Source organism: Alosa pseudoharengus, unplaced genomic scaffold (assembly GCF_046254945.1).
Source record: "Alosa pseudoharengus isolate Yale_2024_CS ecotype anadromous, Long Island Sound unplaced genomic scaffold, YU_APseudo_1.1 YU_APseudo_1.1_scf_8, whole genome shotgun sequence".
In the NCBI taxonomy this organism is placed as follows: domain Eukaryota; kingdom Metazoa; phylum Chordata; class Actinopteri; order Clupeiformes; family Clupeidae; genus Alosa; species Alosa pseudoharengus.
In genome coordinates this window covers 37,759,580-37,903,290 of record NW_027468870.1, presented here as the reverse complement: position 1 = coordinate 37,903,290, position 143,711 = coordinate 37,759,580, and the positions used below count along the sequence as shown (strand labels likewise).

At 42.0% G+C, this 143,711-nt stretch overlaps 8 protein-coding genes and 2 long non-coding RNA genes across 19 annotated transcripts in view; 7 read left to right on the top strand and 3 right to left on the bottom strand.

Annotated features, from left to right (window-relative positions):
* Window positions 1-3,267: 3,267 nt before the first annotated feature.
* On the bottom strand, window positions 3,268-23,981 carry rabep1 (rabaptin, RAB GTPase binding effector protein 1). Of its 3 annotated transcripts, none has more exons than XM_076275319.1 (18): window positions 23,867-23,981; window positions 21,972-22,100; window positions 21,460-21,663; window positions 19,706-19,866; window positions 16,725-16,844; window positions 16,443-16,578; window positions 16,003-16,181; window positions 14,521-14,634; window positions 12,959-13,438; window positions 12,318-12,422; window positions 11,752-11,868; window positions 11,301-11,399; window positions 9,019-9,159; window positions 6,743-6,932; window positions 4,695-4,750; window positions 4,268-4,366; window positions 3,655-3,771; window positions 3,268-3,387 (listed from the first exon to the last, which is right to left on the bottom strand). In XM_076275319.1, exons 1-18 carry the CDS (start codon window positions 23,910-23,912, stop codon window positions 3,286-3,288), a joined length of 2,595 nt encoding a protein of 864 aa, XP_076131434.1. In that variant the 5' UTR covers window positions 23,913-23,981; the 3' UTR covers window positions 3,268-3,285. The 3 variants fall into 3 exon arrangements, with proteins under 3 accessions (XP_076131434.1, XP_076131435.1, XP_076131436.1); XM_076275320.1 differs by lacking the exon at window positions 23,867-23,981 and adding an exon at window positions 23,117-23,520; XM_076275321.1 differs by lacking the exons at window positions 3,268-3,387; window positions 3,655-3,771; window positions 4,268-4,366; window positions 4,695-4,750 and adding an exon at window positions 4,761-5,486.
* Window positions 23,982-24,573: 592 nt separating this feature from the next.
* On the top strand, window positions 24,574-28,822 carry LOC143111448 (uncharacterized). Its single transcript, XR_012984530.1, has 5 exons — window positions 24,574-24,705; window positions 25,582-25,690; window positions 25,940-25,985; window positions 26,179-26,261; window positions 27,577-28,822. It is a non-coding gene; the product is annotated as an uncharacterized LOC143111448 (long non-coding RNA).
* A 293-nt stretch (window positions 28,823-29,115) lies between these two features.
* Window positions 29,116-36,468, bottom strand: derl2 (derlin 2). The gene is made up of 7 exons (XM_076273687.1): window positions 36,347-36,468; window positions 35,213-35,278; window positions 35,048-35,121; window positions 34,766-34,859; window positions 33,999-34,194; window positions 32,777-32,867; window positions 29,116-29,953 (listed from the first exon to the last, which is right to left on the bottom strand). The coding sequence occupies exons 1-7, from the start codon at window positions 36,437-36,439 to the stop codon at window positions 29,848-29,850; spliced, it is 720 nt and encodes a 239-aa protein (XP_076129802.1). The 5' UTR covers window positions 36,440-36,468; the 3' UTR covers window positions 29,116-29,847.
* Window positions 36,469-56,010: 19,542 nt separating this feature from the next.
* On the top strand, window positions 56,011-86,115 carry mcama (melanoma cell adhesion molecule a). 3 transcript variants are annotated; one of them, XM_076275265.1, is made up of 16 exons: window positions 56,011-56,154; window positions 76,433-76,557; window positions 76,787-77,012; window positions 77,102-77,172; window positions 78,498-78,585; window positions 78,809-78,988; window positions 79,377-79,504; window positions 80,349-80,493; window positions 80,937-81,052; window positions 81,280-81,421; window positions 81,582-81,712; window positions 81,881-82,022; window positions 82,526-82,558; window positions 83,547-83,676; window positions 83,988-84,102; window positions 84,295-86,115. In XM_076275265.1, the coding sequence occupies exons 1-16, from the start codon at window positions 56,094-56,096 to the stop codon at window positions 84,313-84,315; spliced, it is 1,854 nt and encodes a 617-aa protein (XP_076131380.1). In that variant the 5' UTR covers window positions 56,011-56,093; the 3' UTR covers window positions 84,316-86,115. The 3 variants fall into 3 exon arrangements, with proteins under 3 accessions (XP_076131380.1, XP_076131379.1, XP_076131381.1); XM_076275264.1 differs by having other exon boundaries at window positions 83,973-84,102; XM_076275266.1 differs by having other exon boundaries at window positions 83,973-84,102; window positions 84,290-86,115.
* Window positions 86,116-87,941: 1,826 nt separating this feature from the next.
* Window positions 87,942-91,403, top strand: rsph4a (radial spoke head component 4A). Its single transcript, XM_076275267.1, has 7 exons — window positions 87,942-88,042; window positions 88,262-88,490; window positions 88,674-88,973; window positions 89,066-89,515; window positions 90,117-90,261; window positions 90,950-91,067; window positions 91,172-91,403. Exons 1-7 carry the CDS (start codon window positions 87,942-87,944, stop codon window positions 91,401-91,403), a joined length of 1,575 nt encoding a protein of 524 aa, XP_076131382.1.
* A 321-nt stretch (window positions 91,404-91,724) lies between these two features.
* On the bottom strand, window positions 91,725-96,402 carry napaa (N-ethylmaleimide-sensitive factor attachment protein, alpha a). 2 transcript variants are annotated; one of them, XM_076275268.1, is made up of 11 exons: window positions 96,197-96,402; window positions 95,770-95,849; window positions 95,557-95,673; window positions 95,368-95,414; window positions 95,064-95,141; window positions 94,760-94,815; window positions 94,565-94,649; window positions 94,373-94,477; window positions 94,177-94,245; window positions 93,898-93,948; window positions 91,725-93,700 (listed from the first exon to the last, which is right to left on the bottom strand). In XM_076275268.1, the coding sequence occupies exons 1-11, from the start codon at window positions 96,292-96,294 to the stop codon at window positions 93,599-93,601; spliced, it is 888 nt and encodes a 295-aa protein (XP_076131383.1). In that variant the 5' UTR covers window positions 96,295-96,402; the 3' UTR covers window positions 91,725-93,598. The 2 variants fall into 2 exon arrangements, with proteins under 2 accessions (XP_076131383.1, XP_076131384.1); XM_076275269.1 differs by lacking the exon at window positions 96,197-96,402 and adding an exon at window positions 96,061-96,141.
* Window positions 96,403-112,241: 15,839 nt separating this feature from the next.
* On the top strand, window positions 112,242-116,771 carry ehd2a (EH-domain containing 2a). Of its 2 annotated transcripts, XM_076273879.1 has the most exons (7): window positions 112,242-112,297; window positions 113,458-113,687; window positions 113,847-114,023; window positions 114,817-114,914; window positions 115,108-115,520; window positions 115,628-115,792; window positions 115,900-116,771. In XM_076273879.1, exons 2-7 carry the CDS (start codon window positions 113,470-113,472, stop codon window positions 116,542-116,544), a joined length of 1,716 nt encoding a protein of 571 aa, XP_076129994.1. In that variant the 5' UTR covers window positions 112,242-112,297; window positions 113,458-113,469; the 3' UTR covers window positions 116,545-116,771. The 2 variants fall into 2 exon arrangements, with proteins under 2 accessions (XP_076129994.1, XP_076129995.1); XM_076273880.1 differs by lacking the exon at window positions 112,242-112,297 and having other exon boundaries at window positions 113,413-113,687.
* A 1,039-nt stretch (window positions 116,772-117,810) lies between these two features.
* Window positions 117,811-119,714, top strand: selenow1 (selenoprotein W, 1). The gene is made up of 6 exons (XM_076273568.1): window positions 117,811-117,953; window positions 118,435-118,459; window positions 118,745-118,798; window positions 118,937-119,011; window positions 119,151-119,244; window positions 119,428-119,714. Exons 1-5 carry the CDS (start codon window positions 117,925-117,927, stop codon window positions 119,226-119,228), a joined length of 261 nt encoding a protein of 86 aa, XP_076129683.1. The 5' UTR covers window positions 117,811-117,924; the 3' UTR covers window positions 119,229-119,244; window positions 119,428-119,714.
* Window positions 119,715-128,470: 8,756 nt separating this feature from the next.
* LOC143111531 (uncharacterized) lies at window positions 128,471-131,554 on the top strand. 2 transcript variants are annotated; one of them, XR_012984541.1, is made up of 4 exons: window positions 128,471-128,506; window positions 129,530-129,722; window positions 130,259-130,349; window positions 130,497-131,554. It is a non-coding gene; the product is annotated as an uncharacterized LOC143111531 (long non-coding RNA). The 2 variants fall into 2 exon arrangements; XR_012984540.1 differs by having other exon boundaries at window positions 128,477-129,722.
* A 9,489-nt stretch (window positions 131,555-141,043) lies between these two features.
* Window positions 141,044-143,711, top strand: part of akap10 (A kinase (PRKA) anchor protein 10) — a 17,742-nt gene continuing 15,074 nt past the window's right edge. For all 3 annotated transcript variants that reach the window (XM_076273724.1, XM_076273725.1, XM_076273723.1), the window contains exons 1-2: window positions 141,044-141,235; window positions 143,371-143,418. In XM_076273724.1, coding sequence (XP_076129839.1) covers window positions 141,214-141,235; window positions 143,371-143,418 — 70 coding nt within the window. In that variant the 5' untranslated portion in view covers window positions 141,044-141,213. The remainder of the gene's footprint in view (window positions 141,236-143,370; window positions 143,419-143,711) is intronic.

Sequence of the window (143,711 nt, the reverse complement as noted above, 5' to 3'; positions counted from 1 at the left end):
GTCTTGATAGACCATATAGCATAACAAATCACTATTTACTGTGTGTTTTAAAGTACAATTTGGTTTATTAGATATATACAGAGATATGTACATGGTACAGTATATAAATCTGCAAGGGATCCGGCAGTTTCAATTAAGCATGCGAATAGAAACATGTTATTTTGTCAGGTTGTAAAGCTAAGATCTCCACACTTCGTATGACTAACGTTGGATACATCACACACACACTAAAGTGAAATGCCACTGGGTTACTGGTTTACACTGCTGAAAGGTACAAAAAAGCTTATTTGTCCCAAATGAGATGTTGGTATCCAGTTCCCAGATATGGATTTTCTTTTGAAACCCTACACCCAGCAATCTTAACCACAGGGGTCCTGCCTCAGACTGCTTAGCAGTGGGTTCTTCTACAAGGCTTTGTGTGCGGAGGTCTAATATTCATAGAAATGCTGAATGAAAATGTAGACAAGACATATGGGCATCATTCCTAAGAATGATGTTGCACAACTGAAAAACCAAAGCAAACAAAATGCAGAAGCAGAGACCTTTGAGGAAATCCTATTCTCTGAAAGCCAAGCTGAAGCAATACATTTTTTTTACCAAACTCTGTGTGCACAGAGGCAGCAAGTGTGCATGTCTGGCAAGACAGCGAGCGATCGGAAGAAGCCAAAATCAAGACAAACACGACCTGAGAGACATCACAACATGTTCCACGGCACGGATTAAGTCCTGCCCCAAGCGCAAGCGAGAAGAACAAGGGTCTTTCTGCACAACTTCAGCAGCAGCAGTCATATTGTTTAATCTTCAAACGAGAGCTTTGTTTTACAGCTCTTTACATTCTCCCAATACGATTCACTTCAGTGATATCTGGATTCATTTATTTCACAGGCCAATTAAAGCGCTACCAAGCAGCAGATTCAGGTCAATGTTGACACCTGAAAATAGAGTAAAATCACTTTGTAAACCAGTGTCAAATGTCAAAGGTTAAAATATTAAACAGAAAACAGTGGTAACAGCAAAGTCATTAAATGACATTGTCATAGTACAACTTCCTGTTTCAATGTTACAAAGGGGAATTACATGAATCTTTTACAGGAATACGAAGAAGAATCTGGATTTGTACACTGCATTAAAAAGCATGTGTCTGTATATTTGGAAGAGGATCAGTAGCACAGCATTAAACTGATTTCCCAAACAGACTTTTATAGACTTGGAAAAAACATGAATCATGCAGTCACGTCTGACAAATTTCCTCTAGAGGAAACGGGGGGGGGGGGGGGGGGTAGACACCCTAATCAGACAGACTCTCAAGTGCAGTTCTCCAAACCCACACTGCAGCAAACTCTGAAATTTCTCATCATCAACCAGCCAGTAGAATAGTGAGATCTCTCCTTCACACCCACTGTGCTTGGGCTTAAAGTAGTGTCTGTCAAGATCAGCAGCTATGCCAATCATCAGTGAAGCATTATTACATAGCCCTTACACAAACAAAACAAGTCCAATACTGTCTCTCTCTCTCTAAGCATGAGTCTGCATTTTGAGTCTATGCACTTGCCCACGAACACTATAGACACTCACTGTGTTGAGAAGGCATCCTGTGCCACAACTGTCTGTGATTTCACTTCCACAAAATCACTCAGCACTGCATGGCATGGAGCACAAGAGTTAGTTCCAAAACACACAGAAAAACACACAAATGTACATCCATATGCATGGGGGCATATACACATTTACACTCACACACACACTGCTTTTAGTGCTTTTTCAACCTGACAGGGGGCTGTGATGTTACCTACAGAAAGCAAAACCCAGAAAATAGTGTACTTTTGATAGTTTTTTTTTTTTCACATGCTGAACGCATTCATCGATAGGCCTTTGCACCTGCATGTTGAACATGAAAGAACTGCGTTCATGGCAGGTGGCATGCTTTAGCCATTAGTGCTACAACCCAGACAACTGGCTTGCTGGTTTTTCATTTCAAAATCAAATATGCCAAAAGCGGTAACTGCAAAACGTCCAAGACATCCTAGGAAGTATTCATCAGCAACATAAAGGTTTTAGCAACCCAACAACTGTAAAATACTGTAAACAGGTTTAAGAAAAGAAAATGTAAAACATAATAAAGATGTCAAATCATTTCCCCTATGGGTGTATGGTTTATGAAAAGCCCAAAGTGGCACTGTGAAAGAGAGATAGAGAGAGTCTATGGATCCCATATGGACTGGGAGCCAAATAGCAAGAGAAACTACTAAGACAGGGCAGCATGACTGTCGATGACATGACAGACTGATCCATCACTGGATTTCAAGGACGGCGTATGGAGAACCACATACCTCAACAATGCATTCATTAATTAATTTGTTCATTCACTCACTCATTAAGTCACTCGTTCACTCACTGATTCATTTATTCTTTCATTCATTCATTAACTTAATTGATGCAATATATATTCTGTTTACACCGTATGTACAAACACTTAACAGTGCGTCTCCTTCATTCAGGCCGAGTGTGCCTGGCGAGGGGAGTGAGCGTGAGAAGCTGGGCCAAAGCCAACCAAGAGAGAACCATCACATCACAGACATATGGAGAGAATGGGATCAGCCAGGTGGCATTTGCTTGCTTGCTATCAGGAGGTGCAAAATGGTGGTGGGTGGGGGGAATGTGGTGGCCCTGTGTGTTACCATTAGCTAAATGAGAAGTCGCCATCATTTAGAAGTGCAATGATTAAAAAAAAAAAAAAAAAAAAACAGAAACACAACTCTCACATCTTGGGGCAGAACTTAGCAGAGGGTTCCCAAGAGGCAGAACCTCCATCAGGTCCACCCCTCTCCACAGACTGTCTATTTACATCCACCAAGTCACCATCTAGTCGAACAGTAGTGTTGTACAGGAGCGTTTCTTCTCCGTCATCCGACACCATCCATGGGTTTACTTTTCATCTTGTCCTCCCCCTCTGAAGGCATTACTTCTTTTTTTTGTCCTTTCATTTCTCTCACAAGTTGTTCACAGAGGATAGTGATTTTTGTTGTTGTTATTATTATTATTATTGTTTGTTTTTATTTTGTTAAAAAAAGGAGGGTGGAGGGTAGCAGCCTCATGCCCCCCTGTCAGAGAGGCCCTGGTGGTGCGGACACAGTGGTAAGGAGGCGGCCTGTCAGAGAGAGGGAGGGAGAGAGAGAGAGAGAGAGAGAAAGAAAGAAAGAAAGAGAGAGGGAGAGAGGTGGGGAGGGGGGTCACTGCAGGGACGACTGGGAGATGGAAGAGGGGGTGGGGGGGGGGGGGGGGTCATCATGTTTCCGGGAGCTGGCTGATGTCTGTCAGGTTGGTGTCGTTCAGGATGGCTTTGATGCGGTCCAAGGAGTCGGCCTGTCGGATGCGTTCTAACTGCACCTGAAACAGAGCGGTCCAACTTTAGTGTCCACTTGTTTCCTTCAGCTCATTCAAATTAAAGAGCAAACAGATCAATATGATCATCATGAGCAAACATGTTTATGTGACATCATATCTCTCATTCCTGATTTAATTATTTGATAAGCTAGGGATAGGACTTAGGAGAAATTTATGAAACATTATCATAACAAAATATGAAGGGGAAAAAAAGAAAAGTCTCCCATCCCTACTCTAAGCTGATTTGTTGTGCCCTGTGAAAGCATTTACCTGCAGAGTTTGGGACAGCTTCACAAAGTCCCTCTGCACCTGCTCACTGACATCCAGCTCCGTCTGCAGCCGCTGTGCCTTATCCTTCTCATCCAGCGCCTGGCTCTCCAGCGCCGTCTACACACACACACACACATATATATGCATATTCCCACAGACACACACACACATATATATGCATATGAACACACACACACACACACACACACACACACACACACACACACACACACACACACACACACACACACACACACACACACACACACACACACACACACACACACACACACACACACACACACACACACACACACACACACACACACACACACACACACACACACACACACACACACACACACACACACACACACACACACACACACACATATGCACACACACAAACACACAAACAAACACACACGCACACAAAAAAAAACACTCAGGATGAGGTATTGTGAGAGGGAAAACATCATGTGATGGGTTGCACGCTGCATCTACAGCGCATGCAGACAGAGTCCAAAGTCCACTGAGACAGCGTATCTATGCATGCGCTGTGTAAAACAAGGGAGCTTAATGACTCCAGTCACGGGAGCTGCGGCTGACTGACCCTGCTGGTCAGGGCCTCCTTGAGCTGCTCCTCCATGCTGCTCCTCAGGCCCTCCACCATCTCCAGCGCCTTCGTCTTCTCCGCCAGGCTCTTCTCCAGCTGTGCACAACAGATCCCAGATCAGCTTAGAAAACACTGTTCCCAACACTCGGAAACACTTTCTAAACACTCTAAAGCATTAAAAACTGAACCTAAATCTGTCAGAACATCACCACCACGAACAAACCCAAGCCCCGTATTAGCATTTCCGCACAGCACAAAAGCACCACTGTGTAAAAACAAGCGACGCGTCACGCTACTACAAGATTATCTCACCGCCATCCGTGAGCCGTGTTACCTAATTCATGTTTTGAGTGCTGCTAGCAACAAGCTCCACAACACCCTCCCACAACAACACACTTCAGAGAGACTTCTGGGCCAACTGTACCTGCTCTCTCTCCGCCTTCACGCGCTCCAGCTCCGTCTTCAGACTGGAGAATGAGGCTGACGGGGAATAAGCACAAACACACCATCATTACAGAGACGTCGGCGCTCACATGCAGCCGTGAAGATGGAGCAGATAGTGCCTCATTTACCGTGAGAATCAATCATTTATTCTCAGCGGTCATCTTGGTCACTACAGGGGAGACCATACTCATACTCACACTCATAAACAGACAGAGATGATTGCATTTAGAATGATTACGCCACAGTGAGTCACAGTATAGTTAGTAATCTGATGCATAGCAACCACTTCTGTTATGCAAATGAGTTATTAATCAGTCAGTACCATAATAATCATCATCAGTTACTACTCATAGCTGTGTAGTGACACAAATCATTAGTGTGACTCACATTAGTGTGGAACACGTGCTACACACAAAGGCAACGCTGCAGGTGGACGGGGGAGGACAGACATGGACACAATCTAATTTGTCAGTAGCTGATGGAACATGGCGAGTCAAAAGCTATGACAAAAATGTGATCGTCACAATGCTTCAAATTGGCACAATATAATCGCAACGAATGCTCACACAAGCAGACTAACAGAGTGTGTGTGCGTGTGTGTGTCAGCAGTGTTTGCAAATGATGTGGTATCCATCCAAAAGTGGAGCGCAAACAGTGACTAGTAAGAGCGTGAGCGTGTGCTACTCTGCGGAAGGCACACATACACACACACACACACAAACACAAACACACATCCTAAATCCGTCAGGATGTTTCATACCTTCCAAGATGTCTGAACAAGTCCCCAACAGAGGAGAAAAAGAAGAGGCGGAGGAGGGGGGGGGGAGAAAGAAAGAGTTGTTTTGTGAGGATGCAACAGAAAAAGGCTTTAAGCTGGCAGACTAGCAGAATCAGTCAGGACTGCATTCAGAATATTCCCCATGCACCTGGACAACTCTGTCTGCTAATCCGGCGGCACTGAGCGCGCTCAGCGATGACAGCTCTCCCAATCCCCACCCTCAGCACACAAAGCGCCCGCACTCCTGCACACTGCACTTATTGATCTCTCCAGTGCAGAGTGGCTGCCTAAGCAGCAGGATGTCCTATGTGTATTAATTGCACACCCCACCCTGTACACGCGTATACATGCTGGAAGCTCATAGCAAGTGCATAAAAATGAGAAAAATTAGAACCCTCGTCCCATGACCAAAGAGATAAGATCGGAATGCTAGCAGAATTTCTTAAACTGATGATTGTGGTCACCCAACTTAACTCATTGAGTGCCAAAAACGTAATATTACGTTTTTAGCTTTTTTTTTAATTACGAAACTAGACACTCTAACACACCTTATATGTGATTTTGGGAACTCTGTGATGAATGGAAATGACATATATGACAATCGAAAACTCATGAAAACGCACAATCTGGACATTTTATCTGGACATTTTATCATAACTCGGTTGCCGCTTTGGGTCGAATCAGTGACGCATGCACGTCATCTTAAAACCAGGCCATTTTTCTGGGTCTATCACTAGGTGGCAGTCTCGCCAGGTCTCGCTGATCACTTCCCGGAAAGTTTACAGGCAACACTTCATATTTCATGAAAGACGTTATATCTCCATTTCTAGAAAAAAAAACAGCGATTTTGATGAAAACTAGCCACTGTTTAGATTTCTCAGGAACAGAGGCGTGTAGAAATACACGGTTTGCACCCTCTGCGAGCTTAAAGTCTCACCTTTCAAACGAGCCATTGTATGTGTTCATAGCTATAACATAGAATATGCTGTGGCTGTACAAAAATCATCAACAATGGTCTAGATTGCTGGCACTCTAGGACAAAGCTTCCGAAAAAAGCTTGGCATTCAATGAGTTAAGAATGGTTGCAGACTTCCCTACATTATGGGTGTGTTGTTGTTCCAATTACATGTAACTAATTTTCAGGTTTTGTTAAGTATGTGTGCAGAAGAAGCCTTGCACGCACACGCACACGTACACACGCCTGAGGGTTGGGTGGGGGTGGGGGGGGGGGCACCAGCGGGAGTCCTCACCGATCTCCTCCTTGCATCCCTCGATCTCCAGCTGCAGGGTGTCCTCCAGGTTCTCCTTCAGGCACTGCTCCGCCTGGATCTGCTCCTTCAGGAAGAGGATCTCCGCCTTCAGCTTCTCCTCCAGGTGCTCCGCCGCCGTGCGCACGGAAACTATGTCCTCCCGGTACTGCAACACCAGTGACTGGAGTTCCTACAGTGGGTGGGTGGGGTGCGTGAGGCTAGTATCAATCACTAACAGTGACTGTGTGAGTGGACACCAATGGAGTAGTTGCACGAAAGGCTCTCGGTGAGCTCGTTTGTTTCCTGTGGAGCCAGGTGTGTTTGAACCTGCCGCTATTCTGAATGTAATTAGTGTCTATACGTCCTTCTTTATCGTAACGTGCTGATTCTCTAGGTGCCACACCCAACCGGGTCCGTGTAGACACTAATTACATTCAGAACAGCGGCAGGTTCAAACACACCTGGCTCCACAGGAAACAAACAAGCTCACTAAGAGCCTTTCATGCAACTAGTCAATCGAGCAAGAGAGACACTAAGCATCAACAACTCGAACACTGAACAACTCTAAACTGCAGATCACAACCTGAAGGAGGAATCCACTTCCATAAAAAGGAGACCACGACCATGATGACTATACAGTAATGTCAGATCCAGTACCCAGGACTAACATATAGAGCTGTGCACCAGGCAACAAAAGGCAGTCAATGCTGGGAGAGACCGACTCTTGCATCAACACTAGATCTGCCTATCTATCTAACACAAACATCAGTACTGTTGCAAACTGTCAGAATTAGGGTGGGGCAACTTTTTGAGCAATGTTGCTGGGCAACCACATAACCAGTTCCATGTGTTCTGATTGGATGATTATGAAAATGCCTACTGATGACACTGATGTTGGTCAATATCAATGGGAATGTGACAGAACAACAATAGGAACACTAGCCGGCAATTGCTCAAAACGCAGCCTTGGGTATCATCAGCATAAGGTAACAGATTGACACACAGATGACTTGCTATGGCCCTGCCACTCAAATGAAAGGCATTGTCACACGTCACCAGAGCAACAGACAGCAGTGTAGCCGCAGCACACAGACTCCAAGTGAAGAGGCCATTTGAGAGTGAAAGACACACTTGAGCGTTGAGTGTGTTCAGGTTGAAAGGACCGGTAGAGAATGAGGGTGGTCACATTTCATACACACACTCACGAGCTCTCACATATCAAACCGCCGTGGAACGGTAAAGGTCAAACATTGAACAGACGCTTCTGTACAAATTGATGACCTGCTTTGGTCAGGAAATGACCCCTGATCTATTGCTAGGAAGGCAACAATGGCTATCCACTGTACTAGCACTATGGTCTTAAAGGACACTATTGCACAGCATACTGCCACTTAAATATACTGTATATACCATAAAATGTGAGCTCTACAAAAGATTAGAATTCAGCCTTCCAATACGACATACCCAAGCAACACTGAAGCATTGGAACCAGACCCGGTCATACACTACAGACAATGTGAACCACAAAGTAGAAATGAAGAGTTGAAGTAGCTATTTATTTCTCTGTTTTCTCATGCATCAGAGTGAATACTCAGGAAACTCAGATTCAATTTAATGCCATTCTTGGGCAACACACAGGTTCAAAGTTAGTCCACGAACATTTTCCACTTCCAGTTCCTCTTTCAAAGCGAGCTGCGAAAACACCCTCATGACCCACTAAGTGGACGCGATTGATCAAACCGAGTCGTTGGGTTGAATCATTCATCTTCAGTGGAAGGACACACAGGAAAAAGGCATTAAAGGAACACGCCAACCCCGTCTACTCCAGAGTTACATACATACGCACCTCATTAAAGGAACACGCCAACCCCGTCTACTCCAGAGTTAGATACTACGCTTCTATTCTCTTCTGTACTCTGTGTGTGCAATACCCCAGTCTGACACCATTATCCCAAATTAGCTCAGTATAATTCACTGGAGGTGGGTGATACACCCTACAGGCATGACTGACCGCCACTAGTGCCTACCTGCTGATTCAGTGACTCACCTAACATCCTGCGGCACTAAAGTACCAAAGTTGATTCCACAACAGACCTGACCTCTTCTTTCATTTTTATTACTCTACGACACCCACTACTAGATTACTAGATTTTACTACCCTTACTGAAAAATATAAAACTACAGAAAATACATACAACCAGCACACATGTCCCAAGCGTTAATTACGGGGGAAATAAAGGTGTGGGGGCGTAGAGGAGTGGGTTGTGGGGTCAGACCTCGGTGGTGGTGGGCAGCTGGAAGTCCTGCTGCTGCTGCAGGGCCAGGTGGAGCCGGTGTTTGCCCTGCAGGCTCTCGTTGTCCCTCTGCAGCCGGCTCAGCTCCTCGGCCACCTGCTCCCTGGAGCGCATCAGCACGGCCTGTGTGTGTGGAGACCCAGCAGCGTCAGAGCCTCGTCGCACACAAACACACGCACACAAACACACATATATACTGTACGCACACACACACACGCACACAAACACACATATATACTGTACGCACACACACACGCACACAAACACACGCACACAAACACACATATATACTGTACGCACACACACACGCACACAAACACACGCACACAAACACACATATATACTGTACGCACACACACACGCACACAAACACACGCACACAAACACACATATATACTGTACGCACACACACACGCACACAAACACACGCACACAAACACACATATATACTGTACGCACACACACACGCACACAAACACACGCACACAAACACACATATATACTGTACGCACACACACACGCACACAAACACACGCACACAAACACACATATATACTGTACGCACACACACACGCACACAAACACACGCACACAAACACACATATATACTGTACGCACACACACACGCACACAAACACACGCACACAAACACACATATATACTGTACGCACACACACACGCACAAAACAAACACACGCACACAAACACACATATATACTGTACGCACACACACACGCACAAAACAAACACATACAGTATACACACACACATATATACTGTACGCACACACACACGCACAAAACAAACACATACAGTATACACACACACATATATACTGTACGCACACACACACGCACAAAACAAACACATACAGTATACACACACACATATATACTGTACGCACACACACACGCACAAAACAAACACACGCACACAAACACACATATATACTGTACGCACACACACACGCACAAAACAAACACATACAGTATACACACACACATATATACTGTACGCACACACACACGCACAAAACAAACACATACAGTATACACACACACATATATACTGTACGCACACACACACGCACAAAACAAACACATACAGTATACACACACACATATATACTGTACGCACACACACACGCACAAAACAAACACATACAGTATACACACACACATATATACTGTACGCACACACACACGCACAAAACAAACACATACAGTATACACACACACATATATACTGTACGCACACACACACGCACAAAACAAACACATACAGTATACACACACACATATATACTGTACGCACACACACACGCACAAAACAAACACATACAGTATACACACACACATATATACTGTACGCACACACACACGCACAAAACAAACACATACAGTATACACACACACATATATACTGTACGCACACACACACGCACAAAACAAACACATACAGTATACACACACACATATATACTGTACGCACACACACACGCACAAAACAAACACACACAGTATACACACACACATATATACTGTACGCACACACACACGCACACAAACACACGCACACAAACACACATATATACTGTACGCACACACACACGCACAAAACAAACACACACAGTATACACACACACATATATACTGTACGCACACACACACGCACACAAACACACGCACACAAACACACATATATACTGTACGCACACACACACGCACAAAACAAACACACACAGTATACACACACACAGACCCACAGACATTTCACAAAGCCCAAACCAATCAAGGCTAGGGTGACATGCAGACTAACGGAAAATGAAGAAAAACGCAAAAACAGAACACACTGTTTTTTGCTAGGATGGAAAAATCATCTAGGAACCATTTGTAGAAATGTGACATGATAATAAGTGTTGCTGAGGCATTGTACACGGTAGCAGATTGACAAGCATGGCATTGCACAGAGCCAAGAGCCATGTCATTTGGAATTAAAATATATTTATATATATTTTTAAATATGACTCGCAGGCCTCTCATCCACTGTAGTATAAAATAAGCTTCCATTCGGTGACAGATGTCTTCTACATTTCCCCACTTGGGAAGTGGACCACAATCATCAAAGGCATATTCACCAGGCATGACCACACTGAGACACTACAGTTTGAAGAAGTGAACAAATCTCTGACCACACCTGGGCCACAGACAGACAGAAGCCAAGCGCTGATGAGGGGCAGAAGGGCCAAGTGTGTGGGGACTCACCATCTGCTCCTGGGTGCTCCTCTTGGCCTGACCGAAGGCCTGCTGCAGACCGTCCAGCAGCACCTCCGACTCCTGCACCTTCTGGTTCAGAGCAGATATCTGACAGAAACACACACACACACACACACACACACACACACACACACACACACACACACACACACACACACACACACACACACACACACACACACACACACACACACACACACACACACACACACACACACACACACACACACACACACACGAGAAGTTAAGGCTTAGTATTAAATAAGTTGCCAAGGGGGGCAGGGTTTAGTGAGTGACTGATTAGAGAGCAAGTAGCTGGCATCATCTCCGCTACACTACAAACAAGAGCTTTGCATTCTTTATGAGCTTGCCAAAACGTTGTCACGGTGACTGAGCACAGTCATTTCTTTTGGAGAAGCCCCTGAACGGTGACACACACCTTGGCAGCTGTTTCCTCGTTGCCCTGCTTCATCGACTTCTCCACTTCCTGTTTCTCATTCATCGTCCTCTCCAGGTGGTCGTTGGCCTGCCGCAGCATGCTCTGTAGCTTCTTCACCTGCAGTCAGCAAGCGACAATGAGATACAGCACACTAAATACATATACGTATACTATATACATATACTAAATACATATACGTATACTTTATACATATACATATACATACACATACACAACTGAGCTTAATACAATTCCTGGGTTCAGAACATCCACTCTTTCCCTACATAGTGCATGTTATAGTGAATAAACCCCATATACTGTAGTTATTCACTATACACAACACATTGGATTTATATAGCACTTTTCAAGGCACCCAAAGCACTTTACAGTGAAGGGGGAACCTCACTAGCCAACACCAATGTGTAGCATCCACCATGCAATGAATGAATGAGTGCATGTTCTGAATGTGGGGAGTGACTTTTTTTGATCAGGCCACCACCATGTAAGATCATTGGGTCTTGATCAGTTGCTGTCAAAATGGGGGGGAGGGAGGTAACTGGGCAGACCTGATCGCGAGTGTCGGCCTCCTGACCCTGGATGACCTGCAGCTGTTTCTCATAATTGGAGCACATGTCACACCGACGGCCCAACTTCCTCCCGGCGTTCTTCAGCTGAAGGTCAAAAATCAACACACAGGTTCAGGCAACAGACATGTCAGAGGTGGAAATCAACACACAGGTTCAGGCAACAGACACGTCAGAGGTGGAAATCAACACACAGGTTCAGGCAACAGACACGTCAGTGGTGGAAATCTGAGTTTCTGCTCATGGATACTTGGATAAGTTTGAGAAAACCAGAATCACATTCCCAAGAGCGCTAAGAATTTAGTCAATTCCTACAGGACACTACTTCCATTATTCCCAACTGGCATTGGAGTCAAAGAGGCAAACCACTTTTCTAGGACTAACATGGCCAAACTGTGTAAGTGCTGACACATGTCATTCTACAACCCACCAAAAACCTGCATCTCCTAGCCAACCATAATACATATTAATAATATTACATATTTACACATATCATGTTTATTCCCACATCGCATCTGTTTAACTAGAGAACTACATTTTTAACCACACTGGCTTCTATCAAAGTAATTCATTTTTACACTGAACATGAACAACATAACAAACTGTCCTCAAAGGGGTTCTACCTCCTGCTGCAGCAAGTTCCACTCGCTCTCGCTGACCAGTCGGTAGCCGGACGGGGGCAGGTAGGCGTTCTCGGGCGCGTGCGAGATGCTGGACAGGATTGACGCCGTCTCTTCCTGCTCTGGCGTCATGGCCTTGATGGCCTTCTCCTGGTCCTTGGTGAGCAGGAAGTGACCGGCGGAGGGCTGAAGGGAGCTAATCGACGCCGTCTCGAAGCCATCAAAGTTGCCCGAGGAGTCGGCGCCCACCAGCGGCCCGAAGTCGGACTCGTCCAGCTGGCTGGCCGACTTTGCCTTGTGGTTGTAGCCCCCCAGGCCGTGCGAGTGCTGCTGCAGCGTCGCTCCGCCGGACGAGCCCAGGCTGTCGGTGGACTGAACCCGCCGCAGGCCGTCCTGATACAGGTCCGAGCTGCCCGGAGCACGCCCAGGCGTGTCTGCGTCCAAGGAGTGCAAAGAGCTGTGAATGCTGTGGTTGGGCTGACCCTATGGAAAAGGAAAGGTCAATACCAAATAATTATTCAGTCATTTAAATGAGTAATTATTGGACCAATTATTGTTGGTAATAATATTAAAATAACAATGTATTAAAATGAGCAACTTTAATCTGTTATTGAGAATTAGCAGACCACCGAACGTTGGGAAGACCCATTCAAGTGAATGGAGCATTCTTCAGCATTATGAAGAGCCGTGTAATAATAGGCTAATATCAAGTTGATTTGCTCACTTGCATCTCACAAGTTTGTGTTGCTAACCTACCTAGGCTGTGGGATTTTGGTCATTTAGGCCTACTATTTGGGTTCAATGTAATTTAGAAATAGGCTAAGCAACCATGGCATACATTTACATCTGAAGAGAGATCCTTGCTAACTATCCCGCTAGCTCAGGTCACGTTTGACAATTATTGCTCGCTAAAATCATTAATGAACATTGCAAGACACTTATCTCTTCTATGATGCCAGAAAGATTTTTTTCGACTTGTACATTTTTTGAACATTTATTTTATCTAATGACATACAAAACATAATTAATTGCATCCACATATCCTTATGCGCAACTTTTATTCACTATACTAAAACCGTGAGACAAGGTCAATTACTCTCACGTAACTCTTAAAGTGACAGGCACTCAATTACACCTACGCATCACCAATGTGCACTCAATTAGACCTACACACCACATTAAAGATACACCTAAGTGTAATAGTTTAAAAATAGTTTTCAAATTGCTAAATATATTTACTAGTAATTATGCAGAATATATGATATATGACATAAGCCATCATTTTCCATGTGTGTTTGTGTGGAGAGTCAAGCAGAATCTGGGATGGCCACTGGTGTGAATGATCACACTACAGTATATCCAATATTACTGATAATGATGTCAAGGTGGTGGGGCCCCCAAATCAAATACATTTTTTCAAAAGTATCAAAGAAGTATCGAAATGGCAATTCTTGACTTGGTATCGGTATCGAAACATTAATTTTGGTATCGTGACAACACTACTATAGACAGACCCATAAGGGAGTCCTACCTCATCTATAGACAGGCCCATAAGGGAGTCCTACCTCATCTATAGACAGGCCCATAAGGGAGTCCTCAGCAGCTTCAGCAGGCTCTGTCCCGTCGTCCTCGTCCTTCGCCTGGCTGATTCTCTCCTTCTCGTCCTTCTCGTCGTCCTCCTGAAGAAGAAATATAATCATAACATCATAGACAAAAATCACTGTAGGGGAAAAAAGACATCAGTTGCTTTGTATAATTCTGGGGGCTTCAAACGGAGAAGTCAGTTGTCCTGCCCAAACAATCTGGCTGTTTTGGTCACGCTTACAAAATCATTATACACACACTACCGGCTATAATTATAATTGATTATTGATTACTCTTGATTGGAATCTTATTTTTCTGTGTACATCTTGTGCATGTGTATAAAGTAAAGAATGATGACTTAACAAATCGTGTACCATAGACACTTTTCCATGCTGTGCTGAGGCAAATATTTTCAGAAATTAGCTTTTATTGAATTTACCCGACGACCTGACGACTCTACCCAAGCATGACCACTGAGTGGGCAATGCAACCGTAAGCATTTGCACTTTTAGGAGAAGGGCACTTGAGACAACAGCCAATGTGAAGTGAAGGGAAGGGAAGGTCAGTGTGGAAATGCAGTCTTTTCTCCAGCAAGCTCTCTGAGTGAGGCTGTTGTCTCAGCGTGAGATGCTACTTAGATAGCCTTCGCTTTGTGTTAGCGCTAAAGCACTGCTGGCAAAGGGCACTCAGAATGGTAGAGATGCACTCTCTCTGTTGACCCTGGACAGTCGATCAATAGCGATCAATACATAATTATAACTGTAGCCTGGAGTGCATGTAAGGTTTTTTTGAAACATAATCAAACAAGGGGGCCCCGGCCGTGGCGCGACTGGCTGGGGCACCTGCACCGTACGACGGCGACCTGGGTTCGATTCCCGCCCCATGGTCCTTTCCGGATCCCACCCAGACTCTCTCTCCCACTCGCTTCCTGTCATTCTTCACTGTCCTGTCATTAAAGGCATAAAAAGGCCAAAAAAATATACTTTAAAAAAAAAAAAAACAAGGGCAAGTCAGGCAGCTGCAGACCTTTGCTCCATCTAGGAATGATACAGCACGTCAAACCAAATTCCAACGAATCCTGCTATCGTATGACAAACAATATGTAGGAGGACCGAGATATGGTGAACTTCTACCTTTCTTAACATTTTGGAAGTAAATTATAGCAGTAGTTTTCAAGTTATGTGATTGGGCACACAGGCAGACCCATTTGAAATACTCTCCGCCCTGCTTATTACTAACCATCTATGGTCATATCAAGGAGAACAGACAGGGTGGAACAAAAATCTTATGCAAATTTGCAGTTTCAAAGTCACACAGCTGGTTCACATAGACAAAGGGAGGGGTAAGCAAGATATGGGTCATAAACTTTTTTAGAATTTCGTTGGATCCGTTTATAGTCATTTGAATGCATGCAAATTTAGTGGACCGGAATCCCAAGATCGGATCTGATCTGAGGTCAGTACCTGATCCCGCTTCTTTATCTCCTCCACCTGCCTCAGCTGCTCTGAGGTCAGCACGCTCTCGATCCGCTGCATGTCCCGCATCAGCAGCCGCTGGGACTCCAGGAACTGGTCGTTGGCACGCTGCCAGGTGTGCTTTAGCTGATTGTGTTGCTGCCGCTCCATCTCCAACAGGTGACACACTGGCAGGGAGCGGACATAACAGCCAGCAGTGAGAACTCGCTCGCTCACCACTCAGGTACTTTACAATGGGCTGCCATCTGGCATGCGCTCAAGTTCCAAACCAAAAGCAATTCACAGTGATAGCCCTCGCGTTTAACAAATTAATTACAGGAAAACAATGACTGGCACGCCATTGACTGATACAGTGCTGGTTCACCAGGATATCCCTTGGTTAGTTGGGAATACTAGCACATACTACACTCCATGTTACAATGAAATACCTTCGTGGAGTTCCTTGCGCATTTTCTCTGCATCCTCCTGGAGTACTGTCTTCTGTGTGTTGAGGACTGCCACATACATCTCCAAGTCAGTACGGCATGACTTCTCTGCCTCCAGAACATGATTCAGTTCCTTCACCTACAAAGACAAGCAACAAACAACAAAATAGATGACATTTTGACAACCCTTCAAAAATCCGGAGTGCGTCACTTATGATCTTGGCGACAGACACCTGCAGTAAAAATTTGAGGTCAATCTCTTTCGAGTGACTCGTTTGTTTATACCTTGGAGGCCTCCAGTTCCTTCACGCGGTCCTCAGAGGTCGTCAGCTTGGCCTTCAGAGCCGCTATTTCATGCTCCATCGGCATGACGACAGAGCGCAGCTTCTCAGCATCCTCCTGGGCCTTCGGGGAAACACACACAGGACAGAGTCACAACGTCAGCACTGCTCCATTCACTGCGTACACAAGGAATACGCAGTGTGTGCAGTGAACGCATCATACTCAGCAGCAACTCAGGCGTGCCATTCCCAACAGCAACTACCACCATTAAAGGACAGAAGAAACCAGAAGAAACTATCATTTTGAACACTTTCTCCACTGTTCAGCAAAATCCTTCAAAAATACCAAGGCACTCCTCTGTAAGCAAAACAGGTTAAAATGTCTTGATTTGAATGGGCAAATCTACTTGTTAAAAAACACAGCACTTTGACACGTTTTGGCATCAAGCCTTCTTCAGGACGTTAACCTTTCTCCACTGTTACCTAACCACAGTGGTGGTGAAGTGATGCTTTTGGGAAATGCAGGCCAGTCTTTACATACTGTTGCTGCAATGGCAGGGACCTGTAGCAACAGGTTTCTCACGGGGCAGCCGTGGCCTACTGGTTAGCGCTTCGGACTGTTGCCGGTTCGAACCCCGACCAGTAGGCATGGCTGAAGTGCCCTTGAGCAAGGCACCGAACCCCTCACTGCTCTCCGAGCGCCGCTGTTGTAGCAGGCAGCTCACTGCGCCGGGATTAGTGTGTGCTTCACCTCACTGTGTATTCACTGTGTGTTGTGTGTGTTTCACTAATTCACGGATTGGGATAAATGCAGAGACCAAATTTCCCTCACGGGATCAAAAGAGTATATATACTATACTATTATACTCATAAAGCCCACGCAGAAATGTTTCAAAAAGTCGGTCATTGTGAAGGTGAAACTGTGGAGTGGTATTCTGAGGTCAGCCGCATGGCCTCTAGTCTTTCAGGGTTGTAAAGTTTCAGAGACAATAATCAGAGGAATGGAGGGTATGTGGATTAGATGCTGTCGAGTGGTTGCTGACGACTGAACAAGCAAATCACATCTTCAAAACTGATCAAAACCATTACGTCAACAGGAACAACAGGCCAGAAGCCATGAGAACAAAATACTAAATCGGACCATCCACTAGAAGTCAGCTAAAGCATTCTAGCCTTTTGAGTCATAATGCAATATTCCAAATGTTCTAAACACATAAACTACTCCAAAAGACCAGGTTAATGTCCTCTAACAGGTCAAGGCTGGATTATTCCATTATCATACTACTGCACCATCACTTGCAATTTTATCAGATTGTATTAGACTTCTTATCTTATCATACCCTTGCACAAATGGACAGGTATGGTAGAGTTGTGCCAAAGAAACAGTTAAAGTTTGATTAGTGGGATTGTCACTTATACCACACAGTGTTGTGCGTGAACGAGTTCAAAAGAACGCGTTCATTGAACACGCTCATTTTTTCGTGAACGTTGAACTGAACGCAACACATTTTTTAATAAAGAACTTGAACGTGAATTAGTTCACATTATGTGTCATGAACGGCAGACATCACTGTAAATGAGTGACATCTGTAAATGAGTGACATCTGTTTTCTCTTTTGAAACACAACGAGAGAAAGTTCCTCCCTCCTGTATTCTCGCTGGTGCCGCTTAAATCATGTATCGCCAGACAGAAATGGTTTTGACATTGTGCGCGCAATGCATTGCGGGCAACGTAGTGTCCGGCTGAGAATAGTTGAATAGCATACTGGCTTCCGCACAACGTTACCCGTGATGAATTGCAGCAGAGCGGGGTAGGCATAGCAACGCCGCGTAGCAGGCAACGACGAGAGCGCGGAGGGCTGGAGGAGCGAGAGAGAGAGACAGACCAATGATGAGAGTGAGAGAAAGTGCTGCAATTTTTTTTAAAAATGGCTAGTGGAAGTGATGGCACGGAGACTGGTCTACCTTGTCTGTACTGCTGCAAGTTTCATCACCTGGTAAGAAACCCACAATTGCAGTGTCATGAGCAAATGTCTACAATCAGCAGCTTCAAAGAACGTATAGTGATTTCTAGCTCGTAGTGTAAATAAAAAGTATTTATTTGAATATCTCACGAAAAAAGTAAAATGAACTGAACTTTGAACTAGTTCAGAATTTAAATTGTGAACTTTGAACGTGAACTGTTCACTTTGAGCATGTATGAACTGAACTTGAACTAGTTCAGAAAAGCTGTGAACTGGCACAACACTGATACCACACACACAGAGAACTGCCAAAAATGTGCTAGTCATTACAAGAAATAATCATCAGCCCACGTTTGTAAGACATGGTATAAGGCTAACTACACATGGCATACATCTTCAACATCAACATGACCTCTTTAGCATCTATCAGACATGGGGTACATCAACTTGACCTGAAATGTCAACATATTGTTTGGAAAATAAGTGAAATTTGACTGAATAGAGGAAAAAAATGACATGAGTCATTTTTTGAAAAGCCAATAAATATTCTTAATGAGTAGTGCGCTCACATCTCACTCCCCCATACCTTGCTCTAAAGTACCAAGTTGGTACCACAACTCCCGGTGTCAGTGCAAGCAACCGAAAAAGCACATGACAACGACTGAAGAACTTAATTGTATGATATCTCGAGCACTCAACCCCCATCATTTTCCAGTTCCCTTTAGTAAAAGTTGACACGTGACGCAGTCATACAAACAGCAAATGCCACAACTTGGGGCCCAAGGCAACTCGCCAGATGGTGTGTGGGACACAGTGTCACCTGCCCCCACGAGTGCAATGTTCTCTAGTTTCTCATCTAAAGAGGCCAGTTTAAGGATCCCGGATTTAAGTCCACACAAACCTCGCTCACACACCTAAAACATTATCTCTGTCAGCTTTGATGGAGCTTTCACAAATTACCCATAGGTGCCACAAACCAACGGCCTGATGCGTGTGATGAACGAGGAGCGGTTCTATCTACCTTCTTCATGTCGTTCTCCAGGTTCTCCTCCTCCTGGCCCTCGGAGAGCCGCCGCCTGAGCTCCGCCATCTCCCGCTCCGTCGTCTCGCGGTATTGTGCCCACTGGGCACGCTCCTGCTCCAGCCGCTGGTGGAACTGCATCTCGTAGTCCCGCACCGTGTCTACGCAAGGTGACCCCACACACACACACACACACACACACACACACACACACACACACACACACACACACACACACACACACACACACACACACACACACACACACACACACACACACACACACACACACACACACACACACACACACACACACACACACACACACACACACACACACACAGTTCTTTACCAGGCACTTAAGGGGCCTTAATGTCATTGATGGGCAACTGGCACCAGGCAATGGGCAAAGCAACAAGAAAAAGTCTGCTGCACATGAAATGAAGCTAACTTAATAACTTGGCAAAGTCATTTTGCCAATTTAATACTGTACCATGAGCAAGACCATAAACTCAAACATGGCTGGATCAGTGCAATGGTTACACTCTGCATGATTGATTTAGTTCAAGAGCGAGACACTATGCGCGCCACCCGACTCTGCTCACCACCCAACAATGAAATTAGGGCTTGTAATGTCCGCGCATGCCACTGCTTTGTCCCCAGACTATCTAAGTGGCTGTGTGGACTAGATCTACATTTAGACCTGTGCTGAACTGCTGTATTGTCTTCTGTGTATACAGCTCTGGAAGAAATGAAGAGACCACTGCATATTTTTCTGATGTCATCCGGTGGTTTCTGAGTGACCAGTGTTTCCCACAGAATTGAATTATATTTGTGGTGGTAGGTTTGCAGAATTAACTTGGATGCAAACGTTTTTAACAAATTAGTGCAGCGGGGTTATGATGCCAACCAGATTTAAGCACAATTTAGCCAGTCTTAGCTAATGTTTTCTTTAAACATGCATGTAGGTTTGACAGAGAGAAACAAGGAGAGTCTGTGCAAAGGTGCACATAGCTCTACAATGAAAGAATTCCATTCAATTTAAACAGTACAACAGGAAAATCATTGTGTGATGGTCAATGTTGATATTGTGGTGGGCCGCCACAAATAAGTTAATGTATGGGAAACACTGGTGACATTCGAAGGAGTTGACAGTCATATTCAAAATTGCAGTGGTCTCTTAATTCTGAATATGACCGTCAACTCATTTGAATGTCACTCAGCAAGCGTAGGATGACATCAGAAAAATGTGCTGTGGTCTCTTCATTTTCTCCAGAGCTGTATGTCCTGTATGAGTTGTGTATGTTGTGCTGTCTGATGATGTTCTGTTTTCAGTCCCGAGACTTACACTAAACCAAATTCCAGGCGATGTTTAATTGTATAAAGCACTGACTTGACTTATCCCTTAAGTTTTCCACCAGTGAGGTACAACTGAAAGGAACAGTTGACCAGGGTTAAAAAAACAAACAAACCACAAAAAACGTGAACACAGTGCATGTGTAACCTAAGTTGAGTGGACTACACAGCTCAGCCTTGGGCTTGAGCCGGCATGCTAACAAGGTGGCTGAAACCCATGGGTGCTAGCATAATTGCTAGCACATCTCTTAACATGTCAACAGGGAGGTGTACTCACTGCAACCAGTACCTGCACACTAATATCTACATTAATATACACACTGCACAGTCATTTAAGTAATAGGATTAAGTATTTCACAACATATTTTACTACTATAGCTATTTCTGACCTTTCTTACCTTTCATAATGGCCTGCAGTGAGGCCACCTCGTCCTGCCACTGCTGCTTCACTTGGTCGATGGCCTCCTGCTTGGTGTTCTCGGAGACCGTGGCAACAGCCTTGATGTTCTCCATCTCCGCCCGCTCCTCGGCCAGCTGGGTCTGGACCTGCCGCAGCTCTGCCTGTGCGGTCTCCAGAGAGGACGCCTGCCTCTTCAGCTCCTCTGTGGAGTGGACCAGACGCCAGGGTGAGACACAGAAGGACCGGCAGAGGATGCATGTGCATGTGCACATGAACATGTTGTTTCATGTTTGTGTCGTTTCTGCAACCATGCAGTCTCCACTGCAAAGACTGCTACAAAAAAGTAGCTCAACACACACTTTCACAGGAAACACTAAAAAATAACCTGAAATGTAGAGCCTAGAATCCCAGTCAAAATATGTTGGGAGAGGTTTTCTTTGACAGATTTGCAAAACAGAAAAGTAACAGTGCTCCTTGTTGTGCAACCAGCGGGGCAGTATGGGCCTTCACCTTCTTTGGACAGATAGAGCTCCTTAAACTTGGCTCGCTTCTGGTTGAACTCCATCTCCAGCTGCTGCTTAAGCTTGAGCATCTCAGCTCGCTCGTGTTCCAGCTCAGTCACTCGCTGCTGGAGAACCCCTGCAAGAACACACACCAGCATTACAAACACCCCGAAATAGCCAAGACATACTGAAGGGTCTACCAGATACCCAGTAGTTTGAGTCTTTGACTGGAAAATGGATTAGGCCAAACATACAAGTTCAGAAGTTTCATGTCCAGATGTCCCCGAGTAAGAAAACAAAACCCTGACTATTTCCAATGACAAGTAGTGGTGTCTTGCATAATGAGAAGAAAGTAAAAAGTATGCCATTACACAAAGCCTTTGAGACAGACTAGTTGTAGTCCAGTAAGCAACTAGATTTCAAGTAGGCAAGGCCAGATCATCTGAATAATTGATGTCCTGAGGTGATACAGAGCAAACAATAAAAGCTGGGGCATGGTACTGTGGATTTAACATCTACAAGAGAAAATTCAGGTTAAAGCAACAAGAAAGCTTAATACTTCTCCAAAACACACTGCACAAAAGTCAGTTTAACCATTGATTTTAACCATAGATTGTGGCTAATGTCAAGGAAATTGACTGAAATTGTGTCAACCAATAACTGGCTTCTGATTTCAAGAAAAGTTCTTCAAGAAATAATCCCTGCCTGTATAAATTTGAAATGTTTACATTAATACTTCACCTCAAAGCTTCAGCAAGCATGCACCTGTAGTTTTCCAAAAAATATCTTTTTAATGCACTGTGCCTGTTATACATTGTAAACCCGGTCGTGTTCACCTACTACAGTGATTTTAACCTGTCTTCTAGTCTTAGTATAAAAAAATATCTTATCAATCTTATCTTATTGCTGTAGCTGCTAGCTTTCTACCGCGACGGAGAATCAAGACCTAGGTTTTGTCTTGAATTCAGCAAAGGAGACGTCTGGGCTCATCACAGATGTTGTTATCTAATGAAATTGTCCTAGGCAAACTCTTGCACAAACCATTGATTGTTTAATAGGCTTTCTTTCTCCCGTTTTCTATACAGCCTGCTTTCTCGGTTACTCTGACAATCTGCATGAAAACCAAACCAAAACAATTCAACGGCAACTTACCTTTGATCGCTAACGTTAGCCTCTAATTGCATATGATATGCGAAGAATGTCTGCCCCGTAATCGCGTGACAGAAATATGACATACTAGCTAGCTGGATCATAACGTTAGTTCGTGCCAAATTAGTATTTAGTATGTTTTCAGACTGTAAATCAGCTAACGTTAGCTAACAGTTAACCAGCGCTGCTGTAGACGCAGCCCTAATTGCAAGCGCACACGCAGTTATCATTTAAATAAATAAGATATTAGGTCTCCATTTCTGATGCTAAAGACAACCGCGCGCCTGATAAGATTCCATGATATTTCTGTCGCTGTCAAAGTACTAAGCACCATGACAGCTATCCATCCATTGTTGCTACTTAGCTGCGAGCTACGTTTTCTAGTTGCGTTACTTCTTGGTCAGCAGACCAAGCTAGCAAAAGGGGCTATAACAAGCTACCCAGCTAACTAACGATGCATAGTGGGTGCACAATCACGTGTAATAAAGTCAAATGATCACTCGTAGCAGCTACTTGCATTTTAAACATGTTGGCAAACAAGTATGTATGCGAAATAACTTCTCACACCAGGCTGCTGTACGACAAGTGGATGTAGATATACTTTGAAATCAGTGGACGTGATGGCTGAGGATTAGCAGCAGTACCCAGTCCCAGTGATGACAGTGGGCGAGACCGTGGATGTATAGGCCGCTGGCCTTCAAACAATACCTCTAGGTTACCAACATTGGTCGTTTTTTCAAGAGACATTCTTACCGTCATCCTGAGACGACCGGGAGGATCCCGGGGCCTGTTCGGCCATGGTTTCCCGGAGCTGATTGCAATTACCGGGCTTGAGCGTACACAGCTAGGAGTGCCCCAGTGCACAGACTACTACAGACTGGACAACGTCATTGAAGCAACAGTACTCATCACGCATGTGTGAACAACAAAAGGGAGGAGTTGGAAGACTATAAATTGCAATTTCGGATAATTTGTAATGTTGCATTATTATTAATATAGCTAATGCATGTAACAAATATCGTGCATTTCAGAGCTCACTTGCAAATATGCTTGCCTGTATTGGTTGACATTTTTCTAAATGAGGCCTATATGAGAAATGTGAATGTCTCTAAATCTTAATTCAAATTGCCTATTTTGCCAAAAAATTGCAGGGGCATCTAATTCAAATAAACATATTGAAAATGTATGTATCTGTCAAGTGTCTGTCTGGTCTAGTAGGCCTAAACAAAAAGTAGGCTATAGATTATTCAAATACTGAATCAGCTATGTAAATTCTAAATCAACTCAATCAAATTCATTATTATCTCTATGTAGTAGGCTGTGTGTGTATGTGTGTGTTTGTGAGTGTGCGTGTGACAGAGAAACAGAGAGAGAGAGACAGAGACAGAGACCCACCCACTACCACACAACATTGCTTATAAGACTTAACTTCCCTTTACATGGTTACAGTGTTGCCATCAAATAGTATCATCACACTTAGGAGGAACCTACACGGAATATCCTTATTTATTTTCTATTTGTATCAAGGACTTCATCTTGAAAGCTTCCAGTGGGATATCAATGTGTGGGGCTCTCCAGAGCACAGTAAAAAAGTAAGATTATATTCAAATTTATTATTTTAAGTACAAATATTTTGTGGGGAATTGTAAAATATTAACTTTTAGTTTTACACTTTGAGAAATCTATCTGAAATCTTTCACAAACTGAAAAGTAAATGTCAAATGTCTTAATCAGGGTTATTGAAATGGTTAACTTTATTTATCATATGCCTATGGACTACAAATATCTTGAAGATAACAGTGAACAATCAGTTTGGGATATGTCAATCCTATTTTGAAACATAATTATGGGAAATTTGAGCTTTATCTAATTCCATAACAGATGACTGGCAAAGTATTTTTCCGTGCCCCAAACAAAATAGTCACGCTCAGAATGGTCAGAGGAAAAAGAGTGCAAGAGGAAGTAATTTAGATATGTCAGAGTCTATTAAAAACTCTGTGAAACCATGAGGATATGTCTGCTCACTGATAAACTGGGAGACACTTTAAGAAAGTTGTGAACTGTGTCTGCTTGTATGTTGTTTTCTGTGTAACCGCTGACACTTTTAATGCTCACGGGTCCAAAAGTTTGAGAATGCCTCCTGTGATGTTTCTACATCTCAATTAGATTGTAGGACTGCACTGTAAAAAAGGATTAACTTGGATTAACAAGCTAACTTGACTAGAGTATCTTTAACATGCTTGACTTTTGTTTAAAATATATCCTGTCACAGCATGATTTTTCTTTGTAAAACCTCATTTCTTAACAGTGCAAGGCTTTTTTGAAAGAGGAAGTACCTTCACCACAGTCCATCTAACTGTCAGTTGAGCTAATGAATCTAGGCATGATGACCAGAGTGATGACTTAACATTTCTTTTCTTTTTCTCTTTGCATCATTCATTTTGCATCTTCTGGGTGATACGAAACAGATGGAACCTTTACGTCTCTTCTGGTTGTGGATTGTTGTCGGAATGATCTTGTCCTCTCTGGTCATAGTACTTGTATTCATCATTATTAACAAGTGTATAAGCTGGAAAGGTATTTATGTTCAGACATGTTGGAATCCATGTAGCGTTTGTAACCTCTTTCCAGAAGTAGAGTTCTTACCTCTCAGCCATCTCAGTTAACAGTGAATGTTTTTGTATCACAAAAGCTCCTAAAAGGCGCACATAATATGTTTTGACCAATAAGTAAACTGTAATCTTGTTTAGTCAATAAGAATGTCATATATTGATGTCTTATTTTTCCCAAATTATACATTTTCTTATTTTCCCTTATTTGGCATAGCTGGAAATCAACCAAGCTCAACCCCTCAAACAGACTTCTATGCAGAGTAAGTTGTCTTAACTTAAAAATAAAACAGAATTAATTGATTTCTACATTACACACTACATTTTTTCCATCACTACATTTTTTGCAAGTTTAGGCTGGATACAGAACATAATACATTATTTTTTTACTTCTATCATCTGCATTATGTCTTGAAAATTAATCAGTTAAAGAAAATTAAACCCTCTGCAATATAGTAGTCGACCATACCACACCAGAGATATTGAGAGTGATGTTCCTCCTTTACCACCCAGAGACATGTTTGACTCCTCAGATTCTGGTAAGTAAAAACATTCATGAGGTACAAACTTGTCTTTCAAATTAAAGACCTGCAAAGGCTGAAAAATCAACTGTGCATTTGCAATGTGATCAAGCATGAAGGGCAAGCTAATCTCAAGTAGGTGCCCATAAAGCAATTTTAATGTGTTGATTTTAGTGTTAGGGGTTGCTATTTCCTGCAGTGAAATTGCATGCGTATTCTATAGTAGCCTTTACTGAACATATTATGGCATTGTCATTGATACTGGATAATCTGTGATATTTAAAACAAGAGTTACGTATTGGATGTATTGTGGTACATTTCAAGCATAACAAAGCATAGTCTATAATCTGAGGGAGCACACTCAATTCACAGTCCTCTCAGGGCCCTATTTTGATGTTTAGAAACGCAGCGCAAAGCTTATTCTTTATCACGACGCAAAGTTTATTCCTATCTTACACTTGAATTTTTCACCATGCGCTTTTCTTTTATTAAACAATGTGCCCAGGGGTGTGGCAATTAATGACCTGAGGTGTGGTCTGGCGCATTATCTAAAAATCACTATCTTACACCATCTAAAAAGCATTTATGCCACTGACCAAGAAAAACCTGGTCTATATAGTGAAACCATATGTAGCACAGCTGAAGACACAATGACACGAGACATCAGCAGCAACTCCTCTGCAGGATAAATGTCCTTAGGTTTTTTATTCAGTCATTCGAACATTATTGGGGTAAGTGTGCAGTGATTTCAATAGTGAAAGTAATTAACTGTGTAACCATTTTGTAGTTGACTATGACACCACTGTGAAGTTAGTTTCACTTTGCCTATGAGTTAAAATAATAGACAAGTGCAGCATGGTTTAGTGGAATACAAGTTCCATAAGGTCTTGTGTGCAAACAGATTTCTTTCAAAAGCGCCTATAACTATCAAAATACCAATGCGCTGTTTGAAGTTGCACTGCTTGCTTAAAGGCAATGACAGATGTAATTTTTATTGGTTTAAAAGAAGGTTACGCCCAAAACACACCCATGACTGATTAAGAAACACACCTTTTTGCACCAAGCGCCCGACGTTTGATGGCAAAACCACCCCGAATGTGGACTGTACTAACCCCTACATGTATTTAAGCTATTCGCCAGTGACCATGCGTTTTAGATCGCCAAAATAGGGCCCTATAGCCTAGAAATCTAGACGCGCCCCTCGCCAGGCTAAGGGCCCTCAGTATCTTTGAATGTTAATCCAATGGCATGCTTCATATGGAATCTCAGCACTATAAGGATTTGCACAAGACTCTGTAAAAAAAACACACTTCTGTTGTCCTGATTTTGCCAGTGAATCAGTACGAGCCGGTCGACCTCCCAGAGTATCTGAAAGTGGTTGAAGATGAGGGACCACAGACGAAGTATGACCAACCAGACATACCCAAAAGTAAAGAAGCACTGGAGGACCAAGACGCCTCCACTGAGGAATACGACGATGTCATGCCACCTCCAGGATACGATAGCGATTACGATGATGTAGGTTAGCTGTCCACCAGAACACAGATGGGCGATCAGACCTCGGACAAAGAGCAGCCACTTTTTCAGCGTTTTAAAATGCTTACTGACTGACTTTTCTTTTGTTGCCAAAATGCAGTTGTTGAGTTTACTTTTCACCTCACTGAGATAATGAATAATTTATTGTTTTAAAACTAATTTGATCTTCGGCAAACATTACGTTGCACCTTTCATGTTGCTCTCACTGCTGCAAGTACAAACTTTTTTCCCTAAACACCGCACAAAAAAAACATCCACACAAACTGCACAAAGCTGGAAAATTATAACTATGATGTTATTCCATTATTGTGCAATGAATGTGAAAATGATAGCCTTGGAGAGCAAAATACTGCCTTCAACTGCATCACATTCCATTACTTTTCCCTGAGCTAAATGGAGGTCAACATGGAGGACAGCAGGTGGGAGATAGTGGAATATTGTATGTGCTCCATATTTAGGCAACATTGCAATGCAAGCACAACCTGGCACAACACTTCAAATTATCGATAAAGAACAAAGATACTGTGTGTGTGCGTGTTTCAGGGTGTTTCTAAAGTGTAAGCTTTTTAGTACAGCTATTAATGTTAGCAGTCAAGATTTGCAATGTGAATGAGGCTATAACACACACTAAATATTATATTAATATGCATTGTTCAGGGCATGGATTTATTAAAGGCCAACCCCCATGCAAAAAATGGAGCCGTCTTTCCACTAAAAAAGGCCATAAGCTGAGGTATTATTTGATTTATGCAGTGTTTGGGGCTTTGCAGAAATTCTCCAGTTGGAAATAGATGCCCAATAAACTGTTTGTGTTGGAAGCACAAAACTACATAATTTCTAACAGCTTGTAAATCCATTGAGAAATCATATTTCTCTCTGCTTGAGTTGTGGACAGAGGGGTGAGGGTTCTGAAATGATGCTTGCCAGCTACAACAAACTCAAATCAAGCCGATGTGCTTTTATTACACTTTAAAGCCAGAAATGATTTGAGTACTGCTGGGAAGGGGGAAAACGGGCAGCATGGCCTAACTTTAGGCATTTTCTTTCATTATTTTCAATTTCTTGTAAAATAAAAATATATGTGAAAAATGTGCGCCGTTTATGTAGGCTACCTTGCCTGAAAATTAATGAGTACTTTTACAAGTAATAGTTTGCAAAAGATTATGCCATCACATTATGTAAATGCATTTTTAGGTTTTTTTTTTGTACACACAACATTGTGGACACCTTTCTTACTTTACTACCTAAGGCACTGTGGAATACAATTATTGAAGGTTAACAGGTTATGATGAACAACATCCTATCAAGAGAGACAATAGCTGAAAAACACATCAAATAAAGTAAAACATTTGGCATACACCCTTTACTTGTTATATCAACTCCTTCACTTCAACAAAGGCAATTGAAATCAGTCAGAAACCCAGGCATCATCACACTTCCCCAAAGCAGATAAAAAACGCAAGGGCTCATCACACGTCTGCAACTACAGCAAGCACATCCAAAAACAAACAGCAACAGAAGGTATTATATCCAAAATGATTTCTGCACTGCACTCTCCAAGTCTCAGTGATGAGTGAAAAAGTGTGATCTTGTAAAAGAACATTTAAAAAAAGGTAAGAGAGGATGCAGGGCTAAATGCACACTTTATACACATTTATTTTTTGTTTTGTTTTTTAAGTAAAATGACAATATTCTGATATGAACTTATCCAGATTTTTCCTTTTGCAGTTGAATGGCAACTGACTGTTGCACATCGAGACAAACCAAAACAAGAAAAAACCTGTAGCCAACGCAGGATTACTTTAAAAAGCAACATCCTGCTCCTGCTTTGAGTCAGTCAGGCTCAGAAAGTTTCGGGGAAAAGGAGGTTGCAGACGCCGACAAACCAAGAGTCTCTCCCCTGACCTCAGTGAGTTTCTGTTCATTGTACAGTACATGAGAAACGATTTGGGGGAGGGGGGGGGGGGGGGGGGGGAGAACACATTTTTGTTTCTGATCTCCCACTGCACTCAGCATCAATGTCCAGAGGCAAAAAAAGGAGAAAAAATAGTGGCAAAAGGAGCTCAAGCTAGCCTCCAAGACGTTGGCCTTCACCCCAAGCAAAACCTCCAGGCCTCTCCTCTGGAAGTGGGTTGTAGTTGGCGTCCTCCTCTGGAGTGTCGAATAGCATCTTGCTGTAGAAGAAATAGAGATCATCAGCAATAAACACAATCACTGATTTCATGTGGTTAAAAGGCCACTTCTTATTTTTGCTCAAAAGTGAGCTCCTAACCAGACTCAAACATTCAGCCTCTGATGCACAGCTGAGCAACTGTACATGTATTACTGAACAGACATACACTCAGTTTCAGTTCTGCATGGCCTTGAGTTTAATATTAAATATTAGAGCCTGACCAATATGGCCAAAAGGTGATCATTCATCTATATTTCCAGTATTGTCTTTCCAGCTTAATTACATTGCATTTGTGAAACATAAACAAGAGTGCAAGAGCGGCAGAGCAGCAAAATGAAAGCATTGCCCAATATCAATAAGCCGATGAGCAGAAATTGGGGGGTGTCCTCATTTTGGGCAAGTTGTCCTCACTGTTAGGGTGTTTTCACATACTGTAGTCCTTTTTAGTTCAAAAGCACTTTTGCGCACCTCTTCTTTGGGACCGGTGCGTCGGAAAAGGTACAGGTCACCTGTAATGCTTATTAAAGAAGTCCTGTACACGGTCCTTTACGCATGCAAATACTTTATTTCACACAACTTTTCGGTCACACAGAGCTTCCTCAGGTGAACATATTCCTTTTTAAAAGAACCAGTCCACTAAAAGGGGACCAGAAAGTGGACCAAAACAAAAGGGACTTTTGTTCATTTTGCATTCACATTGTGAGTTCATTTGAAAGTCTCGGATCTCTTTCTAGTGCACTTCAGCTCTGATAGGTCTCAGTTTTCTTCTGGGGGTCTCAGACCTTACGGCTTTGGATTATGGGCTATGGGTTAGTTATGTATTTTCATCATCATTCATTATCAGGTTTAAATAATTATCGTAACCCATGATTGGTGTGGTGGTTTGTTTCATGAATATATATATATAATATATAAAAATATATTTTCCGAATGAATTCTGATCTGAAGTTACTGCAAAGAACCGTTAGTCAACATGTCAGCCAATCACACTTTCTAATTCAGTGGTATGTCCACCCCACTTGGTTACTGTTGTTATGTCCAACTACCTGTTAGCTCACGTCCAAAATGACAAGTGAACAGCAGCCTGAACTGCACCGTGCAGAGCGGTACAAAATATGACCGCCGCCCACTAGTCCTGCACATTCTAAAAATAAATCACGCTTTGTCAATTTGTCTCCATCTCCTACTTTTGTGTATGTAACTGAGTGTGTGCATAGTCTGCTTTTGTGTGTGTGTGTGTGTGTGGTGTTTGTTTTTATGTGTGTGTGCGTGTGGGTGTGTTTATGTGTGCCTGCATGCGTATGCGTGTGTGTGTGTCTACAGGCCGATTGGTGTACAGTCACTAAATGTACACATATAATGCTAAGGGTGTCACGATTTCGATTTTATATCGAAATCGTTCGAAATTACATCTCAATCTCGAACTTCGAATTTAAAAGTAGAATCGACGATGCAGCCACACCCCCAATGTCACATCCAGCATGTATGCCAAGAAGCACAAACGCACGTGCTGAACTGCAGCATCAACACTCCTCTAATTTTAGGCTGCAGCCAGTTAAAATATACACATCAACCTACCAAAATCAAAGCCCCTCTTGGTACTTTGAAATCACCGGTGTGGAAGTACTCGTTCATTCACGTCAATTAAAACTAACTTACCCTACTCAACTTAGCAAGTGAAAAGATGATCTAGTTACAGTCCAAAGTTACTTTAAGGCTTAAAATGCACATTGATAAGTATCCATGAACACTAACCTTGGGTCTCTTCGAAGTGTGCTGAAACGATCAAATTATAATTCTGTGTTGTTTCATTTCACTATGATCACGTCTCTGTTTTAGCCTAATGTTGGTTCTGTTTACATTACAACCTCGCGGTTGGAACGGTTTCAAAATAAAAAGCGGTTTCAAAATAAAAGCCCCCCGAAACAGAAAAGGAAAAGGCCAAAAAGAGTAAATAACATATAAGGAATGCATTAATAGTAATGTTGAAAAAAAGATCGAAAATCGAATCGAATCGTGACTTTAAAATCGAAAATTGAATCGAATCGAGGATTTGGAGAATCGTGACACCCCTATATAATGCGGGTGAATTTGTGTACTGGCAGAAAGTATGTTGCAAAAAAGCAAAAACGAGGTTTTGTAATCAACAGGTATCTTTCACTGACATGTTCAAAACTTGAATCAGGGATGGAGATTAAATATTTTCTCCACCTGCCACTGTTGGTATGAGTTCTGAAGCATCCTATAATCCAACTATCTAACTTGATCTAACTATACTGTACATCATCAGATTTAAATATTTACAGGTATCAAGGCTATATTTAAAATTTAGCAGTTATTTTCTATTTGGCTATGAAAGCATGCACTGAACAATTTAAGCACAGCTCAGCTTTAAGAAACTTAAATATATGCATGCTTAGCATTTTGTGAAAATACATTGAAAATATTTTGTTATTTAGGTGATATTTTTAACATATTTTTGTATTTGGCCTTTTATGAAATCATGTATTACAAAAGCCCAAAGTTGGAGACCATATAGACATTTGCTTCAATTTCAAAACCGAACAGCTAATTGTTTAGAGACTCTGAAAAGGAGCAAGGTTGTAAGGGTGTTCACACATGGTTCCCTTCCTGGTACACATGTTGCCTCTACTTTCCCTTTTAAATACCAATAATGGCCATCAACTGGTCTTTTCAATTAATTTCTGAACGGAAGCGCTTGAGTCAAGTGGAAAAAATAGGTGTCCCTTCTATTCTCTAGCTGGGTCGTAATTGCAACACAGTTCAAGCCTGAGAGACCTGATGCTAAAGAAGCAACACTTACAGAATGGTGGGGGTCTTCAACCATCTGCTGCCACCTGGTTGATTGGGGAATATATCCTCAAGGAAAAAATAGACATGTCCCACAGCAATACCTACATGGGTAGAGAGAACAGAGATTCATCATATGCTCAAACAGAAAAATACCCATCGGCAATTTCCCTATAGTGATCAGTGATCATGTAATGTCACTTGCACTCTGTGAAAGCACAACCGCCAGTCATCTTGAAATAGTTTTTTCATTGACTAAGTGAAGTGCATCAAATCCTCGCGAAACCTATCATTATTCAGGACATATACATAAATGTTACGTTTCAGGCGATTCAGACAAGCCTGCAGCCTATACAATATATTTTTTTACCAAAATCAGAGAAAGGTAAATTGTTCACAAGCTAAAGTGTTGAATTTACGTTGTTTTCTACCAATAATGTAAATAAAAAAATCTGAAAATTAAGACAAAATAGAAACTTAATTAATCCTGTCTAAAAGTATACTAAGCCCTTCTTTGTGACCAGTTCAAGGTATGTGCTGTAATAATCATGCTTTGTAATTGCCATCTTTTTTTCACAGCAGATGCCTTGAATCTGTTGATGATTATGTCATATTTGTAAGTCTCCAACAGTCCATTTGTTTCCACAAAACTTGCCATAACCCATCATTAAAGGGTTTTTAAATTTTTCTTCCGGACCCCTGTTATTTAGCTGGGTTAACAATTTTCTACCGCTAACAGCACCGCTGCTAGAAACATTTGTAGGGTAAACTCTTGATGTGATGCATAATGTGCACATGCAATATTCTTGTGCAGGAAACACTTCATGTGATGCACAATAGGGGTGTGCCGGTATACAAAGTGTGTACCTCGGTTTTGAAGTCCCGTTTCAGTCATTTTCAAGACAGTGAGTCTGTAGGTACTGCTAAACTAAAAAACAATATTGCTGACGCGCAATGGGAATAGTATTTTGGAAAGGTGTAAGATGTTTTTGACGTCAATTGACTAAACTGCCATATGGTCCACCACAATATGTTCGTGTGGGAATTTGAAACATGGTCCGCAAGCAAAAAGCCTACTGATTACTGTTAAAGACTATATTTGGTACACATCTGTATTGAACCTGAACCTGTACCTAAACGATTCGGTACGAATACGCCTACCTTTACACCTAATTCATAATGACTAATGTGCACGTGCTGGGTAAAGAGGTGGCCTGATTTGCTCTTTTTATTACCTAAGAGATCCACAATGATGGAGTTTCCAAGCAGCAGAGAGAAGCCCATTAGCACCCATGGCAGGAAGGGGGCCTGGAAGTTTAGCAGACCAAAGAAGTTCATGCGCACGTTGGGGTTGCGCCTGCTCCACACGTACACCAACATGATGGTGAACGCCTGGCCTAGGAACACCAAACTCACAAATGTGCCAAATATCTGTTCGGAAATTAAGTTCGATAAACAAAATGGAAAACCATGTATATCTGTAATTTTACAAAACTGTATCCACAAGACTTGTCTGTTCACATGCAAGAATGGCAGTAAAGATTAGGTAAAGAAGTAAGTAGAATGCTATTGGACAACAATTAGGGCTGCACGATTTGGGGAAAATACCTAATTACGATTTTTCCCTGACAGATATTTGATTGGTAAGCACACCAAGTGCACAAGAAGCACAATACCCCCAACCAACAGTGAAGTTCACCAAAATTAACTGTACACAATTATTTGTAGCTTTTCCGATTAGGTAATTGTGTTGGTTCATTTTGCGATTGCAATAATTGTGCAGCCCTATCCCCAATGGGGCAATTTGTTTAGCAAATTTTAAGCATGTAATTGGCAATATTTAAGCAACTGTAAAATAAATATCCAATGATATTTAACAACATTATGCCACAGACTGTAATTACAAATTCCATCTTCAGTTATGCTATTGTAACAAGAGTACATAACAAAGTAACAATGCTAAAATGAGTCAAATGATTATCCCATTGTGACAAAAGGATACAGTCATGAGAAGGCCGCCAAAGAGGAACATGAAGACAAAATCAGCTGTTCTGCCTCTGAACGAACCCTCCTCCAGCATACGACAATATCGGTATCTGCAACACTTGAGTTAAAGACATACTGAGCATAACAATGAAATATTATGGGATGCCCCTGCAACAGAGCCCGATTTTAGCCCCAAAAATGGATATATGGAATATCACAAATCAAAGGCATTTCATGCATTCTGATAGACAAAAATCATATGCTTAGTAGCTGAAGTGCATCTGCCGACAAAGGATACAAGAATATCATGTTGAATAAGAAGTTGAAACCAACTGGACCAAAAAACAGGAAGTTGGTTATAAGTCGCCATACCTGTGAAATAAGAGAAAATAAATACTTACTGTCTAGTCTGTGAATATCTTAATTCTAATCACAAACATTGAACTGCAAAGGGAGCACTTACTTGATAATTCCTTAAAATCAAATCAGGATTGAAATAGAGTTGGAAAGGTGTGATGAGTTCTAGTTGCTGGTATAGAATAGAAGCAAAAACATGAGGTGAGTACAATCAGCTCAGAATTACACCGTTATACCAAACACTCCTATCATCGGTTAGGTTCACACTAGCTACAGCAAGATATTCATAATTCAGACATCAGTGGGCAGGGCTGTACAGTGCTACATATATGTAAAACATGCTACAAAACAACTGTACTATATATGTGCTATGTATTTATCATCTTAGCACCGGTGACACCTTCTTTAAACCTTTTTCAAGAGTGTACCATTCAACTTAAGTGTTTGTAAGTGCATGCCGTTGCTACAGATTTTGTGGATTGTGGTACAAAAATATCAACCTCTATAGCATCAGTGCGATGAGCAAAAAAAGCTAACGTACAGCCCTGGTGGGACCTGAATAATGGGTCTGAATAATGAAAATAGGCCTGCAGTTAACAGTATGACTATTTTACATGTAGCCTACCTCCTAGAGAAGATAGCAATGCCCTTAAACTAAACCAATACACCGGGAATCAGGTATGTTTACCCTGTGACTATCTGATCGCTATCTAGCTAGGTACGTACAACTTCACAATCAAGACATCACGTTAACGTTACTTCCCATAACATGGTCAAATGTTGCTGAACACATAGCCATACGTAAGATACGACAGAGTGAGGCACAACGTTAGCTAACGTTAACTAGCCTTGTGTGTGCACAAGGCTAACGTTAGCTAACGTTAACTAGCGCTGTGTGTGCACAAGTGGTGTGTGCTGAAAGAGTCAACAAAACCTACGCTATGCTAGCTGCACATCTATCGCTCGCTAATATCATGTCCGGTAAAGTCAGCTCGCAGAAACACAAAACGTTGTATATCGCTAATTGCTTCTCACAATGGGTCATTTCTCTTTGACAACTAGTTGGATAGATAAACACAACAACCTATTTTAAACATTTAGATAACTGTGTATCGTTAGCGTTCGGCTAGGCTAATGAGTTACAGCTAAACAGGGGAAGAGGACTGCATTCATGGACCTTTCACAGTAACAACTCAGACACTTTGCTATTATAAATACTTTTATAAAATATATTACTTACCACAGCAGCTGTTGTAAGTACACAGGCAGTGGTGTATGCCCTGGTTACCACAGGAATCTGTAAATATTCCTGCTGGAATGTCTGGTAAGCCATCTTCTTTGGACCACCACACAGGTGCTTCCGGCATTTTCTTGACACGTCATAACATTCAGTGGAAAGGGGAGGGGCATTTCATATTTGTGACCTCTCATTCGTGTACTATTTGATGAGTCTGTTTTGTTATTGGAGTACAAACATGTCAGTCACTTGTAGGACGGCCACATATGTCAGTTTTCCATTGGTTTTCGCACTTATACGTGTCTAGTGGGACGCTGCACACGACTGACATGTTTGTATGGGCTTGTTTCCTGTGCAAACAAACCCAGTATATTTTATTATTATTAGCTATCAGCCACTATCAACCCAAGCTGAAATGAATACTGAATAATGCAAGCTTTGATTGAGCAGATGGCAGTGCTGGCAGTTGGCAGTTGAGAGAGTTAAACAGCACTGTTTTTTTCATATGATGAAACTATTTTAAAGAATACAATAAAATAAAATAACTCCAAAATATCTAATGCTATTTTAATACAGTCAACTAAATATAACTAAATATATCATGATTTATGCGTGTCAACAATGTAGTTTTACAGATTAGCCACAAGAGGGAAGCAATGTCAAACCATTGCCAAAAATCGGTATCCGAGAAGGATGGGCTGAATGTATGATACATGTATGAACGTATGAACGTATTTCAAATACAAAATAGTCATTTGTAATTTGTATTTTATTAGGTTGAAAAAAATTACTTCGTACTTTGTGTGCATTTTTGTAGTTTCAAAATATTGTCAAATGTCTCGATGTCTCGCAGGCAGAGAAAAGTTATTGCTCTTATTACACTGCCCATTTTATCAACAGAGTCAGTGTAGTGATGAAGGAATAGATTAAATAGACAGATATGGAAAGTGATTTCATGCTCCCTTAAAGAATCTTTTTAGTATTTTCAAAATACAAAAATACAGTATTTTAGTTTTGAAACATGGCGTGCCTACTGTATTTTGAAGTTTATTTTGACACACTTAAAATGAGGGTATTTTATATTTTATTTGAAAATACATTTACTGTAGATGTATTTTTCCCCATCCCTGTATTAGAATACCAGAGAATTTCTAAATAGGGATTTTCGGTTTCTAAATCGGGATTTTATGTCAAAACTCTTGTTTTAGTGAGAAGCAGAACACACCAACTATCTTTAACCATTATTTCATTGTAAAGTGTAAATTAGAAGAGTAAGATAATACACTTTTGTCTTGAATTAGTTTGCCATTGCACAGCTTACATATCACATTGGGCTACAATTTTGTCATCATTCCTTAATCTTTGAGAGTGTGGCGAGCAACCCTTATGTCTTAGGCTAGCCGTGATTAAGGCATTTGCATCCACCTGGCACACAAATTCTCACACAAATACCACATAGGAACCAGGCAACCAGTCCTTTCAGCTCCTCCAATGGCTGCACCTGTGACTTAACTGATAGGGCATGGGACCAGCTCTGCCAAGGCCGTGCCATTCATTCCTACGGGGGGGTGCAAACACTGATAACACACACACATGATTTGCCCGACACCAAATGTGGTGTCAGATGCTGATGTTCTAATGATTCAATGTCTGAAGCAACGACCAGTGCTCAGTTCTTTTGTTGTGCCCTGTCATTTCTGTTGGTGTTTTGTGTGCTGTATTGTGTGTCCCTTTCTTTATCTTTTGTGTACCTGACTGCAAGTTAAGTTTCCCTTTGGGATAATAAAGTGACTGAACTGAAAAGCAAAATATCTTATTGGGCGGATATAGATACATTTATACAAGCGTGAACTTGTTTGTTGTCAACAATGCAGTTTGAGGTGGTTGCCAAAGGGGGGCAGCACTTTCTATCCTCCGTGAAGGTCCACCGAAAATCTGCTATACTGGGGAAAAATGAGGTGATGACAAAGACTTCAAAAAACATCACACTAAATCCCTTTGATCACATTTTATGTTGTCAAACGTGATTAACATAGGATTCCTGGTGGATGAAACAGTTGGGTGAATACATTACCTTCCTTGCATAGATTTCCCTTATTAAAGGCAGGGCAGGAAATTAGTGTTTGTGTCTTATACAACTAAAATCACAGTATCATTACATTACATTACATTTAGCAGACACTTCTTGACCAAAGTGACTTACATGTCAGCTATATTACAAGGGATCACATTGTCCCCGGAGCAAGTTGGGATTAAGTGCCTTGCTCAAGGGCACAACGGTGGAAGCCGGGAATTGAACCGACAACTTTCAGGCTACTGCACGCTAGCCCAGGTCCTTAACCACTACACTACCACCGCCCCGATCACATCAGGACTCTTTTTTATGCTCTATACAGTCTTTTGTTTTCCATTCAAAACACAGCAAGGCACAAACACCTTGTGGAGGATTAAAACCAGGGAATAAAATGTGACTTTCAGGTGGCACAGTGGCCTACATTTTATTCCCATGCTCTGTAGTGCACTGAAACCCTAGAGCAATATATGCCACCATAATGGCAAAAGGCAAATTCAATTCTGCTGTACGTATCAAGGCTAGACGATGTACAATTGGGCTTAGATGCTGGAGGGCTTCCACCTCCAAAAGAGGTGCAGCCACAGATGAAGGGGATGAGGTGAGCACAGTGAGGGGTCGAACGAGTGCGGAGAAAGAGGAGGAGGAGGAGGAGGAAGGGGGGCAGTTTTCAGCCCCAGCCCTGTGTCTGCCTCTTTCATCTTTCTCATTAAAGGGCCAGTCAATGCTGTGGGGGCCATGTCAGTGAACTGGACGCTGGTGGCCTGGCGAGAGGAATCACAGTCTGGGCACAGGGGTCCCCCCCCCCATCCCACTAGCCCACACCGCCTCACCTAACCTAACCTCACACCCCACAATGTAGGAGTCTTATCTGCACACGCCTACCCACTCACACATCCACTGCTGCATGTGACAAATGCTGATAGGGACAGAAAATCAGGAGAGGCTGAAATAAATGAAATAGTATTATATTAAGCAAAGGCTGCAGAAAACTGATTAAGAGAGAGACCCATATGTGAGTTTTTTTTCCACTTGGGTAAATTGTGTCCATTTTTTAAATCTGAAGGCTTTTTCTTTGTGTGGAGGTCGGTTGTTGTGTTTTGCTAATATTTGATCTAATTAGATATTTGACTTCATTCATAAGCAAATTCATATTTTTCCCACCACAATTTGTGCAAGAAGGATTATTAGATACGTATTGTTTGCTTACCAGATGTATGTCATAGCATTGTAGCAGAAATGCAAGTATGCTCATTTGTAAAACAGTGTAGATTTATAACATAGAAGAATGTGAGAGCAATCGATGAGGATGTCACCATGTTCTGATCAATAGGTGAGGTTGAAGTCTTTGCTATGGTCTGCAAAATCAACCAAGAGATTATACATGACACTCACAGGGCTGCTTAGTACACCTCACGATAGATAGATAGAGAGATAGATAGATACTTTATTGATCCCCAGGGAAATTCCAGAATCGTGATTCTCACACGATAGGTTGTATTTGTAATACTTGAAGCTATTCGGAACCTTTAAAATATCTAAATATTTAGGCATAAATGCCTCAGGTCATTTATGTTCTTTTTAAATGACTGAATCACACGAGATGTTTTCCCACACTGTGGGAGAGACTCCAGTGGGTGTTCAACAAGCTTCCCACCCCACATCAAACTGTGACATTTAGCTTTGGTGCTTTTGGGCAGCAGTCCAGAGTTCACAGAGCTCAAAAGACACTGATCCTCTGACCACTAGTGACAATCTCAAAATGAGAATATTGGATAAGACAAAGGCTAAATTGTTTTGATATGCAATGATTTGTGTTGTAACAGACAACTGTGGTGCTCTGAATTCATATCTATTTACACAATGCGCACAAGGTTTTTCAGTGTCCTGCGGTATCAAACTGGCACACGGGTATAAGGACTAAGCTAATGACCTAAACTGGACATGTAAAAGGATTGCGATACAGTAAATCCTTTTAAATAGACAATGGAGTCCATCAGTTCTGTACTCCAGATCTTTTTTCCCCTGTATAATGAAGAGGAACTAAAGGATGAAATGCTGCAGATCCCAAAAATGTGATGTGCTCAAGCTTAACTGATGTAGCACTGAGATAGTGTGCGGCTCCTTCTGGGTGAGTTGCGTTGCGCAGTATTTCTTCACTTAGCTGAAGGTTACGATTCAGTGGGATATCAAAACAGATTAAACCACCCATAAGCCTTCTGGGCCTGCGGCACCAACACAGGGAGAGGTGGGGGCGGACTCGGAGGGAGGAGGGAGGAGGGTGGGTGGAGCAGGAGTGGTCCTGGCACAGACAGGAGGACAGCCGGCGACAGGCTGTGTGTTCTTGGACGGGACGACAGCCCGTCACAGTCAGAGAAGGGTCACTTCCTCTCAGCCCAGTCCAGCTCGCAGTCCAGCCCAACAGTCCAGGGCCCCCCAGTGCACTCTGACTGTGCTCCACCTCACAGGTCTCTTTACTGCGTGCGCAAGAGAAGCACTCCGCTGTCCTCCACTGACAGCATCTCACACTCCTCTACCTTTTGAAAGCTGTCAGGAATTTAGTGATAGGTTATTGAAGCTATTGCATGATGGAAATCATTTGAAATAATAATCTAGAAGTTGCAAAACATTTAACATATTCCTTGATGATTTTTTTGTAGTGGAATCTTTTTTTTTACTGTGAATCGATCTTTCCCAGGACTGGCAGGCATTTGGGACTTTGTTGCTGAGGGGAGGGCTGGGTAAGTTTTGCTCTAGTTCTGGACACAAGCAGCCCTGCCAATCTCTGATTAGCCTCCAGTGTAGCCAGCAGACCGCGACATAGGGGGCCTGTTGATTCAGCCAACCAACCACCTCAGATGCCTTGCTGGTGTAGCACTCAATACAGAGCCACTGAAGCGATACTGGGGAGGTTAACCAACCCATTAACCAGGAAGTCTTGTTGTCTGCTAAAAGGCTCCATTTTCACTGGTGCCTTCATGCCAAGAAAAAAGCATTTCATATTCAGCCTAAATTGTTTTCAGCCTACAATATCAGTGCTTGCTGTTGTGCTGAAGATATTTTTACAATCAACTATACATTTATAATGTGCCAAAACGGAACTGAGGAGCACAACATGTTTATTTTAAAGAAGCTACAGCATTTCATGTAAAGGGTTTTGTAAAGATTCCCAAGAAGACAAGCTGATTGACTTTTATACTCCCTGAAATGTTATTTAAATGTCATTAGTCTCTAAAAATATGAAGATCAATAGATCTCATAAATGCTTCATCAGGGTGAACTCAAGTGTAATTATTAATGTGCCCCGAGCCTGTCACGTTTCTTTGAAGAAGAGCATTTGACATTTTCCTCCATGTGCTTCCTATCAATAACAACAGTTAACGAGGGAGATGGCAGACTGGACAGACAAATGATATTGAGGAGAGAAACTATTTTCCACCATTTTGAATGCGTAGATAAAGCCTTGAAGTGCAAGATGATTAGGTAATTATCTTGTAAAATGACTGTGGTCATAACTCCATCGAAATGACCGGTGAGCAGTGTTGGGCAAGTTACTTCAAAATCGTTATGTACTATGCATTACTTATTACTGTCATTTCAAAGTAATTTGTTACATTATAATATTACTGTCTCTGAATTGTAAGGCATTACACTACTATTGCATTACTTTTAAGTTACTTTCACCAAATATCTAGAAATATGGATTTGCCATTCTAAATGCAGTTTATTACGCTCAATGCAGCTTGCTCTTCCAATGGAGGTAGATGTGGTATAGCATAATGACTGAGCTAGGCTTAAGGCAACAGTAGAATGCAATAGGCGCAGTGCTCATAATGCAATACAAGGAACAATCATAGTCAGAATTTTGTTAAAAACCGACAAAAGGTCAAAGTCTGGTAAATTGTGATAGAAATACTGTAACTTTAAGGCCTAGGCCTACTCATTAAAATCAATAGAGAGCCTACTATATTGTAAATCAAAGCTTAAAGGAACCGTATGTAAGATTGTGGCCAAAACGGGTACTACAATCACTTTCAAATTACTGTAGAGCGGTGTATCCCCTTCCCCTCCCCTCCCCTCTGACTGGCAGAGTTGGCAACCGGATGACGAAACACTACTGACTTTGTGATTAGTAGATAGGTGGAGGGTGGCGCATTAGGCCAAAACACAACATGACAACATCAACATCAGTTGAGGGCTGCAACTTCACTTTTTAAATGACAATATCCTGGCCAGACTACTGTTGTCAGTGATATAAGTATTTGAAATGAACATGATTTCTTAATGTCTAGTGACATATCAGGGCAATTTTATGATTAATTGAAATACAATGTTTACATACGGTTCCTTTAATAAAGACATGTCAAGATGGTGGCCTGCTGGCCATTTCGGTGCCCTAAGTGAGTGGCTTTGAGTGAGTGACATTTAAATGATAACTCAAACACCTAAAGTAAAATAAAAGGCCTATTATTTACAGACCATTAATGTGTATTTTTAAACATTAATTTCTGAAGAAATTCTGTTTTACTTATAAATGGTGCACTGTCACTTTAAGAGCATTGATCTTTACGTTGTCATAATGCCCTTTTGCCAGCTCTTGTTTACAAGCCTTATTTGTTTGAGTTACATTGATAGCACAATATTAACAATAATATGCACAATGTTAAGTTGTTTTAAGCAACCTTCATTGCTTTGGAAATGGAAGTATGCTATGCAATGACATGTTGCTTCACATTTCGTTTTGCGAATACAAGTGAATTATGAGCCTGGTATCCACCTAGCTATCTGAATGGAATGCGTTTCAGTCGACTCAGCATATCATGTGCTTCGTGTAGCCTAAATGCTTGGAAAACGAATGATTGAAGACCCACCAATTCTAGTACTACGTGGTGATTGAGAGAACCCAAAAGGTATCAAACTTGCATGTAACATCGTGTTAGTGCATTTTGACATTGTAAACGTTATTGATGAAGAGTGAAACGCAGTTTGCAGTAAAGCTACTATTCATTGGTTACATTTGGGTGCCCCCTCTTATATCTATCTGTCCTTTGGTGCCCAACGCAAAGTGCGTGATGCGCGTGGTGGGAGCGGTGGCACTGCCAGGCTACACAATCTTTTTCTGCATTTCTATCCCTTTATTCTCTTCAATTTAAGTTCACAGCACAAAGCTGACATGCACAACAGCATAGTTTGTGTTTTATCAAGAATCAAAAAGATTAGCGTGGCACTACTTTAGATGTTTCATTAATTTACTTGTGCTATTTCGCGAGCTGAGAGATCTTTCGGTTTCGCACACAAAGTGCACTAACTATTATGTTCTTCATAGCCTTGTCTCTGACAAGCTGAAAATAATGAGCGTAGGCTTATGTCAATCCCGCAAATAGAGTCCGCCTGCGAGTCTGCTGCAGCCACAGTCACATACAGTATCAGGAGATAACGTTCTACTATTTTGCGCGGATTTTTTCTCCTCTGTTGTTCTCGCGTGGTGTTTGCGAATATGTATCAAAACAAAACAAGCGCTTAATTTTGGGTTAAACTGCATTGTAACGCGCGTTACTGAAGTTTGTACCGAGTAAATATTACCCAAAATTTTTTTGTAATGCCTTACATTACCGCGTTACCGCAAACAGCAATATATTACAGTAATTACATTACTTTTGTAACGCATTACTCCCAACACTGCCGGTGAGGATCAATTTATGAGAATTTCAGCCCAAGAGAAGAGGCTTCAAATATCTTCAGGAATTGCGCAGCATCATTTGTGGCCGGCACTAATGGGACATTATGGAGTTTCTGCAGTGGCCACGGAACATCCGCTCTATCATCTAGGGGAAAGGTTACACGGGCTGAGTTTTACAAAGTGTCATATTTTAAGTGGATAACATGGTGGATTCAAACAGTAAGAAATCTCCTCATATAGACAACATGGACAGCATGGATTGGCCCTAAACAAATCTGTAATACGATCTTTGTGGGTTTCTCTATTGCAGTGTATCTCTTTTACATTTGTTTCAGTATGTGCCATTCTCATTCAGTTAACTCACAGAGGTTTGGGGGGAGGATGCAGCCTCTTCCAGGGCTTAGATGAATAACAGGGTGGCTGTACCCATCTGCCAATGTATCAAGACTCCATAGAACCCATCTATCTCAGAAGCTCAGCAAGTGAAAACCTTGCTCATCTTTGGATCACCCATACTGCATCACAGTGCTTAGAGAAATCACAGCCCACAGCACAATCACAGCTCTCTCTCTCTCTCTCTCTCTCTCTCTCTCTCTCTCTCTCTCTCTCTGTCTCAGTGCTCCTCGTTAGCAGCTATCTTCATACCCCATCCGCTTGCAGACCATTTTTGCAAGACAGCAGGAAGGAGCAGATGCCACTCTTTCTCTTAGCTGTCACTCATTCTGGAGGGGACCCCCCGCTGGCCAATTTTCCCCTCCCTCGGCCCCCACAAAGGTCTCTCATGATGACCATGCTGGCACTGTTCCAAGTGGGACTGCACAAAGCACTCCATGACTGGGATGCTGCACATGTACGTCTGGAGCCACCAGCCACAGTCTTCCAAAGCCACCTCAGGTTTGTAAAGTGATTCTCACAGCCTCCCTGAAAGAAATCTTAAAGAGTGGTAGAGCGTGAATGCATTTTTTTTTTTACCCAAGCTGAAAAATACACATATAAAAATTGAATGGATAGAGCGGAATTTCCATTTTTCTGATTTAATGGAATACAACTTTTTTTTAAAAATGCTTGCAAGTCAGCAATTTGCCATGGAATTTTTATCATACATTATGCACTTTTAATGGGCTTTGCGAGGAAAAGTGTACTGTCTGGCTTTCAAGCAGGCAACTTGCTGACTTTAACAAATGAGGTGTTTGAGGGCATATTAATGCCTTTGATTTCCAGTCACTTGGTGTTGGGACACCCCTTAACATGTCTGGGCTACACATGAAAGCCTAGTGCAGCTTGTTTGCGCGAGTGTAGGCTACATTCATCTTCACAAGCAAGACCCCAGAGTCTTCAAAGCAAATTTACATATGTCCTTTCAACAAGCCTAACAAACCATAAAACAGTTGTATTACTTAAATTTAATTGAGTTGACTGAGGCTTGTAAAAAATCCACCCCGACCCCCCTCAAAAAAGAAAATCATCATCATTGAGAATGATAAGGAGAAAATAGGGTTTAGGGCTTACAGTTCAGTGCACATCAATCATTTTGACTAATGCCAATGAATTAAAAACAAGGTGCGATGCCCCCAGGCTTACACCATCTGTGGGGCAGAGAAGGAAGTGCTGCTTCACTTTACTATCCAGATGGGTGTAAGGGTTATAATGCCAACAAGCGTTCTTATAAATAAAGAATGGGAATGCTCTTATTACCACTCTGGTCTGACTGTCTGTGATATGAAAACTGATATCACAGATATATCTGTATCCGAATGTCTGTTATTTTTCAATTGTCAAAATGCGTCAATTTGGTCTGCATCGTATGAGACTAACAGAAAATTTGCAATCAAGGCAAGCACTTGTAAAATATGATATTATAAAAAATCACAAAGCCAAGTCTGATATATACTTTAATCTTCAGAATTTTTGAAAATAATAAAACACTAAGAAATGTTTTCCATGTAAGGGTAATGCGGTTACATCATGCAAGCCTATAGGCCCCCATATACCATTAGGTAAAGTGGAGGTATAGGCTACTCTCTTAAATGAGGAAAAATGACATTTCAAATCTGCCTCGAAATCTCCCTGCGGTCAGAGGTGATTTAGGGGTCTGTCATTTGAAGACTGAAAACTGGAGGATTTATGGCTTTTTTTCTGTCTAAAAAAACCTCAACAAACTGTAAGTGGCTCATATTTCACTCAATATTGCCATGTTTAACAGATGACAGAACATGAGTGGTTCCCTGACCAGACACTGTCTTTATTAGAGATACTGTACATACGCTACGCTCTGGACGTAGAACTCTCTATGACACGATTCTTGTGAGATAAAGATACAAATGACTGAACAATCAGAAAGATGAGGAGCACGGTGAGGTTGAAGAAATACATGCTGAACAAGAGCGCTTACTCATACAGAGACAGGGCACAATGTCTCAATCTAACACTGACTCACACGGAGTGCTAATGGAACACAGGGTCATGTGAGAACAGGGGATTGTTGTCAGTCAACAGCACCAGCTCTGCATAGATTTGAGCTATTTTCAGATCACTCACATGCTCCAGAGTCTATTGTTGAAATGTTCTTGTGTGTGGCCCAAGATCAAGCCTGTGGCTCTGTGCCAAGAGCCTCTCATCTCTCTACTTTCCCTTTACCTGCCTGCACCTGTGCGTCTTCTCTCACCTGTTTCTTCCCCCTGCAGAGATAAACCTACCCACTGTTTCATACCTGACTCTCCTGGACACCTTGGACTTGCATGCAAACACTGTGTGTGTAAAGGTTCTGTAGTCATCTCAATCACTCTAACATTCTGACATGGGAAAAAAGACGTTTCAGCATAGTGGCCCAAACATGGTTCCAAAGTAAAAACAACCTGGGGTCTATTTATGGATGATAACAAGTTCAAACTTTCTTGGAGCAAAAATGATTTTGACATGACCCAATGCTTGTGTTATCATCACTGTGAGCCATGTTGTTGTTAATACAAAAGAAAAAAAAACGCCTGGCTCAAAACTCCTCCAATTAACATATTTTTGCTCCCAAACAAAGGTTTGAACTTGTTATCATCCATAAATAGCCCTAGGTTGATTTTACTCCGGAATATTCCTTTAAGGTAGAGCAGTGTGAAAAAATAACTTACACACTGAAACACATTTGTGTTAGCGGACATGGTCCAATAAAAAGCATTATGAGAAAAAGCTTGGGAGTCTGTTCTTTCATGTTAATTAGTTTAAAAAACTATGACCAACATGGTGTTGAGATGTTGCAGCAGTGCTACGGTTTCAAAGATGTGACTGAGGGAAATTCCACACTGGCAAGGCATTCACGAGATGACAGGCACTCCCACACGACAGCTGTACAGGAAAGTATACAGAGTGGGAGCCAACTCAAGTGCCTTCTGTAAGAGCCTGGAATCCCGCTCTCCTCACAACTGCCAGAGGAGCCAAGGAGTCTTCCGCGTGCCAACCAATGGTGGCACGCTGACAAGGGTGTGAACAAAGTAGCGTACAAGGCTCCGAAAAGTGAGGTACAGTATCTGTCTCATACATGGTGGTGCACACAGCATAACCACAGCAGGCACTGTCATGATGGGGGAGTGGGGGACATTTTCATTTTTGCTTACCTTGTAGTGTGACAGGAATGTTTTGCCCACCATCTTAAAGTCTTCAGATTCGCACCAAATATGTCCATAAGAAGAGGCACAACTTAATTTTCAGCAAAGCATCCAGGAGGAGTTAGCTGACCACTGCACAGCAGATTCAGGTGTCAAATCTCACACACAAAACTGTGGAAAGATTTTTTATATATATATCTGGAGAATGCTGCAAAATATTTCCATTCAACCAAGCTGTACCATTGTAATAATATGACACCCCTTACAACATGATATGTGATAATTATGTTGCCACCTTTGTATGACAGTTGCATAGCTACACAACAAAGTTATCGGGTAGCCCCACAGAATGGCATAACTGGACACATAATCACTTAAATGAAGGGGAAAACAACAGAATTTGTACAGGAATTCTAGACATGTGACATAAATCCCTTCTCTTTGGAAAACAAATGTCGAGCTGTTCAAACATCAATCTCATGCAAGTATGCTATTCTGGACACTCTTGTCATTCAGTCTGTCCAACCTGAACAAAGCTCAAACCATATGATACACGTGCAGTAATATGATGCACGCCATTGTTCTTCTCATTCACCTGAGGCTACACAAGTTAGAGTCAATGGATAGAGAGAGAATGGAACAAAAAAAGTTAGGAAAAAAATGTCCCACCAAAGAAAAACCTGTAATTGCTTTGCAAAATGGATTTTTCAGCAAAAGACAATTTTAAGGATTGGGCAATTTACTTGTGCTCTGCGGGCCACATTGTGTTTTTGTGAATATTTTACTTTTGCCTAATTGTTTTTAAATGCTCCCATTAGTTTACTATTGCCCCGTCTCGCCTCAAGGGCAGAATTGCCATATTCTTGTGCTGCATTCGTATGCAAATCATGATGTGTTTGAAATGCATTAAAAGAAAAAAAATTTCAATTAATCACAACAGCAGAAGTATTTTTCTGCTCACGTTAACATGAAGTGTCAATTTCTCTGAAAGAACTTCCTTAGTCACAATCAGAATCAATTGATTCTCAGACGTTACGTATACTTTTTCTACCATCTTTGTATGAGACATGACATTTGTTTCCAAATAGCTTTCCTGTTTTTCCTCAAATGTCAGTACATATGTTAGCCCGGGGGCAGGTTATTTGTGACGTCTTCTCACATAGCAGTTTTGCCCTGTGGATAGCTATTAAGGCAGAATCTCATATGACATTCCACCCATCGCATGTCTCCTCCCTCTCCCTCTGTATGGGGTCTTTTTTAAAAGGGTTTCATCAGTCAGTATGGTATGCATATGAACTCAATCTATTTTGGGGCATATGTTTGTGACATGTAGATTCCCTGTGTGGTTAATGACGCAAATCGTAAAAAGGTTCCATTAGAAAAATTGTTTGTTGCTTTGGGTACTAATACTGATTTCACATAATGTGTGTGTGTGTGTGTGTGTGTGTGTGTGTGTGTGTGTGTGTGTGTGTGTGTGTGTGCGCGTGTGTGTGTGCGCGCGTGTGTGTGCGCGCGTGTGCGTGCGTGCATGTTGTGCGTGAGAGATTTATTTAAACATAAAATCGATCTGCTCAATAAAACACTGTAATAGATTGGGAAGACATTGATTTTAACAGCATATGTGCTCCTGAAAATTAAAACAACTCAATTGGTCAGCACCACCACTCTCTTCCCTGCCAATTTTGCAGTGGTGCATCAACGTTACCTTCTATGACAAGCAACACTGCACTACTGCACTTGCTACTGGTAAGCAGTGGCCACTGCACATGGTTTGACCATATACCTAAACTATCTCAGTGCTTTCTCATGGAAACAGAAAAGCCATTTGTCACACCGCATCCCCTACAAGGAAGTGAATAAATTAAAATATTACATAGAAACATATGCCATAAAGCAGCATTTGTTACTCACTGAACCAACTGGTGTCTCTGTCTCTCTCTCGCTCCCCTACCCATAATAACAGCTGTTGTCTGAAACTGTCTACAAAAGGGGAAAAAATGTTTTTGACCATATGCATTATCACCACAATTTCCCAGCTCCAACCCACCCCCTTCTTTCTGGGCAAGAGCCTCTGAGCATTTTAAACAGTCTTGAGCCATCTTCAGTACTTATCTTAATCCTCTCAACCCTTTGGTGGTTAAAGCATTACTCAAGGGAACTTCCTGTCGAAATAATGAGTTCTGCACTCATTTTAACGCTAAGTACATTATTGTGTCAGTAAAGATCCCATTAGATAAAATTAGAGATGTCTTGAAGGCGAATGGCAGCGAAGCTGCAATGAAATTTTACCTAACATGGTTCTTTCTGATTTTCAGCTTACATGTTTGTAAACTTTCACGTAAGTAACGTAAATATCTATGAAAAGGGCATTTAGTGTTGCCTTACGCGTGTATATGTGTGGGTGGTGGGTGTGTTCTCAAAGGGACCCTGAATGACCCTTTAAATCACCTAAATGTAATGTTCTGTTATGAAAGGATCAGTAACAATTTACAATTAGTTTATTGACATACATTTGCTCTACCAAAACATCCCAACTGTCATGTTTAAAAGAGACTGTCATGTTCCAAAGACAGCAACTTGAATCTTGCAGGGTGGGCTTCTGTCGCTAATTTCCTCGTCCATCTTTGTTGGTTCCGTGGTGGCGGTCCTGTGGGTTTGTGGCAGACCTCACCCACAGAACAGCTGAGCTCTAATTGCTTTCCTCGGTCGATGCTCATGGCCCACGCTTGGAGGAGAAATCTGCTGAGTTGCTCGCCCTTGTCCCGTGTGAAAATCAGGAGTGTCCTCTGTGTCCTGGCCTCTCTCAGGAGCCCAAGGGCAAACAGAAACCTCACAGCCATTACCTTTTGTCCTCTAAACATGGCATATAAAAATGCTCAGGGACGCTGTGGCGATGGCCTGGAGGGTCTACCCCAACAATACAGTTGGCTCCAAATGTGTTTAACTGGGGACTGGATCAAATTAAAGGCTTTAGTGGTTTACAACTCGTCTGAACGCTATCACAAATCACCAACAACTGCAGTGAATAATCATGCGTGAAATGGATGAATCTGCCAAGACTTTGATAACAAAGGTCTGTGGCACACTGTAAAGAATTCAACACATCCATGTAATGTTTTTACAGCTTAGCATGTGCTTGGCTATCTTTCTGTGCTAATTTTCTGTCAATCAGCCAATGTGTGTGCTCATGTAGGTCAAGTGTTACTAATGCCCCCGTGTTAAGCATATCCTCCTCTTGTTCCGAAGAAAAGAGATTTGGACAAACAACACACAACCCTCACACACCATGTCCACCTCTCTCTTTCTCTCTCTCTCTCTCTCTCTCTCTCTCTCTCTCTCTCCAGTGACGGCACGGAAATGTCAAGGACCACTCAAGGGTGCACAGCACACACAGTATGATCACAGAGAGGCGAGTGTGCCCTGTCCGGACCCCTAATGAAGATGAAAAGGTGCCATGATCCCAGTTTAATGCATTATATTGACATCCCGCCCAGCCACCTGGGTACCACGCCTCGCTCCACCCTCCCATCCTCCTTTACCAAAGTCTTTATAGTCTTCCTTGACACCAGCTCCGCCCCTTTTCCTCTCTCCGGCCAATCAGCGTCTGAGACCACAGAGGTGCTCCAAAGTGATTCATTAGTTAATTATGGCCAGGTTCCCATGACGACGCTGACTGCTACAACAGGGGTCACCCTAGACTGCGAGGAGCCCCAAGCCAAAGCCATGCTCCTGAATGAGGGCTTTGGAAAGACTACCCACTGCACCTCCTCCTCCCTTCTCCAAGGAAGCCTCCAGAGACCCCCTTTCACCTCACATTCACACAACTGCACTCATATATCTTGTGAAGCGTTGCTGTGGAGTCCCAAGAGACAATGGCTCTGAGACTGTCGAAAGGGCATCCACGGTACAATGGACCAACAAATGGAAAAACATGTGAATTATTAGTATTCCCAACACAGACAACATTGAAGATGTCAGCTCTCCCTCAAAGCAGACACCAGAATCAAAAGAATTTGTACTAACAATGCTAATTTGTTAGATTTGTCATGTTTGTAATTCCAGAATATCAATGTATCTTTTGACAAATGTGAAAACAAAGAAAGTAATAATATATCTGTATTTGAAAATAGTATGGTATTATAACACCAAGTGTAAAACAAATATGGTCACTCCAAAAAAAAAATCGTCTTCTGCCACAACCCTCCAAAACATTTCTGAGCAAGAAGAACAGGAGGACTTTGACATTGTTCGATGCTCTTGGTGAACTATCATCTTTCAGCGTAACATTTGGCTGGGGCGAGTCTGACACCCCTGCCGTGACACTCTGTGCTCCCAGACTGTGAAAGCCGAGCTGCTAATGTTGGCTTCAGCTCAGCTTGGGGCTACGGCGTGGAGAATGGCCAGCCTAATCACATTACCTCCCAATCACTTGATAATACCAGCCCCACATTAACTGTCATCAAATAATGCGACTGGCTAGTGTCGGTCGTAAACAGGATGGGTCCTGCCTCGCCTACAGTAGTGTTGTTTTCATGCTGCTAAGTGTCTAGAGGGAACCTTCCAAACTGCTTAGAGTACATCCTGGAGAAGCAATGCCTTTCTGTGGCTGAAAATGCACTGAAAATGTTTTTTGCTTCCACAAGCGAATGAAAAAAAAAATCAATAAAATGAATTGCTAATGACTGATTTGCATTAGGTTAAAAGCGGTTAGGGAATGAATAATGGATTCCACCACCTCAAACTATCACACCACCACCAAAGGTCCCTATGATCTTCATTGGCATCACATTGTAGTTTTCTTGCGCTTGATGAAGTGCTAATTTGAAACGTAGGAATTTCTGTACATCTACAGCCAACCGCTTTCTCTCTCTCTCTCTCTCTCTCTCTCTCTCTCTCTCTATATATATATATATATATATATATATATATATATATATATATATATCACATTTCACAAGTTGGAATTTCAGTTGTGGTGCCAAAACAGAAACATAAAATCAGAAAACACAAGCATCAACTTTTTCCTTATTGACCAACAAAAAAGGTGTGAAAGGAAAGAAGCGAGAGGGGAAAAGCATCCTTATTTTAGCCCATGACTCATAGTCTGGTGTGTGTGAGCATGGCCTGCAGGTTGGGTTTAAGGTGACTGCCCAGGTGGAGCCGACAGGTGCCTGTGGGTACGCAGTCTTCCTTTGTGTGCAGAAGAATACACATTCCTGACTCCCTAGCGCCCTCCCCATCCCCATCCATGGGTCTGTGCTGTGGGGGGCCTCAGTGAAGCAGACACCAGCCTCTCCGCCTAAAATGCAGGGGGAGATCCCAGGACAGATAGCGTTAGCTGCTTTTGGCAGAGGAGATGCTTCTCCAAGAGCCACCCTCGCCTTAGTACTCCTTTCATTATTATTTACAAGAAAGCATGACCAGAGAGAGAGAGAGAGAGGGAGAGAGAGAGAGAAAGAGCGAGATTACCATGACGACTAGCCACCACTGGCATAACAAGATAGAGGGAAACAACCGAGACAGAGACAGGCTCAAAAAGACTTGGAGCTCTTCTGATAAACATTACAGATGGCAAGAGGGATGTGGCTTAACACCCGAACATCTTCAAAGTCCCATCATAAGATATGGGCAAGTTTCCCATCCATGGATTAAGCCTAGTCTCAGACTAAAGCAAAACTTCAATGAATATCTCACCTGAAAAAAAAGCTTTCAGTCCAGAACTTGGCTTAATTCATGCACAAGAAAATGGCCTTATATTCTTTAATGTCTGCTTTAGCTATTAGGGGTGATGTAATAAGACATTTATACAAAATACAACTTTTTTCACTGCTATGGAAAAAAACTTGTTTGATTATGCATTTTAGTGTGACTCACAAGTGTGGACATAGTTTATGTATGTGCCCTCTGGCCTACAGGCATTTTGTTTGTGACATTTTCTGGTTCCCTATTTCTGTCTCAGACTGTACAGGTCAAGGTGCACGCTGCATGTCTCTTGAGACTCAAATTATAACTGTGCGCAATTTAAAGTATTCAATGCTGTCTGCAAAAACCACACGGAGAGTATTTGCCTTGAAAAAGAAACTGGTTGCATGAACTATCGTTTGCAGCAGGTATCTTTAATTTTGCTTCAAAGAAGCTTGACTCTCTGACTCTCTCTCTCTCTTGGATATCCATACTTTTAGAATGTTTAAGATCTTGTCTTGGCTGTTTAAAAACCTCCTGGAACATTTCCTTCAACAGTTGTAGAGACACATAAATAAGCCAGAAGAAGAGTTGCACTCTAAAAACTCTAGGAGAACTCATTACTGATTAAACAAATGGAATTGAACAGAAGTTCTGTGAGACTTCTTTTGATGAATATCACAGTTCTACAGCATGCATGCATGCATTTGGGATAAGGTCTGAGATAGACTTGCACAGTATGAATTCTCATATATCTTCACATAAATATTTGGCCTTTTTCAGAACAGTCCATTAGAATTGTCTCCTTATAAAATTTGATGACGAATCACAATTACTTTTCGGTATTTAATTTTTCCTTTTAAGTCAATCAGCAAACCTGACTCTGTGTTAGGCTGAGGTGGTCCTTTGGTCGTCCCCCCTATAAAGCATCTGTGTGCTAATGGTGTTTGTCCTCTAAATCCTCCTTGTCACCCCTTCCTATCTAGCTAACAGCTCTGTTTGCTCTCTCCTGACACTACACTGAGATAGACAAATGAACAACGGTGGGATGCAACAGTGAAAGCCAGAGAGGAGAGGAGGAAGAGATTAGGAAAGAGAGAGATACGAGTGGAAAAGAGAGGGATGAGGTCGATTTGAGATGAAAAATTAATTAAATGAGGTTAATTTGTAATTTCTCATAGCGAGAGGATGAGAGAGCGAGAGAGAGCATGGAAGGGACTCTGTTCTCACTGGCGAGAAGATGAGTGAGAGAGAAAGAGAGAGAGAGACATGAAGAGTATGAGAGAGAGAGAGAGAGATCTGGAGAGATCTGGCCTCCATGCCGACTTCAAAGCCTTTTTTCCACTGCTGGCTTATGATCCTTCTCAGCTTCCTCTGAAGAGCCAGACTCAGAAGGCACTGATGTGTACCCACTGCCTCTCCACTCTACTGTCCTGGATCCAAGCTGCGGGCTGTCCTCCACCCACAACCTCGCCAAGCATTGATGATGAGGGTCTTTATTTCATACAGGTGAACAAACATACTGGAGTGCTGACGAGTCAACTGGCAGACCCCACTGAAGTGAAACGAATGTGTTCCTCTGTGACCTCAGTCTCACTATCCCACCACAAGTATGCGCATTATTCTGCGCACGCATTATGGCTCAGTGGGATAAGGAAATAATTATGTTTTTGTTTTAATGGTAACCAAATTAAAGGCAACAACTAAAACCACAACGTGTTAACTTAGCTCCACTGTATAATTTTAACAAAAGAGACGTTTTTGTTTCACTATGCATTTTTTTAACAACTGATACACCCACAATCCTCTGCTTCCCCTTTTAAACAGAATCTCAGCACTGATATCTGGCTTACTGTGGAGGGAAAAGTTTAAAGGCTGAATTTGAAAAATGCCATTTCCCCCCTTCCACTGTAACTTAATATTCCCCGCGATTTTGCATCCCAGGCAGAGGGAATGATCTATGGCAGCCGGCCTGGTTAGACAGCTGGAGTGGCAGAGCCCGGCAGGCAGCCCTCTGCTGCAGCTGTTAGCGAAGGTGACAGCAGAGTGGTGAAAACAGCAGAGGTCGTTAACTACCTGCGAGCCCATACTCTTGTTTGGAGAAGCCCCCATGCGAGATTCACGCAATCTCCTCAGGAGCAACACACAACAAAAGCTTTACTTATTTGCTTATTTATCTCTTAATCTATTTTATTCTGGTTAAAGGGATGGCTTGGTCCGAGACCAATATTTTAATACAATATACACTCTCTAGTCGACCATAATCATTCTATAAGCCTATAAGCATAATCTTAAACTCATAATCAGGCCTTAATCCGTAAACGCCTTTTCTATTTGTTTGTATGTGGGGAAAGATGTATGGCCCGGCAGTGTTGAGAGGAGGTAGGCTAACTGGTCATGTCCATCAGAGAAACACAATGAATTTTCATTTGCACCTCTCTCAGCCATTGCCTATTCCGGATATTTTTGGGGCAGAGTGGGGGGTACACGCTGGATAACAGAGGGGAGGGGAGTGATAATTGCAAACCCACCCCTCTCCTCCTCTTCCCTCGTGGGGACAGTACAATAGCCGACAGACCACTCTAGCAGTTCGACTCCCCCTCTCCCCCCGTCCACGTCTCTCAACCACCCACCTACTCACTCAAGCAAAGTCTGTCTAGTTGCGTCCCTGTGCGCGGAGTAAGAACGCTTCATTCCAGTGACTGGTACGCTGCGGAAAGCATGGCTTGCCGGAAAGATACGCTCTTGCTCGTCATTTTGCTCTCTCTCGTGACTTTTTATGGTAAGTAAACTGTACTTTTGTTATCAACCCTTTAGTATTGAATAATATAGAAACTTCAGAAAGAACTGTGCAGTGTGCTGTTGCGCTCGCACTGTAGCAGCGGGATGCTGACTGTTCAACAATATTGTGTTGTATTTTCTTGATCAAGAGAGTACAAAGCTACTGAAATATGTCCATTTCTGTGACATTTATGAGCGAATTTTGAAAAGCAATTTAAACACGGCAAGACGGAGACGAAGCGCATCTCTCGCCTTTTCAATGTGGTGTTTTTAAACATGCCATAGTGTCAATGGAAGTTGAACGTTCAGTAAAGAGGAAAGTTGATACTCATAGAACTGTCTATTACCATCTGATCTGAAGTAAAAATGTATACAACCTTATCACACTGCACCATCAGTAGGCTATACGTTTTAATCCAAAGGGAGTTTAACCAATAACTGTTTTGCCTCTACCTGCCTCTGTCTTGAGTCTTTCCTCATATCTAAATATCTTGTGCAGGACTGGACAAGCTCTGTTATGGGTTTATTCCTGGGATAAAATATTTTTCAACAAATTTTGCTCTTGCTCTTGAACACTCTATAAACTCTCAGATGTGGTGGAGTAAATGAAGCAATCCCTTTTAAGGATATTTCACACTCAGTATGAAATGCTGTATTGAGTGTAACCATTATTGGCACTTTAGAATAACAACAGTATGCCTAGTTGCAAAATTGACAGATATTGCATGACAAATCCCAAGTAATAATTTTCAGAGAAAGCTTCAAGGGCATTTTATGTCTTTATCCTTTTTTATCATTCAGCTCAGTTGTCCTTGTTTGTGTAGCCCAGGCCTGGAGATGTTTATCATTCAGACTTCACGTCCCCCCATCAACCTGCCGTATTGATCTGATGAGAGTTTTTTTCCACGTGATGATCTCTGTAAGCCCTGTGAGGAGCCCCTCCTCTCTGCCCCCTCCTCTAAATTAGGCCCCGTCCCCTCCTGCCGACCCCCACTCCCAGCTCCCACCCCCCTCGCAGACGGAGCTGTCTGTTTTGGGATTATTGACTAGTTGGAGCCTGGACCGTCCATACGGATAATACCCTCCTGGGGATGATGTAACCTACCTATTAGTATCTGTACGTTTATGTAAGAAACTGCCCTACACCTATAACGGTGAGATGTTGAATGGGCTGAAGAAAACCACACTGACGCTGTCTTAATTCAATTTGAGATTCAATACCAGTGTCCTACGGTAATAACCAGTTTTCAATGTGTGATTAAGATAGAGGTAAACAACCATAGCCCACAGACAGACTGAGTGAGAGAGGAGAGGAGAGGGGAGAGAGAGGCAGAGGGAGCTTATAGAGGCATTCATGCTCTACTCTTTGGCCAAACTCATGGCTTGCAGTACGGATGCAAGGATGCCAGAAATGACATGCGTCTGAGGAGGCAGAGAGCGAGACACAGCTCTAATAATGCATCTGATGGAGGCCAGATTAGGCTTCCGCTGGCCGGGCATATTAATGTGTCCACCGCCTCCGTCCCACCATATTATGCATATTGAGTTCAAGTTCAGAGGAGAACCAGTCTGGCCCAGTGACAAAAGGGTTTTGCTGGAGACTTCCTGCCTCCGAGAGCAGCCTTTGACCTCCACTGAGGACAGCACAATTAGAGTGCTGTTTCCCCCATGAGAGAACTCATAGCAGAACTTTCCTCTCAACCACCAAAATAAAGATTGCTTTGCATGATGGACTTTGTTGTCAAGGACAGACGAGACTATAGCTTAGCTGTGTGTGAAAGGTGTGCTGCATGTCATGCGGGTTAAAATGGAGGAACTTGACCTATTATGTAGCTACCCGCTAGTGGTCATTGGGGTGCTGGCTTCTTATTCAATTTTTTATCATATCTTAGCACAGAGAATGTATTCTAGTATTCTAGAAACAGTAAAACCTTCCTCCACTTCTAATACATATGATGATAAACATTTGAATTTATTAACAGCTGACAGAACACTGCACTGACTGTGTTGAAAAATAGATTTAACTCAAGTGGTGATGTCAATAGGGGGCAGCAAAAGGGCGACTCTTAATGGGCCTGGTACCTCTGCCTGAGATAGCGGTGAGGGACCAAAGATTAGGCCTGTTACCCTGTTACTCATACAGTATCTGAAACCATTTGCGGTGGGAACTCAGAGCAAAATTCATATTCTGTTCCAGCTTGAGAGAGACAAAAAGTCATTGTAGTTGCCGGGTTGCATAATGTGGGAACGTTTCTGATAATATCGTGCCACACTGTACCTTTTTCTGTGTTTTCCACAGTCTGGGGGTCGACAACTGTGCAAATTGGGGGATTTTCCTGGTGGCTGTTCAGAGGGAGCAGCTGGGATGCTTTGTCTACGCAGCATTTCTGCATTAGGCCCAGGGAGAGCCATGCGTGTCGGGCACAAGCACTCTGTGTGCTCTCATGCCGGTGCCCCAATGGCTGCTAGAGCACACAACCTGTCTGTTTGGCGCAATCCAAATACCCCATTCGCGCTGCATCAAATTCATTTTCTATCGCCGCCTTTGACGCATTTCTTATTGCACACGCAAGACTTGGCTTGATCTCAGTAATCTCAAATGTGCTTCTAAAATTACCTAGGAATTTAGCACCCAGGAGCCAGCCAGAGAAAGGGGGGGGGGGGGTCATAGTTGGTAGGGGCACCCGGCCCTGTTGCTGTTTTAGCCACCTCCCTGGATAATCAGGAAGTTTTCATTTCCCATTCTGTCTCAAGGGCTGGCTGGCCACGACAGGACTCATTCCAGGGCCCGCTTGATCACATCGGCAGACGCACCTTGTTAGGGCTGAGACCTTGCTGTGCTTAACCTGCTGGACGGTGATGCAGACAGACAGGGGCTAGACGAGCGAGCCCGTCCACGGGGCTCAGCCTTGAAGTCGCCTGCTTAAGGGCGAACCAAAACAAAAGGCCAGGGGTCCCCTTAAGCACCGCCGGCCGCGCTGAATAGGGGGCTGATTGGTCGGAGGTAATCCGAGGTGTGTCTGTCTGAGACAGGCAGACAGCCTCCCGTAAAAGGATGAAGGCCCAGATCTTATCTCCCTGACTAGGCTCTTATCAGTGCTGCGGAGGTTGAGCTGTGATTTTGCTCTTGCCTTGCCCTCATCGCTTATTGCAATCCCAGCCCCTGAGCTGCGTGCAATAAGGGGCCCCGATGTCAATAAATTGTTGCTGTCTCATCTTTGCAATAAAAATGATGCATTGAGATTTGGGATGGGGCCTTGGGCCGTCAGGAGGCCTAGCTGTCCTTGCAGCAAAGCATCTGAATATGATTGGATATTCTGGGTTGGGCTGTCTAACTGATATTTATGGCTGTAAATACAAGGTATGGTCTGAAGCAGAGATGAGGATTTTATCTAATTTTTGTCACGTTGTGTTTGGCACTAATGTCAGGGTTTCAGGTTCTGTGTGGTGGTGATGTAGAAGGCACCTTATTAAAGTCAGAAGTGCAGACTGTGGTAATTGGGCAAGAGAATGAATAACAGTCATCCAAGTCCGGTGGGGAGAAGGGGGGGGGGTAGAATTTAGCTATTATGGACTGATGCCAGACACCTCTTTCTCTCTCTCTTACACTCACACACACACACACTTACACACAAAAACAGCTCTACATAAAGGACAGTGGGGGACATGCAAAAATGGAATCCTCACAGACACATATCTCCTTGCGTTAGTGGTAATTTCAAACAGATTCACAGGAAATTGTTTTAGCAGTGACAATAGTGCATGTGTTGTGAAAATGCACTGTACTGCACACTGCACAATGCACTGTAAGCGAAAAGACATGAAGCCGTTGAAATATAATTGCTTAGTGGTGACAGAAGGTGCATTCACTAAAATAAACCTTCATCGTTTTGTTAAATCACCATCCAGTGTATTGATTAAGGCTGAAGTCTACGAGTCGTGCGACCTATTGTGGTGCCTCAGCATTGTTCGATTTTTCTGCTGAGCGTTTTATGCGGCGTGACTGTATTTTTAATGTGGAATATTAGATGGCCAGTGAGAGTCCAGTCATATCGGATGGGGACCCATCTGTGGGGCACATGGCACTGTCGCGGGCCAGGCTCTCAGCCCTGGCACCAATCCCGGCGACGCGAGAGGGGGATTTGAAAAGCTCTCAGATACTGTCCTCTCAGAGAGAAAAATCTCCCGCTGAATCAGCCCCGCCAATCCTCTTTTTTTTTTCTCCTTTTTTTTCTGGTTCCCTCCGTTTGGCCCAGATCTCTCCCACACCCCCAGAGCAGAGCTGCCCGCAGCAGCAGCAGACAGCTGCGCACACCTGGCCCCCCGACTCCACTAAGTCCACGGGCAGATGTGGGTGTTTTTGCGCGCGGCGGACAGGGCCGGGGCGCCCTACTCTGGTTACAAGAAATCGTACACCACAATGGCGGGCCGTGCCCACAGCCCCAGCTTCTCCTCCTCCTCCTCCTCCACCCAGACAACCCACCCACCCCCACATCCTCCGCAGTCTTCAAGGCAACCAGCCTCCTCCTTCAGCACTCACATGCTTCAGTGCCCAAATATCCCCCTCCCCCCTACTCCCCTCCCCTCCCCTCTCTCCCTCCCCAATCCTTTCTTCCCATTCTGGGGCCCGTAGGCTCTGAGGAGTTCACATGTTTTTGGTAGCCGGAGTAAACATTATTGATTAGCGTGAGGCAACTGAGGAAGAATAAAAAGTCGGTTTTGTTTTGACACACCCACAGTAAGAGAGTGAGGGAGGGAGAAACAGGGGCAGAAGAGAGAGAGAGAGAGAGAGAGTGAGAGAAACAGGAGTAGGAGTCAGAAATAAAAAAATAAAAAAAACAAGAGATAGGGGGATGGTTTGTTGGGTGTGTGGGTAGATGGCTGCAGGTGTAGGAGGAGGGCAGAATAAGAATCATAATGAGTACATGAGCATTTATGATTCATACTGCCTGTGCTTGCAGAGCTGCATATGAAATGTTTATGTCATTGCCCTTCTAGCTTATTATTTTTTACCGCTGCGTTTTATTGTGTGAGCAGAAGAGCTGTCCATTGTGTGGTGAGTGGTATGGTATATGGCCAGCACATGACCCATTGTCTTCTCTGAGCAAGAGATCCGTTTCAAAGGGTTGTGTAATTTGATGCAAAGAATGTGTCATGATTTAAGCCCTTTGCCTCAAGTCATTTTCTGAGACCTATTGTAGCAGAAATGGCAATGTTTCATCATTTTACAAAGCATACGTCAACCAATAATGTCAGCCATTCAGATTTTTTTCCACTACCTATATGTCCTTTACGCTAAAGAGAAAACCATCCCCCTTGACCCCCATGTTTGGGGATATTATCACCATCCATTTTATTTCTTAAAATCAATTAATTTCTTAATACATGATTTGAATTAGCTTACATATAGTCCAAACAGTAGTGTATATTTTGTTTAACATTAAAGTTGAAGATTTGCTGTTGAGGCAGTTTATTCTTCTTTAAATATCCGAATACACGATGAAATCTGGTAAATTACCTCATGGACTGCAACCAGTCCATTTCAAACAGGAGAAGAGTACTCACAAACCAAAAGCAGACCAGTGGCTACCATTTCAGTCTGAAACTCTTAAATGTTCCTCTAAACCATGAAATTGAATTGGCGCTAACGCCCGTGGTAGCATGCCATCCTCTGAAAAGAAAAAATACATCAACTTTATGTTAGTCTTGGTTCGGATGGTTGGGTTTCACTGTGAAACCACATTGAGTTGTGGTCGTTATGGGTGGACTAAGGGAGAGTTTGCTCCATGACAGTGGTACCCTGGTAAAACAGTGGGAGTGGCTCCATAGCCAAGCCAGGACACGGGCTGCTTTTGTTGGGTGGGTAGAGCGGGCACCGCCCCCCTCCCCTGTGGACACAGGTGAACTGAATCGTCCTCAGAGGAAGCCTACGCTCCTTCTGGGCACACCGCCAAGCCGCTGACACCACCGGCCCTCAACCAACACACTCACATGCCCCCACCAGATCTGATCTGGCCAAGCACAAAGGCTCCACGAGCGCAGACACAGATACGTAGTGCATATGCACATGCATATTTATGTGTTTACCCCCACGAAAGAAGAAAATAAAACAGCTGTTGCTCTGAATCGAGGTTCTTTGTGTTTGTGTTTGATGTATTCATTCACATTCCTCTATGGCCATGTGGAATGCTATCTACACATATCTATGAACAGTTATTATTATATTCAATTATGTATTCACAGAATTCTAAATTCTGTATCACCTAAAATCTGTACTGTTATGCACAATGAAGAAGTGTTTTGAAATGGCAAGTTTTACAATGGAAGATTTATGTGTGTGTAGTAGATTTTTTTTATTGACAGGCAGCATCCCACACAAAGATAAAAATGGAACATTTTAAGAGCATGGTCTTAACCACTCTGCAGGCCAGATAGATTTTTATTCATCCTAGCAAATGTGAATAAATAGAAAAAACACTGCGAAAACATTTGGGAGGATGTCTTATATATCCAGCAAAAAAATAATGGTGGTCAAGTGTTTGGAATTCACAACCACTCATATTATATTTGGATCCACTATCAAAACAAATGAATGAGTTTCCATATCGCCTTTTGTTCCAGGGTGAGAAAGAGATAGTGATGACAAAAAGCCAAAGTAAACAAGTCTTTGGTTTATATAATCTACTCAGGCCCTAGTGCATGGACTGAGAGGGAGTAAATGAGAGAGAGAGAGAGAAAGAGAAAGACAGCAAAACAGATTGATTACTATCAAGTTACACTAACATGTTCAGCTGTCATTACTGTCCCAATTAGAAACAGAAAGCATTAAAGCAAGCATCACAACAGATACGTTTCCAGTCTTTCTGACTGGCTCCATGTTATTAATCATACAGCTTCAAGAATTGTTTCTTTTGGATGGAAAATTCTTAAATAAACCGATAGTTTCTTGTGGTTAGAAAATAAAGGATTGCGCTATAATGTCAAACAGGAGAAATTTAGCTGATTATGTAGGATCTAAGGATAAGACCAAAATAGTTCTGAGATCATGATCGCAATAAAGTAACTCTTAGGTTTCACAGATATTTTCGTTTTTCCTGAAAATTAAAACCATGCACTGTAACACATCAGGCACGGTAAATATGCCCAGACTCATAGGAGCATCTTGACATGTCTAGCTTTGCCAGGTAATAAAAACGGAACAAATTGACCTGATTCACTCAAAGGCTGTTGTTCTCGAGAACACTGCTTTCTTGTAGTCAAAACGCAGACAGACATTACTGGGGCCTTTTTTTTTTTGGTTGTTGCACCTGGAAATTATTGCCGATCCAGCACGAGCCTCACAGCCCAGTAGATGAGGGCAGAGGACCTGAGGCGAATGCCAAACAATACACAGCCTAATTTAGCCTCATCAATCATAATAGCCCTCTCTCTCTAGATGGCCTTTTGTCTGTGACATTTCAGCCCTGCGTATATAGAAGGACCCCCATTTCGGCACATGATTTAATCACGGTAGGGCTAAAGCGCTTGAAGGCCAAAGTGTTTCTCCTGGCTGCCTTTAAGAGCAGAGAGCCATTTCAGAGTGTCATCAGATCCCCCCAGCTGTCTTCCAGGTTTCATATCACTGCCACCACCCTTGACAGCATGGTCCTGAAGGAGGCCCTTGTGTTTTTGGACGCGGCCCCTTGGGACACTGAGCGATTGTGTGGACCCAGTCTTGTCCACCCTTCTCCTTCACACGGCCACACAGGCTACTCTCCGACCTCTGAATGCCCACTCCAGCTTATATCTGTGAGGCAAAAAGCTTTGTGTTTACCAAGCAAATGGAGTCACAAGTACCGACATAGAAAGGGGTGACAATGCATCATGTGTGATTGAGACTGTGCAGAGGAGAAGAGGGCTCTCTGTAGCTTATCTTGCATAAACTATGTAGAGTGAATCTTTACGTTACAGTTATCAACATGAGCACTCACTCTCTCTCTCTCTCACACACACACACACACACACACAGTCTCTCTATCTCTCTCTCATGCTCTCTGCCTCTCTCTCTCTCTCATGCTCTCTGTCTGAGCACCTGTTTGTGTTGGGGTCCAGTCGTGACGACTGATGTATTTATATGTGATGCATTTAACCCCTCACCCTGTGGGCCTGTGCTTACTAAACACCCACTCACCAGCCTCACACTCCCTCGTGGCCGAGATTAATGACCTGTCCGTTAAAAGACTTGTCTGCACAGTCTCCTTGTCTGGTGGCCACAACAACAGCTGAAAGTCGGAAAGTGTTCTTGGTGACTTTGCCATTTTCCCTCCCACCCCGTATTGATTTTCATTTAGGGCTAATGCAGTCCTGGGGACCCAGGAGCCAGGTATTGCAGTGGCTGCGAGCCTGCGAATGGACATTTGATTGCTGAGCACATTGTGACCGGCTGTCAGCTCACTCGCTAACCTCTCCCTCGAGTGCGCATCTAATGCTGCCTTTTCCGAGCTGATCATTTTAAATTGGCCTCCATTTTGACTATAGGCCTCTCTGGAAGCCAGCCCTGGCACACAGCCCCATTTCGGTGCGGGTGCGTGCCTCACCAAATGACTGGGTCCCTCTGCACTCCCCCCCCCCCCCCCCCCCCCCCCCCAACAGCACACCTTTACTGTGGCTTGTTAAACGGTCCGTAACCTCCTTGGCCGCCATCTCATTTCCTATCATTAAGCCCTCTAATTAAAGCCGCCTCATTCCCACACATTCATCAAGACACATGCCACATTCTTTTTTTCTGTCACTTGGTGAGGGCATGCTCTGGAGAGTGGACAGTTACTTTTCTTTTTCTGCCTTGTCTGTTCCTGCTATGTTCAGATGTCATGTTCTACTTTATATTGCGTTTGGCTGACACTTTTTAACCAAAGCGACTCCCAACAAGGGAAACATCAAGGACAAGTGATGATAATGATGATAAGGACATGTTGGTGCAGCAGTAAGTACTTCCATACAGTCAAGTGTCAGTTCTAGTCAGGTGGTAAGCGTGCCGTGACATGGTAGATTCATGGTATTGCAAGAGTGCATTAGACATAGAGAGAGGGAACAAGAAGAGCTATTTTTCAATTTAATTCAATATACTAATTTTACTGCACAGATGTCATGACCCAGAGAGGGGGAAGTGACGTTTGTATTTTAATGCATCCTAAATGACATATTCATCATGATGTGATGTCAGCATGGAGCGACTGATGGATGGCTATAATAAAATCACAGCAGCAGCTGCGTCTCTCTAGATTTAGCCTTGATGTACATGAAATCGCCCTCTGTAGTTGATCAAAGATGCATTTCAGTGTTGAGACAAGAGGCGAATTATTGTCATATTTGGCCTTTCCAGACTGAATCGTGCCAAGAACACAGTTGTCCGCCCCAACAGGACGGATCCATACCCTGTACTTCCCCTGAATTAATGCGCTGATACAACGGAAGAGTTTTTGCTTACACAAGCTCGATTAGCCTACTTTCCTTTCAGATGAATGGGCTGTACAAATTCTGGCATATGCAAATGTGTCAGATTCCAAACGGCTGAGAATCAGTTAATGTTTCAGAAGCGATTACAAGCAGAGGAACACTGTGTCCTCTGCAAGTAGACAACTAAATATTGATGGCAGAATTTCTGAACATGTTTTTAAAGTTCATCTTTACTTTGTGTGTATGGCTTTGCACAACCATGTCATATCGATATAACCACAATGTCATTAGGTACTGTATCTACACTCAGGGCAGTACATGAGCAAAACACAAGGGTATTTACAGTGTGAGTCATTCCCAATGAGACTGAGCTGTGTTGCTTTATTGATACAGGTTGACCCCCCTCTGAGCACACATGATAATCAGCTTTTGAAATATTCATGCCTCCTGAGGCATGTCACAGACAGTCACCATCTCAAGGCTGCCTCATTTAAGCGCAATGACATGCAACTATGTCCACAAACAACTGCAGTATGGGACAAGTATTCTCAGGTGTGGCATCCCTGGCACCTGTATCCACCTCACACAGGCACAATTAGACGAGGAAAGCAGGGGAGGACCAGTGAACGCTGTAAATAGTAAACAAATAGGAGAGGGCATTGAGGTCTAATGGGAGGGATATGACTCAGCGTTTCCCCCTGCAGGGCCGGAGGAGCATTGGCACAGCAGGTGCCCCTCCACCCCCAACCGGGTGGCATCTGCTCTCCCAGCTGACGCCAGGAACTGTAATATTGACAGGCAGAGATAAACTAACAAGCACCGGGCCCACAGGGGAACTGAGGCGTGTAATCATCGGTAGAGGAAAAACAGCCTGGCCCCATGAGTTCACCAGAAGGTACTACACAATGGCACCAGAGAGATACAAGTCTGCTAAAATGAAGCCATTTTGTGTTCTTTATGGTAAGGTAAAGCCAAGAAAGCCCAAAAGTATTACATTTAAGGGATTGCTGGTCATTTTCTAACTCAAATATTGTAATAACAATCCTAAAACTTACCAGGAAGATTAATATTATAGTTAGATTAATGTTATACAATGTTAATTAATGTTATACAAAGCTGAGCTTTTTCGTAAAAACAGTTCCCCCTCAACAAAAGCAGATTGAAATAGCAAATGTCTCTGAAGACCCACAAGGAAGACTGAAGACACAGAGATGTCTGCAGGCCTCTGGAAAAAATGCCGGCCATTCTCCACTCTTCCCATTCCCAGCGTCTTTTTCTCCAGCTCAGCCTTTGGCTTGTTTCCAGTTCAGCCGGGCAGAGAGTATGGTTGACACTGGGATTGACAGGCCCGAAATGAATTGGCCAGACTTCACACGATCGCCCCCCTTGACAGGGTGCCCACCATGCCTAGGCTGCCTCTCGCAAAACAAAAGATTTCTGCACATCCTCGAGCATATAAATGAATCGCCCGACCAAATCACTTCATTTCACAGACATGCCAGTGACGCCCATTTTAACACATTCATTAGTCGTGTGGCTTGTATTTGGCGTTACCCCTAATTTGTAAATACTGCTTCAAGTGGAGAGTTTTCACAGTTCCTGACCACTGAACGTTGAGAAGGTTAGGGTACTAAAACTCTCCACCCTGGAGAAAAAATATTCACTGGGTCAAAGATCAGGAGATGCCTTGCAGATACTCCTCCACTAAAGAAACTAATGTTTAGATATGTGTGGATAATGTATAGAGAAGTGAACTCCTATATGTTTTTAACAAAGAACTGCCTGTTGATTGTTGATGGGAACTCAGTGGCCTTCTCTTTAGGTCGTTTTGGCCCACAGATCAAGGCAATTGGCTGTTATCTTTGAACTCAATATTTCAAAGAGACACTTAAGTATCAAGGCGTCCTCCTCCTATGTCTAGTTATGAGATGCTGTTAAAAGATCAGCATTGAAATCAAAGTGGCCACAAGTGTAAGCGCTGATCTATCGGGATGATAACAGCTTTCGGACAGAAGTGATTCAAACCCCCCTCAGCACTTATAAAAAAGAACGCTCTGTTCAAGATATTTAGGCGAGCAGCTTAATTCAATAACCTTAGTAAATGATGTTTAGTTTCTATCTTTGGAGCAGGAATGCAAGACCTGAACATGGCCTCTCATTTCTTTTCCATTTTTCTATCCCATGTCCAAGTAAAACAAACACTAACTGATGAACAAGACCTAGAAGCCAAGGAGCCAATCAGGACCCAAATCACTCAAGTTTAGCTATTGACCGTTAAGCCTCTCATGACTTTTGTCTTATGTGCAAATATACACTGTTCACTGTTATGTGGATGATACTCAACTTTACCTCGTTCCCACCTGATGACTCTAAAACTTGTGTTGCCTGCCTGACCCAGGGGTTACAGGATCTGGACCTTGCTATGATCCAGATCTATGTCCCCTCTGGCCTGCTGCAATCCTCTGATGAGTGTCTGCTATGTCGGCCTTCCTTTAACAATAAGAGGTCACAGTCATGACTCTTTCCTCGTTGGTGGATTAACCTAATGCTCTTCGTTCATCGGCGATAGTTTGGGGATTTTCAAAAAGCGCCTGTTTTTCTTGTTTCTAACTAATAGATTTTTGCGGTCGCGGTTTGTGTATGTTTATGGTTATTGTTTTTCACTTTAGACAAAAGCATCTGAGTACCATGTATAAGCTTATACCATTAGTAAGCTATTTACCCGAGTGTGTTGCTGCTGCACAGATCTAAATGTGCGGTATGTAAGTGAAACTGGAGAGTTGCCAAGTGAGGGACAATGTCCAGCCCAGCCCCGAACTCCTGCTGCCGAGGTCAGGGGACCCCTGAAGATTTAACGGCCCCCTCTCTTTTCAGAGGGACCTACACTTGGGGGGGATAAACTACATGCCCTGACAGGTTAAGAGGAAGGGCAGGATTTGTTGTGGGCACAGGTGCCTGAGACAGAGGACACAAAACAAGGGATGCGCTTGTCAGTCATGGTGTGTGGTCCTACTCGTTGTCCCCCCTCCCTGTCCAGTGCCTGGCTCTTGCAGGAGCCCTTGTCCAATACCCCGTCACGTCAGTTGACAAATGGCCAGGCAACAGGTGTCAACGAGAGGAGTTCCTCTCGCCCAGCTGCGACCGTCCTTCACAGGGGGACAGTGAGAGACGGTCCCATTGTTTGCAGCTGTGCATGTCAGTGTAAAGCCACCTCCGGGATCTGTGCTTTAACCTCCAGCCCCCAGTTCTCCCCCTGACTGCTGACTAGCCCAGGCCCAGTGACACAGCAACGTTTCAGAGACGCGGCCAGAGCACAGCAGTCACTGAAGGTCTTTTACAAAGTCTTCAAGGTGCTGCAAGCTGGTGCTGTTAATGTCATCATGATTCAGCGAGACTTGTGTCCACCCACTCTTCCTTCTGTCAAGAAAGGTACACAGAAAAATAAACTAGAATAATCTAGGATGGCCATCTGGTTATATTTCTCCTATTTGTTAATACTGTGTTGAAAGTGAAGTCTAAAAGTAAGTCTTAAATAAGTTTAAAACTTTAAAAAATAAACTTCTTGTTATTGTAGTGTGAACATAAGTCACTTTGGACAAGTGTCTGCTAAATAACATAACCATCAGATCAGTTTGACCTTTTAAAAAATATATAACTTACAGTAGCTTGCAGATCATTAAACACAAGTATCGTCTTCATTCAGGAGATCAGTCTCAGAAGAGAATCTCGATTTGACTAGAAAGGAGGCTAATCTCTCAGCAGTGTCTCCATTCTTTTTTTGGTTTGTTTGTTTCTGGAAAACAAACATGAGACAGTAACACTGCCATGCCTGTGCCTGGAGGCTAGAGTGTCACAGCACAGCACAGTCGTGGGGACTGGAGGTTGTTTGGGAGGCTCTGTTTTGATGAGAAACATGGGTGGTTTGTTGTGAAAACAGATGGGGCCCCACAGTCCTGTCGTATCGGCATGTGCTGCCCCGAGCCCGAGCCCGAGCGTGCGGTGAGGAGCAGAGCAGAGCCCCGGGGGGAGGACGATAGGCTGTGTGGGCGTAACGGGAGAGCTGCACCAGGCGCTCATATTTGTTTAATTGCTTTCACCTTGGGCTACTGCGATTGACATCACGAGCCACTGAAGGAGAAAGGAGTATATAAAAGAAGCAGCAAAGCTGTTTCACAGACCAGCTCGCGCCACGGCCAAGGCCAGTAGATCACAAACGGCTGAAGGATTTATGATACCTTCAGCAGTTTAGAGAGTGACCACACCGCAGCCCTTGCCCCACATAACATCTCCTCCACTTTGGTTTCAGCCTGCCCTCATCCGACGGAAATGAAGTCTCTTTTTCCTGTCCGCAGTGATCCCAGTGCACGGGAGATCCTAGGAGCCAGACCCGCTGAGTGAATTCCAGAAAAAAAAAAGAGATGAAATCCCGTGGCGTTAAGGCCTCTCATTAGCCAACAGACAGCCATGACGCCTGGGCAGGCGAAGCAGCGAGAGGAGAGGAGGGAGGAAATAGGAAGAGCCTCTGCCTCATTAGCGCCAAAGTGCACCTGTGATCACTTTGCTATTCTCTTTGAGGGCATTGGGCCCCCGCAGCATGGGGCTGGGTGGTGATGGGGTGGAGTGGGTGTGTGTATGGTGGAGTGGGTCGGGTTGGGTTGGGTGGGTGCTGGTGGAGCCACTCGCTTGTTCGCTCGCTCGCTCGCTCGCTCGCTCGCACAGGCCCATTCACAGCGGGGCGCGTCTCTCCACCCCCACGACTGTACATTCTGTCTGATGGGCGCGATGAAAGGCGGCGAAGGGATGTAGATCGGCAGCTTTGTTGTCGGCTTGTTAAGGGGCTTGGGCGCGAGATAGAAGGGGGTAGAGAGAGAGACATAGAGAATGAGAGAGAGAGAGATAGAAAAGAGGAGTGGGGGAGCGCTTCTGAAGAGTGCCAGCTTTGACACACCCTCGGCAGGCGCTGGCACTGCGCCAAGGAGATCACAGAGGTGCTGGTCTGCCAACGGGGCCCGAGGGTGGGCCCTGAGCGAGGAGTGTCTCCTGGGACACGGAGGCACGGCGCAGCGACGCGGGGGACCCTTGGAGTTCCATCACACACACACACAGACACACACAGAGAGAGAGACGCACTACCCCATACAATAAACATGATATGCTGTGACTGTACATGCGGCTGACTAGCCTTCCCTTTGTGCCGAGCTGAGGCGGCTGATGTTTCTGCTACCAGAGGGGCTGCACCGTCCACCCTCCACCCAGGCACCGTCCACCCCATCCATCACTCTGGCAGGCGACCGCAGCGGCGGCAGACAAGGGCCCCTTTTGTTAAGCGTGCTGTCATGGGAGCTGATGAGAAGCAGGCAGGCTTTTCATAGTGCTATAATAACAGCAGCGGAGTGTTTGATTTGCTGTAGGTTTGCGCCATAGGCCACGTCTCTGCTGACCTTCACTGGGTAATGTCAGGGCGGGCGTCGCTGTGAAATTCCGAATCCAGATTAGTCCTTCTTTAAGGGCAAATACAACATTCATGGTCCTGGCTTTACCTGACTTTTTGCCAGTAGTTACTATGGACCCTTATGATATGGTTCTTGAACAGGCATACACATATAACAATGCAATTAAAATTGAGTTGAATGAATTCCCTTATTATCCTATGAGTGTAGCTGTAAATGTTATGATTTTAACTTTAGATTTCTAAAATATGAGTAATATTTCTTAGATTCTTACCATCCAAGACTCTAATTGGCCTGTTGGTCTGTTCTTGTTTTACCAGGCAGGCAGTCTATCATTAATAAATCTAGTGCATTAATATTATTTCAGTTACAGGCAAAGCTTTCTCAGTGTATTGCCAAAACCCTTCAAGTCCAGGAGAGGAAGCAAAGACTCCACATGAGAGTATCTAAGATATACAAGTGTAAATAAAACATTCATTAACTTCTTCAAGGGGGGGTGAGCCAAAAGGGAAGATGGTAAAAAATTAATGCATGAGTCTTAAGATGCAAGAAAACCACTGGGGATAATTACAGGAGTCAATGGGCCTCAGATTTGTCAGCAGTGTGGTAAATAGGAAATTATCCGGGAATTAAGACGATGCATTTTAATGAAACGCTTTTTACAGCATGCTGATGTACCATCAATTAAATGCATGTAGTTTTCTTTGAGGGCTGTGCCAGTGTGACAAGAGGACCCACACACGCCTGCATAAAATAACCATGCGTTATCTCTCTCTGTGTATGCATAGTTTTAATTTGTCTTTGTTTGTGTATGCATGCATGGGTGCATATATTTGTATGTGTATGTGTCTATTTATGTGAGTGAACAGGCCATGCATACGTGTGTGTGCATTTTCTGTGTGGTGTGTGTGTGTGAATGCATGTGTGAATTCGGGGGACTTCTGTCTGGGACTTGTGATAGAGGCCCTGCCCAGGCCCATGCTCACAGTGGTGGCTTTGAGGGATTTGCATGTTTGATGTTGACCCTCTATGGGAAAGAGCAAACTTTGCCTGCCTATGTGAAAGAGTGTCTGCGGAAGAAAAGGAAGGCCCTCCTCGGGGGGATTTGTGCCAGTTCGTAGCTCTCAAAGACGAGCTGAGATCGACGGGGTCACAAGGGACTAATCTCCCGCCAGTAGGAGAATGTCTTTTCATCAAAGTGTGAGATAAGCCCTAAGCGCTATATATCCGCCACATGTTTGTGTGATTCTAACCTGTATGATCATGTTTGTGCTGTTTGTATGTGAGTGTGTGTGTCTCTTTGTGTGTGCCACAGTCTGTGAAGGTGTTTGTTTGTGTGGGGGTTGAGTGTGTGTGTGTGTGTGTGTGTGTGTGTTGGGGGGCGTTAGGGAGGTAGTCTGCTGGGACCCTGGTGGCTTTGATCTCAGGTGCGTTCTGTGAGGCACCATCCAGGTGATGCGGGAGATCAGAGCATTTCAAAGAGCAGGGGCTCACAATGCTGCCAGCCCATCACAGAGCTTTACATGGCGAGCCACCCAGTAGCCGCCTAACCTTTCTCTCCCTCGAGCCTCACAAATGCCACCAGAGCCATCTCCCTAGAAGAGAAAAAGAAAGAGAGAAAAGGGGTAAAAGGCAAATCGAGTGAAGCTGGAAGTAAGGATGAGCGATGTTTCAAAGAAGAGATCTTTTTAATGTGCCCTTATAACCAAAGAATTAATAAACACCAGCCTGTAGTGATTAAGAGGAGCCTTTAGAGCTTAGAATAGATTTTGAATGGTGTGGCTCCAGATGCTCTCCTCATTACTGGGGCAAAAATAGGCCTGGTCCATTTACTTACTCCTAGCAGCAGTAGGAGAGGTGACCACAACGCCTGGTACATTAAAATGTACAATTCTTGGAAACAGACTCTTTCGGAAGGGTTGTTCCTGTAATTCTCACTACTCTACATGGGTGGTTCCAAGCAGTATACTGTATGTGTGCTCTCTGTGAAGACACCATTGACAGCCTATGTTGAGTGCCCCAAAACTATACAGCCTTGATGTACCACCCTTTTTCTGAACACACACCGAAACTACCTTCAGATTCCTTTTTCACGCTTCAACCATGTTAATTGAATGCTCCGTAAATTTTGTTTTTATTGCCCGTAGAGCTTGGCTGCCATAGATAGACAGACAGACAGGGGTGAGGAGAAAGATGGAGAGACTGTTTGTTTCAAGGCCCTCCGTTTTATTTACTCTGTTGAAGATGTGGGAGTTCTGCGGCCAGGATGAGGAACAGCTGGAGATCTAATTGGGCTCAGCTGGGAGAGGAACGGGAGCCGATTCTTGCTTTGTTAGACCAATGTTGTGACTATGACACTTACAGGCCACTGCTTTTGTCTGGCTATTAGGGTCACGGTGACACACACTGTAGATACAGGCCGCTGTGACCATGCTATGGGGTGTGTCCCATTGTTCCGGCTATTCTATTGTTTACCGCCGAAACAGAAGAAGAAGAAGAAGCCCATTTTCTCCTTCTTTGAACAAAGCGTCTCTGACTTTATGGACGCTGCGACTTGGAAGACCAGAGCCAACTCCTGATGCGTCTCGCTGCGGCACGTCCCCCTCCCCTTAAGCCATGGCTCTGTTTGAGGAGAATGGTTTCAGGCAATTGAAGCTCCTCCACAGACTCTCTGTCAACACATTCAAATATCGTCCAAGAGTGTTTGGGGCAGACGGAGAAGGAGAAAGAGAGAGAGAGAGAGAGAGAGAGAGAGAGAGACAGGACGCGAAAGCCAAACGGCGGCCAGTTAATGGAACACATTGTGGCGAAATGACGTGAACGGGCCTCAGGTATGCCGTTCTCTCGCTGCAGTTGGAGATAAGACCGAGACCATGCAGGCAGCTGCCTAGAAATCTCCTCATGACAAGATATTCCGTGCCAGCACTACTAATCGGATTAACAGACGTTTCGAGCTCAGAGAGAACGTAGCTGTCGCTGTCGGTCATGTTGATGTTATGAGTTTTTGAGTGAGCCTGCGCAGAAAGGCAATCTGGAGATACAAGATGGCGTCAATAACAAAACAGCACCATTATCAGACAAACTCTCCCTAAGCTCCGATTCAAGTTCAGTTTCATGGGCGGATACAGGGTTTGGGGGCTGAGGGGAGGGGTGGGGTGGGGGGTGATGGGCCCCACACAAAGACACAACATGGGTCTGTGTAGGCAGAGCAGGGGAGGGGAGCAGCCAGAGGAGAGGAGGAAGAGAGGAGGAGAGGAGGAGAGGAGGATAGGGGACTCTCAGGTGTGGGGGCACAATGACACAAGTGTGAATGGCGAGGACCAGCTGCGCACAGGCCGCGGAGGCTTGGGGTTTGGGGATTGGGGCCTCCACGCTCACAGCACAGAGGGAACGGCTGAAAGAAAAAGGGCTTCGCAAATAGCTCCCGCTTCCAGACCACAATGAGTCAGGCGGATTGCCTTGTGTTGAGGATGGAGAAAAGGAGAGAGAGAGAGTGGAGGAGGAGGGAGAGAGAGAGAGAGAGACAGAGAAGAGGAGGAGGGAGGGGTCAGCCACTGAAAGGCAAGCAGACGGACAATGGAGTGTGAAAGCTGAATAGAGCCAGCAGGATGTGACTGAGTTTAATAAGCCTGCATGTGTGTGTGTGTCCAGGTAATACCCACTGAAACACCCAATACCTTGTTAAATTAAGTTGGTTCTCCTTATTGTTTGCAGTACGTTTAGTACCATAATTCATAAAAACTATTTACAAAGCAATAAAATGTCATGTAAAACAAAACAAAACATTTACACTGACAAATTGAAATAGAGAGGGCAAAAATGAGTCCAACTTGGTTCTTTTCATCACACCCTGACAAGCAACCTGACCTTTCATGTTGAGGTTACAAAGGTCATGGAAGGACACGTCATTGTGTGCCATCCTCTCCACTTCTGTGGCAGCCAGTGTCTCCTGTTTGCCTCCACAGGGCTACCGTGCCAGCAACGTGGAAATCCCATAATAACCCACTCCGACAGCACCCCACCAGTCAAATCCCCCACTTCCCAGATGTTTCCAATTAAAAAAGGAGGCCCTTCAGTCGGGTCCTTTTCTCTCTCAGTGCGGAGGGGGAGAGCAGGCAAATAGAATCACAATGGGGGGAAGAGGGAGAGGAGACGGAGCCAAGAAGCCAGAAAAAAAGACACAGCATTCCAAAAATGTCTGTGACTGAGATTTCTATTTGTGACTCCCTTTGACCCAAATGATCGAACTCAGAGATATCTTCTTAGATTCCGTGGAGGTTATCTTCGATCTGCTTGTGGTGGAGACAGTAGTCAACACATGAGGACACACAAGTGGCATTCTTTGAGCTAGCTGAGCAGTACATGTGTGGTTCTTATCTGTGGTTCTGTTGTGTTGAGTGCAGAGAAAGGGTTAACGTGCCCACAGCCTTACAGCACCCTTTTCCCCATCTGAAAATCTGGTATGCAGTCAAAGCCTCTTTTATGACAGTTTGAAATCTCATTGAGAATGCCTGCCAGCAGTCTACTCGAGGCAAACCCAAAGAAAACATCCCTGAGCTCCCAGGAACACAGACTTGGGGCATGGAACGTCATGTTGGTGTCCACGCCTAGATTTCTTGAATGGTCATCGATTCGCAGTTGACTTGTTTTGGCAGCCAATTAGTGTCATGTGCCCTAGGGCCATGTTCGAAACAGCCGTCGCCCGTCTCTTCCCGGCTGCCATTAATGCCAATCAGTCCTCTGGATGGCGATCCAGGGATGGGCGTGAGAGAGTGAAACGTTCCGAGTAGATAGCTGTCCAGACAAATCCATGTCATCATCCCCGGAACCTGCTTTTCTGCAAAGGGGCGGCTGGTGTAATTATTTTGGTGTTGTGAATACCTTCCAGTAGCCTCTGTGGGCGCTAGGTGGGTTGGTCAGACAGAGGGAGGCTGTGGTGGTGGGCTCTGGGCAGAGGTCCATACAGAAGGACAGGGAGTGGACTCGACACATTCCTCGCATAAATGCCCTCTGTCCTCTGAAGCGGTGCCAAAGCAGTTGGGCTGTCAACTGCTGCAGGGACGGTGATCCCAAAATATGGGTCACCCTCTCTGGAATGCCATGCATCCCATTCATCCACACATCTATTGGTCAATCAATCTCAGAATTCCATGCTTGTGCTTACGCAATCTGCTAAAAACTTGTGAGGTCTGATTTGTGACAATGCTTCATTTATAAAAATCATACAAATCTCAGCAACCTACACACGGTATGCATAGACTTGCTTTTGAAGGAGTCAGCTGTTGGCCAGCACTGGTAAGCTTGTGCCTTTATGCTGAAAGTGCATAAGTAGAACTGATTGAAGCTGTTGTTACATTCGATTTTAAATGTGTTCTCCTGTTTCTCCTGTTGCAGTGCGGGCCAAGGTGGACATTGACATGGATGACACCGTGTCTGTGTACAGGGGCGACCCGGCAGATATCCACTGTCGGTATTCCTTCTCCGAGCAGCCCAGAATGATGATGGTCCAGTGGTTTGTTGTGAGTATTTTTTAGCTTTTTGTGCTAACATTTTGAGCAAATAGAACCACAAAGCCAAGCGTACTTACTTAAATGTATATGTATACTTTGAGTATCTTGAAAAGCACTATAAAAATGAAATGTATTATTATAAATAAAGGTGATACATGTGATAAGTGTAAGCACAAATAAAATGACCGTGCCTGTTATTTTTGGTGATCATTTGGTCTCTTTCACCTGCTCTGTTTAGAAATACCCCAATGGCACTAGGATGAGGATCTCTTACCGTGACCTGACCATGGAGAAAGTGGACGAGGGCACAGACTACACGGATCGGATCACAGTGACCGGAGACAACAACAGCGAGATCTTGACCCTTCACGCTGTGAGGCTGACGGACGAGAGGGAGTTCTTCTGCCAGGTGAACGGCATGGCTGCGGGAAACGGCGAGAGGAAGACCCACCTCATGGTTTTCGGTAAGTGAGGTAGCAGGGGCTCTCCCAACATTGCACTGCATGCCTGGCCTGAGAGTGCGCTATCTGACTGTTGATTGGTTGTTGTTCAGATCCACCAGAGGCCCCAGTGATTGAAGGAGTCCATTCAGGGATCTCTGTGTCCAGTCATCTCCTCTCCAAGGTAGGAAAGTAAAGGTTTTTAAAAAAAAAAAAAAAAACCCTAGACGACTTCTCTGAAAGTCTAGACACAGTCATTGTATAATCATTGTACAATAAACAAGTAGTAACAACTGTGCTAATACAAGCCACGGCGGCTATTATACAATACTGCAGTGATACAACAGTGCTAATATGCTAATAATGCCCCTCCCATTCATTAACTCACCCACAGCAGCCCCCCCCCCCATCATCCCCTCCTAGACCTCCCACACACAAGCACCAGGGGAGAGGCAGACAAAACAGATAGGATGAATAATTAAAAAGGGAATAGAAATTATGCAAATACAATACAGTACAGAGGGTGTAAAAGTGCATAAAGATTAGGTGGTGAGAAGAGAACCATACCTCCCTTCACATACTTATGAAGACTATTCACAAGGAAGGGAGCACATCCAGAACAGAAAGGACTGGAGTGGTTTAGTGGTGGGGTGGAGGGCATGTTTTCTATCTAAGAGGTATGATGTGATTTAGGGCAAGAGAAAAGGGCAGTTAATGGTCCACTGGACCCAATGAGGAGTGAGGGGGCTGGACCTGATGCCCGCATGGGCTACTGGGCCCGCTGCAGAGCAGATATGTGAGAGAACAGAGTTCGGTCTCAGAGGGGATCAAAACATGTGGACCACGTTAGCCGTGGCCTGTCTGCACCTGTTGCAATTGTTACTTCTATTTTGATGTACCGTGACCTGGCCAATATTGCATTAGTGAGATGGACACAGTCAGAAATCAAAAGCAAAACAAAATGAAAAGGCTGTGTGAAGTACATAGAGGTTGACTTTAGTTAAATCTATAACTCTATTCTGCAGCACATATGGGAAATCTTACAAACCGCATCCATGAACTTTTGAGACATAAAGTTGGGTCAGAATTGAAATGCACTCGTAATAGAGACTTTTTCTGCTTGAGTGAGAGGTAGTGGAAAATCAACTTTGAAGTCTGAAGAAGAAAGAGTTGGGAAGTAGGAATCCAGGGAACATATGCAGAAATGGCCTGTTCTGAAAAAGGAAAGAAAGATGAATATAGAAAGACTGCATTGGGAGGAGGAAAAGAAGACAAAAAGACACTACTGACACTGCCTTCCACTGTGGATACCAGGGCTTGGGGGACATACAGTATAGGACATACAAATGTTTAACCTTTTTGTATAATATAACATATTTTTTGTAAAATATAGTGAAGTGACTAAAATATACACAAATGTAGAGATATGGGTAATTACACATAACAACACTTAAACTCTAATAACTGAAACTATGTATCTATTTTAATAAATGTTTCTGTTGTGGTCAGATTGCATCTTGTGAGGCCAGGAAAGGATACCCCAAACCAAACATAACATGGTACCGCGATGAGACCCCACTTATCCCTATAAATGGAGGTAAGTCATATATAGAGGTCATATAGGTATCTCTTTATAGTCATATATAGTCATATAGGTATCTCTATAACTGTAAAAAAATAAACTGAAGTTGTATTATGCTGGAAAGTACACAAGTACTGAGATGTTTTTCAATGATATTAAAGAACTAGTGTCTACTCATGATAGCTGGTGCGCTGTAAACAGCATGCCCAATATAATGATCGTGTTCGCCCCCTCACAGAGATCAATGTGGTCACCTTGGTGACCCGGGAGGCCAGTGGTTTCTACACCGTGCAGAGCGAGCTTCAGTTCAAGGTCACCAAAGAGGACAAGGACGCACACTTCTCCTGTAAGGTCAGCTACTTGGTGCCGGGAGATGTCAGGACCTCTGCTTCGCAGCCCATCAACATCACTGTGCACTGTGAGCATCCAATTTATCACTCTTCTGCACAGCAGCCCACTCTCAGCAGAATAAATGCAGCTCTGAATAGCACAACTATTAAATAATCTTATTGATTATCAAGTGAACATACTTATTTGTTATGAGTATCACCAAAAGACAATATTAATTTAATTAACTAATTATTGCCAATTGATGAACCATGTGTAAATCCGTAATATACATTAAACCAGTACCTTTAAGTATGTCATTTTGTTGCATCGCTGTGGTTGGACTGTGGTAGTCATGACATGGGTACACATTCTTAGCATTGTCAGCACTGACTAAATGGATATACTGTAAGATCAGACCCTGGCTACAAACGGGTGAATAGAAAACAATTTATGGCCTCTCCGTTTTTGTCACATAGATCCCACGACGAGCCTCGAGCTGTGGAGAGAACTGCCTACAGGCCTGGTCAAAGAGGGGGACACAGTGGAAATCCGTTGCCAGGGTGACGGCAACCCCCCACCACCTTTCACTTTCAACCGTGAACAAGTGAGATTGGACCCCTCTTTGTGTCCCATGCTGAAATGAGAATAGCCATAAATCTGTGAGAGTAGCCTGACTTGCAGTCATATGGGGTTGAGAATGCTTTTCTGACGCACTGCTGGATCCATAACTCTGACTGAGCTTGGAAAACTGAGTGAAGTTCACCCAACTTGTGAGAAGACTATTTTTCAAAGCTACTGACACTGCCCCCCAGCTTTGGGGTCACACAAACTCTTCAATTTTTCATTTTGTTTGACTTCAGTCTTTAAAATACAAACTAAAGAATAGTATTTTTGTAAAAATTCTGTCAACTATTCCTCTACTCTCTGGTGTAATCAGGGATGTAGTGGAGGCTAAACGCAAGTAAACATAGTTTATCCACCTCTGAAATTTCAGAAATAGAGTTTATCCACTTCTCAAAAGAGTTTATCACCAATTGCAACTTTTACCATTCAAAAATCACACTGTATTATCCACATTCACACTATGTACACTCATCAACACTGTAGGAACCATGAAATACCACTGGTATTGTTATAAACATTGGACAATATCTTCCACCATCATCAAACATGTTCTGAATGCCTTTTTAAAAAATCCGATACTGCATGGCGCAGTCCACCTTACTGTGATCACATAATTCATAGTTTACCCACCTCTTATTTTACCACTGGGTGTAATAAAGCGTTCATCTCCATATCCATTGTTCCTGTTTGTAAGACAATCATATGCAAAGCACATGATGCTTACTTAGCCTTTGTGGCATATCCACTATGTTGACAGTCCCATAGGGCTACCTCTCAAATGCATGACACAATTTGCTAATGTATTCTCTCCCTTGTGACTGAAGCAACCTGAGATTGAGCTCGACTCCTCCAATGGAAATCTGGTTATCCACGATGTGACCCGAAGGGACGGCGGGGTTTACCAGTGCCGCACTCTGGATCTGGACACAGAGGAGGACGTGGTGGGAAACATGCATCTTACTGTGCATTGTGAGTGAGACCTGTTTTATCCCATTAATATGCGTCTGCACCAGGACCACATGTCCTTAATGCACGCTAAGGTCACTGGAGGTATTGGTTTTCATCGGTAAAAGGATGGTTGATCTGATCTTGCTACAATGCTTTTAGAAAAGAGTGTGTTGGCATCTACTGTCTTAAAACAACACAAGCTGTGTTGTTTTCAACACAAGTTGTGTTATTTTCAACAAATATTGTATAACAAATACAAAAAGGAAACAACACAAACTGTCCCTATCTGGACACAGTGATGTGTTAAAAACAACGCAAGTTGTGTTGTTTTCAACACATTTGTTTTAAGCGTGTACTTGTTTAAAGAGTACTGATGGAACTGATGGCTGTGACAGATAGGATGGCTGACTGCTCTTGACAGCTCCTTTTCATTTCAACGCTCACCCTCCACAATCAATGTATAGATCTGGACCCTGCCGTGGTGGTGCCGAAAGATTCCGAGGTCATGTCCAAAGGCGAGAGTCTTACAGCGACCTGCAATGCTCTGTCATCTCTCAACACCTCCACTGTGTGGTTCAAGGTATGAATGGATGCGATTCTTTACCAGGCAATTATGCTGACTAAGCTTAAGAGCGAAACGTCATGTCCTAGCATTTTGGATACGTGAATGACCCTCTTTCTTTTTACCAACCGAGATGTGGAGCTGTGTGCTATAAACCCTTTTTATCATCCAGAAAATGCACTCATTTCTCTAATATATCTGTTGCAAAATAATTTGTTTCTTTTTATGTTTTATTTGAAATGCAGAATGACCGAGAGATCGGCCGAGGGCACACCCTGCTTCTGGAGGACGCCACGTTTGACACGGCAGGAGAGTATGTGTGTGAAGTCTCTGTGCTCTCCTTGCCAGATCTGCAGACTACTGGTTCTGTTCATATCATTGTTCAAGGTGATTTTGTAGGTTTTCATAGCCTTCGTAACCTTTTACATGCATTACAATATCATGTCAATCATTATCATTTAGTATGATTATCATTATCATTAAATAAAGAGGACCCACAGGTTGGCACCATCAGTCTAAATCCATCATTGTTTTTTTTACTTTACAGGTGCTCCTGAAATACGGGATGCGGAGAATGAAGTAGATATGAAGGAAAACGCAGGCAAATGGGTGAACTTAAGCTGTGAGGCCCGTGGCTACCCCAGACCAATTATTTCTTGGAGTATTCAAGGAACCCAGGCATGTCTACTAAATTCATTTCAACTGTGGTGTATACTAGGGCCTACACACATACGTCATCACATACTAAATACATGAAACATACATATTACATATGTGTAAGGGGTGAACATAAACTATATCCTGTAATATGTTTTGTTTGGGATTTTCTATATTTGTCTTTAATAGAGCTGGCGTGAGGTGGTGAACAGGGTCACAGATGACACTGTCCATAGCTTGGTGACTCTCAAAGTCACGTCCGACATCTCCGCCTTCTGCAATGCCACAAACGACATGGGCGTGGAGAGCAAGGAATACAACATCAAATCCAGTGAGGGCCCCATTTAATTGACTTAAATTGAATTTAAAAAGAAATGTATAAAGCGCTGAGTTCAGCTGAGAATAGGCTCCCCAGTGAAACAGTACCCTGCGGCATGTGTCTGGGCCGCCCACTGACCCGGGAGGACTAAACCCAGCTGGGACTTGTTTTCCAATTACGTCGGGGACTGACAGCCTTGTATGAGTTTGACCTCTTGGTGCGAGACAGGAGGAGAGCAATGGCTTTTGTATAGTAGCAATCGAAATGTACTTTTATGTTATGCAATAGTATGTTTTACAAAGGTACCCTTTGTCTATATTCTGCTGAGTTAGCAGTGTCTATGTTTTGTGTCAAGAGCAAATTACTGCTGATATTTGTGGTTTTCTATCCTGTAACATGTACTTACTCACTGTGTACCTACAATCACAAAAGACAAATTGTGTTTGAGTATAATGTTATTACAAATTTGAATGATTTTTCTCAGTCTGTAGTTAAACCTTAATTTTATTTTGCAGTCTCAATGGTGACCCCAGCAGAAAGATTTCAAGGTAAGAATAGAAAGCCTTACAGACATTACTAGAAATAACATTACAAGTTAAACCAAAATACAACTGAGTACATTTGTGAAAAGAATAGTGAAATAAAGGCTTACAAAGCATTTTTTCATACATTTGTCCAACCAGAATTTTCAGTCACTCTCTAGAATATCAACTCAATAATGACCGATCAGCTGACAGGAATGAATAATTCATGATTTCCTGATGGTAAAGCTGAAGCTGCATTGCAGTAGGATTGGGTCTCCTCTGCGCCCCTGGGCATATTTAAAATTCTGTGTGAAGAAATAAGTCTAAAAAAAAGATAAAAAAACATAAGCCAGACACTGCTTAGAAAAATGGAAGGGGATCCAAGACCAAATGTTTTTCCAAGAAGACTATATAATTAGAGTTTGTTAAATATTTTTCAACTGTCTCTGCAGTGCGGAGTTAGTATAATGAAAGTTGTTTGTGTCTCCTACTGTTTTATTGACCGCTGTGACTTGTAAATTCATTCCTAGACGATTTGTTCGCTGTCTCAGTTTGCGTTTATATATAGGACTTAACAATGCTACCTCTGAATGGTAGGCTTTAATTTTCCCCAAGAGGATGACACAGTTGTGTTAAGGCTCCTGCCACACTGGTCACTTTCTATTATTGTGAGAGTGAGCTATGAGAGTCGAGGTAGCTGGAACTGAAGTCTGGTCTCACAATTTCTCGTAAATGGGATAAATGGGGTGATTAAAATGCTGACTGCACAGCGTGATTCATCCTAGTGTGTGCACTGAAATACAGGTCACTCACTCAACCAGCAAATCAGCTTATAAAGTCCGAATCACGCTCACCACTTAAATCACTTTACACACAACATGAGGAAAATCATGACTATCAAAATGGTCACACAATGTACATTCATTAGGCCTATCCAGTGGAATTAGTGATGGTAATAGGCAAAAAATGTTATTGTGCAAACGTTTCTTACATTGTTCGGTCACCTTTGCAGCTGAAGGTAGTGGCATTATCATAGTGATCATCATCATCTGTATCCTTCTGCTGGCCATCCTGGGGAGTGTCCTTTACTTCCTCTACAAGAAAGGAAAGCTGCCCTGCGGACGATCAGGCAAACAAGAAATGTGAGTGTCACTGCTCTCACACACCAAGTTCCATATTTATCTATAAGTAGATAAATAAATTAATAAATACATACTGTATATATAGTGTACATACATACATGCATTCATACATACTGTATATAATTAATTTACATATGCATACACATTTTGCACATGCATATACTTAAATATACTACTGTACACCACTCCTTGGTGACATTGCTGCTGGCAAGTTCCTGCTCCATTAATGAGTAGTTGTCCCAGCATTCTCCATAGCTGAGTTTGGCCAGAGACTATCAGTGTGCTAATGTTTACAGCATTAATGTCTACAGCACCACTGAGAAAACCAACAAGGATGACATTGTAGTCGAGATGAAGGCTGAAAAAACAGAGGAGGCCGTTCTTCTCAAGGGTGTCAATGGTGACAAAAAGCCCATGAATGATCAGGTAACTACACGAATAAACATTGAGGTGGTTTAATTGCTCTCTCTTTCTCTCTGTCATTTGGCCATGTGTAAATGCCAGTGCCAATGTGTGCAAGCACGTAACATTTTTGTTTTCTTTCCTTTTTGGCTTCTCCCGACCCTTCCCCCCACCATCCCACCTCTGTTCACCTGCTGTTTTTTTCCTGGAGTAAAGTACATTGACCTGCGCAAATAACCTGGATGAAAGTCAAGTGCCGAAGATGCCAGCTGCAACCCTTGTGGGACCTTCCCGGTCTGGCAGTGCCCTCTGGCTCAGGCTTTGAAGGTTGTGTACGTACAGCAGCGATTCCCTCTGACTTCCTTGGCTCGGTACATCTCATTGATCATCAGTATTTCCGATTGAACACACTGGACCAATTTGGACCCTCTCGAAAAGATGTGAATTCAAAAAAACAAACAAGAAACCTTTTCTTCCCAAAATATTTTTGCTATCTTATCTGCCATCTTTGAAACACAATGAATCAACAATTATGAGTTCTTTATAAAGTGTATATATTATATATATTTAGTTATTTAAAATATTTTGACATAAACCTTTCTGCTAAGAAAAACACAGTTCATGGGGAAAACAGTGCACTCCTGTAGTCTAGTACAATTTCACCATTTTAGCGAGTGGGGAGGTATTCTTCATTTCTCCTCTCTGTACAGTCATGCTACTTTTCAGGTTTTAGTGCTATTCTAGAAATAACTGCCAAAGGTCCAAGCGGTCCTGTTCCTCTGTCTCTGACCTGGGCTTCTATACTACTACTTGACAGACTGAAATGGTGGCCACCATACACCAACAGACCTCTCTGACACATGCCAAAAGATTGTAAAAAAATTAAAAAAGAATAGGTTTGATATCAAAAACTGGTGATGTGTAGTTTAATGTCTTGCCACTGTACCCATAGTTTTCAGCCCCACTGGTTTATCAAAACTATTTTTGTATTATTTCAATGTGTATTATTAATGTTGCTGTTCATTTGTATTATTGAGAGCAGGTGTAGTTAAGTTGAAACGTTTTTTTTTCTCCAATAAGCCCTTAATGATTGATTATTTTTCGTAATCACCTCACATTTTAAGTATACATGTAGGTGAATATCATCTGTGGTACATTAAATGTTTTCCGTTATTGAAATATTACTGTTGATCAGTGGTCACTAATGGAAATATATCATAGTTCACAGTGACAGCAGAGCAAAGAGCCAACAGCCAACATCTCTGCCTACATGTTTATGTTCAACCATGGTGATTACATCCCTAACACTGACTTGCCAAATCCTGTTTGTTTTGTGTTGCCAAAAAGAAATGGCAGAACATGGTGTTTCTTTCTTTTTATTTGTAAAAGAAGAAATCGGCCATTGCATTTGTAATGTGTAGGGAAATCTGGAAGTGTTTGCCCTTGACAAACTACTGCTAAGCTCTTGTATTGTTTGTAAATAGTAGCAAAAACCTGTAGCTGTTATGTTCAACTGCAGTGGGGAGAGGCATCCTCCTGCTGTTGCATGAACTACAGTGCCTGTGGACACGTCTCCATTTTATGAAATGTTTGTAACACTGAAACCTTTTGTCTTTGTATGTTTATGTGTGCGTGCGGGAGAGAGTGTATGTGTGTATGTGTGTGTGTGTGTGTGTCTGTAATTGGTGAAGGGAAGTGGTATAGTTACAGTCATTGTTTTTAAAGCCGTACAGAAGAGGTATTAAAATATACATTACTGATGAATTGGTAAAATCCTTTCCTGCTTGATCCAAAATTTTGATTTCCTTTCAAATCTACACGAGATGCTGGTACTTTGTGTCTATACAAGGGGAGATTATTCCTGTACAATTTGAAGTACCTGATTAATGATGATAATGCTTATTTTCAATGCCATGCAGAGTTGATCTTTGCAATTGAAAGGTTAGTCCCTGATTAATCAAACTCAGCTAGGTTGATTTGCTGAACAGTTATGTAAAAAATGAAAGTACAATCTTATTATCACAGACCTGCTTTTTAGTAATCATTAAATCAAAACATGTAAGTGTCGTAATAGTGGGAATGTTCACTGAGTTCTATTTCAATGAATACAAGAACAAAAATGAACAGTGCCCTTAAACATTCTGTGATTATTACCCCAGACGGGATCCTTTTCACTTCATTGGAGTTTCTGAAACTCCAACTTAAAATTAGACTGCAATCAGTGACTCATTCTGCTATACACAAAGAACCAACCCTCATGCATTGTGGGAAAAAAGAAAAGAAAAAATTAACCCATTTAATCCAAGTAAGGATTATTCTCAAATTTGACAATTGAAATTCCAGGTCTCAGGAAGTGTACATTGCAGCTGGAAACAATCCCATAGGATTGCCTGTAAGGGCTTGAATAAGTGACTGAGGTTTTATGAAAATGATTTTCTTAAAAAAAAAAGAAAAAGTTCCCTCCTTCATTGTGTAGAAATGTTTGAGCTTTGCTATCTGTATTTTATAATGTTCTGGTGTGTGTAAATTGCGTACTTGTGATTTAAGGCTTGCTTTTTTATCATTCTTTTTTTTTGCAAAAAACAATGCCAAATAAAAAAATATGTTACATACTGTGCTTGTTCTGAGTTCCGTCTTTCACATCTACTTTTAGAGAAGACCACAAAATATTTTGAATGTAAAAGCTGAGTCTCTCCATGCCTTGGCTGTGTCATGTCTGATTTCCAATGTCAGATTTAACTCAGAACTGTTTAAATATGTTATTATTATGTCTGACTACATGCTTGACTGTGGTCTGTATCAGGAAGCCAAATGTGACTTCTGAAGAATGGGGGGTTTTCTTTAAACCACGGTTTCCATGGTATCCTGTAGGGCTGCAGGCCTACTGTAGTTATAGATCCGAGTGACTCCAGGGGGGCACATATACAATTTTTGCATTCTGTAGGCTACATACAAAGAGTTAGCACTTTAGATTTATGTAGAGTTTGAATATTAATCAACATTTATTATAGCCTATAATACCAATTTTCATTTCATTTTAACACATTTATCTTTTGCAAAACACACTCACTGTGAGTCTAATTTCTCATTTAGCTAATTAAAATAATTATGGGTTGGTCACACAATCAGGAGAGATGCTGGCTCTGCCCACAGTCAGATCTGTGGCTCTGCTCACAGTGCTTCCATGCTGCCCTCTACTGACTGAAATCATCATGATTGAATGGGCTACATAGGCTACACGTCATCCATGTAGCCTAAGCTATTAGTCTCACCACCTTTGGCTTCAATGAAGGCAAATTCAGATCCTATTTAGTTGCTTTTTTAAAATATGAATTAAATGCTTAAAGAAAAGTATGCAATAGAAAAATAACTTAATATTGTTATATATTGTAATAATAGTGAAATGATCAGAGGATTGAAATGTACACGCTTACACACACTAACACAATTTATTACAACTTTATCAACCTGTGAGCAGCGAGATGTTTTTGTGGCAGCAGCTAGAATAGATGCTGGAATAGGCTACGTTTATGCTAATAGTACGAGTAGTCCTGTAATTCCAAAATAGGCTAATGAATATGTATATTTTTTTATGAATGTACCCACATTTGGATGCATAGAGAAAAATCATAGAAATAACATAAAAAAAGATATTGACTGCACTGTGAATACAGTCTATGACTGCACCATAGGTACTGTAAAAAATAGGACTGCACCAGTCTACCACGTGAGGATGCAGCCATGGCAACCATTTTGTTTACTATTACCATAGCAACAGGTTAGGACCGCAACAAGAGGAGGCAAGGAAGTCCCTCCTTGCTTTGACTTAATAAATAACTGTTAAAGAAAATTTTCTGGCAATTATGAAGACCTCGGAGGATGCAAAAGACAAAAACACGGAGCAGATGGCGGCATGTCTAAAATCATTCATGCTGAAGAGCAGCACAAAAACTAACCTCAACCTGTAAGCCACAAGTTCAATTCTACGCTAACGTTAATGATGTCTAGCATTGCTAACGTTAACGTTAATGCTTGTTTTGACACTTCTCAAACTATCCCGAGGCAATGACATATTTTTAACATGACTCAACGAGTTATCATTTGTATTAATAAATAAACTCAAATTGTGCTTTTAACATGTGGCACTATCACTATCTAAATGTTAACTCTTCATTTTCCCAAGCTATGATCACCTTGCCCGGTTGCTTCATAAGATTCTGGATGAGCGTCCCGAAAATGCAGTTGACGTGTTTGAGGACATGAGCCGGGATTTGAAGCGAAGCTTGATGCAGGAGAAGCAGAGTGCCTTGCGAGATACACCATTCAGTTCTGCACAGCAGGATCTTGCTGAACTACAACGGATACTGTTTGCACGCCAGCCAAGTGACGATGGGGATCACGACGAAGAATTGGTGAGATCACCGACACAGCTCCAACGTTAATGTGTGTTCTAACTGGACTTAAAAATACTAACGTTGGTTCACAAAATCTACATCCAACCTAAAGCTCAAGCAAGAACGTTCTTGTTGTCAAAGGCTCACCATCAAATAGTTGTATGTTGTTTTGAACAGTATGCTCACTGTGCCATCATTCAGGTTGAGGCCCCAATACCCAATGTTGCAGAACTGGCGTTTTACCTGGAGCAGGCTGGTGTAGGGATGGAGAAGGAGGAGATGCAGAGGATCTTCTTGGCACTGAAGCATCTGGTCGACACGCAGCCCCTGCAGCACTGCCGCCTCTGGGGCAAAATCTTGGGCACAGAGGCCAACTACCTGGTAGCAGAGGTAGAGTTAAGAGAGGGTGAGGAAGAGGAAGAGGAGGAGGGTGCGGAGGAAGCGGCAGACGAAGAAGAAAAGGAGCCACGTGACGAGGAAGAAGGAGAAGTTGTGGAAGTGGTAAGCTCAATGTAGGGTTATTTTACTATTTCAATTTAAAAGTCTCCAGATACTGATATCACTAAAGGTTAATTAATGCCTATGTCTTGTAGGTGGACCCCCTTCCAAAATCTGCACATAAACCCCCATCAGTGGTGCCCAAGGAGGAAAATCGAACTGGCACAAACAAGTACACATACTTTGTTTGCCAAGAGCCTGGCTTACCTTGGGTCAAACTGCCCAGCGTCACCCCTGCCCAAATCTCAGCTGCTCGACAGATACGAAAGTTCTTCACAGGGCGCCTGAACACTCCAATCATCAGTTATCCACCATTTCCTGGCAACGAGGCCAACTACTTGCGGGCCCAAATTGCACGTATCTCTGCTAGCACACACGTCAGTCCTCTGGGATACTTTCAGTTTGGGGAAGAGGAAGGTGATGATGATGATGACGGAGCACGTGCCAACTTTGAGGAGAACCCTGACTTTGAAGGCATTCCTGTAACAGAGATGGCAGAGTCATTGTCCACATGGGTGCATCACGTTCAGCACATCCTAACTCAGGTAATTGGATTGGACACTGGATTAATAGGGGTTGTGAACCTTGGGCCAACTGCATAATCTTACAGTTAGTATTCATCTTGACCTTGTAGGTAACATTCTCATTTAAGTTAAATGACAGTGTGCCTGTCTCTATAGCTAACATGGCTACTGTTGCAACTACATTGAAAATGTCATTGTAGATAAGTCATTTACAGTATCATCTTTTATAGACATGAAAGTAAAATTCATTATGCCTAAAGCTATTCATTAAGACCTCCAGCATAAATAATAAACACATTGGTAGTGGCCTAGCTGAGGAGTGTGATTTGACATTTTGCCTTGACTCAACAACTGTGGCATTTGTGTGACACACTGACCAGGGCTGTACGGTGCTACAAATATGTAGCACATGCTACAAAAGAATCAGTCTGTGCTATGAATAATTTACCAGTTTAGCACCTCTGACATCTTATTCAAAATATTTTCTAGAGAGTAGGCTATACTAATGCTAGAGATTTTGTAGATTGTGCTACAGAACTATGAACCTCTGTAGCACCAGTGCTATAAGCAAAAAAAGTTAACATACAGCCCTGCTGACTGACATGAATGATCTGTCTCCAAGGGTCGCTGTGTCTGGGTCAACCTGGCCGAGAAACCTGCAGACGAGTTTGACGAGGATGAGGAGGAAGAGCAGAGAGAAGAGGAGCCTGATGAGCCGGAGCCTGAAGTGGGCCCTCCACTCCTGACCCCTCTGTCTGAGGACGCAGGTCAGCAGTCACTTCATCTCACAGAGCCAAACTCACAGTGGCTTTACTACATTATCATAGACCCAGATACTTACTGCAGTGTAAATATGGAGACAATGTTAAGTGGGGAAAAACAGCATACATATAAAACGGTCTAAACCAATGCCTTGTGAAAGCAGAGCTCAGTATTGTTGCTAACTCTGGAGGGACGCTGTGGCACAACTAGTTGCAGTGCCCATATCGTATTTGGGTCCACGTACTCACAGGGACACAGGTTCGAGTCCAGGCCAGGTAATTTCCTGATCCCACCCCGTCTCTCTCTCCAGAGCCTGTCACGTAATTTTGTGGTCATGTCCTGCTTAGATGATAATCTGTGTTGAACTACAGAGACCTCTAGTGGACAAAGCATGAGCTCATGTGTGATACAGTATGTCATAGATATTAGAAAGCTAGATACTGCATTGTCCGTCGAGTTCTATTAGTTGGCTTACGTAAACACAACCGCCATATTGCTGGGGGCAACACCTTTACTGTCTATGGCAACACTTGCCGGCAATCAGAGACACCTGTCTGATTTCCAGTCAGTCACATGTTTCTCTATTGGCCTCCAGTGATTGTTGCCCCCACCAAGATTGCGTCGCTATTTACGTACGTTCTGGAGCCCAATGCGGTATCTAGCTTTCTAATATCTATGATTATATGTATCTAGAAGTCAACAGCACCTCTCCATGGACCAGTGGCTTATCCTCAGCCCTCATACCCCAGTTTGCCATCGCAACTCTGCGCTCAAACCTCTGGCCAGGGGCCTACGCCTACGCCTGTGGGAAGTAAGGAGCAATTTCACAAATTACACTCACTTCTTACCATGATACAGGTCACCCATGATCAGCCGTTCAAGACAACTGACACACCTGCATATTTTGCCTTTAAGGAAATTTGACAGCATCTACATCGGATGGGGCATGAAGAGCGCCGACTCCAAGTATGGCTACAGCCCCACCATGGTGCCAGGGCCTCAGGCAGAGTACACAAGCGGTGCGGAGGTCACAGAGTCCCTGGACCCCACTCTGGAGGAGGAGCTGGCCCTGAAAGCTGCCCTAGAGGAGCAGAGAGCCGCACAAGAGGAGGCCGAGGGTCTGGACGACGAAGAGGAAGATGATTGAAGAGGAGAGGAGCGCTACACAAACATCTAGAGCAATTTTTTTGTTTTCTAAAGATGGCAACTATACATCTATACCCCTATTTTAAATAAATACTGGACTTCAGCAGACAAAAGCATCCTGTTTCACGTACATACAATAAGTTGTATCAAATACAGATTCAGGTGAACAGACAACTTTGACAGTATTTTGTTTTTTATTTAGCTGTTGTCAAAGAATTCATTAGGATACATACATGAAAATTGCTGAGGGCAGTTAAAATGCTATCACATGTTGGTCACAGACTAAAAGGTCGCTGCTAAATTTAATCTAAATTTTATCTAGTTTATAGTGTTGTTTTTTTTTTTTTTTGCATTTCAGCCTCAGCAATCGCAAGTAATTGCTTAATCATGTATTTTGCCATAGCATTAAGTTAAATACATGTAAGTAAATAGAAAAAGATGGGAATACAGGAAACTTTTCCCTAAAGGGAATGGTTTAAAATCCATTAGGTTAACTTAATGTAACTAGCTCACAGTTAATTAAATACCTGCAATGTTATCAGTAATAGATGTACGTGCAAAAAAAGTATGGTTTCAATTCCTTGGTAGTACTTAGTAGTATAGTCACAGTAAACACATTACAATTTTGCAAGTTCTCCTGGACCTTGCAGATTGAAATTCATAAGAAATAAATAAAATATAATTGAGTGAGGTCCATGACATTATAGATGGTGTTTTTTTTAGATTCTGAAAGCTTAATTACATTAAGCTATGGGCAAATTCCTCAATAGAGGAAATAATTAGTATCTTTCCATATGAAACCTACATAAAAATTAAATGTGTATAGTTTAAACAGAGGACTCTTAAAACTCTGCTTCAATTTGTGTTGACCTATGTAGTAATGATAAAGAAAGCTTGATGGAAAGATATCATGCAGAACAGATCATACTAAATGAATGTAAGCTATTGTACAGAGGAGTAAAAGTCCGGCTTCAACATGTAAAAGTCCTACCGTGTATTTTTTCTAACCATTCACAAAACAAGCTGAATGTTATTATGTGAATTACCACAGCCAGGTCTTCAGTCTTCAGCCAGGTAGATCTAACTTGACTCTCGCCAGATTAATTCCATTCTGCCTAGCGGAACGAAATTCATCTGGCGAGAGTCAGGTTAAGGTAGATCAGCTAATTTATGAAATCACCTGTGTTAAGTGCACAGGTGGAAACCAATACATGGTAGGACTTTTGTTTTCTGTTTCTGTTGTTTTCAGACTTTTATAACTCTGCCTATGATAAAGAATGTTCTCTATATGGAAATATATCATGCAGAACAGATCACACTAAATAGATGCAGGCTATTTAGTGTGCAGTACGTGCTCTTGTATAGTAAAAAAAGTCTGCAAGGATGCTACGGAGTCTGTGAAGATGCTTAGGGGTAGCTTGCAAAGACAGGAATTAAGGATAGGTTTGGAATTCTTCATCCCATGCCTCTTTGAAAGGGTCATTTACTACTGTTTCTAGCCTTTCTCTTGTACAAAAATGTTAGTTGAGTTGGCAACCGCTCCAATTAAAATGTATTCCCACTTGATGACAGTTGGTGAGTTTTACTGATGCTAACTTTGCAGCTATGTGGCAATATGGCAAAACACTATGTCAGGTAAAATAAAGTGAACAAAACCCAGCTTACATGAAAGCCTGGTTTGCAATGTTTTTCTAGATCTAGATAAACATAGCAAACATACAACGCCATACGCTTCATGTTGTAGGTGTTCCTGATTACTGAAATTACATTTTAAACCAAGTCCACTCAACTGCACTCAATCATACAGAAAGGCTCAAAATGGGGCGCTAACAATTTGGCATTTTTGATGTAACCACCCAGGTGATTCAAAAACATTAACAGTAGGTGGACCCCTAAATGGTGAGTAAATTGCCACAAAAGTAATGGTTGAGAATTAAAAAAAAAAGAAGCCAGCTTGTTCCCTTGCAGAACCAATACTGTGTCTTTAACAAGCATAAAGAATTTACATAAGCAGCACTTGGCTCTGCTCTGTGTGGCAAAACATACTGTATACTACTGTTCTTTGGAAACATTACCTATACATGCCACATTTGAAAACTGTGAGTGCAGTTCCCATTGAAAGGTGTAAACATTAAGACAAAGATACGAAAAAGGGAGTGGGATGGGGTGGGGGGTCACCAGGCAACGCAAGGAGCGTTAGCGCAGGTCACTCTCATCGTCCTGGATGGTCTTCTTGATTCTGAGTAACATGGTGGTCTGCCATTGATCCAGCTTGGTGATCGAGTCAAATTCCTTTATCTAAAGTCAGAGACAACAGAGACCAGCATTTATAAGGTGAGGCAGAAAAATTGCACAGCGGTGATTTTCTCTTGTTTTTAAGGCTACTTTTGTAAGTATTACTAGTTTGCTTAACATCTTAACCTAGTAATGAATGGCGCTGGCATTTTACATCATTCTCAAAACCTGTTGAATACTTTTTATGGGAGCTTACTCACAGCATCAGTGTAAGCATCAACACTCTCTTCCTCATGTGCATTCAGGAGTTTCTGTTCAAAACAAAGATTTGAAGTGATTAAGAAAATTACATGATTTTCTACTATGACAAAAAAAAAACAGAGCTGTGGGAACAAAATTCCTCATAAAATTCAATCCCTCACAACAAATGAATAATGAACAACAGTGAAATAGTGAACAATGAACAATAGTGACACAATATTGAAAGTGGGGCATGTTTGCATTAAAGATTGAGTGTTGCTTTTGTTTTTAAGATTTACCTTGACAAGTTTACACTCTCTGGAGTCGGAGAAAGCTGGGAACATTTCCTCATACCTCTGAATGGCCAACTGTTGAGGAAACAGAGACAAAAATGTCAAAAATGTAAGAATGTACCAACAGTTGAGGGTGTCTTTCCAGTTTCATTAAGAAAGTTTAACACTCAAAAATCACACTACAATAGAATGTAGACATTACCTTTGCATTCAGCATGTCGACACAAAAGTGACATAGTGCTGCTTTGAAGAAGTAATCTTTCGCACCATACTTAAGCAAAGTGCTATCCATTGCATAGGTGCCAATCTAAAAAGAGACAGAAGGTCTAAATGAGGTTCTCATTCAGGCAATATGCAGATTTATAAATGAAAGTACTTTCAAAATAATATGTACCTGCTCATAGATTTCAATAGCTCTCTGGTACTGTTCCAGTTGAGCTGCATAAGTAGCCACTTTCATGAGACATTTATTGCCAGCACTGCACAAAATGGGATTAAGAAACATTTATTGAATCCTTCAACATGTTAATGTTCAGATTTTTTTTTTAATCTATTAAAGCATACTGTACGGATGTCTGATCCTAAATACCTGGTAGCCTCTTCCATTTTGTAATAGTCAGCTGCTTGTTCATATTGGGCAACAGCCTATGAGGGAAAGGAGTACAACAGTAGAAATTAACAAAAGGAAGATGCACAACAACAAAGAGTTTGTTTAAGAAGATGATTTTATCACTAGATCCAGTTTCATTTCTGTGACATTTTGCAGATAACTGATTTGATGGAATGCATTTAGCGCACATGCGACTCATGCATGCACCATGAATGTCACATTACATGATGGTTTATCAGTAAAGGGAACATGAGCCTGCTTCAGTTAGCGCTTTTTGCCTCACCTTCTCAATGTCCAGCAGCTCACTTTCATATATTTCAGCAGTGGTAACATGATGTTTAGCTGCAATTGTGAAACGCCCCTGATGAGGGAGAAATACATCATAGTGTTTAAAAAAAACAATGTATAACAAAACATTTACTGTCCTAAAACCCCATGTCAACAGTGTGTGTGTGTGTGTGTATCAAAATCCATCTGCTTACTTTACAATAGCAATGAATTATCAACTACATTGTTACAAGGACATTCATGTTCTGATCTAGAAATCACATTTTTAAACACAAGTGTGACAGTCTTTTTTTTCTCACCATATCAGTGTAAATCTCAATCGACTGGCCAAGACATTTCACTGCCTCTGTAAACAGCAGAAGGTTAAGTCTGATTAATGAAATCTCTGTAGCTACATTCCCTATATCATAACATATATTTCATCTGATTACTTCGAATTTCATGTTACAATGTTTAAATAACGTCTGAGAATACGTCTGAGACCCTACCTTCAGGGTCCGATTTTTTAAAGGCATTTCCTGCGTCAATAAAGCTCACAGCAGCATTTAATTTGTTGTCCACTCTTAGGTACAGTCGGGCAGCTTTGCAGAAAGCATTACCTGCCGCTGGAGGAAACAGACAAAACGTTAAGTTCCTCTGCAGAATCTAACAAAGAAATGCCTCAGACAGACATAGAAATCGACCTTAGGATAGATGCTTACCATTCCAATTTTTGGCCATTTTGAACATATTTGCTGCTCTTACATACATATCACAGGCATCTTCGGCCTTTGAAGAACTCCTTAAATGAACCATATGATGAAAAAGGTTAATTAACATTTGCAGAAAGAGCTCGGACGTCAAAGTCTGGATACAGTCATAACAACTACTCAGCATAATACTACGTATGTTATACAAGCACGACAAAAAATTGTTGCCCAGTATGTGGACACGATCATATTGTTCCCGTTAATTACTCTGTCTATCACTATCTTGATTCAAAATCAACTGACACTTCTGCTCTGGTTGCAGTCATCATTTTCCACTGCACGACTGTTTGCAATGTAAACATTACTGAGTAGCTGCTGATGCTAGTCAGGCAGACTCTTTGATTAGCTAAGGAAGTAGCTAGCTGTAGTCAATTCTTACCCAAATAACGTCCCCAAAAACGTTCCTGGTGACTTCATTTTCTTATCTGCCTCTGCCACCAAAGCCATAGCCTCCTGTTCTTTTGCGGAGTGATCCATTTTTTAATTGTTTATAGTATATGTTAAGCCTACGGTTGTTACTAGCAATGTATCATCTGAAGTCTTCCCCACTGCATCACAGGGTTGCTAGTACGCTAGTTTGCGTTCAATGAGGGGGAGGGGCTTTGCAGCAGCAGGTTAGGGCAAGGAGCAGAAGGACTGTTGTTGTCCCAACCTCAAGTCACATTTCTTTATCAGCTGACAGGTCTTCGTGTCGTCTTCAACAGATGAGTCATGTTGATTTGATTTTGTAGACAGTCTGTGCTTTTGGGCAACCTTCAACTTCAACAGAACGCAAAAGTGTGAATCGGTGTAATTTTAGTATATTTCCTTAATTTTAGTATATTTCCTTAAGCACTTTTGAGGAAAGGGTTGGTAAAAATAGTAAGAACAAAAGTTAGAAAAATATATTTAAACCTTAAGGATTAGTCTAGGTTGGATGCTCCTCATCCGAGCCTCATCTTTGATATTAATGAATGTATTGGATTAACCAATTGAAAAAACATGGTTGGGCCAAAAAGTCTGATATTTCAAGTCCTTACCGACAAAAACATTTATTTAACAGTCTGAGACCATTTCAACACCTTAACAATTCCTTTACTAGAACAGTTAACGCTGTCATACACAAAAGAACATCTTTCAACACCCAGAAATCTGCTACATTTTTCCTATTAAGAATATTGTGCTGTTCAACCAAAAAACAATGTCAAACAATTGTGAGCACTTAAAAATTCAGTTTCAGACTGACAATATAAAATAAAAATGTGTGTACACAATTCTGTACAACTGTTTCCTTTCAGAAAAATCAACAAAAAAATAAATAAATTCAGTGGAAAAGTAATAAATAAAAAAGTAAAATACAATAAATAAACTCAAATTCAACATATGCAGCAACCCAACAGAACATACACACTAAACTGATGTTTAACAGAATGAACAACAGCTTATTCTACATTATATATAAAAGCACTATCATTTCAATGGATATCATGCCCATTTTAATTATCCAAATAATCCCAATTTCAAGGCTACAATAAGCCATAATTTGACATTAATTTGACTTATTCTCAGTTAAAAATATATGATATTTGAATTATGCTCTGTTAAAAATACATATATATATATATATATTGTTTTCCATTTGTTTTTCTTTTTCAATATTTTGTTAAAAAATTAAAAATGATTTATGAACTGAAAATTTTACTGGCCAATTTGAAATCTGTGGCTTTTATAATGTAGGGTGGCCGCTATTACAACGTGTTGCTGTTGTAAAAATGCAGAATCCTGAGTTACTGCGAGTCTGATTAGGAGGTGCCAGGGAGCTCTCCTCCAGGGATAGCCTGTTGGGCTGCGTCTCTGTTGCAGGCAGGCCAGCTGTATGCCATGGAGCAATTCCGCTCTTGGTGTCGGTGGGTCTTCATATGGGCACTCCGACTCCTGACCTTCTCGAAGCCCCTGAACAATGACAGACATGCACGGTATTCACAGGATTCTTTGCCTTTTCCCAAATAAAAAATACAGGACTTTCCTAGATCGATTATGTAGTTTGTAGTTTTGTTAGGTGTGTAATTTGTTGGGATTTTGACCTTTAACCTTTCAAAAACGTTTTCTTTTCTTTTTTTCCCCAAATGTTTTTTTCAAGACCTTCACCCATATTTCCCTACTTTTCCAGGTTTGGAAAAACAGTAATTCATTCATATTTCCGTACTTTTCCAGACTATCAGACCTGTGCAAGCACCCTGATTCATTACCTGGTACACTGGACGTCTGCCAGGTGTGGTCTCCATTCCCAGCTCCGTAACAGAAAGGCGATATTTGAATGTTAGCTATACAATGTAGGCTAGCCTATAGATTTTATATCATATATAGCCTACACCAGGGGTTCTCAAAGGATCCCTTTTGGAGGGAGAGCATTTTCCGAGGACCCCCTCATAACTGTAACATTTAAGTTTGCCATTTGTATTCTGTAAAGTTGTGGCCAGGTCCATTATCCCATGTTTTTTGGCAGATCTACAACTTCGTCTTTTGTCAGTTTTGGATTTTCCGTCACTTGAGAACATGGACTGACTCAAACATTTCTACACATTTATCATCTAGCTGGCTAACAAATAAGCCAAGCTAAGCAGTAGTAGGAATGGTTCTTCTTGACCTAGGTGAAGTTAAATGTGGGTAGGAGCAAATAGACACAATTTGCTTGTTTTATGGGTGAAAAGGGACATCATCTGTAGATTTTCTTTATAATTTCAAGCAAATTATTTTGCTGACCCCTATGGTATGGGTCGCGGACCCCAAGGGGTCCCCGGACCCCACTTTGAGAACCACTGGCATACACAACCAAGGGACGGAAGCTATCCTCTGAAAGCAGGGCATCTTCATATTTAGTGTAACATACTAAATGTTATGTATTCACATTACTGCAAGCAAAAGGAATGAAAGCGAGCAGAGGACAATGGACATGGATGGATACGACCAGAAAGCTTTCCTTGGAAAAAACATAATTAGTTAAGCTATTCGAACTGACGCATAGGCTAGTTAACATCAGATCATACTCTGTGCTGACCACATCAGGGTTTTTTACATGAAAATGTTTCGAAAGGCTGCTGTTACTTACCGACCGCACTCCTCACAGGTGTACTCCATAGATGTGTCTGCAGCCGTCTGCAGCTGCTGTATAGGCCTTTGTCTGGTCAGGGAACGCTGCACCCCCCTTCTGCTGGCCTGTTGGTCGTCAGGACCAGTAGGCGACTCTGTCTAAGAGGCAGAAAGGGATCTTTTAGAGAAACAGGCTCTGTGTTCTTTGATATTTTTGCTTCCACTGAGTTTGTGGTTGCCACTTGCCAGCTGGCAGCCCTAGAGTCTTGAGTAAGTACATTTCAAGCACATACTCATAATGTCAGTTTATTACAGTACAAGATGTTTTTTTGTGTGGTAAAATCAGTATACTTCAATCAAATACACATTCAGGGGCTCGTTTCTAGAAAGTGTCGTTTGCTAACTTGCGTCGCAACCTTGGTAGTTCGCTCCGTCGTTCTTGGATTTGGTATTTCTAAAAAAGGGTAGTTTGAACTCAATCGCAAACAAGGACGCAAAGTTTGGGCAGTCGCACTTGTGTCGTTCCTTGGTAGTTCCAGTTGGTGTCCGGAGCACCTAACTAAAAAACACAACGTGGATGTTTATCTCGTGACTCAATGATTGATCTATCCTGTAGCTTCATTTTCATTAAGAGACTGACTCCTCTACTTGGCTCATTCTTGCTATTTATGTTAATTAGAGTATTGCCTTGCTTTTTGATAGGCTAGTATTATAATCTTTACAGACTCTTAAAATCAGCACAGTGATAAATGGTGTAGTGGCTAAAGCAGGTGACTTGTTGTCCCAGCGTTGTAGGTACAATTTTCTTATTAAGTGAGAATGTCCTCTTCCTCTACCTGCGGGTGAACTAGTGTGACACGCAGATTCAATTGTTTTTTGACTGATGTCTTGTAGGCCTACCTATTGGTCTCTCGATGTAGAGTATACATAACTATGTATGGTCAAAACCTATTGTTGTGTCTCGTAGGCCTACTCTTAATGAAAAGGAGAGATAGGATGCGAACTCCGGCCGAGCGCGCAGAGCACAGACGCGCTGCCGTTAAGCCACAAGACAATTAATAAAATCTGCGATACCCTGAAATTCTTGTAATATATATATTTTTCAGATGGCAAATACAATGCCTGCATTAATCTTATTCAACTATTAATCATTTAAATTAGAAAAATGTCGACATAGGCTGTGGCAGAGAATTTCTAGGGGGTGGGGTATTACACGTTGCCACTGTTTCCACCAATGATATGTATCGATTCATCATCAACAACGTTGTTGGAACAACGGTGTTCGAACGCCGGAGGTAGCGAATTGCGACACAGGTACGATGCTTTCTGGAAACAGGTGTAACACTGTCGTTGTTTTGTCGCAAGTTGCGTCGTACCACGGTGGTTGAGCAACATCGTTGCTAACTTTTCTAGAAACGAGCCCCATCTTAACACCCTTCCTCTTGGTACTGTGCTTGTTTATCCATTCACTCTTGATAAGCTTGAGGTCAGGTAAAACATAATTTTCAGCCAATTTTCAAATTTCAACTAAATTTCACATTTGATGTCTTCACTTATCATCTAGACTTAACACTCACAGAGTCTAGTCCACCTTCTTCCTTCTTATCTTCTTGAGTACGCTGTTTGAATTTCTTGAGTTTCTTCATGGCATAGTAATACTCAACACACTGGTACACTGTCTTGCTCTGTAACTGTGGCACAGACTACATTTCAGTCTGACTACACTACACACATATGCTGACAAAACTACAGAAAGTTTATTTCAAAATGTTAAAAGGCCATATTATTCATCCGAAAAATAAATATAAATAAAAATATATAAAGTATAAAAACCTCTATTGTATGGTAGGTTCCCCAATGAATATAACTGACCATCTTGTTAGTGTTCCAGTGCTCACCATGTTCTGAATACGCTGGAAGTCCTTATTCTCTGTGATCACAGCTTTGCGGAAGACTCTCTTTTCTTGGGCACTCCAGAAGTCTGACCCTATAGTGACCCAAAAGTATACAGAACTTTTCAAAAACCTGTCCATGTTACAGGCTACTTTCCCAACTCTGCCTGGCGGGCCATCCTATATCATTGAAATGTATAGTCTGGAATCGACCTATTCACCTCGCTTAATCCAAGGGGCGGGCAGAGAATTGTCTTTCAAACTGCCTAGGCATGCAATAGGCCAGCGCTACGACCAATCAGATATATCAAACTTTTACCGTATCCGGTCGGCAAAACGGCAAATACATCCTTCTTCGAAAGGAATGACTTAAGTGCATTGTGTTGCTCAACTTTCAAAGAAAAGTCCAACTCCTCCAAAGTTGACGCCAAAGCCGATTCAAACAACCGCTCTTCGTTCGCCATAGCCACCTTCCTTGTTGTTCACCGTCGCAGGACTGTCGTCATCTTGTTAAGCCCGCCTTAAGACTCAAAATAGAGCGCTGTGATTGGATGACGTCCATGGCGTCAGCCAATAGAAATCCCTATGGTTTGATACTAGACGTACAGGCTGAGCAAATTAATTTGCCGCCGCTAGGGTGCGTCTAGATTTCTAGGCTAGTGGACCTAGGAATCTGGACAATCTGGGGAGATTTTGCAAAGACTAACGTTCTTAAATCTCTTGCTTTGTATTCTTTGTATGTCATAGGTGAATATTACAAGCTGTTTTATTGGCAAAGGGAGGCTTAAGAAGGTATTATAAGCAGGGGTGCCAATAATTGTGAGCAACGTGTTTTTGTTAAAAATATTTATTTCTTTATGAGATTTTTCTTTTTCTCAAAATAAATTTGCTTCTCTTCAAGGTTGGATTTTTCCTATTTTTTTTTCATTGTGAGATTACAATAAATTACCAACAGATAATTTTTTATACCCATTTTTAGTCAACTTTAGCAGAGGTGCCAATAATTCTGGAGGGTACTGAATACCCCGACAACCCAAAATGAACCACATATACAGTCACCATTGCCATCTATGGAGTGTAATTACAGCTGATACCTGTATAGTGATAGTCATTTAAGGGGTGTGAGGAGGAACGATAATCTCCTCTGACCAAAAGAAGATCAAGAGCAGCCTAGAAGTGGAAATAAAGAAAAACATCACACACACATACGCAACATATGAAACAATTTTCTAATATGAAAACAGTAATCGGCTGTTTCTCAAAGTCAAGAGCGTATCCTAGACAGAATGCTTTCTTGCAAGTCGGGTGCTAGAGAGACAAGGCTACGCTACGCAACCAGTGGTTAAGATCACATGCAAATGAACAGCCTAGCAAGTGTGGAAGTGCATGTCATCAAGGTTCCGGCTACGCGCTACATTTGAATCGTGGAAGCGGTGGAAATTGTGCTGCTTTACCAGATGTGGGTTGATGTGGAGGAGGATTTGGAAAGGGAGTAGCCTATCAACGGCAGTCAGTTCGTAGGAGGAGGATGTAGGCTACTGTCAGCATCTCCTTAACTGTGCAGCTGCACTTTCCGCTAAACAACCTTTTTTGAATAGCCTACAGTATTTTCACACTCGACTTGGTCTTCACATATCACAATCCGTAGTTCATAATTATGTTAGTGTCAATGATAGGCTAAATGTTATAATTGACGACGGTAACGGTAGCCTAGTCTGTTAAGTCTCCACAAACTTTGCATTGGGCTAAGTTACTTACAGATAAATTGATAACAAAAGTAATATTATAAAAACACATAACTATTCATTCACATTGACATATGCACTTATGAACATGCACATTTACTTGATATAAATACCTGAACAAATGGTACGATGACATTAACAAAACACGTACTGCTTCTTTGCATCCTCCATCTCCCTGTTTTTTTTTTTTTTTAACTCACACCGTCAGATCATTTCTAATATGCCTCGTCCATACGCAAAGGATTGTGAGTGTTTTCTGAACGCCGAGGATCCATCGATCCTCGAAAATTCTCCGAATTTCTTAGAACGAAGGGCTCAGTACTTGATAGAATTTTAAAGCACCCTTGACATTGGAACAGTGCTTGGCGAGATTTGATGATGTAACGTCCTTGAAAGAGCGGTCTTGAAGGACCCATCCTTGACTTTGAGAAACAGCGCTCATCTCACCAGAACATCTCCTTGCACTTCATGAAGGCAGTGAAGGGCCAGTTCCGTGTTGGTTCCCCCTCCTGGGAGAACACTGGAACAACACATGTTCAGGAACTCTGTAACTGAGTCAGGAGAAAAACACAGTAGTGAAGTGAAGAGATGCACAGCTATGCAGAAGCCTCGAGGTATGTTCATGACCTAAAGCATGACGTTAATCAGCTTAGATCATGCACTGCACATGCACTCCTAAAACAGTGACACAGAGCAAGTCTCTGGAAGTAGTCCCTCCTTTGGAAGTAACTAATGGTGAGTTACTATGCAATATTCTTTTACTTGCCTGTGTTTACATGTTTGTGAAAACATGATACATTTTTAATCATCATCAATCTTGAAAAACTTGTATTAATTAGCTCTTACATGTATCATATAAGAAATGGCACAGACACTGGTATATCCAGCAGGACAGAATAGGGTATACAATCTTTACACTAAAGAGGCAACAGAGACAAGAAATAATTGGTGAAATTGAATCAAATGCATGTCCAGTATGTGTGCGTCAGTGTGTGAGTGAACCAGTCTGTGTTTGGTAAACACACCTCTGTCTTGTGTGTCTGTATTACTGGCTATGTCTCCCCATGGTAACCAGACGATCTGGGCGGGGTGCTCCTCATACAGCATCAGCAGCCGGTTCCGCAAGGGCGGGATCTCCGCCTGGAAGCGTGAGCCCACGTTGATCCTCCTGCAGTTGACATGAATAGATATGGAATGGATGTGATGCCTCGACTTTAAATAAGCTATGCAGAGGTGCACAATATAGGACACAGGAGGGGACTTACGGCTCTATGCTAACAACGGTGTCATCCACTACCATACAGATGCCATCTTTTCTGTCTGGGGATGAAAAAAACTTAAAACAATCACATTAATGACTACAAAAGGCACCTAATTAGTCTTTATGCTTCATTAGTCTGTGAGTCAGCGGTTATGATGTCATCTCCATCATTTTCATTGCTATGCCAACTCTCACACATTGAGAGTGAGATTCATTCATTTGATTGGCTCCATGCGCTCTTACACCAATCGAATGCGTGAGGGTTGGCAGCTCTAAATCACATTCAAAAGCTTGTTTTTCTTTTTGTCCAAATTTATTTGATTTGTGTCTGCTACGGTCCAATTACTTTTCGCTGAAAACAAACTAAACAAATCAAACATTTTTTGGCCGTCTATTTCTCTTGCCTGTACAGCTGTAACCACAAACACCAGACTAGTGACGTGCTTAGGCGTAGGGAAGAGCCAAACATCCAAGCGTGTCTAAGCCCACACACAGGTCCGACATGACGAGGATGGAATGAAGGAGGAGCACACAAACCCATAGCACTGATGAAGGAATTGGCCAGGGGTGGACAGGGATGCTGCTGGGGCAGCTTGTTGAAGTAAAGGCCACTTCCTGGCCTCAGCGGGCTCAGCATCGGCGGGGGGGTGTAGGGGGCGAGCTGCAGGTCGGGGTTCATCAGCTGGCCAGCCAAGTATGGGGGGGAGCGCAGCTGGCTTAGGTAGCATCCTGTCGCACGGAACCGCAGGCTGGCCAAGGCCTCCTGCTCTAACAGCTGCTGGGGCTGACGGGGGGTGGGAATGATGAGGGTTTTCAGCGACTCCAGCCGGCGAGTCTTTTTCAATCCCACTCCCTCTAGCGACTGAGCTGCCTTTTCCTACAGAATACATTTGTTTTAGTTTCACACAATAAGAATGGCCACTTTAGTTAGATTTACAGAACCACAGACCCCCTCAGGGTATGTCACTGCGATATTTTCTTGTCGAGAGAGAGCTGGTGAAAGGAATTCAGAGAGTATCATGAACAGCGTTCTTTCCGGAAACAACAGTGATTCCTTTACTTACAGTGGATAGCATAAAACTCTGGTGAATGCTGTTCTCCGTTGAGCCTTTTGTGACAGGTACGGATACAGGGATGATCAGGGGTGATAGACACTTCTTCTCGGAATACTGGGGTGACCACTGGGAGACCGACAGTTCATCAGCAGTGGTCTCCTCTGTTTGACCATGCTGTTACCAAAAAAACAACATGACCAAAGAACTCTTTGCATACCTCTGAATTGCAAGATGCTCTAAACTTGTAACTAAGTAAGCAACACAGGCAGATGTCAGATAAGGGTCACAAACAAGCTTGTGTTGTTATGAATCATAAGTATGGCACCTGAACAAAGGTGGGTGACTCTGGGGAGTGAGAGTCCACATGGTCACCTGCCCTAGAGGAGGCAGGATGAGCCCAGGAAAAGCTATCTTCAGAGAGGTCTCCACAGTCTGACCTGCAGAAACAGGAAGTACATGAATGGCATACATATAACTGATGGATACTGTCACATGCAGCAAAGCCTACAACTGAAACAAAATAGAACCCAACTATCATTGCAATCTTAGCATGCATAAGATTGTGTATTGACCTTGATGATTATTTTGTAATATTAATCTGCTGTCTGCAAGTGATAAATATCAGATGGTTTAAAAAAGTAGTCTGACATCCAGAAAAAGATAAACCTCAGAAACAAATATTTATACAATCAAACCTGAATAGTTATAGAAACAGTGAGTTGACAAAACATACATAACAACATAACAGTTTAGTTAAGTGAGATGTTTAAACTTTCATAGGTTACTAAAGGGCTCATAAAGCCTATAAAAACATACCAACCTTTAAATGTGAATATCAGGATAGGATCACATATTTAATATTTCTTATTTCATTATTTATTAAGCTGTTATCTTTACAATCTTGTTAGAAATTGACTTGGTTCACTCCTCACTGACCTTTCACAAGACTCCTGTCCTTCCTCTGCTCGTGTGATGACAGAGACACTACCTCCCTTCTAACAAAACCAGCATGTTAATATCTGCCTAATCAACAAAATGCTAATAAACCGGAACAATAAATAAATACAAATATTTATTTTTTTCCTTCTACTAAAAACAAGGAAACTGAAAGGAGGTGCGACACAAACCTTAAGAGACAGGTAGGGGGCACTCTCTGAGCTGAAAGAAGCCATTGCTACCTGGCTTGGAGATATAAGGAACCCAGGGCGGGAGCGTGGACGTCGGGAAACTGATTCTTCGTGACAAATGGGCAAAGGAAGGACATCGTCAATTGTGATCTTCTTCTTTCGTACTCTCTTTTTGGCCTTGTCAGCCATTTTAGGGACAGCATGCATTTCTTCTAATACACATTGAGTTTGTGGGGCAGGTGGTGGGACGTCTGCTGCTGAGCTAAATTCATGGCCAGAGATGGGCCACGGAGGCAACGTCTCTGACTTTATCTTTTTGACCTGGGTAAGACCTTGGGTTATGTGAGCGTGCTGACTCTGTTTGGCTTGACTGGAATCTTCCGAAGACACTGTCCTTTCCTCGTTGTGACAGTTGGTCGTCTCCCGTGACGATTGTAATGACAAGATGCTATCGAGGACCTGGAGGTCCGTCACAGGAAACTCGTTCAACGCGTTTTCCCAGCAGGAGTCGCTCAGGCTGTCCGCCCCATAAGTCTGTGCTGTTGCAGCCTCTGATGCATTGACACTACTCGGCCCTGGCTCCAGACTCACGGGCCACTGTGAAGACCCCTGCATATCTTGAGAGGTCACCACTTCATCTCTGCTCATGGCATACACACTCTTGGCAGTTCTTGGGATCCACTGATCCCGGCCTACCAGGGACTTCTCTTGAGAGGCGCTCTCAACCGTGAACTGACTCACTCCAAGTCCTCTGACCACATTAGAAAACCCTGAGTAGTTGTTGTAATTAACATAGCTGTGGTAATCCGAGCTTGCGGACTGGGTGTTGGTCTGGATGACAGTTTTTGGGGCGGAAATGTAAATCGTAGGATAGCCAGTTTGGTCACTGTTGCTTTGCGCACTTGGAGCGTCCACGGCCTTGGCTTCCCACTGTGCTGCAGGGTGGAGGGCGGAGTGGGTGGAGGTGCTCTCTGATGGCATAGGCTTGGGCTGAGCGCCATGCTGAGACAGACAGTGGCGTTTCAGGGAGTGGGTGTCACAGTAGCTTCGCTGACAGCCTGGCTCTACACAGGTAAACAGCTTCCGCTTTTGGTGTGTCAACATGTGGCCTGTCCTGTATAAAAGCAAAGTGACTGAGCACACACAGCAAATGTACACACTACACAAACAACACTGGCATTTTAAAAAAAAGTGCCCTTACAGATGATCATGACGTTTAAATGCACGCTGGCAGATGGAACAGACGTGCGGCCGGTCTGACTGGTGCGTCAAAAGGTGTTTATTCAGTGCATTTGTATTCCCAAATACTTTGCCACAGAAAGAACACTCATAAGAGGAGTTCCGGGCTTTCTGTCTGTCCACAGATTCATGTTCAGCCTGTTGGTACCTCTCACTCTTTGCTATAGTGTTACTAGCCTTCATGAAAACTGAAAACATTCAACAATAAAACAATAAAAGGAAATAATTCATATATTAGTTACACAATTGCACTTAAAGAAGCATGATTTTGCACTCAACAGTGAACTACATTATACCCCTCTCTTTCATGGTCCTAAAGTACCTGGTCCAGGGTTTTTTGCTGCTTGTAAGGCAGCCTGCAGTTTGTAGAACAACCTAATAAGTGAAGCTCTTTCGTTTGTTGTTGTTGTTATTGGTGTGTTCTTTTATGTTTCCTTGCAATCGTTTTGGTTCCCTTGCTAAAGGGGAAATGTTGCATTGGAACCCAAAAGTATTGAGAGGTAATGCAAAAATAGCTCAGAAAAAAATTACAGCATAACATTAAGAAGGCTGCACATTCCCTCGCTAATTCAAAATCAGGGAGATCATGGTGGTGATTTGTTTTCTGTGCTATATTTGTGTTCCCTTGCATTCCCTTATACTAGTTTTACCTTCCCTCATCACAATAATTTGCAAGGAGATGTAAACATATTGTGGGGGAATGCAAAAGCAGCTTAGGAAAAAATCACTACCATGACATGTTCAAAAAATAGTTAAAAAATAAATAAATCTGCTTCATGATTTTTAAGGGTCTTCATAAATCTGACAGTTGGAGAAATGATTGCTACCTATAAAATCTACAAACATACGGACCATCTTGGTTCTGCCATTCCTCAAAGTTTGTGAAGTGCAAGAAAGGTTCAGATGTCGAGTTAATTTTGAGACCTTCATCAGAGACATCAGTGAGGCGGTGACTAGAATGACTGAGGTCCACGACTTCATCCATGTAACAAAACTGGCCTGCAGTATATAAATAAATAAAAACTTGGTAATTGCATGTCACCACACACATTGTAAGGAACATTGGTGTCACTCAGTTCTGAATGACATGAAGCAAATTACTTGATAAATTTTACACTTCAGCATCAGTTTTATTTTGTATCACATTTTCTCACCTAAGGTTTGTATTCACACCATTATGAATCAGGTTTCTCCAACATTGTCTTAGAAAACAGATTTCACTCTCAAACTATTTTACTCAGCATCAATATCATAAGGCATTTATAAATATAAAGTTAGCACAATGCTTACAGTAAATGCTACTTTAAGCCTCAAATTAAGCTTTAACATAGCAAGAAGCTAGTATTACTGCTGAGGCATATTTTGTAACATTGAATAACAGCTAATGTTTGTAAATCAATGCATTCAAACATGTACACAATTATGATTTGGAAAGGCATAACATCCAACTCACCTTAATTTTAAATGACAATCTCTAGCTAACGTTACCTCACTAATCTTTGTTACCAATAGCAAACGGAGTAAATTATGTTAGCACTATAGACTACATCATGTTCAACTGATCAACTATTCTGATTAATGTTACGTCTCGAATTAAATTGATCGATAAGGGTATTGAATCCAACACTGTATATGATCAAACAAACAACAACTTGTAAAAAAAAAAAACAACTCATAAACAACATTAATGATAGTTTATCTAAAAATAATCTGACTAGCTATCAGCTAGCTTCCTGTAGGTTTCTTCTGCTTCTTCATCCAATCACTAAGTTTTTCGCTCTTTCCTTCTCAAAAACCAACGGACACAACCATTCTCATTGGCTCTCATTGGCTAAAAACTGAGCGGGAATTTTATTTAGATATACCCATGGGAAAATAATATGCTTTTCTTGTAGCTTAGATTTTAGTTTTTGAAGCCCATCTTGTTCTTCATAGGCCTACCTGGAATGGAAAAGCGGCACGTTAGGTTTGTGCAGTAACCAGCAATGCAATATTTTTAACTGCAGCTAGACTCCGAAGACAGCTGGGCACTGGCAGTTCATGTGGTATGACACTGATCTTCTGGTTATCAATTAGCCTTCAGTTGGATTTTCCCCATTAATACATAGGCTATGGCACATAATTAACAGAAGTTGGACACACAAAATTAGTAGTACAACCTAAGTATAGGCATGTATTTGTTCCAACAAACTTTGATATTTATGGTAGTGCATATAACAGCTCTTAGCACATTTCCCGAAGTAAAAACTGCTGTCACTGCTGTCACTGTCTTGCATTGTAAGCTACTGTATCCTACTGCATTGGCCCAGTAGTCCCTGGTAACAGCCGGGCTTTCTTTGCGCAGGAATAGTTCTCCTGACAGTCTTAAAAAACTCTTAAAAAAGATAACTGCATTGCTTCAAGTGTCAGAAGTTACTACAGTTTTAGAAGAAACATTTGCAGTTCATATGCAGGAAATGCAGTATTTTGGACATTTCACTTCGGGAATCGGGACAGTTTCTGTCTTTAACTGCCAGTGCTCTGTTTCTTTGTCTGATGCCATGCCTGAAAAGGCTACAGGTGCCTGGCAGGCTCCACACAAGCAACAGGTCTTCAGCCGTGCAATCTATGAAGTAACAAGACTCTCTACCTTCTCAACGTCCTGGACCTCTGCTTCTCTTTAGCAGAGGTGTGACACACGGGCGGGGTGGGTTATCAACTTCAAAGTCTTTCTTGTGTGTATATCGATTTTTCATTGCAATGGTGTCATTGAAACTCCCAACCTTCTGTGTCATTCAGTCCACATCTATGGCAAACACGTGGGGAATTCTAGAAGTTTCATCATAAGAGGACGTAAAAATTATCAGGGCTATGTCAGTTGACACCGCAGACATTAATAGCTGGTCCCAAGTCTCAGCCTGTTGTTCAGCACGATTAGTGATCTGCTGCGTTCTTGATGAAGTAGTGGTCAGTAAGCTAGGAGTTGGTTCCCTGGACGCAATACAGCCAGAAGCATGATGATAGCTTTCTCTGCTGTTGGCTGATCTCCTTCCCTGAGTTCTGGTATTTTGACATTGAACGTCATAGCTGCGATGTTCAAAAATGGTACCATTTACATTAGCAAATGTGAAGGATGTCTTAGGATTTCCTATCACGGGTTATCCTCTCTCACTCCATACAATAAGCTTGAAGAACCTTTGCAGCTTGCAGCAGTGCGTGGTATTTCTCATCCATATGCTGATATGCTTTTAGTCATCTCAGTGAATCTAGGGCAGTGGTCCCCAAACTTTTTCTTCCGAGGGCCAGCTCACTATGCCTGGCTCTAAGAGAGGGCCAGAGACTCGGAGTGCAGTAACCATAAATAGCTTAGCGCTGTGAACAGCAGTCTACCTTAGTTGAATATTCCATTACATTTAATCTATAGGCTATTGCAATTTAATACCATTGTTATCTGTGTTTATATTGCCATCTTGCCATATCAGTGTAAAATGTAGCTCAAATGAAATAATACTAATAATAGCATTCTCAAAAGCAGGGAGTCCCAAAAGTATATTTTGAACTCTGAACTTTGCATACACAGCTCAAGTTGTGAACAAGCAATATCCTACAAATTTAAAGTTCTCAAACTATGAGTTGTATGAAGTGGTGGCAGAAACTCACTCACCACTCACCTGATGAGAACTTTGTGAACTCTGTATGAATATTTGAACGAGTGAATAAAAAATATAAATAATTATACAAGAAAGTTCCAGAATTATGACTTGAATAGAAGTTAGTTAGTTATTAACAATTAATTGATAAACTTTTAGAATATTTTGAGCACTGATGCAGTCAGCAGAGGCCTCTTACATTGTTTGCAGGGACAGTAGGCCTACTATACATTTCATTCCGTTTTCGATGGCAAACGCGAAACAGCGCCAAAACAACCACCAGTGGACAAAAAGAGTATTACATGTGTACTGTTAAGACCCGCCATAGAGAATGAATGGGGGAAATTACGGAGGTTATAGTTTGACGATGTCGTACTCCCGTCCCGTGCGGGCCGGATCCTATATACCACTGACATGTTTTTGGGGGCCACCTAAAATGAGGTGGCGGGCCGGGCCATAGTTTGGGGACCACTGATCTAGGGCATCACCAAGTGCGCTTGTTGCACATGTGAAAGTTGAACGACATGTTTGGAAAAGGACTGAAATACATGTGTCGCTGCAGCTTCCATTTCAGTGTAATCGACTGGTGCTGATTTGCAGTGTTGATACCAGGCTCCCTCGTGCAGTGATTTTACTAGGAATCCTGACATGTCACGGAAGAAGTGGGCCTCCAGCTTATCTGCAAAGGCAACTGAATGCAACATCACACAGGTGCTGCCTTGACCCTCCCAATGGAACGTGCATCTTGTGGCTATGTCATGTCATGACCTTGACCCATGTCTCAGCGACTCTGTCTTGTGAAGCATAATATAATGGTGAGGCAAACAAGCAAAGCTTTTTACAGTTTTTTAACAATATTTCATGTTTATGTCATAATGTTAGCAACTCTTATGTTGTAGGGCTGGTATTAGACTGGCTGGCAGCAAAAGTGATATACTGCAGGAGGGGTTGCATAGTTTGGACCCACCCTGTAGAGTTCCAGTAGTTAGCTGACCAGGTTGTGCACCCAGGTCATAGTCATTGAAGGTCCTAAATCTCATTTCTGGCCTGGGTCCCAACCTTTTCTAACATTCTGATTTCTGAAAAAAGGGGTGTTGCCCCCCTGGGTATTACATGCACATACTTACACACGCACAGCTTTTGTGTATGTTGTCATAGCAGAACTTTGGTCCCTAGTCAGAGGTATGACTCCTCCTCTTGCTCAGGCCCTCGGTCCATAAAACATCTGGATTCATTCTGAGGACCGAGTTGTGACTTACAATGGTGAAGCCGATCAAGTGAAGTTGAAATGCTGCAATAAGGAGACTTGCTGTTGCATTGGTCCTTGTGAATTTGAAAATAGGACTCAAGTATGTGCACCATCCTAGATGCATCCTAGATTTAGTTAAACTTTTGTCTGTATACAGTCAGAAAAAATCATCTTCACATCACATTTTACAGAGGGAGGTGAAAATCATCAAAAGGTAAGTTACTTCTTTTACCCCTGTATCTGCATAGAACTAGACACTTATACTGTATGAATGTTATAACTGGACACTTAAGTGAAATATTGGGGGGAAGTCTGTGTTTTTGCAAAACTCTAAATGCATGTGTCCTTAACCTCTTGCAGTTTGAATTATTTTATCATAATTGTAATATGGTGCAGGGCTTAAGAATTGAGAAATGCAGTATCAATGAATTTACAAGTATTAGAAAAGTTGAGTGACTTTCTTGCACATGGCATTAAGATTATTTAGAATTTATATCTTCCCTGTGAATTGAATAAGAAGAATGAATATTGTACTTGATTGTACTTTATTCACAATTCAATTATGCCATATTCCTCCCTATTGATTTAGCTGAGTTCTCTTTTCTTCTCAAAGAGGGATATTCCCCATCCTGGCCACTGGCCCCTTTGTTCATTTCCTCTCCCCACCCATAATAAGCTATGGGCCCTGATTCCCATTTTGATTGGCATTTAAATTCTGTAAGGTCTGTTTCACCAACCCCACCCTTTCCCATGTCTCATGCACTCGCTCTCTCTGTCTCGTTCTCTTTTGCACTTAAAACTTCTTGAGCAACTGTGGTTTACACCCATCTATGCTCCTGCACTGTCTCAGGGGCTTTACAATGAAGACCAGCTGTGAGTTCACATGGTCTCTCACTCTCTGTCAACTCATGCAGCAGCGATTCCTCCCTACTGCTAATACAGGAAAGATTAATGAATTAACTATACACCCGGGTGCTCTGTGTTTTCTTTCGGATGCATTTGATAATGATTTTTGGACTGCGTTACTTGATTTTAATCAGGCTGGGTTGAGGGCCTCTGCAGGGTTCACCAGTTATTCCGTGTCTCTTTGCAGTTTGTAGATGGTTGCTTGTTCTCATGCTTTTGCAGTGAGTCACACATAATTTTGTTGTCTTATTGTTGCTGTTTATTGAGCAGTTTTATATTTTGCATATACTAGTCTGATGTCTATTACATACTTAGCCTAGCTCTCATGCATAGCCCCTGCTAGATACATTTGCTCTTACCCTCTATAATCTCACTCTAAGAACAAAGATAATCAGTGGCTGTCATTCTGCAGCAGATTGTTATGCCCCAAAACACTGATCTGAACACTGAGCTGATCTCCACCCACAGACACAACCCACCATGCCTTCATGGGGGCTAGGAGAGGATAAATCTTTGAGAGAAATCCGAACAGTGACCGATGGCCTGAAGAAGTTGTACCGGGAGAAGCTTCTGCCCTTGGAGAAGCAGTACAGCTTCTCCGACTTCCACTCTCCAGGCTTAGAGGATGCAGATTTTGACAATAAACCCATGGTTCTATTGGTGGGCCAATATTCCACTGGAAAAACAACTTTTATAAGGTAACAACAATTTTAGAATTATGAACACATGTTCAAACTAAAAGATGTTTATTGCTCTGTGAGTGAAAGTATATGAATCATAATTTAACAAACAAGTTATTTTGTCTAATAGCAGTTAGAACTAACGACTTTATGAGGGGTTCTCTTATACATCCTCAGATATCTGCTCGAGCAAGACTTCCCAGGAGGTAGAGTGGGGCCTGAACCGACAACAGACACCTTCACAGCCATCATGTATGGGGATGTGGAGGGCGTCATTCCAGGAAATGCGTTGATTGTTGATCCCAATAAACCCTTTCGCAAACTCAATCCATTTGGAAACAAGTTTCTTAACAGGTAAATAAAATGGGTGGTGGTAGCAAGAAGCTGGACAAGAAGCATGCAGTAGCCAGAGAAGCTGTGGGTTTGATTCCTGGCTGCCACCATAGTGCACTTGAGCAAGGCACTTTACCCTGAGTGGCTCTGGGGAGACTGGTCCTTGCAATACTTGAAGCGCATGTCGCTTTGGATAAAAATGTTAGATATTTGGAATAGGGTAAGGGTGGGTGAGAAGCACTATGTAGAAGGTGAAATACTTCTGAGAGAGGGTGTAATAAGAAATCAGATATTCCCAGCACAACAGAAATACTTCATTTTGAACTTGTGGGAATGTTTTTTTATTTATTCTTTCCAAATATTCCAGATGTACTTTTCTGTCCCAAAAAAATATAATTGTACTAAGGAGCACAAAAACTAAGAGCACTTTGTCAGATTTATTTGCTCAACTATTTTTCCAACAAATATGGACAATGTTCCAGAGGCTCCAATTGCTATGGCAAGACAACAGAGAAATGTTATCTATTTCATCAAATTAATTAGGTGACAGAATATGTCTGACAGACTTATTGACAAAATACGTTGCCAGATGTTTTAGTGTTTTAGTTGAGGTCAAAATGATGAAGTAGACATGTTTTTTTTCTTTTTTTTCTGTTTTCCTGATAATTTCTCTTTTGGTGTGACAGTATTTTTACAGAATGGTTGGTTATACAGGGTTTTTAAATTAAGCATTATCCTCTCCTATCCATTTTATTTAGTGTCATAAGTAACATGCATCAAACACTTGTTGGTCTTGTTGTTAAACTTCTTGCAGATTTCAATGTGTTCAACTGCCAAATCAGGTTCTGCAGAGTATCAGCCTCATCGACACACCAGGAATTTTGTCCTCAGCCAAAAAGAGACTGAGCAGAGGTAAGACATTGCAACCGTCAAACGTCTCATTCCTACCTCACTGCATTGTAAAGTCGACATGCCATTTTCTGAATTGGTTGCTGTGATATATCTTTCTCAAGCATACCCTGTCTTCTGGAGGTGGAGTTGAAGGAGTTGGAGTTGTTCTAGAGCTGATGTCACTTACACCCCTCACATTTAATTCTCCCTGCAGGATATGATTTTCAAGCTGTCCTTCAGTCATTCGCAGAGCACGTTGATCGCATTATACTCCTCTGTGATGCCAACAAACTGGATGTTTCCGATGAGTTCTCACGCACGATAGGGGCACTGCGGGGCAATGAGGACAAGCTGAGGGTTGTGCTCAATAAGGCCGACCTAGTAGACACTCAGCAGCTGTTGCGGGTCTATGGCGCCCTCATGTGGTCGCTGGGGAAGGTGTTCCGCACTCCTGAGGTGCTGAGGGTTTACATAGGGTCCTTCTGGTCGTCGCCGCTCAGGGTGCCCGACTACCGTCGAATGTTTGAGAAGGAGGAGGAGAGCCTCTTCAAAGACATCCAGGATTTGCCTCGCAATGCCGCTCTGCGCAAACTCAATGATCTGGTCAAAAGAGCTCGTTTAGTGAGGGTGAGTGCCAAATCTCCACACTATGCACTATTTTGAAGATCGGTGACAACTTTTGTATTATTTATTTTTCGTTAAGTTTGACCCACTTTGTGTTTGAACATGTACAGGCCCATGTTTACATTATTAGCTATCTCAAACAAGAAATGCCCTTGATGTTTGGAAAAGAGACCAAGAAAAGGGACCTGATCTACGACCTTCCAGACATATTTGCTAGGATCCAACAGCGGCATCAGATCTCTCCTGGTGACTTCCCAGACTGTGCCAAGATGCAGGTTTAATGACCTTTACTATAAACCAATGATTTGGCGGTAATCTAAACTATGCTCATCTTTACTGAAAATACTTCACTTACACTTCTCTTTCTGTTCCCTCTCCAAAGGAACGACTGATGAGTCACGACTTCACCAAGTTTAAGGTGCTGAAGCCCAAACTAATGACAGCTTTGGATGATTTTCTGACCACTGACATTGCGAGACTTATGCCTCTCTTGCACAAGGAAGAAATTGAAGTGGCCAGCCAACCAGGGGTGCAAGGGGGAGTGTTTCTGGGGCCACACAGAGGCCCTTTCAATAATGGCAACCCTTTTGTGCAGCTTCAGGAGAATATAATAGAAGGGGACATAGCAGACTGGATAGTTGCTAAAGATAAGGCCAAATACGACGAGATCTTTTACAACCTCTCCCCCAACGATGGCAAACTGAATGGCACCAAAGTTAAGAACTGGATGATCAGCACCCAGCTGCCCACCTCAGTCCTGGGCCGAATCTGGAAGCTTTCTGATGTGGACCGAGATGGCATGCTGGACGAGGATGAATTTGCCCTAGCGAGCTATCTCATTGAGGTCAAGCTGGAAGGTCATGGCCTTCCTCCAGTGCTTCCTGCTCATTTAGTGCCCCCATCAAAGCGCAAAAGGAAGAGTGGGAAAGATGAAGAACCAGAGTTGGTTGCACCAGTTGAGTCAGAGCAACCCACGGCTGTAGATGATGATGATGATCATAATGATGATGACGATGATGAACAATGAAAAGGAGACATAGATATTTTGATTTTACTGCTTAACTTAATCTCTGTATTTCTCCCTAATTTTTATATGGACTTAACATACTGTTATTACATTTAGATTGTACATTTATTCATTTAGCAGATGCTTTTATCCAAAGCGACGCACTGAATGAATAATAACACTCACGCTGTGGTGCAGAGGAGAACCTAGGTAGGAATTACTAGTACTAGTCAAGGTGTAGTAAAAGGACAATGAGGTAGAGGGAGGTGTGGGTGGGAAGTGCATGGTAAGTGTGTGTTAGGTGGGCCAGGTTGTTAGAAGTGTTGAGGGAGGAGGTGTTTACCATCTTGGTATTACCATCAAATAGCCTATTGCATGTAGAGAAGTGCCAAGAGAAAAATAATCACGTGTAAAGGTATTGCATGAATTTTGGTAAGTCTAAACCATTAGAAAACCAATTATCAAGGTTTGGTAATATTCACAACAATGAGTGAGTCTCTGTGCAATTGAATCAAATTTATATGTTGAAAATAAACTTTCCTTCTCTCTTCCTGTCATTGGATTCTAATGGAAAAACTTCCTTTACTGGAAATTACTGGAATGTCTTAATGATCTCTCAAGAGTAAACTCAAACTGTTATACCGTATATTATTGACCATCAACGTGGTGTTTTGAATTGCATGCTGCATTAAGCCAACATTCTGGAGTGGATTGGTTACATTTGTTTTTGTACAAGAAATTAAATGTATGACTTGGTGAAGGTGTAAAAAAAAAAATCCCTAGGCCGTATAGAATTAGCCGTAAGACTGTGACATGTAAAAAGTATTGTGTCCTGCAAGTTTTATATGACAGTGGATCCACGTGTTTAATGGAAATAGCTTATCTTTAAATAGCCTAACGTTACACCTCATTCGTGGAAGTCCGATAGAAATAAATATCCTTGAAGATGTTTGATTCACAAGACACCCCAAAGTTCAAAGACATGGCAAGCAAGGACACCAAACACGCATGCGTAAAGCTATCATGATTAGGCTACGCATAATTCACGAATATGCATTTAGTTTATACGAACGAAACTGAGGTAGCCTAATCTACAAAATATGGTTCACATACCACAAAAGAGTAATTGTTAGATAAAAAAACAGTAATTTAATCGACGTGTTTCCCTTTATACAGCTGTGGTCGGAAGTGTGCTTACGTTTTACATGTTTATCTAACTACGATTTCCTGGGCTGATCCCTCAGAATGTCTCGGCCCTTGCTCCGCCTTGGTTACATAGTAATTAAGGAAATATTACCTACTCGTTTCCCCAGAGTGAGTTCAATATCCAATAGTTCCCTACCAGTTTATAGCTGCTGTCCGTATCCTGCAGTTGCATTTAGAGCTAGTTCGACCTGCGCCATGGGTGTGAAAATTCATGTTGTTTACTGGTACGTACGGTTTGTGTGCAGACAATTTATTTGCATGATTTATTTATATACATAACGCTTAAACGCTACATCATACATTGTGAATAAATAAGCTGTCTGAATTAAGTTAAGTGATGGCTATGTGAAAATGTTTGATTTGTTGCGTTCTACGATTGTTGTTGCATAACCAAACGTTAGCAGCAAACATGCATGCACGATTATCCCTGTTATATGAGACGTTTTTTTTTTTTTTTAAGTAACGATTATGACCCATGTTAGTGCAAGGCATTGTTTAATGGTTTGACCAATGTGTTTGGCACACGGATTGGATTTGCGAGCCTTGTATTGTTGGCCAGCTAGCTAGTAGCCTACACCACAGCGTTGCTTCTTAGATCAGTGAGTGTTACAAACCTTTAAGGACTCAAAGCAATTTGGCCTTACAGATCTGGTTTCCTTGATGGCCAGTAGTTGTTATCACTAACAATGTTGTCTTTACTTTTAGTGGTGGATGAGGGTACAAGCCCAAGGTAAGTTTATTTTTTATATTCTATAGTTCATGATCTCTAGGCCTTTATGTATGTAGGGTGGATTGCTCTAATGTGGGACATGTTTTGCTTTTCAGACTTCTGTAGGGCCTAGCCCTAGGCAATATTATTAGGCAATGTGAAGGCAACACATTAAATCCACATCCAATTTTCACTGGCATTCATGTGGGGAAGAGCCGCACCCGCTGGAGCTTAGTGTCCCAGATTAGGACAATTTAGGATACACTTTCAGCAAAAAAACATGGCTAATATAAATATTGTTCACAGTTCACCAAATTCAAGACATTGCTTGAGGATGAATTCCCGGGCGAGCTTGACATAGTAAGTTGACTTATCAGAATACCTTTAAGTAGTTTAAAAAAAACGTTCTTCATAGGAAATGTTTTTCTAGAAAGAAAAACACTTTATTTTCCATAAAAACTATATCTGCGACATAAATGTTATTTTTAAACCTTGCAGACTGGTGAAAGTACCCCTACATCAACTGGATATTTTGAGGTGGAGGTAGAGGGAAAGTTGGTGCACTCCAAGAAGGTTGGTTTTGTTTATTGTCATGTGTTTTTTTTTTAAAAATGTATCTGTGTTCTTAACATTCTGCCAATGCAGTCAAACTTGAATTGGCCTACTAGCTGTATGCTGCTTAAAACCTGAAAACCCTGTTCCTCTGTTTTAGAATGGGGAAGGGTTTGTAGATGATGCCAAGAAGATGGATAAAGTTGTGAGTGCCATCGAGAAGTGTCTGGGCAAATAAGTGTTTGCTGACAGAGGTAAGAAACCTTTCAATTACATGTTCAGTTACATTTTTAATGAACATTTTGCATTGTCTGCATGTCTGCTGCTTTTGTTACATCTATGTAATATGCATACATATAAGTATATATGTGAATCTGTAAAACTTTTCACTTAGATTTAGCTATTTGATTGTTTTCTTCTCTGTTCTCTGTCCGCAGTTTTACTTCCTCTGTTGTACTTCCTCCTGGGAATTGCGAATGATAGTGTTGCCTGAAGTGTCTATGGCACGGGTAGCATTTGATGGTCTAGACTCTTCCTTGGAGAGGGCCGACAGTGTGTGTGTGAAACTCCTACAGTTGCACTACTTTATGGGAATTCAATTCATAGACAATTGGAATTTATTTAAGGGCATTGTATTATATCTGCTACCATCCAAAAAAGTAAATATTTGATGTTCAAGTGTTAATATACCATCTCAAAATAAAAAGAAACCACTGTTTTGAAATGTTTGAGCGTGAATATTTTTGTTGCAATAGAGAAGATTTCTGAAGAACCTGGGAAAAGAGTGCAGCATTTGTTTCTATAGAACATTTTGAACAGGCATGCCAAAATGTCTGTTTCTAAAACTGATAGTTCCGGTCCTTGATTGTAGTTGGCTGAATCGCGTTCTATGCCGTTGTTAAATCCAGCATAAACATATACCTTGACCGCATTTCGTTCTATATTACTGCGCTACCATAACTTCATACAAAAGTTAAAGTAGCTGCGTCTTGACGTTGCTTCGCAACCATTCAGATAGAGGAAATATATTTCTTGGCGGAAGAATGATTATCTACTGTAGGAATAACTCATTTTATTTCTAGTTGCTGTGCCTTTACTTTATGAAACTTTGCCAGGTATTTATAATAACAATTTTAGAAAAGCAATAAGCCACTCAAATCCGTAGGTTACACTGATTCTACAACAGCTAAGGGGGGTTTTAGGCACTAAGGAGCGTCGTGCCTAACAACGCCCCTTAGCTGTTGTAGAATCAGTGTAACCTACTGCCTCTCGGGGCTTAAGTAGTTGTACATCCTGGTTGGGTTACACTACTGGAAATCTAATGATTGTTTTAAATGGGAGGAATTATTGGAAAGATCCAAATACTTTCTCTTTGGGACCTTTCATAGCAGCAAGTAGGTAAACAGTCCTGTTAGGCCTAATCAGGGTGTGCCCACTTTTGTCATGCTGGCATTGTCATCATGACTCAGGTGAACCTTACAAACCTACAGCCTTACACACCTACAAGGTTACACTCTGTGCATACAAAAATGCACTATATAAATAAATGTGACTTGATTTGACTTGTGTACCAAACAAATAATTTGTTACCATGCAGCACAAATAGCCTAATGCAAACAAGTTGTGGCATCACATTTCTTAATAAGACATGCAAATAATAGACCACACCAGTAGATTTGTCTGACTTTTCATACTGTAGGCTTGTTGTTTCATGTCATCTGATTCCCATACCTGCGAAATGGAAGAAATCCTTCCCTTACAAATAAAAAATAACTTTGAAGTACAGTGCAGTTACACTCCAGTTGTACGAAGTAGAGTTCAGTACAATATTACTCTCATGTCCAATATTGCATTTTTGCAGTAAAGTACAGTACTATACTGCAATGCAGTTTTTTCATGTCCAAAATATTGCATTTCCTGCATAAGAACCACAAATAATTGCTCCAAAACTCCAGTTTTGATATTTAGAAAGCTGCAGTTTTGACAAGTTAGTCAGGTCCGAATCTTCAAGATTGTGTAACCCTGTAGGCATTTTTGAGGAAAAGTTATACCAGATTTTTAGAAAGTTCAATGTCTCCTGAACAAGGATCCACTGTATAACATTGAAATAAGGGTCCCATTTTCTTGTAATTGTTATCGAAACAATAGGTGCATTATTCACAGCCGAAGATGTGCTAATCTGCATAATACAAACCTTTATATCGGAATTGAAATCCACAGACTCGAATAGACATAGTGTAGTGAAATAAGCAGTTGTGCTCTCTATTCTTGTGTATTTTCTTTGCACTGATCTGAAGGAATAAAAGTTAAGGAAGCAAAATAACACGAAATCTCACAATTGATCGCTGCATGAAAAAAATAACTGTTTTTGGTTGTACTGTCCCCTTCAAGTTAAATAGTGCATTATGCAGGAATCAAATGTAACAAATTTGATGCAGTGCCACCAAAACAGGGACAACAGCATTTGGATATGTCAGTGAAGTCTCTTTACCATTATATCACTATAAATAAGACTATCAAAAACGGAAAGCCTTCAGGTCCCTGAGGTGATGGAGATGCTTTTTCCAGCTGGAGGTAGCTAGAAGGTACAGCCTGTCCAAAATCAACAGAAAATACAAAGAAGTGGTGCATAAAATCAAATGAGAATGGATCAACTGCAAAAGCAACTGCCATATAGACATGTTTTTTGTGTTTGTTTTTGTTTTGTTTTGTGTGTAAGTCTTGTGTTTTTGTCCTCTGTTGTGTGTGTATGATTTGTAAAAAGAGAAAAAAGAAAGAATGTAAGAAAGAATATATGATTTGTTTGACCACAGGAAGAACAGTGTTCCTGTAAAGGAAAAAACTGATGTGTTGTCAATAAACCAATCAATCAATCAAAAGGTCACCTGAAATGACAAGCATTGGTTACATGCCCATTATCCAGGCACCTGCAGAGACACTGAATACTGTTGTGCTGAGATGTAAACATGTGGCCAGAAAACTAGGGCAGCATCATGTTGTTATCACAGTGGATGAAGCATTGTTCTGTAAATTGATGGAGATGAAGTGGGCAAATGATGACTATCGGATTGCCTTGTTGTCAGATTAGGTGGCCTGCACATTGCCCTAAAATTCATTTGAGTCATCGGCAAGCACGTCCAATCATCTGGATTGTTGGAAGCATGGATTGAAGGCAACTAGGCCCCAAAACTGCAGAGCAAGTTATGGCAGGGAAGTCTTACAACAAAGGAATTAGAGCCCACAAAATCGCTCTGCAGGCCATTTGGAGGATGCTGTTGCCTCAGCTGCTTAGCTTTCTGGAAGACAGGAATCGTGACCATAACAAACTACTGGATAAGACACAGAACAGCCATGTGGAAGAACCTGTGACATTGCTTGCTTCTGAATAATTTCAAGCAGTCACAGAGGCCTACATTAAAGCCAACAACAACCCAAACTTCGGGCTCTATCTTCCGTCCCGGCGCAATTGACTTTGTATACTCGCGAGTTTGTCTTTCCTATTTTGCAGTCAGCGCCTATTGGAATTTTCCCTCCACAGGTACATGCCTGTAAATTAGGGAATTCGATTGCGCCCACGGGGGCGGTTCAGCGAAAAGACGGGGCGTGTTCCGGCGCAAACGTTCACTGTTGATATTTTGCAGTTTCAGAAAACAATTCCGCCACAGACCAGGGGCCGGTTCCCCAAAACGTTCTTATCGCTAAGTAGTTCTTAACCTATTCCTTAACCTCTCTCTTAACCTTATGGCATGATTCCCGACACGTTCGTACGCTAAATATATCTTCTGTAAGTCACACTTTCGTAAGGTTGGTCTGGACCATTCGTAGCTCTCTCTTAGCGTTGTTTGAGCTCTCAAGGCGCTAGTCGCCGCCACTGTGCAGCAGTCTTTAATCAGCGCAGCGCAGTACAAGTCAAACTATTAGTACGGTGTCTTGTGTAATTCCGCTGGATTTTCTTGTAAAAATTGTTTTTTTTGCATATTTTGCTAGTATTGAGTCTAAGGAAGAAGATTTTTTTTTGTCTTCAAATTTTCACGATCCATTTTCACACTTAGATGACATCATCATTTATATAATGCATAATTAAGACTGGGACTACTATCACTTGGGGGTCAAATGTGAGAAAACACTGGTAAAGAGGGTATTCTGCCTAATTTTTGGGTGCTGATTCTGAATATCATATTTACTTAGCTGATTTTTTAGTTTTAAACCTGCTAATTAGCATTTGCGGCCTAAAACTGGCCTCCATAGGCAACATAGAACGGGTGAATAGGGTAAAAAATGTAACTCCTTTATATTCTTATGAAACTTTACTAGTTGATTATTTATGTAAAGGCAATATTTTTTTGCATTACAAGTTTTCTGAAAATATATGTTTATTATTATAATTTAACAATAACTCATTAATTATGCACTAATTTGCATACATTTAAATTACAGACATCTGAATATTGGATAGTTAACATTGAATGTAGTCACGTTCAGGTTTGCCTTCAGAACTTTTTCTGGATTCAGAGCCTTAAAATAATGGCTTGTTCAAGCGCCAGTCCTAGGTTATGCCGATTTCAGTCGTCCCTTTATCTTAAGAACATGTCAAATTATAGTGCCATGAAACTCAAACTCCTTGCAGTCAAGTGGGCAATCACGGAAAAAAACGTCAGGTATCTCCTGGGCAACACGTTCACCGTGTACAATGACAACAATCCCTTCCAATACCTGCAGTCAGCGAAACTGGGCGCTCTGAAACATTGCTGGGTTTCTCAGCTTGCCCTCTTTATTACAACATCAAATATCGTCCCCGGACAGCTAATCGCAATGCCGATACCCTTTCTAGGCTTCCCACAAGCCCCACTAACACTTTGCCATCTGTGTAACACGGTCTGGACGTCCCCATGTCGCTTGCCATAGCCAACATGCAAGCCTCGAGTGCACCTATGGTTGGTGGTATGGATGACAGAATCTTGTATGGTGGACACCATCCCTGGTCGAACTAAAAGAGGCCTGAAAGTCCTGCAAGGGACTGATCCCTGTATTTCCAGATACCTGTGGTTTTGGTGACAGGGACGACCACATACCCGTTAAGACAAGTGGAGTGAACCAAGGGAAGTCCGCAGTTGATAAAGCAGTGATCCCAGATGCAGGAAGTGGATGGGACCTTGTACCGAGCGATCCAGGCTCCTCCTTCCAGGGATCCAGTGCTGCAGCTTTTACTGCTAAAGGTGTTTGGAGTCGAAGTGCTCACTAGCCTACACAACAACCACGGCCATCTGGGGGTGGACAGGACCACAGATTTGATATGACAGAGGTGCTACTGGCCCCAGATGTGGCATGAGGTGCAAAAGTGGCGTTCTGAGTGAGCACTGTGTGGTTGCTAAAGCAAGACAACCCAAGCCAGAACCTTCTTGGGAAATATGTTAGCCACTAAGCCTTTGTAGATAATCTCCATTGACTTTACTCTTTTGGATTGGGCTAGCACAGGACAAGAGAATGTTCTGGTAGTCACAAATGTTTTCTCAAAGTTTACCCAGGCCTTTCCCACCCCTGATCAGAGAGCTTCCATCGTAGCTAAGATTCTAACAGAGATGGTTCTATGTGTATGGCGTGCCAAGGAGAGTCCACTCTGATCAGGGGCGCAGCTTTGAGGGGGAGCTGTTAAAGCACCTGTGTGACACCTACTGTACATCAAAACAAAGACTAGAACCACCACTTATCATCCAGAGGGGAATGGTCAATGTGAACATTTCAACATGACACCGACTGATTGGGTGGTGCAACATCAAGAGTACCAGACTTCTGTCTATGCTAGTGCTAGGAGACACTTAGAAGAGGCTGCGGCATATCGTAGGCAAGGTGGTCCTAACACTGTAGTTCTTTTCAAAGTGGTTGTATGCACATCCCACCTCACTGAGGCCAGGTGCAGGACAAAAAAGCTTATCAAGGAAAGAAGAGTAGTTGTCCGCACACTGCAATCATAACACATAACGCAACGTTTCGACCCACTATGTTTTTAACTCAATAAATTTAGTTCTTCTGGGAGATTGCAGTGTGCGGTCCTGACACTGTACCCATATTACCACCTGGCACTAGTCTTTTTCTAGTGGGCAGTGGGCAGTGGTTGTGTAGTGGTTAAGGAGCTGGGCTAGGGTGCAGTAGCCTGAAAGTTGTCAGTTCAATTCCCGGCTTTCACTGTTATGCCCTTGAGCAAGGCACTTAACCCCAAGTTGCTCCGGGGACAATGTGATCCCTTGTAATATAGCTGACATACATAATACTGCCGGACAGCATTCAAACCCCTTCCACCTCCCACAGTCTGTTTCACATGAGATCTCTGCCAGTGTAGCAGAAGTAAATATTATCCCCGTCCCCTTCAGGACTTGGCAGTAGATAGGTATGCTACCAGCACGGTGAACTTTAAAGCCAGGTGTGTATGTGGAAAGGCTGACCTGCAGCGCTGGCGCACACGCCCACCCGTGGGTGGTGATCATATATGTAGCTTCCTCTCTGGGAGAACAATGCCGGTCATTTTAAATTTTTGGCGCATGGGTGTTTGTGGTTGTTGTTGTTGGAAGAACATGGCTTTATTCTTAATTCTAAGACTTCATTGCTTCTCTCGCACGCCCGGCCTGTTGGCTGTGGATAACCCGTTGATTTTAAAGAGAGCAAATGCACATGGTTTAGTGTCTGAGCAATGTTTTCCCTTGAGTTATTTGTTTTTGTATTAGTTCAGGCTGTGAAAGGGCCATCCGTGGTTTGTCTGTTTGTCTGTACCTTATATTCTTTTGTTTGTTAATTTTGCATACTGTCACTCAACTACCCATGCCTATGACACCTATGGTGTACTGTGTTGCCTGTACTATTATAGATTATTTACAAGACAAATTTATCTTAAGGTAGACAATAGAATGACATGGCAGGTCAAGGAAAGCATCAAGAAAAGCAAAGATTAAAAAATTGTTTTTGACATAGGCAACAAGAGTAGAGGTGTTTTTACACTTTTCAGACACTCAAAGTTTGAAAACTATGGATATTGTTTTAGAACCAACAACCTTTCTACATTATCTGGGGGTTTTGGTTGCAAAAAGTGGAATTAATTGTTAAAAAATTAGAAGAAAATGTGAAAATCACTTTTCGGACTAGATATAATCGCTTATTTTAAAACATACAGATAAAAACACTAAAGATGGATCGTGAAAATTTGAAGACAAAAAAAATCTTGTTCCTTAGACTCTATATTAGCAAAATATGCAAAAAAATCAATTTTTACATGAAAATCCAGCGGGACCCTATTTTCCAAACACAGCGTACTGTACTATATGCTACAGTATGTTGATGATGTTGTGGCTCAACGATGATTTTATGTTATGGACATTTTAAGACTAATAATAAAATATGTTCGCAATGGATGCAGGCCTATTTATGAAGTTTACTTTATTTGGTATCAGAACTAATATGGTGGTAAGCCTAGGCTATTTCGTAATGTCATTAAAGCGTTCAAATTGGCAATCACTTTTGATAATTAAAAGCTGGCAAAGAATTTGCCTCTAAATGGCTAAGATCTATAAATGGGTAAGCATGGCGGTGTCCAGTAAGCGACCAACTAGGCCTATGGCAGCGATCCAACGTGTCCTTGTATTGAATCAAAAACGGCGCCGGCCGCGGAGCCGTGTAGTCCATGTCGCTCCATAGCTCTTTTTTGTTGCTGTTGCACAAGTTATTCCGAAAACTGGAAAACAGTGTCACCTTGTGCAAGCTCACCTCGTCCAGCACAATTTCAAGTTCCTCTGACGAGAAGCTTGGTGCCCTTTTTTTACGTTGCTTCCCCATCATACTGTAGGCTATCTAACTCTCTCTCTGTTCATTGTAGATAGGTTGCTTTTTATTGAAAACATTAACCAATGGCAATCAATACCGCATTAAACAGAAGTAGCCTAACTGCAGCTGCTTGCCAATCAATTCTAATTGTAAGGTACCTTACCATTAATATAAAAGTGTATCACATAATTTTTAGAAGTCGTTAAACCCATCAAGAAGCGGCACAAGTGGCACAACGGGATAAGGAGGGTGGATGATTAGCGAGGGATACCCGGTTAGTCTACCCATCACAACATATCGTGTGAACATATTAGGCTGCCAATTTGATAATTTAGTTAATAGTTTATATTTTACTGATAACTTAAACTATGTTCAAATAAATGTTACTGGAATAATTTGAGGAGTGTTTTATGTGCATAGAACGTGTTGTCTTTCTTAACGCCGTCATGCACCTTCGCGTGAAGTAGAAAATCGATTCCTGAGCAATCGATGCCAACTAATTCAGCACCTTCACTTGGGACAGCGCCTTTGTAACGTCGAACGTAAGAGGCAGCGTGTTAAGAAGCTTCCTAAGGGACACTTCGGGGAACACACTTAGGAACATAAACAACTTTGGAAAGATATATCTTTTGAGTCTTCTTAACGGGCTAAGAGTGAGCGTTATCGGGGAACCGGCCCCAGGAACTCCCTGGTCTAAAGTCTGTGGCGAAAATGCAGATGCTATTTTAAGGGCGCATGCATGACCACAGGCCTGCATGAATGAATGCGTTGCACACCAATCTACAGACACCCCCGTGCACAGACGGAAACATTCAAAGCCTTGATAATATTTGTCCATTTCCCGGTTTTGTTCATGCATTGGTGACCTAAATATTTAGTAGCCTATAAAGTACAACATCTACATGCAATATCTTTACAACAACGCCTAATTACGACTTATTAATTTGGACAACTTTATAGGCTACAGCCCTATAAAGGCTAAAGTTACTTTTAGTTTTGTTCCAATTTACCGTTGTGTAAGGTTTTAAGCACCATAATTTTGCCTACCTTGTTGTAGCCCATCTGAAATAACTCCAAGCTTTGCTATGTTCCCTCCATCCTTTCGTTATTTTCAAAAAACGTTTTATATCCATGATGGCCTTGAAGTCTTGAGTTAGAGAATTAGCTTAAATCAGCTTTTCATGTGCTGTTAACCAGCAACAGATAGTACAAGAAAGCAGCAAGTATGGTTACAATTTCTGTAGTTGCTGCATCCATTCATTGTTATTCTCTCTCCTGCTCAAATAAATGTTGTGCGTGAATTAAGTTGATGATAATGTGTTTACAAACTCTGCTTTACAGAAAATATTGTAAATAGTCTACTATCACGCAGTTAATGCACTGAAAAAAGTGATTTTGACATGTAGTAATTTTTTCTTAAATGAAACTGTATTTATATACTCAATTTGTTTGTGTTTTGCAAAAACTCATTTCAGATAAGTAATATCTGCAAGAAAAAAAGGGGTTTGCTTCAGATTTGTTTGTGTTTTACAAAAAACTAATTTCAGTTAAGTAATATCTGCAAGAAAAAAGGGTTTTGCTTCAGAGGCAGTGCTGCGCATGCGTTTATTTGGCTGCCAAAAGATGATTGTCCTCCATTTTGCAAACGGTTCCGTTGGCTTGAAGGGATCGATCTGCACTTGAAATCTTCGCTTTTGACTTTTAACGGTAAGTGGTATATTATTAAACGTCATTTGACAGTCAGTTTACCATTACAAATTTGGAGTGTCTTTAATTGCCTTATTTGACACGATAGAGCTGTTTTCTTGAATATTTAAGAAATCGTCTAGCAAGCTAGCTAAAGTTAACTTTACCTAGCAGTTCTACTCCAATATAATGTTAACTGGGCTAACAAGTTCATCTTAAAGTTTACTTTTATTACCTCCTCGGCGTAATTGATTGAATAACTTCAAAATGAATATATACCTTAATGTTAGACAATTTAGGTCGTTGAAACTCAGTGGACCCATTAAAGTTTGTACAGTTAACATTAGCTGCTAACTGAATTGGAACACAGATCTTGCCTGAAATATGGTTGACCTTAACGTTGCTAGTTAGCTAACCGAACACGTTATGCAGCAGACCAAACACGTTTTCACCGACCCCTGTGGAGTCAACTGACACTTAACTTGAGCAATGCCGAGTTTGCAAAATACATTTGTTTGGAGACTCAGAATGCAGGCCAAGGTATGTAAAAAGGAAAGAAATAGGACGCATGTTTTGTGAGTGATTAGGTCAGGTCATAACTCGGACAATGTTGGGCAAAAGCCACATTTACGCTAGGTTTAGAAACGTGTTTATTTATTCTGTCAGTAATGGAGTACCACTATTTCATGTCATCGCCAGCGCTGAATATGCATGGTGGTGGTGGTGGCATTTCTCAAACTCAACAGCAGTGCAAGATCTGGACAGGCTGATGCTACGCACCTGTTAAGCAGATATTGCTTGAACATTTTATTTGTTCCATGGTGTTGAAATTCGAAATGTTTTCCCTTCAAGGGGACAGTCAGACCAACAAGCAGGGCTGTGTAGCTATTGTTGGTAGATTGTAAGATAATGTGTCAAATGTCAATTAAATGAAGTGTCAAAATCGTTTGATTAACTAGTACCATTTGTGTATGTATTAAATAAGTATATTTCATAAATGTATACTTTATATTTATATTATAAATGTGTTTCTATCCTCTTTAGTTACAGGTATTGAGAAATGTCCTTGCTTGATGACTGGATCAGGAAATGCTTGGGTATTCAGGCAAGCTACAGGTCAAAGATGCGTAACCTTGGATGTCCAGTGACCGCCGTTTTCCAGAAGAAGAAGGTCATAAGTTCCAGAAGAAGGTTTAAAGGACATAAAATGACCAAACATTTGAGGATTTTGCAAGGTGTAAGTTTGTATTACTATTATTGTTTACTTCTCTTACATATTACATACAATGATCACATTGGATCTGTTTCTGCTATTTGCAACTGCCATCACTTATAGTCACCCTACTCACACATTGCTCTTATGTTCCTTATTACAACATAGCGACAGATAGAGGCATTATAATTTTGTGTCTAACTATAACTGGACTCCTCAGGGTTGATACGACTACATGAGTCGTCATACATTTACCCACTCACTCATTTTCCCGTTGCTCACATTGTTCCTTCCCCAACTGGTACACTCACTTATTAGCCTGATGTCGTTACTCAATTCCTGTCAGAATTTAAGTCTGGCGCTGCTTCGTTGGGACGTGATTATGGGGTGTGTTTCAACCAATACAGGGGAAAGAAATGCTTGCCAAATGCCTGTTTTCTGTTGCAAAGCACTCTGAACTGAATCTTCCGTATTAAAAGTGCTTTATAAATAGAGGTTATTATTATTTAGAGTATTGATTGTATTTTCACAAAATAATTAATATCCCTGTATCTGAACAGACAGAGACTGTACATCTGAGGAGGGAGGCAGCCATCAAGACCCCGTGCCTTTATTTTGGTGAAGATGATGATTCTCTCATACATGTACATGGTAAGTAACACTAACCAAGGGCATGTTGAAATTGCAATAAAAATTGCATTTTTATGCCAATTTTTAAGCCAAAAACCTTTAAGCCAGCTCCCAGCTCGTACCTTTTCTCAAGCGTCAACCTAAAGCAGCTTTTTAAATTTTGTACAGGATATCCATGGCAAGGAGGTGTCAAGAGAAAACCACCCCTTGGAACATGAGGACATCGGCATCGTTGTGGATGGAGGCATCATTTTGGAGGAACCTTGGTCTGTTGCACAAGGCTGTGCAGTGAAGCCAGAGACTTTCTAATGAGGAGACACAGCACTCAAAAAATCCTCCAATCATGTGTTGTGAACTCGGTGCTGGAGTAAGGTTGGTGTCGTGAAGCCTTGCGCACACGCATTTCTGCCAAATAGGATGCCCGATGAGTGCCAAAAAAGCATTGCATTATGGCTGCCGAGTGCAGGGACTTGCCTAAAAGGACTTTGGTGAAGCTAGGGGTCATATACACATTGAATCAATGTTGAACTCTTCAATACTATTACAAATTCATGCAAAAAGTTGTCATTCAGATGGATGGTGATAAGCTCCTACCCAAGGTTCTCAATCTTAAGAACCAAATCATTAGATGGGCAAGTGGGCCTCTTCTTTCTCTTCCCTGCTGTCTCTCTCTTTCTCTCTCTGTCTTTATCGTTCGTCCTCTCTCTCGGCACACTTTTACACACACACACAGTCATGATTGACTTGATTTGAAAGATTCAATAAATGGTTGTGAACCTTTCTTTCTTTCTCACTGTCTTTCTCTCATTCTTTCTTTCTCACTGTCTTTCTGTCATTCTATCTCGGCACATTTACTTACACACGCACGCACGCACACACACACACACACAATCACTCACTGGTAAGGTGTTTGGCTTTGGTCAAAGGTTCACAACCATTTATTGAATCTTTCTTTCTCTCTTTTGGTGCTCACACTCTCTCTCTTTGGCACTACTGCCTTTGCTTTGGTTTGAGAGCGGGAAAATTATTATTTTTTAGAGCAAAGGGTCACAATGTGTGTTCATATGTGTGTTTCTGTGTTGAACATTTGTTTTAATAAAGACAGTTATATCATTTCTGTTTGAGATTTAAGTTAATACTATTTAACCTGAATTTGAAGTTTAACTTAATTTTTACCAATGAAATTATATACAAATATTAAGCAAATTCAACTAAATCTATATGGCTGGATGTAGCTAAATTACATTGAGTGCAAATGGTTACCTAAAAAAAATTAAGTAATTCTTGCATTAGAGAATATTAAGCAAATTCAACTAAATCTATATGGCGGGATGTAGCTAAATTAAATTGAGTGCAAATGGTTACCTAAAAAAAATTAAGTAATTCTTGCATTAGAGAATATTAAGCAAATTCAACTAAATCTATATGGCTGGATGTAGCTAAATTAAATTGTGTGCAAATGGTTACCTAATACTAATTTTTACTCAAAATATTTGATTGGAGTTTGCTTGGCTTGATTTAGTTGTAACTACTCAATTTAGTTTAGCTTTAATTGCAAGAAAATATTAAGCAAATTCAACTAAATCTATATGGCTGGATGTAGCTAAATTAAATTGAGTGCAAATGGTTACCTAAATAAAATTAAGTAATTCTTGCATGTCATTTTTTTCAGTGTGGGATACTGTGCAGAGTTGAAAGTTAGGTCAACTTAAACGAAGCCCTTGCTTGGCCGCCTGTGCTGCGCAACGCACACTTAGCTCCTCTCATGTAGTTCCCATTTCTGTAAACCATACATAATTTCAAAGAAAAATATTACCACTCGAGGGAAATCAGTGTGGTGTCCATGTGAAAAAATAGGCATAAATCTAGCGTACACATTTTCACGAATCACTGATGTGTTGATGACATAAATTAGGAAATGTTAGAGGACTTAAGGAGACGTGATGTTGAACTGCATGCCGATGCCATTTAACCCAAATGCCCCAGCGGCAGCACGGGAGAGAAGAGATTAACTGACAGAAGATATGCATTGTCTATAGAGAGGTAATGTTAGATTACATTGTACATTGCAAATATATCACCATGCATTCATAACCTCGTGATTCAGTGAGAATGATCCCAAAACATCGGAAAGTATGTCTTTGTGACAATTCTGTATTACATTTTGTCAAGATGAAAAATCAATAGCTAACTGTTCCCAACTGAACAGTGATTATAGCGCTGTGAACGCTCCTGGCTGCGCCTGGCAAATACGCCACTATAATAGCAATCAGCTATGGAACAAGCGTGCCTGTTGTTAAAGGGAATGTGAGATGACGCTCTGATTGGTTTATTGCACGTTACGCCCAAACCACACCCATGATTAATGTAGCTACTTCAGACCACCCCATTTTAGATTTGCGTCGGGCGCAACAGTCAATATCCCGCCGGTAAAATAGCATCAGCGCCCAAGATCCGCCCACAAAGTCACTTGCGTTTTGCGCGAAGACACTTCCGTTTCAGACCATTAAAATAGGGCCCTTCATGTTTTGGTGGGGCAACATGAAGGTGGTTCACATTCTTCTATTTTTTTTTATTCGTGCACAGAGGGACGGAATCTGGGACCTGCACCTTTGTGCATTCCAGCAAATGTTGCCCTATTTCATGCGGTATAATGAATGTAAAGGAGGTTTCTTGGCTAAGGAATTTGGTCTCTGCATTTATCCCATCCGTGAATTAATGAACACACAGAGCACACAGTAAACACACAGTGAGGTGAAGCACACAACAACCCAGAGCAGTGAGCTGCCTTGCTACAGCAGGGAGCAGTGAGGGGTTAGGTGGCTTGCTTAAAGGCACTTCAGCCGTTCGTACTGGTCGGGGATCGAACCGGCAACCCTCTGGTTACGAGCCCGAAGCCCTAACCAGTAGGCCACGACTGCTCGCAAAATGTATAACCACATCAACTATGCTCAGTGGGGGACCATCTACCTGAATGAGATTCACCAACTTCCCCAGCCTGTGAAGAAGGAGTTTGAGGCTGGAAACTGTAGTCAAGCGCTCTTTACATCACTTCAACCAAGTGGATCCCGATCATAGTCAGGAGTGGCTGTATTGGAAAAAAGGGAGGAGGAATTGTTGGTATCACAAAGACATCTTCAGCTCTTGGCAGGTGGGCTCTGTCTTTCAAATTCCGATCCCATCTTGCCCATGACACTAAAGTTGCCTTTGGTCTGGGAACAGATGATGACTACATCCACAAGGAAACCACAAAAGAATGAAGAATGCAGAATGAAATGGGACTCAATAGATGAAGATGCTTTGCTTGCAGTCTTGCAGAGATTTGGTCTCTTTTCGGCAAACCTGCTCCAGACACAGCAAAACATTGCAAACAAAGACTTTGCCACCCAGGATATTGAAGATGAGCTGTTGACAGCTACACAGAAAGGGCAAAGTCAACTGGATACATTTGTAGAGGAGAGGCTGTTGCCATCTGAGGGGAGAAGAGTCACTTTCAGGGACAAACTGAAAAAGAACAAGTATTTGACTTTTGCTTCCCTGTTTGAAGTTCAACAGTCAGACCCAATCACTGGGAAGGCAAAAACTGTCAAGGCAGACAGAAACATTCTACAGCGCCTCATTGCTGCATTTGAGGCAGGACGCTCAGTCAATCTCAAAAGCATCATGATGCATGAACTGTTCATTGTAGTGGAACAACTGCAGATGGAACCACAGGTCCTCGAGCTACTTCCAGGTTTCCATGCTCTCACTGGGAGTAACTCAACTTCATACATTGCAGGACATTCAAAGAAGACATGCTGGGAAGTTTTCATAGAGTATTCCCATCTACTAACGGGGCTTGGCGAATGTCCTGAACTGTGTGACCACACCATTCAGAATGCAGAACAGTTTTTCTGCTATGGTGTAAAGGATGCTGATAACATCAATGGCGTTCGAGCAATCATGCTTGTAAAGGGCATGACAATAGAACCAATAGAACTCTACCAGAGACGCTCTCTACTTCCACATTCAGTGCTCTCACTTCCAGGCTTTGGTCTGGCGGCAGGCCCACTTGCAGCAGCCAGTTCTGCCACCTCCTGAAACCATGGGATGGAAGACTATTATTATTACAGATTCCTCAACTCATGTCACTATCCCCAGTTCCAGATGCCTGTGAGGAGTTAATCACCTGTGCATGCACCACTGGATGCAAGACAGCCCAGCCTTATCCATGCACAGCATCTTGCAAATGCAGAAAGTCCAATGATACTTGTATGAACAATATATCATGTTAATGTTGTTTTTTCATTGTTTAGATGTTTAAAGATTCTGAGAAAGCACAGTTTAGTTCTAATGTTTAAACTGCAATAAATGCTATAAAACGTGTTTTTTGTCAGACATTTTGTTTTTATTGTTTATGCCAAAACAGTGATGTTTACAACTTGTTATGGCAGAAATGGATTCAGCACCTAAAGTCATAGAAACAACACTTGAAGTACCGCAAAACTCCAAATAATAGCCCGGGCTTTTATTTTCCCAAATCGCCAAACTGCACAGGCTAGTATTAGAGACAGGCGTCTATATGAGACAGGCCTTTAATTCCCTTTACACAAAACTTTTCCTCTGCAAAGATGGAAAATATTATCGAATTCATTATTTAATCTTATGTCTACCTATATGACTAGGCTATATAATGACAATTACGGATCATCATTCATTTAGTGTTGAGATTTTGTTCATTGTGAGATACAGTAAGATCCAAATAGCGGGATAGCCAGAACAGATGAAACACGTTTTAATTAAACGTAATCTACAAAGAGATCGTATCACACTGAAAGCTCATATTTTGTCACTAGCAAATAGCCTATATCGGTCCTTTGTCAAATACAGTTGCATTATCAGCCCTGACCAAAACTGTTCAGAAGTTATTTATGCAAAAGTGGAACGTGCTTAATGTTTCATTCTCCCTCCTTTTCGGCACGAATGAAACAGCATGAGAGAGCATGAACCATATTGTTTCTCCCGTTTTGTATTTGCCAAATTTGACAACAGTCTACATTCAAATCATAGCCTATACTTCCAGGCTCGCAGGAACATATTTTTGACCAGGGGTGCTGAATAACAAAATAATCATGGATGTCCGACGATTTCTCCCCCAGCATTCGAATTTAGACAGCTAAATACGCCATTTCACCGCCGTGTATGAGTAGGTCTAAGAGTGAGAAGTTTTATAATGCCCTGGGCAGCCACATTCCACTGCAACTATGCGCAGCACATTCCACTCCGACTCATCAATAAAAACTGCGCGCACACAGCAGTCCCATAGAAGCGCGCTTGACTTTACATCATTAACCTATTTCAGTAGGTTATATAGCCAGAGAATGTCCGTAGACGGGCTCTGATCAGGCTCGGACTGGTAATCTGTACAACCGGGCAAATGTTTTTTTTAAGTTATAGCCTATTTGCGGCCCGTCCAGTAAAGGGCCCTTCATGTAGACCTAGGCTTAGCCTATAAATGCAGTTGGATCCATTTGGATTGGGGGGTGACAGGTCAATCATTTTGGCCTCTTCATGACAGGTTCAGTGTGTGTTACGATCGCCCCCCCTGCCCCACCCCTCAAGTGGATTTGTCCAAGCAGCCGCTTGGTTTGTGGGGAAATATAGCCTGCAAGTCCATGCATGGTAGCCTAGTCTATATATAAGTGCCCTCCGCTGGCTGGTGTTCACATCATCGCAGTTTAACCGTAAACAGCAATCAGAGGTGTCTAATTTTATTCCATAAATATATTGTTTTTATAGACGTAAGTTGCACGCGCTACGAAGAGCTTCCATTTACTGCACCATGTAGGCTACTGTAGTGCGGTTTGTCTGTCAACATAAAAAAAAAAACTCCGGGTACATACAATTTTCGCACAACTTGGTGGGAAAGTGTAGCACAGGTTTAAAAACCTATTCATGTTTGGACTCAAAAGGAACTTCAAAGTATTTCCCATATAATAGCCTTTTAGCTCACAACGACAGTGAAAGTGGAACTTGGAAAGTGGAAGTCTCTCCACCGAGTGTTACATTAGATGCACAATCAATCGCGAGTCGATGCACGTAAAAAGTATCAACTGGTAGGTTAGTAACGAAGGTAGCCTAATTTTGCAAAATATGATGACGGCACACAAACTTGGGCAAACACGTTTAGTATACACTTGTGGTGATAGCCTACAGTTAATGTGAATCGCTGACTATAACCAATGTAGAAGATTTGCACCAAATAGGCCTAGGCTGTGGTTGTGTTTCTACAACATGTTGGCACAAATCGTAATTTCTGTCAACTATGACGATCTTCATGCATGTTCAGTAGCCTATATTTTTCATTTAGTCAAGCAGTGACATGTGGTTTAATCAGTGTTGGGCAAGTTACTTCAAAATCGTAATATATTATACTTATTACTGTCATTTCAAAGTAATTCATTACATTATAATATTACTGTCTCTGAATCGTAAGGCATTACACTATTATTGTATTACTTTTAAGTTACTTTTACCAAAATATCTAGAAATATGGATTTGGAATTCTAAATGCAGTTTATTATGCTCAATGCAGCTCATTGCACTTCTAATGGAGGGTGATGTGGTACAACATAATGACTGAGCTAGGCTTAAGGCTACAGTAGAATGCAATAGGTGCAGTGATGGCTCATGATGCAATACAAGGAACAATCATAGCCAGAATTTTGTTTAAAGAACACAAAAGGTCAAAGTCTGGTCAATTGTGATAGAAATGCTCTAACTTTAGGCTTAGGCCTACTCATTAAAATCAACAGAGAGCCCACTACCTGTATATTGTAACCCAAAACGTAAAGACATGTCAAGATAGGCTATACACAGTGCAGCTACTGGCCATTTTGGTGCCCTAACTGGTGAAACCTAAACGTATTAACCTAAGTCATCATATGGCCAACTATAAAGATGTAATCTGCCTGTTCAAAATACTTTATTGGTGTGTATTTTTGTATTTTAAAAATACTGCAAAATACTAAATGTGAAAAACACAAAAAAAGTAGATACTACACGCAGGTGTAATGAATAATTGGTAATTAGGCAACAATGGTTTATGTTTATCGCAATCAGCTAATGTGAGAACAGCTGTGTTCAACAACACTTATAGCTTTTCAGTGACGGCTATTGCTGAAGCATCAGCCCTGGTCTGAAGCACTGGTGTGAAGTGGTACGGAAGTAAAGATGCGCAAGTTGATCTGTGCAAGTTCACATAAGGACACTGACAAAGGCAACCATGTCCCATTGTCTCCATGCCAATCTTTAACAGAAAAATGTAAGATATCTCAACCACAATGACAACAATAGATGGTAAGGTGTTGAGTGTGTTTGAATTCCCTTCCTTGTAGCATCCTTTTCTGCATTCCACAGTGGGGAGAAGTTCACCTTGTTTAATTAAATAACAATTCTATTTCCTTATTAGCTGCATACTTGAGGTTGGAGATATTAAGGCACGTCAAGTCTCTCACATACTGGAACTTCAAGATACATAGCCGTATGATTTTCTTATTCAGTTCTGCACTGGACTTGAATTAAGAATTTTGGCACAGATACACAATTATGATTTTGGCCTATTGATTATAATGTGGTTAATTGAAAGCTCTGTCAGTCATTTGGATAAGCATCAGCTAGATGACTAAATGTAAATGTAAATTCTTGAATTATTCTTATTTTGATCACACTACATGAACTTGCATATGGTATACGACAGGGGCCAAATTGTATTGTTTTTTACTATATAGTTTTAATAGGCTAAATGTTTGGGATAAAAAAAAGTTTTTTTTTGCTGTGCTTCCATACTTCCTTGAAAAAAGTATTTTGAGTATTTTCTAAATACAAAAATACAGTATTTTATTTTTATACTGTCACGGCTTTGCCTGGCTCCTCCTCCTTTCTGTGTGCTGTGTCTGTCTCCTACAGGTGAGCTGGGCGCAGGTGTATGGAGTCGCACTAATTGCTTCCTGGTCTGGGCCTTTAAAAGCACTTCAGACGAGACCTGCTGGTCGACCGCCGCCGCTCCGTCTCTCCCGCATCGTTTAGGATTTTGTTTTGCTTAGTCACTACACCGCATTACACTGACTGCTTACACTTTTATTTTCCAAAATACAACTCCATCACTGACTTTACTTAACCCATTCTGTTAAAGTCTATTCATTTAATAAATCTAATATATATATCGCTATCCGCGTGTGGCCTTTCCCTTCTCTGTTGCTTGCTTTGAGCCAGGCTTGTAACAATACATACGTAATATGGTTAGGCCTACTGTATTTTGTAGTTTATTTTGATACATTAAAAATGAGGGTATTAGGTATTTTATTTAGAAATACATTCTGATGTATTTTTGCCCATCCCTGCGTGTTCCCAGCATTACCACAACACTTTGCGATGATTAGCTTGTCACCTGTGACGATATATGGTAGGCCTAAGTGACTGACCTATCTGGGTACACTCAACACCTTACCATCTATTGATGTCATTGTGGTTGAGATATCTGACATTTTTCTGTTAAAGATTGGCATGGAGACAATGGGACATGATTGCCTTTGTCAGTGTCCTTATGTGAACTTGCACAGGTAAACTTGCTCATCTTTACTTGCGTACCACTTCACACCAGTGCTTCAGACCAGAGCTGATGCTTCAGCAATAGCTGTCACTGAAAAGCTGTAAGTGTTGTTGAACACAGCTGTTCTCACATTAGCTGATTGCGATAAACATAAACCATTGTTGCCTAATTACCAATTATTAATTACACCTATCTGTAGTATCTATTTTTTTTGTGTTTTTCACATATAGTATTTTGCAGTATTTTTAAAATTACAAAATTACTATTTTGCATTTGAAACACATATTACATGTTTCAGAAATACTACCCATCCCTGGGAACAGGCAGATTACATCTTTATAGTTGGCCATATGATGACATACTTAGGTTAATACTGTATTTCACCAGTTAGGGCACAAAAATGGGCAGTAGCTGCACTGTGTAGCCTATCTTGACATGTCTTTAAGTTTTGGGTTACAATATACAGGTAGTGGGCTCTCTGTTGATTTTAATGAGTAGGCCTAAGCCTAAAGTTACAGCATGTCTATCACAATTGACCAGACTTTGACATTTTGTCTTCTTTAAACAAAATTCTGGCTATGATTGTTCCTTGTATTGCATCATGAGCCATCACTGCACCTATTGCATTCTACTGTAGCCTTAAGCCTAGCTCAGTCATTATGTTGTACCACATCATCCTCCATTAGAAGTGCAATGAGCTGCATTGAGCATAATAAACTGCATTTAGATTTTAAAATCCATATTTCCAGATATTTTGGTAAAAGTAACTTAAAAGTAATACAATAGTAGTGTAATGCCTTACAATTCAGAGACAGTAATATTATAATGTAATGAATTACTTTGAAATGACAGTAATAAGTAATACATAATTATTACGATTTTGAAGTAACTTGCCCAACACTGATTAAACCACATGTCACTGCTTGACTAAATGAAAAATATAGGCTACTGAACATGCATGGAGATCGTCATAGTTGACAGAAATTACGATACTGATTATATAATAACCTATAGATCCAAATCTAAATGTTTGGGTTCAGTTTATGAAGTGTTGCTACAGCATGATACTGTGTGTTTGTTATTTATGGGGGGGAATCAGGGGGGGGGGGGTTTGGTATCGGTGGGCTTGTGTGTGTTATAGCCTAGTCTAAGGTAAATTCCTTTTCTGACTTCTTTCTCTTTATCGCCATAGCATTTAGAATAAAGAATAACGTTCGCGAACCGTTCTGGTTTTGTTGCCAGCATAAAAGCAAGCTTACCATCGGCCTATCCGCAAATTTTAAACACAAGGGATGAATTGAACGATGACGAAGTCGGACATATATGCATAGTTCATATTGGGGAAAAAAGTTATACAATTTGGAACTCTAGCTTTTCCCCACCGCAGTCTTTTAATGTCATGTAATCATAACGTGCGCAGTCTGCGCCATAGGCTACCCCAAATCACACCCAGGATTCGCAACGAGATGAGCAGCAACTTCATGCAACATTCTAAAACCTTGCAACTGTGACCAGACATGTGAATGCTTTGAGATGGCTTGTAACGACGTGCAACATCTAATTCACACTGATGTAACCTCCTTTCTGTAACAGTTTCGTGTCATTGCGAATCTTTAAACAGACGATCTGACGGGAAGAATATTTAGAAGATTAAATACAACCCGAAACTAAAAAACAGACCAGGCCTCTACTGGAGACCGGCCTTTAAACCTGTAGCCACGCCAGGCGTTTAAAAGAGACAGGCGTCTCTTAGGGACTCGGCGATTATTTGAAGTTTTATGGTAGCTACTTTTCCTCAATAATGCCAACTGGATCTTATCCAGGCTATTTATCTATTTTGGGACTCGACTAAGTAGCCTAGTCTAGTGTAGCTTTTTTCTGTAGGATTTGACAAGATATCGGTGCGTTGTAGTACCTTCATAGTCGGTGAGTTGCAGTGGTTTTAGAGATAAGTTCTCGGATAGTCCATTTACAGAATAGTTGATTTGGTTCAGAAATTCAGACGTCTCTTGTGTCTACCAAGGAATTTATTTTAGATTTTTAGATAGGCGGTTTCTACTGCCCTCGTCTGTTTTGATCGAGTTATTGACGTTTCCCACAATGCTGCCGCAGCATTCCGGAAGTGAGACGTTTATTGACAACATGGCGACCGGGCCAACTGAGAAAAGAGGGAGGAAAATTAGGATTTGACTGCTACTGCACGCAGTTTTACACGATTGTTATGAATGAGGGGACACAGGATTTCCCGGGATGCTGACACTGAGCTGAGAACATATTCACAGCGTTTTTTCAACGATGTCGTTTTTTAAACGGAAAGGTAAGGAAGTAGCCATTGGCTATATTCCCTTTCAGGCTAACGTTATCTCTTTAGTAGCAGCTAGAATCTAGGCGTAAAGATATGCAACCTGACCCAAGTCCAGCAGTACCCGACAGTGAATACCGAATCTGGGTCCTGCCCGGTTGGTAGATGCTTGTGTTGCATGACAATCGTTCAGTTTCGTCCCGTGTTTAAGCACCATTTAACGAACAATGTGGAGGCTAATCAGGGTTAACGTTGCGGTGTCAGTTTAGGTTATCTCAAATGAAAAGTCATCGAAGCTTATATGTACGAGAACTCCCCTCACCCCTCAAAGTAATTTAATTTCATGTTTCCATGCTACATCAACATATCTAAGGCATCCTGTTTTACGGTGTGTCGCCTTTTCCGAGACTGCTCAACAACGGAAAGTCTAGGGTACATAAGATGTGTGATGCCGACCGAAAATCAAGTCGTTTTACAGTCTGGGCAGAAATTGAACAGATGGACTGGTTTTACGCCTGACTGATCTTACACTGAGATCCACAGAGGTGTATCTGAATCCTGTTGAATCGTTGGGACATAGCTGTTAGCTGCTAATACATAGGATAATATCATAAGATTGACACAGAAACCAAAAATAAAGTATTCAAAGTTCTTAAAGCTATCAGAAAGGCCTGCTTTATAGATGATCTTTCAGTGAACTTCTCGTCACGTACAGTGAAATAGTGTCCTTTTTTGTAGAGCGAACAGGTTTGTTGTAAGGCTTAAAGATGCAATGTGTTTTCCTGGCTAAACGGAAAGTGCAATATGATTTTCTATTAACTCTACTCTGACCACTGTACTTTGTTGACGCGTTTCAACCATATATTGTATGCTATATGCTTGTTCTGACTTGAATATGCTATCCTAAAACAGGCAAGGACAAAGCATGCAGTGCTGTTCTAGATGTGAAACCAACACATTTTTTGACATCAAAAACTACAAACAGCACACTCAAATAAGAATGTAGGCCTACTGCTCTGTAATGACAAACATGTCTTTTCTAAATATGATTAATTTGCTATCTATCACCGATTGTCTGACTGAACAATATGAGAGACTTTACAATACTCATCGTCATTGTCACAAAATTCATCAGAAATCCTCAGCACCTTTGTATAAGTATATATACTCTTTTGAGAGTGAAACACACTCAGCACACAGTGAACACACACAGTGAGGTGAAGCACACACTAATCCCGGCGCAGTGAGCTGCCTGCAACAACAGCGGCGCTCGGGGAGCAGTGAGGGGTTAGGTGCCTTGCAGCCACTTGCAGCCACTTCAGGCACTTCAGCCATGCCTACTGGTCGGGGTTCGAACCGGCAACCCTCTGGTTACAAGTCCGAAGCGCTAACCAGTAGGCCACGGCTGCCCAAGTGTGTTCTTGTGTTCAAGTTCACCTGTGTAATGTAACAGTTTAAGGTAGATGCAGGCTTGATGATGCTGTGACCTTGCAGCCTTTTTTAACTGTATAGCTCTATGTAGTGTAAGATTTTTTTATAAGTAAACAGTTGAACAGAATGAACATATGGTGCAAAATGTTGAGAAATCCTATCCTTCTTTCACAACTACTATGAAATGAGTATCTATTTTGCCCATCCTTTACAGTTCGGTATTGTATTGGCATCTTAATGTGTATTTCCGGATATTCTTTGTATTCCTGGAGATTTTCCCCATTTTGATTTTTGTCTCTACTTATTCATATCCTCCGCGAGTGAGGTTAAGTGTGGGGGGGCCTACAAATGCCTGTATCATGTGAGGGAGGCCTGCCTGCCCAGTAAGGGAGCACATTCACAGATAGCTTCCACTTTAACTCATGCTTTCTGGTAAAGCAGAAACGGTTTATTGCATCATATTTGCTTCACACAGATACAAGAGTGCATATTTGCCTCTGAAGTGTTATGTAGTTACATATTTTGTATGTGCATGTTCTTTTGCCCACATATGTTTTCTATTAGTTGCATTGTGTCTTGTGAAATAACTTGTTTTTAAACTCTTCAGGTCTTTAGTATGGTTACTACATGCATATGCATGCATATACTCATGCTATATAGCATACTGTATAGGCTATTAATATACATGTTCAGTTAATATCCTATTTGTTTCTGTGCAGCAAAAGGAAAGGATCTTGAGAGGCCTGCCGAAGTTAAAGCCAGTCGAGGTAACTGTTCAGCTGATGTGGAGAGATATTTCTGCTCATAAATGGTCATTATTTGCTGCATAGTATGTTCACAGCCCTCTTGCCTTGGACTGAGGGCAGCATGCAAGTTAATTTGACATTTTAGCATGGATTACAGAGTCGAGGCAAACCCTGCCACCTCAGCTCTACAGGGATATACTGTATGAGTGGGTGCTCATCTCTGTTACTGAAAGGGGAGTGAGATGACATCAGGGCTATTTTTAGACAAAGTTGTGACGAATTGAATTTATTGGATTTGACTTGGATGTAAATGT

Bases quoted from the DNA above. Each gene is read 5' to 3' on its own strand.
- rabep1 (XM_076275319.1), bottom strand. From the start codon at position 23,912: ATGGCCGAACAGGCCCCGGGATCCTCCCGGTCGTCTCAGGATGACG. The intron at 19,867-21,459 runs GTAAGAAAGGTC...CACCTTGCGTAG, and splicing joins ACTGCAGGCCATTATGAAAG to ACACGGTGCGGGACTACGAG. The intron at 4,751-6,742 runs GTGAGGACTCCC...ATTCCCCGTCAG, and splicing joins GGGATGCAAGGAGGAGATCG to CCTCATTCTCCAGTCTGAAG.
- derl2 (XM_076273687.1), bottom strand. From the start codon at position 36,439: ATGGCTTACCAGACATTCCAGCAGGAATATTTACAGATTCCTGTGGTA. The intron at 35,122-35,212 runs GTAAGTGCTCCC...CTTATTTCACAG, and splicing joins TGATTTTAAGGAATTATCAA to GTATGGCGACTTATAACCAA. The intron at 34,195-34,765 runs GTATCCTTTTGT...ATTTCCGAACAG, and splicing joins TTGGCGGCCTTCTCATGACT to ATATTTGGCACATTTGTGAG.
- mcama (XM_076275264.1), top strand. From the start codon at position 56,094: ATGGCTTGCCGGAAAGATACGCTCTTGCTCGTCATTTTGCTCTCTCTC. The intron at 78,989-79,376 runs GTGAGCATCCAA...TTTGTCACATAG, and splicing joins CATCAACATCACTGTGCACT to ATCCCACGACGAGCCTCGAG. The intron at 84,103-84,294 runs GTAACTACACGA...CCTGGAGTAAAG, and splicing joins AAAAGCCCATGAATGATCAG to TACATTGACCTGCGCAAATA.
- rsph4a (XM_076275267.1), top strand. From the start codon at position 87,942: ATGAAGACCTCGGAGGATGCAAAAGACAAAAACACGGAGCAGATGGCG. The intron at 88,491-88,673 runs GTGAGATCACCG...GCCATCATTCAG, and splicing joins GGGATCACGACGAAGAATTG to GTTGAGGCCCCAATACCCAA. The intron at 88,974-89,065 runs GTAAGCTCAATG...TATGTCTTGTAG, and splicing joins AAGGAGAAGTTGTGGAAGTG to GTGGACCCCCTTCCAAAATC.
- napaa (XM_076275268.1), bottom strand. From the start codon at position 96,294: ATGGATCACTCCGCAAAAGAACAGGAGGCTATGGCTTTGGTGGCAGAG. The intron at 94,816-95,063 runs GTGAGGCAAAAA...TTTCCCTCATAG, and splicing joins AGCTGCTGGACATTGAGAAG to GCTGTTGCCCAATATGAACA. The intron at 94,650-94,759 runs GTATTTAGGATC...CATTTTGTGCAG, and splicing joins AAAATGGAAGAGGCTACCAG to TGCTGGCAATAAATGTCTCA.
- ehd2a (XM_076273879.1), top strand. From the start codon at position 113,470: ATGCCTTCATGGGGGCTAGGAGAGGATAAATCTTTGAGAGAAATCCGA. The intron at 113,688-113,846 runs GTAACAACAATT...ATACATCCTCAG, and splicing joins GGAAAAACAACTTTTATAAG to ATATCTGCTCGAGCAAGACT. The intron at 115,793-115,899 runs GTTTAATGACCT...CCCTCTCCAAAG, and splicing joins CAGACTGTGCCAAGATGCAG to GAACGACTGATGAGTCACGA.